The 144,179-nt window shown below is 33.9% G+C and overlaps 12 protein-coding genes, 1 long non-coding RNA gene and 1 other non-coding gene across 14 annotated transcripts in view; 5 read left to right on the top strand and 9 right to left on the bottom strand.

Annotated features, from left to right (window-relative positions):
- Nucleotides 1-2,900, top strand: part of LOC109173509 — a 5,085-nt gene extending 2,185 nt beyond the window's left edge. Inside the window, exons 3-7 of the mRNA XM_019322749.1 lie at nucleotides 1-78; nucleotides 173-489; nucleotides 601-672; nucleotides 786-1,076; nucleotides 2,862-2,900. The exon at nucleotides 1-78 is cut by the window's left edge and continues 8 nt beyond it. Of these exons, the coding sequence (XP_019178294.1) occupies nucleotides 1-78; nucleotides 173-489; nucleotides 601-672; nucleotides 786-1,074 (756 nt within the window). The 3' untranslated portion in view covers nucleotides 1,075-1,076; nucleotides 2,862-2,900. The remainder of the gene's footprint in view (nucleotides 79-172; nucleotides 490-600; nucleotides 673-785; nucleotides 1,077-2,861) is intronic.
- A 7,042-nt stretch (nucleotides 2,901-9,942) lies between these two features.
- On the top strand, nucleotides 9,943-11,530 carry LOC109173855. Its single transcript, XM_019323191.1, has 2 exons — nucleotides 9,943-10,586; nucleotides 10,972-11,530. Exons 1-2 carry the CDS (start codon nucleotides 10,092-10,094, stop codon nucleotides 11,038-11,040), a joined length of 564 nt encoding a protein of 187 aa, XP_019178736.1. The 5' UTR covers nucleotides 9,943-10,091; the 3' UTR covers nucleotides 11,041-11,530.
- Nucleotides 11,531-15,763: 4,233 nt separating this feature from the next.
- LOC109173451 (probable sodium/metabolite cotransporter BASS3, chloroplastic) lies at nucleotides 15,764-18,514 on the top strand. The gene is made up of 4 exons (XM_019322682.1): nucleotides 15,764-16,341; nucleotides 17,221-17,316; nucleotides 17,412-17,966; nucleotides 18,053-18,514. The coding sequence occupies exons 1-4, from the start codon at nucleotides 15,962-15,964 to the stop codon at nucleotides 18,324-18,326; spliced, it is 1,305 nt and encodes a 434-aa protein (XP_019178227.1). The 5' UTR covers nucleotides 15,764-15,961; the 3' UTR covers nucleotides 18,327-18,514.
- A 5,747-nt stretch (nucleotides 18,515-24,261) lies between these two features.
- Nucleotides 24,262-25,198, bottom strand: LOC109173474 (transcription factor IBH1-like). The gene has a single exon (XM_019322711.1). It carries the CDS (start codon nucleotides 24,798-24,800, stop codon nucleotides 24,306-24,308), a length of 495 nt encoding a protein of 164 aa, XP_019178256.1. The 5' UTR covers nucleotides 24,801-25,198; the 3' UTR covers nucleotides 24,262-24,305.
- Nucleotides 25,199-36,289: 11,091 nt separating this feature from the next.
- LOC109173744 lies at nucleotides 36,290-40,320 on the bottom strand. The gene is made up of 9 exons (XM_019323036.1): nucleotides 40,006-40,320; nucleotides 39,133-39,288; nucleotides 38,824-38,892; nucleotides 38,562-38,732; nucleotides 37,940-38,083; nucleotides 37,585-37,743; nucleotides 37,445-37,510; nucleotides 37,110-37,169; nucleotides 36,290-36,706 (listed from the first exon to the last, which is right to left on the bottom strand). The coding sequence occupies exons 1-9, from the start codon at nucleotides 40,300-40,302 to the stop codon at nucleotides 36,662-36,664; spliced, it is 1,167 nt and encodes a 388-aa protein (XP_019178581.1). The 5' UTR covers nucleotides 40,303-40,320; the 3' UTR covers nucleotides 36,290-36,661.
- A 123-nt stretch (nucleotides 40,321-40,443) lies between these two features.
- TRNAK-UUU lies at nucleotides 40,444-40,516 on the bottom strand. Its single transcript has one exon. It is a non-coding gene; the product is annotated as a tRNA-Lys (tRNA).
- Nucleotides 40,517-50,012: 9,496 nt separating this feature from the next.
- Nucleotides 50,013-52,999, top strand: LOC109173747. The gene is made up of 4 exons (XM_019323039.1): nucleotides 50,013-50,277; nucleotides 50,368-50,586; nucleotides 51,177-51,389; nucleotides 52,315-52,999. Exons 1-4 carry the CDS (start codon nucleotides 50,266-50,268, stop codon nucleotides 52,363-52,365), a joined length of 495 nt encoding a protein of 164 aa, XP_019178584.1. The 5' UTR covers nucleotides 50,013-50,265; the 3' UTR covers nucleotides 52,366-52,999.
- A 3,187-nt stretch (nucleotides 53,000-56,186) lies between these two features.
- LOC109173746 lies at nucleotides 56,187-59,021 on the bottom strand. The gene is made up of 5 exons (XM_019323038.1): nucleotides 58,615-59,021; nucleotides 57,790-57,950; nucleotides 57,618-57,648; nucleotides 57,043-57,145; nucleotides 56,187-56,791 (listed from the first exon to the last, which is right to left on the bottom strand). The coding sequence occupies exons 1-5, from the start codon at nucleotides 58,930-58,932 to the stop codon at nucleotides 56,685-56,687; spliced, it is 720 nt and encodes a 239-aa protein (XP_019178583.1). The 5' UTR covers nucleotides 58,933-59,021; the 3' UTR covers nucleotides 56,187-56,684.
- Nucleotides 59,022-65,392: 6,371 nt separating this feature from the next.
- LOC109173745 (putative SOS response-associated peptidase YobE) lies at nucleotides 65,393-67,972 on the top strand. Its single transcript, XM_019323037.1, has 8 exons — nucleotides 65,393-65,627; nucleotides 65,805-65,961; nucleotides 66,104-66,189; nucleotides 66,295-66,407; nucleotides 66,593-66,658; nucleotides 66,946-67,055; nucleotides 67,180-67,245; nucleotides 67,371-67,972. The coding sequence occupies exons 1-8, from the start codon at nucleotides 65,533-65,535 to the stop codon at nucleotides 67,818-67,820; spliced, it is 1,143 nt and encodes a 380-aa protein (XP_019178582.1). The 5' UTR covers nucleotides 65,393-65,532; the 3' UTR covers nucleotides 67,821-67,972.
- Nucleotides 67,973-79,347: 11,375 nt separating this feature from the next.
- On the bottom strand, nucleotides 79,348-80,407 carry LOC109173749 (dCTP pyrophosphatase 1-like). The gene is made up of 2 exons (XM_019323041.1): nucleotides 80,260-80,407; nucleotides 79,348-79,820 (listed from the first exon to the last, which is right to left on the bottom strand). Exons 1-2 carry the CDS (start codon nucleotides 80,362-80,364, stop codon nucleotides 79,575-79,577), a joined length of 351 nt encoding a protein of 116 aa, XP_019178586.1. The 5' UTR covers nucleotides 80,365-80,407; the 3' UTR covers nucleotides 79,348-79,574.
- On the bottom strand, nucleotides 79,348-96,229 carry LOC109173748 (dCTP pyrophosphatase 1-like). The gene is made up of 3 exons (XM_019323040.1): nucleotides 96,053-96,229; nucleotides 95,370-95,630; nucleotides 79,348-79,576 (listed from the first exon to the last, which is right to left on the bottom strand). The coding sequence occupies exons 1-2, from the start codon at nucleotides 96,155-96,157 to the stop codon at nucleotides 95,385-95,387; spliced, it is 351 nt and encodes a 116-aa protein (XP_019178585.1). The 5' UTR covers nucleotides 96,158-96,229; the 3' UTR covers nucleotides 79,348-79,576; nucleotides 95,370-95,384.
- A 14,667-nt stretch (nucleotides 96,230-110,896) lies between these two features.
- On the bottom strand, nucleotides 110,897-112,112 carry LOC109173475. Its single transcript, XM_019322712.1, has 3 exons — nucleotides 111,958-112,112; nucleotides 111,782-111,843; nucleotides 110,897-111,692 (listed from the first exon to the last, which is right to left on the bottom strand). Exons 1-3 carry the CDS (start codon nucleotides 112,043-112,045, stop codon nucleotides 111,273-111,275), a joined length of 570 nt encoding a protein of 189 aa, XP_019178257.1. The 5' UTR covers nucleotides 112,046-112,112; the 3' UTR covers nucleotides 110,897-111,272.
- A 6,994-nt stretch (nucleotides 112,113-119,106) lies between these two features.
- LOC109173661 lies at nucleotides 119,107-143,611 on the bottom strand. The gene is made up of 3 exons (XR_002052940.1): nucleotides 143,550-143,611; nucleotides 132,565-132,575; nucleotides 119,107-119,118 (listed from the first exon to the last, which is right to left on the bottom strand). It is a non-coding gene; the product is annotated as an uncharacterized LOC109173661 (long non-coding RNA).
- LOC109173655 (cysteine-rich repeat secretory protein 55-like) lies at nucleotides 128,113-129,207 on the bottom strand. Its single transcript, XM_019322919.1, has 2 exons — nucleotides 128,763-129,207; nucleotides 128,113-128,556 (listed from the first exon to the last, which is right to left on the bottom strand). Exons 1-2 carry the CDS (start codon nucleotides 129,166-129,168, stop codon nucleotides 128,138-128,140), a joined length of 825 nt encoding a protein of 274 aa, XP_019178464.1. The 5' UTR covers nucleotides 129,169-129,207; the 3' UTR covers nucleotides 128,113-128,137.
- Nucleotides 143,612-144,179: the final 568 nt, after the last annotated feature.

Below are 144,179 nucleotides of genomic sequence, written 5' to 3'. Positions count from 1 at the left end.
TATTATGAACCAAAGAAGTGGATGGGGCGCAAAGGGCGTACAATTATTCAATTTGGTGGTTGTTATAATTATGCAGTGGTAAAAATACTTGATATTATATTCATATTCCTTATTACCTTTTCTTTTTTGAGTAGCTTATCGTATACTCTATATTATTATGGTTTTGTGATAGGACAAAAATGGCAATCCTCCTGGGATAATAAGAGATGAAGAAGTGGATCCATTGCCTGCTTTATTCAAACAAATGATTAAGCGGATGGTCAAATGGCATATTTTGCCTCCAACATGTATCCCTAATAGCTGCATTGTGAACATTTACAATGAGGGTGACTGCATTCCTCCTCATATCGACCATCACGACTTTATTCGACCGTTTTGCTCTGTATCGTTTCTATCAGAATGCAATATTATTTTTGGCTCGAGTTTGAAGATTCTTAATCATGGCATTGGAGAATTTTTCAGTCCAATCTCGGTACCTCTACCAGTCGGGTATGTTATTCAATATCTTTGATCTATCTAATTCATATATAATGAGACCGAAAATGTGGAAATCATGAAAATAGAAGTCTCTTAACTGTACTTTGAATTATTATAATGCAGATCGGTGCTTGTTTTACAAGGTAATGGAGCTGATGTTGCAAAGCATTGTGTACCTCGTGTTCCATCTAAAAGGTACGTAAATCATTAAATGACATTAATAAATTAAGATCAATTCAGCATTCTTCTTATATTATATTCTTTTGCCTATGAGGTACTAATCTTTCTTCTTACTTCTCTTATTGCAGAATTTCCATTACTTTTAGAATGATGGATGAAAGCAAATTGCCTTACAACTACAAACCTGACCCAGAGCTTATGAAAATTCAACCTATTGTTCTTCGTCCCCTTCAATTTAAAGAATCATCAACTCCACAAAGAGTTGGCAAGAATGAAAAGGTAGTCAAGCATGATAAACCCTATTATTCTTCTCATGCACATGCAACCTACCAAAACATTATCGCTACAAACGAAGAATTTCCTCCCCTCTCGAAAGCTACAGTTCTTCAAGCAAGAACAAGAGTACTAATCATATAGTCATTACTAATTTTTTTACGCGCATTGCACGAATGGAATAATGCCCAATGATTATTTTTAAATAAGTATTTCAAGTATATCAATGCAATATTATATCGGAGATGTTCATGCATATGTAAATAAATATTGAATTTGTTTATTTAAATCGGTAATTCAAAATATATAAATGCAAGATAATATTGAATTTTCTAATCGATATTTGGTAGTGGTAGTTTTCCCTACACGTTTCATGCATTGTGAGATGTGTGTCATAAGTTATCATGTGAAAGTATTGAACAAAATATTAATATTTATTATATTTGTATAAAATACTTGGTAAATAAATATATATAATGTATTTTGTATTATAACTTTGATATTTAATTACAAGATAATGTAAAAAGAAGACAATGGACAATGCAGTGAATATAATAAATTAATAAATTTGAAGGTAATGAATCTTCGAATTGTAAAAAATAAAGATAATACAACTAATAAAATTATATCTATTTTTAAATTTTTTATAATGAATAATTTTTTTTTTTAAATAAAGGCATTATATATAGACATCTAATTCTAAATTAATTAAATGCATATGTATTTTTTTTTGTTGTATCTAATACTTTATTTAGTTTAATAAGAGTAATAAAGTGGCGTACATACTTTTCATCAACAATAACACAATCATTGATTTTTTTTTTTTAAAATTTGCATTCGTTGTTGAGACAAATTGTTTTGAGAGTGTGTCAATGACAATTGATACAATTCCTGTCAATATAGGATATAATAAATAATTCAAAATATATAGTTACAATAGATATTGTTATAATAATATAGTAAAAATTAACTTACAATTTTTTTCTTATAAGTTTTCATGCATTGATAAAATTCTGATGTCTAAACTTGTTCAATTAGAGCCAGCGGGATGTCAGCATTGTCATTCGTTAGAAAATTATCCTACCGTTTTAGAGTCTAGTTGTAATTGTATTTATGATCAACAATTTTGTAGTTAGGTCGCGCAGGCCTGACAATGATGTAAGAACAATTTTGTCTGATAAAAAAATAATAGTATAATATTTGTAAAGTAATGTACAATAATTGTACCATTATAAAAATACATACAAAAAATATTAATACCATAACGACCTAAATCATACTAATAATGCAAAAGTATAATTGAAATATTAATTTTTTTTTCTGATCTAAATAATCAAAAGAAGATTAATTAAACAAAAAAAAAAAAAAAAAAAAAAAAAAAAAAAAAAAACTTAACCTAAATATGTTTTTTTTTTTTTTAAATGCATAAAAATCAAATGATTTTTAAAGTTCTTGATTTATAATCTTTGATGCTTAACTTTGAATCTTATATATTTAGTGAGACTAATTATTTGAACAAAGTTTATGTTAAATTTTATATTATATATATTTTAACATATTCGTAGTATATGTTTAACAATTATGCCAACTCTAATTGGGATGTGGTTCGAAACTAAGACTTTTCTTATAGAAATTAATGTGCAAGTTAAAATAATAAATAGTTAACGGAATATTCCGTTACTAAAGTTTATGCTAACGGAATTTAGGTTATTTAAGGGAAGAAAATAATATAATAGAGGGTAAATAAGAAAAATCAATAAAAAATACTAAAATAAAAATAATATGAACCATTCATTTTAAGAAACAATAGTATAATATGAACCATTCATTTTAAGAAACAATAGGACCGGCATTTTTTTTTGTTCCAGTTAAGGGCCTAACATTATTCGCTCTTATTAGAATTGTAGATTGTAGATAGATAGATTGTAGATACTGGCCATCATAAACAGTTTAGCTTGTACCCTTACAGGGCGTTTGGTTGGAGGGATTTTAAATTTCCTTCCTACTTAATTCCCACCTAATTCCAAAGACCATTAATTCTGTAGTTTGATTGGAGGGAATTGCAATTCCCCAATTTTCATGGAATTAAAATCCCATGTCCCCCCTGGTATTTTAATTCCTGGGAAAAAAGATAGTGATGAGTCAAAATTACCCCTTCCTTTTTTAACCTAAAATTAATGTCCAACAACAATAATGGACATTTTTGACTTTATACTACTTATTCCCTTTCAATTCCCATATATACCAAACATTGGAATTGAAATTCCCAGTAATTCTATACCTGTCAACCAAACACTGGAATTTAAATTCTCACTTTATTCCCAGTAATTCAACTCCCATGGAATTACAATTCCCTTCCCACATAATTCTCCCCTCCAACCAAACGCCCTGTTACTGTTTGGATAACATATATATTCTTGTATAAACAGTTTTGTACCGTATTTGAATAACTGGTCATTTATGGTGTTGATTAAGACTGTAAATTTTATTAAAATTATATTAGGTATTACTCTATTGAATATTTAAATATATAAATAGAATTGTTAATTATTTTTCAACACAAGTGACAAGACAGAGATTATATATATAAATTGATTTGACCATATGAATGTCCCAGACTCCCAGTACTCTCACGAGTTCTGGCCCAAAATTTGGTCCCCATCAGTACTCAGCGATATATATATATATATATATATATATATATATATATATATATATATATATATATATATATATATATATATATATATATATATATATATGGTGAGAATGATCTAACCTTAGATGAGGACGTAAAGATTAATTTAGACCATTAAATCAAAATAAAGCATGACTGAGATTAAAAAGAACAAATCACAAGGATTAAGGAAACAAATTTCTTTAAAATATTAAAAAATATAAATTATGGGTAAATTAGTCTTATAAGAATTTGTGCATTACTATACAAATTGTTGTGCATCGATAAGTCTATATTTGTTATAATTAATTAAAGGACAATTATACTTCTAGTATTGAGTTATTCTATAACAATGAAAGTAATCCTTAGGGGAAGAATGAAAGTAATCCTTATATTAGTGCCTAAACTATTACCAAAATGACTCTATGAACAACACATAATAGTTCTAGATTCTATGAACGAGTGAGTAAAACATAATTCTAGTCTTACCAAAAAAAAAAAAAAAGACCCCATAATTCTCGTACTAGAAAGTCACGAGTTCGATTATTATAAACATTCTCAGTTGATTTTGTCGCACAAGATATTTTTAGTGTAATTTACTTTTCATGTGGAGTTTGCAAGTTGCCATCAAAGGTGTCAATATTGTGTGGGATAAGAGGTTCGTGAATGTTATGATGGATTATTCATGAATAGTTGTTAGGTTAACCACAATAGTGGTTTTTGGAGTGATTTTTCAGGAGGCAATGCTTATGTAGAGGAGAGAGAATAAGTTTGGTCTTTAGTGAAGGGCCTTGGGTTTTGTTCGATATGTGGGCCCCACCAAAAAAGGAAAAAAAAAAATAAGAAGAAGAAGCAAAGTTTCCTCGCGTGAGGCGCAAATCTTGCACCCAATCAGGCACTGCGTGTGTTCGACTGGACGTGTAAATCATTACTTTTTTATTTTTTTTTTATTTTTTTTTTTCGTTTTCCCCTTTCCTCCCATCTTCTATTTTATAGTCACACTTACAAAAATTGGTCAAAAACTACAAGTATTGGGAATGTTCCATAACTAGTTATTGAGGAATAGCATGCCTTGTGTTCTTCCTCAATGTTTTGGAGTCATATAAGCACACAATGAGGTGCAAGTGGGACGTAAAAGTTGTGCATGTCTTTAGAGAATAAAATCAAGTTACCAATTTTATTGTGCAAAGCCCCTTCCAAATTGAGAGACATTTTAAAGGATAACAAAAATCATATTTCTTAGTTATAATGAGTCATTTCCATTGTATTGGAAGCTCAAATTGGTCCAGTCTAAAATGTTGAGGCAACCACGTACACAATGGACCCAAAGGCCCACATTTGTTGCTTCGGCCCATAGCACAAATCAAATTTCTCAGGCCCATAACCCAAATCAAGTGCTTCAGCCCATGGCCCAAATCCATCGATAGTTATTGGTGGACCGTGGAGCTGTGTGGATCACGGTCTAAAACGACGTCGTTTCGCGTAATTTTTTTCACACGATCCATTGCAACATACAATTTCATAACTCATAAAGTACATTATCTTATCCCAGAAATTTCATTATTCTAATACATATACATTATTCTAACAAATAAAGTACATTATTCTAACCACTATTGTAAAAATCGGCCTAGGCGCTAGGCGCCCCTAGGCCGTTCCACTTTCACTACTAGGCGCCCAAAAATCGGCCGGCCGCCTAGGCGAAATCGGTCAAAGTCGGCCAACTCGGCCAAGTCGGTCGATTTCTTCCGATTTTGACCGATGTCGTCTAGTCCAGCCGTACATAGACTAGTTTGATAATTTGAATCTTTGGATAATTAAAGTATTTGAGTATTTCATATTTGAGTATTTTTATGTTTTAATATTATTTTGATGTTATGCCTTATAAAATATCATTATTTCATTTATTTGGATGTGTTATTTGATTGAATGTTGGAAACAGCCTCATTAAAATTGTCAAACTACAAGTATCCCACTATTTTTTTGGCGCTCGCCTAGCGCCGCCTAGATTCCGCCTAGGCGCCGCCTAGTCCGCCTAGGCGCTGCCCTGGCACCCGACTAGCGCCTATCGCCTACTGCAACCATGATTCTAACGCATAATGTATATTATTTTAACTCATAATATACATTATTCTAACTTATAAAATTCAACGACATCATTTTAAACTGTGGTTCACACAGCTGTATGGACCGGGACACAATAATTTGCCCCAAATCAATCCTTCTCATATTCTTCCACAGGCTTATTCTGTTTAGCTAGAGTTTATTAACAAATAATAATAAAAAATAAAAAATAAAATTGGGAAGTTTTGGCTATAAAATTTATTGAAAATAAAAGAAATTTAATTTTTTTTTTTTTTGCTTTTTATTAGGTTTTAGAAATCAGTTGTTAAAATTGTTTTAAAATTTGCTCAACTTATACTTTTTAAAATAAATATGATGTAATCAATTATGAACACACGACTCGTAACTCAGATAAACGTGATCCCTTAATTTAAAAAGTCACCAAAATCGTCCATGCATTTAACAAAATTTTTAAATTAACAAAATTGATAAATATCAAAATCGTCATCTATATTCAACACTTCTATTTTATTCTTCCCAACTAATTAAGTGTGGCCATTCTTTAAGACTGTATTTAGGATAGTGGTAAAATCGAAGTGGTTAAAGACAAGTAATAACGGTGAAAGTAAAGCAGTGTAAATATTCCATTCACATTATACCTTTACCTATTGAGTTGAAATTTTTGAGATTGGAGTGTAAATTGCTCCAATTACAAAAATTTGAACTGAAAAAATAAAAGTTGCGTGAATCGTTTCAAATTTCCTCTCAAATCTACTCTCAAAGTCTACCAGTCACACATGTCTAAATTCATAGCCATCAAATTAATATTATACTTAAATATGGTTTTATCTTTTTTCTTTCTTTCTTTTCATTTTGACATATTGTTGACTTTTCTTTGTGAAATGTTGAAAATTTTGAGGATCAAAATAAAAAATTTGTTTGGTAATCTACCTGCAAATACCTGGCAGGTTTAGTGGTAATGATGATTATGTCATATAATCTTGTTGGTAATAGTAATAGTAATATAGATATATATACCATATCCCTTGCTTTATTGGTGCTAACTTTAATTAATTCAAGTAAATTGTAGTATGTAATTGTCATTTAGTGATTTTGTAGTCTATACCCTTTTGTGACAATAATTATTTCTTCCTACATTTGCCAGGTTTTTAAAAAAAAATTAAAAAGAAAATCACAAACAAAATGCCTTGTACCGTATGGAAGTGTTTTAATGACTTTTTTAGTATTATTGATTATGTTACAATGTAGTATCTGTTCGTAACTACTTTCTCAACTTACTGAAACACAAGGAGAGCTGCATTTGCTTCTTTCGGAAAGAGCACTGCATTTATTTTTTCTGGAATGAACACTTTCGGCAATAATTAACCAAGAAATTGAATGGCATAACCAAATGTGATACAAATTACATAGTCAGGCATCTAATTAGAAAATTTTAATAGTCAATGATTATATGTGAGTCATATATAATAGTCAGGGAACCAAAACTGAAATTTGTTCCAACTATTTATATATGTTCATGCTATATTGACTCATAAGTTGAGCTTCTTAATATAACATAAAGTATAACCAAATCAAATCCAATTATAACTAGTTGGTGTGTATGCAAGTAGTAGTAAAAACCTTAGGTTGAGTGGTGTGTGGGCAATAAGCCAAAAAATGAAAAGTAGAATTAAGAGGTAGGTGTGAATATTATGCAAAATGATGTGTATAATCCTATGACAGACACAATAAGCAAATTGGTGCTTAGACCAATAATGTTTATGCCAAGACAAAACTCATGATTATATAGCAACATTCCAGCCTTACATTCCCCCACCATTCACATGTTTCCTCCCCTAATGTCTAAACAATTTTTGCAATCCCAATAATGCTAACCTTGTTAGTTAGATTAAATATTATTCTCGAATTAAGGTAAAATTGAATAATTAACCTAGTTACATTAAGATTGAATAGTTAAAACAATTATAGTGAGATCTAAGCAGTTAAATTGCTTCAGTCGTATTATTCTGGTAAGATTTTACTATCACCCTTTCAATTAATTGTGTTTGAGATCGTAGCGGTGAATCAGTAGTCTAACCATTCTCTCAAGCACAGTCTAAATCTTACGATTTAAGAAACACATAGCAAGTAAAAAATGCATGACAATGTCATACTAGCAATGTTGGCGGTAAACAATAGTACGTGAAACCTAAAAAGCATGAAGGTCAAATTGTAAATGATCATGATGAGAAGTCATTCATCGGATCATCACATGTCATAACATCCTTTCAAATATATTTAATGAAGTAACTCCAAACCTATCCTATTTAAAAAATTATATTACTACACGTAAAGAATAAAAACGTTGTGTTTATCATTTCAAAGATTTCTACTTATAAGTTTTCTCAAAATCACTCATGAGTTGCTCTCAAATTTCAATATCGTGTATCCTCTAGCTCAATAGACCATGATAACTTGTACAAAATTCAACTATTAAGATTAAGACAATTCCTACTTCGTAGGTAAAAGTACATATCTATCCACCTAATGCATCCCTTGCCAGTTGCCACACCCCAATGCTGTTACTTATCTCAATTTATTAAGATATGATATAAATCGAAAATGATGTACAATATATATATATATATATGTGTGTGTGTGTGTGTGTGCGCGCGTGTGTGTGTGTGTATGTATGGTTTGGTTCCTGTACAGACAAACCTTCATGTGCGGATGTACGGTCATGCATCACTAGGTATGCAAGAATATACTATCACGTGTTCATAAATGCATTAAGGTGGTGCATTTTTGTGATACATTTATGCATTTCACCCTAGTGCAATTTTGAACACTTTACATTTATGCATATCTAATGGTGCATGATCGCATGTCTCGGAGTTGTGGTGTTTTTTGTGATGCATTTGTGCAATTCGCACGGCCACACGAGAACATGACACCACATTTGAACCAGTATATATATACATATACACACACATTGTACATCATTTTCAATATTAAATATAATTGATATTGATATATTTAGTAAATAATAATTAATATAAATATTGTTTTCCTTACAAATTTACAGGGCATTTGGTTGGAGGGATTTTAAATTCCCTTCCCACTTAATTCCCACCTAATTTCAAAGGCCATTAAATTCCGTAGTTTGGTTGGAGGGAATTGCAATTCCCCCATTTTCATGGAATTAAAATCCCATGTCCCCCCGGTATTTTAATTCCTGGGAAAAAAAAGATAGTGATGAGTCAAAATTACCCCTTCCTTTTTTAACTTAAAATTAATGTCTAACAACAATAATGGACATTTTTGACTTTATACTACTTATTCCCTTTCAATTCCCATGTATACCAAACATTGGAATTGAAATTCCCAGTAATTCTATTCATGTCAACCAAACACTGGAATTTAAATTCCCACTTTATTCCCAGTAATTCAACTCCCATTGAATTACAATTCTTTTCCCACATAATTCCCTCCCTCCAACCATACGCCTGTTATAGTTGGTTAATGAATAGTGCGGCGCTTTTTATTTATTTATTAATTAATAATTGCATTATGATTTTATTTGAAAATTACATTTTTAGTCTCTTTGTGACCGAAGTGCATGTTCAATCATTTATTTATTTGAAGTGTAGATTTTTTTGAAACATTTGAAGTGTAAATTTAGTCATTTAATTATTATAAAAAATGATAGATTCGAGTTTTTCAAAGATGAAATTCACCACCAATATGTTGATTAATAACATGAATACTTTGGTCATAAGATATCAAATTCGTTACTTTGATAATAATTGAAGGAGTACATATGCATCGCAAATAGGTGAAGAATTAAACTTACAATAGAGTCATAACTAATAAACTAAAAAAGTCAATTTTCTTTTTTCATATAACATTCCATACTTGACTGTTGCGAGACAATTCGAGTTCTACATGAGTCATATCTACGAGGTTTGACTCTTACTCATGGCAAGGTTTGACTCAGTGCCCTTTCACATAATATATATCAATACATTGAGGCATTTACACTAGGTATTAATTCTCTCACCTGGATGGTCATTGAATTATCGTGATTTAACTATTTCATATGAATTATGAAATGGTAATATAATTAATAAATAAAAAATATATAATTTCGGCGATACAATATTGCGGGTCCCAGTGTCCCACACACTCGTCACCAATAATTGATCATTCTCCTAATCCTATCTGTATTCTCGCTGGCATACTCTCTCTCTCTCTCTCTTCCTCTGTGTCTTCTTCTTCTTCTTCTTCTATTCATCTCTAACTCTGTTGTAGCCATTTTTCTCTCTCTTCAACTCTTCTTAAACCCTAGCCTTGATTTTCTCTCTCTAAACCACCACCCCCAAAGAACTCCTATGTTTTGACCCGACCCGAGACAAAAACCATGCTGCCCACGTCACTCCACCTTCCCGCGGGTTTGGGTCTGTGCCTCTCCGTTCTCCTGTGCTGTCTCTCGTGTTTAGCGGTGTGCGAGTCGTCTATATACGAGGTGCTGAAGGCCCACGGGCTGCCCATGGGGCTGCTGCCGAAGGGGGTGACGAACTTCACGCTCGACAACTCCGGCAAATTCGTTGTCCATTTGGATCAGGCCTGTAATGCCAAGTTCGAGAACGAAATTCACTACGATATGAACGTTTCCGGGACTCTCAGTTACGGGTTGATCGGCGGGCTGTCCGGGATTTCGGCGCAGGATTTGTTCCTGTGGTTCCCGGTTAAGGAAATCCGGGTCGATGTGCCCAGCTCCGGGTTGATTTACTTCGATGTTGGCGTGGTGTCCAAGCAGTTCTCTTTGTCCTCCTTCGAGACTCCCAGAGATTGTGTTGCTGTTCAGCTTACTGATCTCGGGGATGGGCAGCACATAGCGGAATCTGCTTCAAAGGTCTTTTCTTTTTCTTTTTCTTGATCCCTCATTCTTTGATTTTGTTGTATTGCAGTGGTGCCAATCAATTGAAATGGAAAAAAAAAACAAAAAAAGTTGTTCCCAATTTCTGCTTCATATAAAAAATCCCATCTTCAATTGTACATTGAATAACTGGGCTGCAACATTCAATTTGTTCTACTTTTGGAAATGTATGTTTTGATGTTGGTGAAAGTTGATTATTTCTATAAGTTGTGATTAGTTCTTGGTGGTGCAGAATATCAAGAACCAGTCTTTTTTGTTTAATTTGTGTTTATAAATTATAAGGATCTGTATGATTCATGGTGTTGGTTGATGGGGGATGTGCTCTTTACTGATGTGATTTTGGTTGTTTGGTTATGAGCAGAATACATTTGGGGTTGGGGAGCTCCAATACAAGGTTGAACACACAGATAGTAGCAGGGCGGTTTTGTAGAATTCAGAGATGGGGATAGTTCAAATTTCACAATAGCTCAGTTCTGAGTCAATGGTTCTTCTGTTATTCCTTGTTTCTACTTGTCTGGCAGAAGTTCAGGTTTAGCAGGTCCATACGCTGCATTTGGGTGTGCTTGCTTGCTTGTGGTTTTTGTGTATAGTGCATAGTCTGCAAAGTAGTCATATGCCGGCTCGAGTCTTCAAGATTGTTGTCACCAATGAATGAAACAGAAAGGGGGAGAATGTGAATGGAAGGGAAATGCCAGAGTCATGTAGTGTGTTGTAGTGCATGGAGAGGCAGGGGAGATAGTGAAAACAAGGACATCTGAGTAAAGTGATCAGTTGGTAAATTTGCAGAACAAAAAAAAGAGGTTTGTTTCTTTGTTTTATTTGTTAAATATGGACATAATGTGGTTGTTAATGGATTACCCTTTTGTAGTTGAGGAAGAAGATATAGTTATTGAAATAAAGAAAAACATCAATTTGGTTTATATTCTTGTATATTTGTCCCTATTCCTTGCCTGCAATCTTGATTTGAAACTTGAATAGGCTGAATGCTATGGTCCATTAACTTGTTTTGTTTAGGTTGGTGGGAGTAAACAAATACTCCCAATGGGAGTGGCCTATTGGCCTTCTTGGTTCGAGCCGGTCAGCTATGGGCAACCTAAGCTGGTTTACCTCTTTGTGGTCCTTTGCCGGCTAGAGTCACAAGGCGGGGTTTACCCAGTCTCTTGGATAGTGGCTGCGGGTTTCCCTCCGTAACTCAAAATACTGCCAATGGGAGTGACCTATTGGCCTTCTTGGTTTGAGCCGGTCAGCTATGGGCAACCTAGGCTGGTTTACCTCTTTGTGGTCCTTTGCCGGCTAGAGTCACAAGGCGGGGTTTACCCAGTCTCTTGGATAGTGGCTGCGGGTTTCCCTCCGTAACTCAATACTGCCAATGGGGGTGGCCTATTGGCCTTCTTAGTTTGAGCCGGTCAGCTATGGGCAACCTAGGCTGGTTTACCTCTTTGTGGTCCTTTGCCGGCTAGGATCACAAGGCGGGGTTTATCCAGTCTCTTGGATAATGGCTGCGGGTTTCCCAACGTAACTCAAAATACTGCCACCATGTTTGATATGCCATTTTCTTCATATTCTGCAGATTCACTTCACATTTCAACTATTACATACATTGTTTCTTGATCCCTTGATTCTTGTGGTGCATAGTTGTGGCCTCAAGTTTGAATTCTCACACTTCCTATAAAGCAAAAAACTCCATAACAATGGCTGCTAAGCTTTGGTAGGCCAGTTGGATTAGTGCAATTTCTGGCTGGCACAGCACATGAGATTGTGGGTGTCTTTCACTCTTATCATTCATCTAAATTCTTGACTACCATTTTCTCATGTTTGGTGTGCATCTGCATTCATATCAAATGAAGTGTGTTGTAGCTGGCAACCCCATGTTCCTTTCTTTAACTCTTACAAGTGCAACTTCTCCCACATGCCCTAATTTGATTGGAGAAAGAAAAGAAAATGAACGAAAACTATAGGTCATATTTCGTTTTGAACCAATCCGAACATATTATCTGAACAGAACGGAAAAAAGTGAGAGTGCATGTAGTATTATTCGGTATGAAAATGCTTTTTGGTTTTGTTCATTATTATACATATTGAGTGTATGTATCACCTGATGGTACTTGTTTGATGATGTTTGACATGACATGACACACAAATTTATCTGTATATGGGGAAAGCACATGAGGAAGCAATTTGTAGTTAGATGACAAATGATGGTCAGGTGGACTGGAAATTTGAATTAAATGCCAAATTGTCATTGGGGAAGCTAAAGCTATCAACCCCCCCCCCCCCCCTCCCCCCCCTCTTGTCTTTTTTATGGATTTTTATTTATTTATTTATTTTTGGGAAACTTTGATGGATTTCTTTCTCACCCAATTTGTCTACATGCTACAACCCTTCCTTGGCAATTAACATGGCTGCCCTTTTCATTTTCTTTTTCTTTGGACTCAAGAAAATTGGATAATGATATTGTTGAAGATCAATGCTATAAATAGAATTTTTATGGTTTCCAGTCTTTTGTGTCAGATATAGTTATATATGTTGTGGAAAGTATTTTTCCTTGAATTAATAAGAATTCTACATATCCAATTGCCTACCTCCATTAATAAAAATGCGCGGTAAATTGTACCATGGACCAAGGTCTTTGTATCTGTAGTTGAACATTCTGTACCTCCAATTATAGTTTCTGTATCTATAACTATCATATTATGTAACCTTTAGATTCTGTATATAGTTGACACATTTTGTACCTGCAGTTGATAGTTTCTGCACCTGTAACTATCATATTATGTGTCAGTAATTATCAAGTTATTGAATGTGTTAACTGAAAGTATAAAATTTTTATATTAGTGTTCACAATACAATTGAAAATGCCATCATTGCATTGGGTTGGGTTGCAAGTATAAATAGACTTCCCTGCCCACTTAAAAGAGCCATTTTCTACTTTTGATTCACTCATATTCACTTGTATTCTTACAATGATAGTTACTCATTTACTCAGATAGGTCTAGTCTACACTAGACAAACTGAATGACTTGTTATTGACTTATTAATATATTAGTGTAACTCTAGACTTCTATAACTTGGTCTAACTTATGTTATTATGTACAATTTTATAATGCACATGATATGATAAGTTATGACATTGTTTGGTTCTAATTTCAACATTTTGCATTACTTGATATAATATATATTTTTATGTCTATTACAAGTTTAAGGTTTTAGTTATGTTACCTACAACATTATAACCTCCATTTGATTCACGGAAAATAAGTTTAAAAATTAGCTATAAGTTCTCATCCACCTCAATGGACAACCTTTTAATTTACATTATATAATAAATAATAATGAATGATGCACTTTAAGAAGTATAGATATTTCAAAAGTATACAAGTATAAAAACAAGTTTACAATCTTTCCTTTTAGAGCAATCACATATTCACATTTGTGGATTTTTGAGGGAGTTTTTGTAGAAAAGAAAAGAATTCATGGGCTGGTTTTTAAACAAATGGGAAGTATAATTTTTGGAGTTTTTTTTCTCTGCAAATCACAATTTTTTGTGGAATTCATTTATTGAAGAAAAGAAGAAAAGACATTGTGCAAATTACGATCGTATACTACACGCTCAAACTAGACGCGTAAATTAATTAATTTTTTTTATAACTTTTTGCTCTCAGAATCTTCCCCTTCACCCCCCTCCCCCCTCTTTTTCATCTTCTCTCTCCCATGTCTTTCCCTGCAAAAACCAAACAAATGAAGTTGCTTTTATTAACTTTTCTATATATATATATATATATATATATATATATATATATATATATATATATTTTAATGTTAACTTGCAAGTAGAGTTATGACTTATGAGGCCTACTTCTTCGTGGGCCTAATGGTTTTTGGTCCTAACCCCTTGAGGCAAGTTAGAATTGATTTGTGGATTTTTGCCACATTGACATCCCCTTATGAGTGTAAAGTACAAATAAGTCACTGAATTATTTGGAAAAAAGCAATTAAGCCATCAAACTCAAATAACCCCCAAATAAGTCACTGAATCCGGAAAAAAAAGAGCAATTAACATTTTTAACAAGTTAACTCTAGGTTTTTGCTGATCGAATTGTCAAATGTTTATTTTATTTACCATTTTTTTTATTATATCCACCCACATAGTAATATATTTTAAAGTAATTATAATCAAAGTAGTTTTGTCTTGTCTAGATCTAATTTATTTATTTATTATTATTTTTTAAACAAAAGATCCAATAAAAAATAATAATAAACAAACAAATCAAATCTGGACAAGACAAAACTATTTTGATTATAATTACTTTAAAATATAATACAATCTAAGTGGATAATATTAATAAAAAAATAAATGCAAATAAAATAAACATTTGACAATCCAATCAGCAAAAATCTGGAGTTAACCTGTAAAAAATGTTAATTGCTCTCTTTTTCAGGGTTCAATGGCTTATTTGCTCCTTTTTCCGGGTTCAGTGGCTTATTTGGGGATTATTTGAGTTCGATGGCTTAATTGCTTTTTCCCAAATAGTTCAGTGGCTTATTTGTACTTTATCCCGACAAATTATACTTGGAGCATGGTTCATGTAGCAGCGTGAAGTATGATTTTAATAACATTTTAGTTTTATTGAAAATATTACTGTGTTTTCAGTTTTATTTTCCACACCCTAATTTTATTATAATAATATTAAAATATCATTTTAATTTTATTATAGCTTTATTTGACAACATATATTATTACATGAGCTCTATTTTGTAGTTTCATTTTTCACACACTAGTTTAATTATAATAATGTTAAATATTATTTTAATTACACTCAATGTTCATTTGACAATACCTGTTATTGTATGATTCTGAATTTGTTTCATTTTTCACACACACTAGTTTCATTATAACAACATTAAAATCTCATTTTAATTATACTACAATTTTTTTGATAATCATGGTCCACACAATATTATCTGGATCAAATAAAAAAGTCAAAGGAGTAGGTGTATTGAAGAAATGTGTAGAATATTGTAGGAGAGTGGAACACTTGGCAACCTCATGCATCGTTAGTTGCATGCAAAAAGGTTGTTTGTCATCTTCTAGGACGGAGTAATCAATAAGGAAACAATCAATATATATATATATGAATTAATATATAAAAACTTTTCATTCACAAATGGAATTTTAGATAAATTTGAGGGTATCCCTGCAAATACTTCCCCCTAATTTGTTGCTTTTGTCTCCGGTCATCTCCCCACTCTGCTTCTTCTTCTTTTTTCCTTTCTTTCTTCACCGGCCGGAAAATATCATCTTTTTTCCGGCGAGGGCAGAACTCATAGTCTGTACATATTTATCCCCGGAAATGTCTGTAATTCCATCGAAGTCCCTATCACTGTCCCTCAAACCCTACCGGAACAACCCCAGACCTAAGATTCCCCTCAACGCCCTGAAAAAGAGACCTTTTTGCTGCTCCCAAGCACCGGAATTCTCTCGAAACTTCAGAGGCGGCGCGTTGGTGGCGGTTGCATGTTCTACTTCCTCGCCGCTGTTTGGGAAAGTCGGGTGGCACAGAAGAGAAGGGAATTTGTCTTTGCTGTTGTTCGGAGAAAGCCGCCGTAGAACAACTGTAGCGGTGGAGGTCGAAAAGAAGGCCGATGTTTCCCAAGTGTTGTCGGCATTGCTTCCCTTTGTTGTCGCGCTCACTTCCATTGCCGCCCTTTCTCAGCCCGCCACTTTTTCTTGGTATTTATGATTTTCAGTTCATTCGTTTTGATTTTTGAAGTTGAGAGGGCTAATATGTTGACTGCCATTGTAGTTAATAGTGAAATACATGCATTTCTGTGTTCTATGCTTAAACCCTGGGCTATTAATCTTTGGTTCTCATTGATGCCATTTCAAAGTTTTCATCTTTGCAAGTAATTTTTCAATTTGGTATGTTGTTCTTTCTTCCAAAAAGGTTGAATCCCCAACCCAAGGGCCCTCACACAGCATATCTGGGAATATGTAAATCATGGTAACTCATTTGAACACACTTTGAGAGGTTGCCCCACACTTCGCCGATGAAGCTCGATCCCTGGTCATTTTTTCCAAATTTCACTCTTGTGACCAACTTGTGACCAAAGCTGCCCATGTGGGTTATATGTATGAAAGGATTTCAAGGTTGGGAATTATCTACTACCTTTTTGGGTGACGAGGGAAATCCGCAGTCATTGTTCAGACTGCCTGGCTTGTGTATTGGGTAAACTCAGGTGGTGACCCTAGTGGGGACCACAAGGACAAAATCCATAGACTCGGAGGGTGTGCATTGGGTAAACCTGCATCTCGATTCTAGTCGGGACCACAAGGGAATCTAGTCAATAGACCACTTCCATTGGGAGTCGAACATGGAATGTTGTAGTTACTAAACCAATAGGTTGATCAACTTGGCTGGAATGGCATGTGTTGGTTGTAATTTATGTTAGTACTAATTGAGCTGAAATTTTTTAGATTATTTAGTTTAATACCTTCCCTTGAGCTCTCTAGCTGGTTGCATTCTTAATGGAAAAAGATTGGTTGATGCTATTTTCAATTTTGAAGTTTTTGTGATTCTTGATTTGTGTTAATGTAAAGAGGGACTTGCAGGGTGTCAAAGGAATTGTATGCTCCTGCACTTGGAGGAATCATGTTGTCTATTGGAATCCGGCTTTCCATTGATGATTTTGCTCTAGCCTTTAAAAGGTTGCGATTTGCGAATCTCGTGACATTTTTATCACGTTGAATATCGAAATGGATTGAATTTGTTTATCGAATTCTCTCTACTTTGTTGGCTGCAGACCTGTGGCATTGTCGATTGGATTCATTGCACAATATATTGTAAAGCCAGTGCTCGGTGTGCTGGTGGCACGGGCGTTCGGGATGCCTAAAATGTTCTACGCTGGTTTCGTTCTCACGTCTTGTGTTGCGGGAGCTCAGTTATCGAGCTATGCGAGTTTCTTGAGCAAAAGCGATGTGGCCTTCAGTATACTGTTGACGAGCTCAACTACCATTGCGTCGGTTCTCGTCACTCCACTGCTAACGGGCCTTCTCGTTGGCTCTGTTGTTCCCATCGATGCGGTTGCCATGTCAAAGTCTATATTGCAGGTTGTTCTTGTGCCCGTTACTCTGGGCTTAGTCCTGAACACCTATGCTAAACCGGTTGTCTCGGTTATTCAACCCGTGATGCCAGTCGTGGCAATGGCGTGCACATCGATGTGCATTGGCAGCCCTCTCGCCATAAACCGGGCTCAAATTCTTTCCACTGAAGGCGCGAAATTGCTCGGTCCCATTTTGGCTTTCCATGCCGCGGCATTCACCTTAGGTTATTGGATTCCCAAATTTCCAATTTTTAGGTAATTGGGGATAAATTTTAATCCACTTAATGGGTGCATTTCCTCTCTGTTCTTGAATTTTGTGCTAACATTTGTTACGGTGGCAGGTTCAATGAAGGGAGCTGCAGGACAATCGCGTTATGCACAGGGATGCAGAGCTCGACTTTGGCGGGGCTGCTTGCTACTCAGTTCCTCGGGAGCACTCAAGCCGTTCCCTCAGCATGCTCAGTCATCGCGATGGCTATTATGGGCCTCTGTCTAGCCGCTTTCTGGGGAAGTGGATATCGTATCCGAGACTTGGCCTCTCTGGTAAATCGACACAAGCCCGGCCCCTTCGTCTTTCTGAAGAGATCAATAACTAGTAAGCAGCATAACTTGTAGAGGAGAATAGCTTAGAAGATGAACATGTTGGACAGCAATGACTAGTTGGTGGCTGTTCTGTGCATATTTCTCTTAGCCTGAGGTGTAATTTTGTTGTATAAATCATGTATGGCTGTATGAGTTTAGGAATGTGATGTATATTAGATTTACCAGATATGGCTTTGAATGCAACTTCTTCTTTTTGCTGACGAGGGAAATTTGCAGTCACTTTCTGAGAGTGTGCACTGTGTAAATGTCACTTTTGAGGGTGTGTACTGTGTAATTTCCGTTTTGGTTGTTTACGATTCTGAGGGTGTGCACTGCGTAAATTCTGTTTTGGTTGTCTACGATTCTGAGAGTGTACACTGCGTAAATTCTGCTTTGGTTGTCTATGATACTAAAGCTAATAGGTTGTTTTCACTGAGAGTTGAACTTAAAATTTTGTAGTTACTAAGCTAACAATTTAACTAAGTTGGTTGGATTGTCCCAAGTGTATCTTTTTCTTTGCACCATTGGATGATTGTATTGCTCAGTGTTGTAAAAATCATGCCTAAACGCCAATTAATCAATACTTAGGCGCTAAGCGGTCGGTCACCTAAGCACTCTACACTCTAGGCGGTCCCTAAGTGCTTAACGATTTTTTCAATTGCTCATTTGGTTGATTGTTTCACCTTATAGGATTTGGGCATGGCTGGTTATGGTTAATTGGTTATGGGCTGTTGGCTCCCATTGTGGAAGCCTGTTGTGTTTATTATACTTTTGGGCTCAGACAAGTTTAATTGAACTCATGATTGTAAACTTTTTAATTTGCATTTGGTATCTTCAATATTGTGAGATTAATTCAGATTTGGCTCGAAACGTTTTTGCAGAGTTGAGTCTCATTCAAGAAAACATAATTTAGAACTTTTTAATATGGTGCATGTAGCTTCTCCGCTTACTATTACATCAAAAATAATACAGCTAAGAATGAAAGCACAACTTTATTTGTACTTGTATAACAGTCAACGTTACGTTTCAATGTGAGGAAGCTAAATTCGCCTCTCAAAACCTCTGCAAGCTCCGCCCAACAGTACATATGAGTCTGTCAAATTACCACTCGTTATCATGCCAACAAACTTCCAGTTAACCAAACAATACTGGGGTTTGCAGTTGACCTAGTGTATAAACTATTGGATAGTAGTTGCGGTCTATGAGTTTCTCTCGTCATCTCAAAATAAAGGCATATATCATTTTAAAAAATGCACAATTTAGCATGAAGCTTATGGGTTATGGTCAAACACAGCTGCTAATATATACTACTCCCCATCCGTCACAATGGTTAATCAACTTTCATATCTCGGAATTTAATGAGAAAACTAAATCCCCGACCTGAGCATATTGCATATACATACCTCATTTAAGATTGATAGAATTAGTAATGTCATATTGTAAGTGCTGAAAAGTTGTGTAATAGGATAAACACAAAAGTTATATATATAGGGAAGGGCTCAGATGCGGTAAAAGCTTTCCCTGCGGTTGACGCACGTTAAGCATTTTTTTTTAAAAACGCTTGTCTCGAAGAAAGTTTTATTCAAAAGTTTTGTTCTTGCGGGTCTGAACCACCCATCAGTTCAAAAGTTTTTTTGTCTCTCAGAGAAGGTGCGCGAAGAAGAAACATGACGCACATTAAGCAAAAAACACACTCACATTAAGCACAAGACACACGCACATTAAGCACAAAACTCACGCACCTTAAATACAAAACTCACGCACCTTAAGTTTTGTTCTTGTGGGTCTGAATCACCCATCAGTTCAAAAGTTTTCTTCTTCTTGAGGGTCTGAACTACCCGTGACTCACAGAGAAGGTGCGCGAAGAAGAAACACGACGCACATTAAGTACACGCACCTTAAATTTGACATAGTTACAAAAATTACCAAATTGCTATGGTTTTTTTTTCAAAAAAAATTTCTGTAATCCTGGACGTTGATCTAAACAAAATCAATGACTCCCCTCTCTCCGTACAACCGCAATATGAGACTGTCAACTGCACCGAACCTAATTATTATATATATATATATATATATATATATATATATATATATATAGGGCGGCCGACAACGCAGAGATTAATGTGGTGGTACGTGAAAGTAGTCAATTCGAATGATCGACAAAACAGTAATTGAACACCTTGTTTGCTTTCCCTGGCCGGTCCCCAAGCCTTCTCTTCATCAACACAAACATCTCTATCTCTCACAACCAATCCCTAATTTCATATTTAAAAAATAAATAAATAAATAAATCAGCCATTATCCAATAATCAAATTCATAACTTTGTAATATAGAATTATACGTCATTCACTCAATCACTGATTTTGAGTTTACATATCATGGCTCATGACCATTTTAAGTTTACATAGTCTATAATCCTATAGTTTGGATGACATGAGTCTTATTAGAAGTGATAATTTTGTCAATTTATATTTTAGCTTGATAGTTTACTCGCTTTACTTTACATATATTGAACTTTTATTAGCTAAAATTTATAAAAGGTCAAACAAAATTAATGTGTCAAGAATAGATTATAAAAGTAAAAAAAAAAAAAAAAAATTGTTATTGAGCAACATATGTCTATGATTTTATAGATAAATTTGATTCGAAATAACTTAAGATGTACCAAGAAATAGAAAAATAAAATCATTCAACGCTATGTTTTTTTTTTTCAAATTCAAAAGATCATATAATCCATAATATTTATTTGGAAAAAAAGCTATGTTGTATTGGTGCTGGTTACACCTGATACAATTCAATTTTTATTTATTTATTTATTTATTTTGGTGCTATATTGGGTGTAACGGAGATAATGTGAAGACAATGGCCCTGTTTGGTAAAAAGTTGGCCTATAGGTTAATTTTGGCTTATTTGACCACTATTAATTGTTTGATTTAGTTAAAATATCAATATAAATGTTTGGTTAATTAGCTTTTAACAACTCCAAAAGGCTAAAATTGAAAAAGCTACCCCAAACAACTTTTTCAATTAGCTTTTTGATAAAACAAATTATACCAAACAGCTAACAACTAACAGCTAATTTACCAAACACTTTTCTACAATCAGCTGATGTTATCAATTATTTATACCCTCTAATTAACACAATCAGCTAACAACTAACAGCTATCAGCTAACAGTCATTTTACCAAACAGGGCCATTAATATCTCATTGCATCAATGGGTAAATCTTAGGCATATATAATATATAGAATAGAGTGCAAATCTATTAGAGGTAATTCGTACTAGAAAAATTATATATATGTGATAGACTCGATTGAAAGTGTATTGACAAGAATTAGATCCGTGACATTTGGTACGAGAATAATGCTCCTCTCACGCAGTTCCCTCTCTCAGAACAAATCAATCGATTTAAATGAGCAAAAATTCATTCAGTTTTTCTTTAACCCGTTTAAACTCAGTCCAAAAAAATTCTCATCCATCATCTACAGTACGTATAGTGATGATTGTGACCAAGATGAACTGCCAAATATTTAAGCAATATGTGTGTGTGTGTGTATATATATATATATATATATATATATATATATATATATATATATATATATATATCTCAAAATCAAAGTGCATATCATGCATGTCATAAATCAAGAAAAATCAATAGACTAAAGTCATGTGTGTTCGATCTTCCCATCAAATCAGAATCTGATTTCTTTGCTTGTTTTCGTATGGAGACTTGCAATCAAATTGAAATGATTGTTTGCAGATCAAGCATCACTCAGCAACCCTTTTAACACATCATATTCATATATACAGTCTGTATACACACACATATATACAATATGTATATACAAATGAGTATACAATGCTTTTTTTTTTTCTTTTTTTAAATTCGAACATATACTAGATTGTTCGTGGCAGAAATCAAATTCTTACCCTATTATTAGAATCAAACTTTAAATGACACTTAAAATCCACTAGACCAATGTACTGAGACAAATAATTAGGATACATACCTTTTTTGAGGAACTACAATATCCTATATTCGAAATTGTTCGAGGTTCGATTTTATTTAACTATTAATTACTTGACAAAACTTCTAGCAACTGTGTCATTCTTAGAATATATTAAACTATTACCACTATGCCAAAAGTTATAATTAATAATAAATATATAATTTATTTCCTTACGCAACACCTACTACTGCATTTCAATTGTTGGATGTTATACTTGACAGTTCGTGAGAGCTAGTGTCATGTATACTCTTGTTGCTAATCCCTTCATCACACTTCAATTGTCCTATGCATTTTCTTTTAGTGGTGAAATTGATTATATTTCTTTAAATTAAATTTGTTAAAAATATATATAAATAATATAATTATGTTTATACTATTATACATTAACTATATATTACTTATTTTACAATCAACTTTTTTAAAGAATGAAAAATAGCACAATAATAATTTAAAATTTTTGAGTTAAGAATCCCCATTATTTCAAAAATATAGAAAAATTAAAGTAAATAATTTAACCCCAACAACATAAATATGAACATTTTCTAGCAATCCTAGTGTTTAAGGTTGTGTTTGTTGTATATATAAGCTAAGATTCCTATTTGTATGGATCAGAAAATGAAAGATTCTTTTCCAGAAGGAATCTTTGACAGCTCTCCAGTTGTATGGGACTTTGTTCTTTTCTAAATACATTTTTTATTGGTAATCTTATAATTAAACATTTAAATAAATAATCTTATAATTAAAAACTATATATGATATGAAGAAGTGCTTGTCAAGATTACAAAATAATAATAATGATAATAAATTTTTAAAAAAGTAATTCTTTTTACAAAACATAATTATTATGCACTTCTAATTGTATATATTATCCAGTTGATACCACATGTTTTCCAATGAACCAAACATCATTAATTAATCTAATCCCAATGTCAAAATTCTCCATAATTTCTTGTATAATTCTCAATAATTCCTATAAAAAAGTTAGAACACCCAAAATTTTGTTGTCTAGCAGTATAGATTATCCCAATTTCAAGGAGGTATTCGTGCGGACAGTGTTGTTCATGTGGCCACGCACCATTAAGTACGCATAAATGCACCACAAAGTGTTCAAAAATGTACCATTAGATGTGCTACATTTATGCATACCTAATAGTGCAATCCACGCCAACCGCACGAAAAATCCTGTCTTTTATTTGAACCCGTATCGGTGTACTAAATTGCAAAATATATAAAAATTTAAAGCACCCAGAATCTGATGATCAAGCACTATAGATAATCCCAGCTTTTTAGAATTAAATTTCCAAATAAATAAACTATATCAAAATTCAAAACATGTAAATCTTGTGATCAAGCACTATAGATTTTCTCAACTCTTAAGTGTACCAAGTTATAAAATATATAAAAATTCAAAAGACCCAAAATCTTATAATTGTGTATTATAAATTATATATCTCGACTCTTAGATATACCAAATTATAAAATATATAAAGATTTAAAATACCCAAACTCTTAAAATCGCGCCCTATAAATTATATATATATCTCGACTCTTGGATGTATCAAATTATAAAATACATAAAAATTTAAATCGCCTAAGATCTTGAGATCGAGCACTATAGATCATCCAGATTCCTTACTCCCGAAATAAAACATAAAAAAATCAAAACCCTTCTTTCTTGCTTCTCAACAGAAAGAAATTAAAGAGAAAGAGAGATGAAGAGGAGAGAGTAGTTTCTCATATATGGTAGAATTTAAAGCTTCTGTACAAATGAAATTGAAAATGAAACTAAAAGTAAATTTTCATCAACACAAATATATATAAATATGCCGCATATTTATATAATTACAGTGGTATTATTTCCTCGATTTTAATTTAATAATAATAATAATAATATTGCTTAATTTATTAATTACCCCTGAGACATACACACCATAATATTTATATATTTATATGCTAAAAATATAATATTTTAATTGATTTTTTTTTTTTTGTTTTGGTTTAGGTTGAGAAAAGATCGGCAATGTTTCTCATGATTTCTACCTGCGACGAAAGGCACTTTATGTAATGCGCAGTTTCATCCAGCAAGCAGCACAAATCCATGGCTTTGCCGCCGGGAACGAGCTTCCGGAGCTCTTTAGCCTTGTCGGAATCCAAACGACCACCTCGTACTACGTCGTTTCTCGATCTCCTCGGACGGCGCGGCCGCGGCGGCGGGGTCTTGCGGCGGTGATGGTTACTTCTCTGGGCGGCCGGAATTCGGCGCAGGGAGGCGCGGGAACGGATCCTCCAGAGCAGGGCGCGGCTCCAGGCGCGCCGCGGCCCGACGGCGGAGGCCATGGAGGCGTAGGCGGCGAGCTTTATCTTCCGGCACCGTCTGCGGCGCTCCTGCGCGGCGGCGCCGGCGTTGAGGTTGTGCAGTGCCCGGAGGAAGGTGCGGGCGAAGCGGGTTTTGACGGAGGCGCGCTTTAAGGGTAAGTGGTGGGGAGACGCCATGGCCGGCCGGAGCTTGAGCTTTGCAATTAATGGTTGCGGGGTTTTTAGGGTTTGAATTGGTGGAGGGATATATAAACAAGAGAGAGAGAGAGAGAGAGGAGAAGAGAGAGAGATGAACAAAAACAGATAAAAAGATCTTGTTCTGACACGAAGGGGGCCGGCCTTCGCTAGGACAAAAGCAAAAACCTCAGTTTCTGACAACTTCTGACACAGGATCTACTTATAAAACATAAACATGTTCTGATGTTCTACAGAGAAAGAAGAGAGAGAGAGGAGAGAGAGATTTCAATTCAAGAATCAAACGTGTACATGAATGGAATGAAGAAAAAGGAGAGAATATAAGAAAGAAAAGAGAAGCCGCAAAGGATTGAAAATGGGAGATAGATTAGACGATGGGTAAGGTAAGGGTGGATGGTTGGGAGTGGGTGGGTGGGTGGGTTGGTTCTTTGAGAATCCATCTTTATTGTGTGCTTAGTAATTACTCTAGTATAACTATAAACAAAGTAGTAGGTTTTCAATGCTGATCCAGTGAAAATGACTCATTCATTCTTAACTAAATGTCAAGAGTTTGATTTTTGTTTTTGTCTATAGAGCAGCATTAAATCTCTAGACAGTTGTGTCCGTCGACAGCGAAAACTCTGGGTACACCAAAAAAGAAAGTAGTAGGTTTTATAAATTATTATACGTGATATGTATATGAATATCAAATATTGGATGTAAATTTTGTATACTTTGTGTTATAATTCACAAACTACACGCACGAGGTAAATCGTCTAGGAAAACTTATGCAACATATTCGATAAAAAGGGTGTTGGTAAGAGCTAAACACATGACCTCAAGGTGCATCGTGTGTATTTTGTAATAGCCTATAAGCTATACATGAGAGATAAACAACACTGAAAAGATCTATGCGAAAGGTTCAATCGAGATGGTGTTAGCAAGAACTGACCGTCATATATGAGAATAATTATTTATTTGAGTCTTATAAATAGATCAGATGAAACAAGTACCATATATATATGTATAGTGTGGAGTTATAACCAAATTAAAAAGGAAAAGAAAACTAAAATGCAAATCTCACCTCCCAATCTCTCGTATAGGAATTGCAATTCCATAATACATGGGAAGAAATTAGTTTGGAGTGTGAGGATCAAATTGTCCTCCCTAATAACTTATACTATAATTGAAATTTTCAATAATTTTATTCATATTTACCAAACAATAGAATTTGAATCACTATATTATTCACACATAATTACTTTTTCACAAAATTACAATATAATCGACCTGGCCTGTAAGAAGAGGAACAATAAGAATATAATGGTTTGCTTAGACCAATATACAAATAAAATACTTTAGAATAAAAATCAAATTAATAAAAACAAATTACTAGATACTAACAGTTTGGTATTAGTAATAACTTCATACATTTAAACTATTAGAATTGGACATAATATATTTTAACTCAAAGTTATAGATACACAGGGTGGTATTCGGGTCTTGAAGTCTTACGTTAATAAAGTTGAATGGTAATTCAATTGGTTTAATAATTCAAAGTAGACCATGTGGATCAGGGTCTAAGAGATCATCGTTTTGCAAGATTGAACCAATATAATCAAGTGCGGTTAATTGGAAGAAAGTCATACTAAGTTAATGATCGACCTAAGCCTAGAAATGTTGTGGTTAATATATTGTAAACTCAAACCCTTAGCCATCAGTCCAATTTATACGTACTATTAATTACTCAACATTACGAAACAATACACATAGATTCATCGTTAAACTCTGTTCTAAAACAATTCTCTCAAAAACGTTACTCTATGACATATTGAGAATACATTATATTATCTCTCCACACTTGTCAAATACATTATACAAGAACTACTAGCTAGGTAAAGAAATACATTATATATATTTTGTATTGGTATAGAGATAGAGAAAGGAGAGAGAGAGATGAGAGAGAGAGAAGTGTTTTGTGGTGTGGGCCTAGAAAAGGGCCAACCACCATATGATCGCACATGCATCCGCATACCCTACCCCCTCCCACTTGCCTCCTTTTTCCCTTTTTCTTTTTCCTCCATTTTTGTGTTCCATTATTGCCTACTATACCTAAGCTATATATTTTGTCATCCTTCACAACGTTTTCCATTCTGTCCCCTTTTTCCTTCTTCCCAAAAATCTGCACCGTACCCTTCCTCGTACCCAAACCACGGCGGCGGAGTGCCCACGCTTCCCCACCCCGGACACCAAAACCCACAACCCGCAACGACCCCATATATATAGAGAGAGAGAGAGAAAGAGAATGAATGTTTGAGTTAATTACGTTGTGGGTGGAGAAAGTTAAGATTATTGTTGATTAAAACATCGGAACAATAGAGATGGGGAATTCAAGAATGTCGGTCGAAACTTGATGATGAAGATTGACTTTGTGGGAGTGGGCAGTTGATTTTTTATTTTTATTGTTTTTGGGTGGGATTAACGTGTTGTTATCCTTAATCATGTTTAAACATGCTTAATGACGCTATAAATAATTAAATATGTGGCTACCGGCACAACCACCCATGCTAAAGATAATGCTGGTGAAAACCGACCGTACTAATTTTTATTTTATTTTAATACTTAAGAGGTGATCATAGCTTTATCAAGTTTTTTTTTTTTTTATATATTACAAAGGAAGCGGAATACCCATACAATCTATGCCTACACTGAGGCTCGAAACCTACACCTCTCACATAGGAGAGCAATCCGATACCAGTGGACTACAAGCCACTTGGTATAGCTTTATCAAGTTAATCATAAGTTCACAAGAAATCTATAAGAGGTAAATGGTGAATAGCGCAATCAGTCCACTAGTCAGACCCTAGTCTTTGTATGCATGCACACAAGAAATCTAATCCACACCTTCCATAATCCTGCAATTTTTTCACATGTTTTTAGTAAAATTCAAACTTTATACTGTCACATTCAGTTGTGACACCAAGTAACAACAAACCACTACACTAAGCCCTAGGTGGCACCATAGTAATTTCTTGCTTAGGACATGTGTTGCACATAAAAGTTAGAAGTAGAGTAAGTGGTAATAAGAGAAACCTCAATAGTTGTAGAATTTTTGTGGGCTTTTTGAAGGCATGTAGGAGAGAGAAGCAATTAAGAAGAAGAAAGAGGGGGAGGGGGGCAATAAATTCTGGTATAATCTATGTAAGTTTTTCCCTTTTCCCAAAAAGTACATCCCACCCAAAAATCATATTTGCAAGAGAAAAATCTAGCCAAAAACTCGCCCCCCATTCCCATTAGGTAAAAATCAAATTCCTAATTTTTTTCTTCCACAAAAATTGAACAAAAACCACTATTTTGGTTGCTATAAGTCAAATAAAACTCTCTTATATGGCATAGCTAGGAGCCTTAGAGAAATTTCTTGCTCGAGACATGTGTCGCACTAAGACTTTCATATTAGGAACGGAGGAAGTGTCAATTAAGTCAACTGATAGCACTCTCTTGACAGCACAAGAGAGACCTAGGAACACATGCAGCATACTGAAACTTCAATATTGAAGCAACGGAGTAAGTGTTGAGTCAGGTAGTACTCTATAACTCACCGGGACATGACCCTTAATTAGAAAATCTCTTACTTGAGACATGCGTCATACCAATATTAGAACAGGAGTAAGTGTCAAGTCAAATAATGTTCGATCTCTTGGCATGAGTCACCCAAAAAGGGAAATCATTTAATTTCAGTCATATCAAAATTATAACACTTTTTACATTTACAAAAAAATTTTCACTCGAACACAGTAATCAAATTAAAGAGACTTTGCGAATACAATATTTTTAATTATCATTATTTTTCTTCGTTATTAGTGTTTAGTTCTAGCACCCAAAATTCAATACCCAACATATGTATATCATTATTATCTTTATAATAATTAAGTTGTATTATATTTATTGGCTAAAAGAACATTAAAGAAAAAAAAAAAAAAAAAAAGAGGAAAAGAGAGATATGTGGCCGGGGAGAAACGAAGGATCGGAGAAAATAGAAGACAGTGATTAAAGGTGGGTGAAGACAAATGATGAAATAATCTTGAAATTTACATTATAAAAAAAAAAAAAACAAACAAACAAAAAAGAAACAGCAAAACCAGGTGCTAACTAACACAACTGTAAACCAGAGATTAGACGCAGAAGCATTGGGTATTTAGGTCAACCTTTTTTTTTTTTTTTTTTTTTTTTTTTTTTTTTTTTCGTCATCAGTAAATCTCGTCTTGTTACCTTAGTCAGCAAAGGACCATAAAAATATCAGTCATTATTGAGGGTGAATACGGGATAAATCTTAACTGGCGGTAAAGAACTATTTATACAAAGAGGTAAACCTATCTATTCATAGCTGATTTGTTCAAATTAAGAAGGCTAATAGACTGTCAAATTTATAACCTTGTGCTTACTAAATCAACATCCTAATCAATTTGACTGTGGTTGTCCCACATTAAGCTTTTAATTTTGTACGCAAAAATGTCTAATTTAGTGTTGTCTTAAAATTAAATTAACTTGATTTACATCTTCACAGTATAGACCTCCTAACAAGTTTATGGGATTTAAAATATCATTTGCGAATTGAAATTGAGAGATATGAGTTATCAAAATAAATTAAAAAATAAAACTAAATAAAAGGTGAATTTTAATTCGTAGGTTTGAAGTAAGTTGAAGCTGGTGTCAAATCATAGTTTCCTTTTGGTTCAAGTTCTTGTACAGTAGTTATTTGGCATGCTACATTCATCATATGCAGGTGTAACCAATCCTAGTCTAACGTAACCACAGTGTCACATGGTACGTATTGCCGTGCTATATATATCAAATTATAAATAATATCATATGTATAGTCTAATCATAAAAATATTATTATATGTGCATATTTCGCACTTATTGTATATGTCATGATTTACGGTAATGTTTACTTTTTGTTTTCTTTTGGGTTATTAAGACGGGGAATAGTCACTCGAAAAGAACACATTAATTATGTTGAATATGGAACCGTCTTATCTTGTCAAGAGAGAAATAACTAATGAGAGCTCGCTTAAAATAAGTTTATAAGTCTGTAATTTTCTTAGTAAATCTCTATCGACCATCAGTTTAGTCTTTCAGGGTTTTTGATGATCCACTTAGGAGAGGGAGGAGAGAGGAGAAATAAAAAAAAAAAAAAAAAAAAAAAAAAAAAAAAAAAAAAAACCCTAAGTAGTTAACACGCCAGCGGGTGCGTGGAGACGGTGCTGCCTATGCCGCATACGCGGCCTTTGCGCCTGACTTTGGTTTTTCTCTCTCCGGTGGATTCCACAAAAAATTATACACTTGAATTGTAGGGAGACCTTTGCCTTCTCTCTCTTCCACATAACAAAAATATCATCAAAAACTGAGAAAAAACTGCTGATAGTGATGCTCTTAAACTTGTAATTTCTCAAAATCCAACTTTAATTACGTATTTTTTAGTTGTATAAATTCGAAGGAATTGAAAACTCTAATTTATCAATCTCACCAATTTGTAGTGATGAAGATGCATGATGAGTACTTCACGATATGATGAACATGGTTTAAATTATGATTTTCTATAAGTGTATACAATGTAACTACAAAAGGCATTAATTAATGTTGATTGTTAAGAAATTATAAGTTTGTCCTCATCCCTAACAGATATTTGCTAAAAGTTATGACGGAGAACAAAAGAGGGCAAAGATAATGAAATAGTCAAGTGACTAATATTGATCATTTTTATATAAAAGGTTTTAATTTCGTCAATCTCTATTTTTTCTTGATGTTACAACAAAAAGATAATAATATATGGTTGGGATGGACTAAATGAAATGATAAATGAAAGAAAATATAATAATGATTTAAGTCAAATCTACATATTTAATTTAATTAAAACACTTAAATGGGACGTGATGATGAAGACTAAATCAATATTGAACTTGAGGTGGTTAGAATATAGTATGGAAAGAGCAAGGGTAAGATAATTTAATTAAAATGTGATAAAAATTTTGGGGAAATTTAGATGGCAGAATCTAGTATCTTATCATCAAAATGTGACACTTGACTACTATATAAGTATAAAATAAATAAATAAATTTGCGCATTCGTTACTAGATATAACTTTTGGCAAGATAATTGGTATTAGAGCAAGTCACATGTTCAATGAGATTGTTGGGTGGAGGCTTGGAGGGTTATAAAGTTGTGTCGTCGTTACTAGCTATAGTTTTTAGCATAGTGTGCGATAAGCGCTTAATCCTGAAAAAAAAATGTTACTAGCGAAAATATACATTGTTTCATAGGACACTCCGCTTACTGTTTAATATGACGCATCCTTTACAAATTAAACTTTAAATTTCTAAACTTTGTAGTTGTATTACTAGCCCTTTCAAATTGCTGGTTAATTAAATATATTTTTTATTAGAATCAATATATATATATATTAAATAAATTATGTGGAGGAGAATTATTGAGATAATGTATGCATGCATGATATACTTTAGGGGGTTGTACGTTGAGATTTCCTTTCAAGAACCGATTAGCAAATAGTGAGTGTTTTTTAATTAATAAATATAATGTAATATAATATAATAAAATGGATAATCAAACATCTCTTTGCTTTCTCCATCGACAACTTTAGTTTACCTAATTTCTAGTCTCCATTTTTCTCCCAACCCATCACTCATCAAGGGTTATGATTAGCACCTTAACAACTCAACTCAATCTTCCCCCTTATCTTAGATTCTTTTGATACATTAAATGACAAGAAAGAAAACGTTGATTCGATTGAACTCACTGATTAAATAAATTAGATATTAATAATATGCTGAGATTATTGCGCTACTGATTTAAAGATTAAAGATTACTCGATAGATGATTTAACAATGGGTGCATGAAATTTACAAGTCTTATATCTTAGTTGTAATAGCTGTGAACTTGTAAGCTAATTGTAATACGGGAGTAGGTTTTGTACAAAGGTGTTTGGTACTATATTAACTATTTAAATTTATAAAATATTGTGCGATGCATTTTATTATTGCAAGGGTCCCAACAATATTACATTAAGTATTTAACATTATTCCACTATGTGTAACAGTCAACATTAGACTCGACCTTCCAAATCTTCTACCAACATTAATTCTTAAAAGATTATATAGTAATCTTTTGAAAAAGAGTCATGGATTTATAGGTGACAATTTACTTCCTCCTTTGGTACTAGTATTATTGTGACATGATATGTATGCCCTTCACGTGTGAGGTAAGCTCCAAGATTCGAACCCGTGACCTTTAGTCTGACTCTGATATATTAAATTGAAGCATGTGTTTCATCTCAACTAAAAGTCTAAACTGATAGTTGGATTGCACATTAATGGTTATATGCTCAACATTAACGAGCACCATCAATAATAATAACAACCCATATTTAAAGCACAGATAAAAAATGGTAGCAATTTGATAATCACAACACATAAAGTTTGTACGACAAAATACAATATGTGGAATGCAGATAACAAGTCTTTTTCTAATCCAAGGATATATATATATATATATATATATATATATATATATATATATATATATATATATTGTGTGTGCGCATGTGTATAGGACCGCACCTATAAGCTATACAGAGTTGGAGGGCAATTTAATTAGTTGGCAAAGAAATTTTAGGGTTTTAGTAAACATATGGTTCACATATTTTACTTTATATATATATATATATATATATATATATATATATATATATATATATATATATATATGCATGTATGTTGAGATCATCAAAAGCTTTTTTTTTTTTTTTTTTTTTAATATTCATTATAATATTCTTTACAAAATAGTATCTATTCACTATTATGGCTATTAAATAGGCGTTATCTTGGGCTAAGGACAATAATTATTTAAGGATAAGAGTTCTCTCGGATTGTCAGATGGTATGCAACCTTTACAATGGAACTTCTGAAGATTTATCTTACGGGTTGTGTTATTCGAGAGTGCAAGAGTTATCGTAGACACTTTGAGGTAGTGTCCCTTGGTTATGTTTCTACTTTCTAGATCAGTAAACAAGTTAGCTCATGCTGTTACAAGGGCTGCTCGTACTCAAACTGGTCCTTCTGTTTGGAGTTCCTCTATTCCTCCTTGTATGGTTGATTTGATTTAATAAAACTTCTGAGTTATTTTTCAAAAAAAAAAAAAAAAAAGTAGTATATATTCTAAATATACATGGTCGTAATGTGTGATTTGGTATATAATATGACTATGGTGACCCCATATATTATTGAAAGAATGAATAAAATATATTTTGGTTCCTATAGGACCAAAGAGTTGTAACCATATACGTGCAAATAGGGAAACAATTGAAATAGTTACATGAAACATTTAATGGGGTGGGGCTAAGCGAAGAAAGAAAAAGAAGAAAAGAAAGTTTTGTTAGTTAGAGAAACGAAAGAAACAGACATTCAAATCCAAATAAATATAAACAAATAAATGATAATTAATATTCTATATATACATCAATTTTTGTATATATACCCGTAGATATACGTTTGTGTTTTCAATACATGGATAAAGTAGGCAAAATTACATAAATTGTACTCGAGTCACACCAAGGCTCCCAATTGTCAAAATATATTGAGCAGTCTCAAAAGGAGTGATCAAGTGGGTGGTACATGATTCTTATATCAGAAAGACACAAATTCAATTTTTATTAACACTCTCTAAATCGAGGAGATAAAATATGATTCTATTACCAGAAAATCACGAACTCATTTTTTGATAATAGCCTCTCAGTCGAGCTCGTTGTATAAGATTTTTATAGTGTAATTTATCTTTTCTGTATGTATAAGATTTTTATAGTGTAATTTATCTTTTCTGTATGATTTGTTGGTTATACACAAGAACGGAATTTATTCCGTAAATATAGAACACACGTTTGAGTGGGAGTATTAGTGTGTATGTGGGGAGGGGGTGGGGTAGGGTAGGGTAGGGGGTTTCAGTAGGAGAAGAGGAACATGGAGGTGGGACCATAAATGGCAATATGGATGAGTTGACATGAAGCGTTAAAATTAAGACTCCTTAACTAATCCTCATTATTAGGACACATCTCTTCTAATAATTTAATTTCAAGATAAGCAAACTCCACATGCATGCTTCCCTTTCTTCTTTCCTTTCCTCCCCATCTCTCTCTCTCTCTCTATGTTGTATTATACTACTAGCTAGCTACTGCTATCCTCATATTCTCTCTCTCTTTATTGATTATTTGGACCACAATTGAATTGGCTAATGATTCATCAACGTGTGTAATCCTTACCGTCCAATGAAAAGAATCGATTAACTTAAGAGAGTGACAGAATATAATCGCAATTACCTTATTTCGAGAGAGAGGCAGATCGGTACAATTGCAATTAAATTTGTTTGGTATGCTTCTTGGGATTGCCCATTCCAAATCTTTTGTTTATCCTAATTTGGGGAAAAGGATGGGGGTGTGCATAAATCATGGTGGGCATATATAGAATGGACAAACCCAAACCTGATGATGTACCTTCAAGCTTCCCCTAATACTTTCTTGCTTTTTTCACCCTACTACATCCTAGAGTTATGATCATTCTTGGAATGCAAAATTGCAAGAATTGCATGTGGGGAGAGAGCTGGCTTACATATTTATTTATTTATTTATTGTTTCGCTGAACTATATTCTAGACCCATGAATCCACCTCCAGATTCATGAAGTAAATCACGCACTTCTAGTCCACACCTAACTGTATTCTTTTGTGCATAAGGAACCCAACCATGTCCTATACTAAATTGGTGAAACTCATCTCCAGATGTAGACTTTGAACCCACACACTCTGCCGCCGCAAATTATGTTATGGAAACGTGTTCACCATGCACATAGTGAACACAGGGGTAGATCCACAATTTCTATGTTGTAGATTCATAATTTTATTTTTCATGTGTTGTTAACAACGTTTCCCTCTTCGCTATTATGAATCTACAGTACAGAAATTATGAATCTACAGTATAGATGTTATGAATCTACAACTTAGAAATTATGGATCTATCTCGTGTTCTCCATGCACATGGTGAACACGGTTCCACAGCATAACTATTGCTCTGCCGCCAGCAAATTATATCGTGGACCCTGGTCCAATACACCAAATTTGACTTCATAATGCACAGAATTCATGTTCATAATACACATACACATAAACACGATATAATGAACATGAATTTTGTGTATTATGTTAAAAGTTTATGCGTCCTTAGCTATATAATACACAAAATTCATGTTCGTAATGCACAAAATTCATTTTCATAATACACAGAATTCATGTTCATTATATCGTGTTTGTGTTTATATGTATGTGTATTATAAACATGAATTTTGTACATTATGAACATGAATTCTGAGTATTTGACCAGGGTCCACATGCACTGTGGATCCTGGTCCACGATATAACGATTGCTCTAAAAAGCTGCATAGACACCAAAAAAATGGCAAGAAAAACCATCCATGTCAGAACCGGATATAGGATGATACTGCAGAAATAGTATGATGAGCAGCAAGCAAGCACATTGATGGTTGAAAATTAAAAAGGGCGTCATTGTCATCACATGGGTATATATTGTATCCATGCTCAACTAGAAGAGATCCAGAAACAGGAATTGTAACCTAAACCCAAGGGCCCTAGTGTCTCAGTGAAAAAGTAAATTGCAGGATATTCATCTATAGCTTCAAGTTTTTCATAGAGCCTTGATGGAGGAACGTAAATTGCAAGATATATCTCAGTAACCTTCAGGTTTTTTAAAGTACTTATATACCAGTGTCTACATTCTACAATGAGACAAATTCATACCGCTCTCCTTGGTAGGACTTGAAACCTTACTTTTGAGCGGTCAACTAACCGGGTTGAGCCCAGGCACAGAAGTAGGATTGCAAGCTAACCAAACAAGAAGAAATAAGCATGAGAGAGATTATTATATATTTACAGCTATGAGTGTAAGGCAAGAAGTACAAAGTCGGGCTGCAATGGTAGTTAGGGGAGTAGGGGTGGTGATATATCAGTGATGCCTAGTTATGTGGTACAATGGTAGGGCAGAATATTGAAATTTTGTGCACTAGACAGACAGGAGATGAACAAAAAAATGTGCTAACACCAAACAAATCCAAACTGTTGACTGTGCACACATACAACTGTACCTACTTGTTTCTTCAAGGAAAATAATGCAGTTGCAATGCACTTCTCTTGCAATCCGTACAACCTACTAATTCATTACTAACATTCTAGGAAAGCATAAAAAATCACGACAGAATTTGATCAGATAGATACTTCTCACCTCGTTATCTTGTATTGTTGTGATCGCTGAAGACTCGGAGGCTGTATCATCCATCATCGAGGTACAGGTTGAGGCTGTTTCAGCTCGACAATTGCTCAAATATTCAACATTAGATATAAACTGAAGGTAATAAAGTATGAATATTGATTAATGAAATTTATTTACCAACAAAATACTGGGTCGGGTTGAGTTCTAACTTGGTATAAATATACAATTTAGTATCTAACTAGCATAATTATAAAGCCTCAAACTTGACAATAGACATAAAGTATGCATTTCCCTTCAAAATTCTATCTGAACATTTCTGTTTCTCTATTCGTATTCTTTTCTTATATTACTCTAACATATGCATCGTACATTTATGAAGCATGAAGGCTCAGTGTCGCGGGACTGTAGACTTAACAATGCTACACGACGTGTGAAAATCAGCTCTTGACTATTTGAATTTTGACAGGCCATGTTCCAGAAGTGAGCCAAAAACAGATGTTCCTGTGCTATGGTGAAAGGGCCTAGAACGCAATTTCTTGAAGAATTTGAAGTGTGTTCTGATGAACCTGAAACCAATGAGTGATGAATAACTTCAGTAACCAGTAACCTATTAGACAAGATATGATTTTTTTCGGCAGTTATAAGACTTGTCATTGTCAAGTGCTTCAATGGTAAGAGCTCAATGATGAAAAGTGACAGAACTGTGTGTCCATCGTGCAAACAGAACCATCATCTAATATTAGAAATAGCATTTAAAATTTTAAAGATAGTAAAAGATGCAGCTGTTGACATCTAATTTTCACATGAAACCTAAATTAAATTATTGTGCATGCAAAAGTTTGCAGTGGAAGTCATGTTGGGAACAGGAATCTGTTGAACTCATTGAAATGACAAGTTATTTATCAAATACATATCAGACACATACCCACAGAGAGGTAGATTGACCTAAAAGGCAAAAATGGCACTTACCCATTCAAGATGCTGTGCTGTAACCCCAGAGATATTTCCTGTATATATTCCACCTAACACCTAGAAAGTACCAATAAGATGTAAGTTTGAAGCATAGCAATATATCCCCATACTTCTTGATTAAGAGATTTTAAAGGTTGAACTTTAAGCAGAAGATGAATTACGACAATGTTCAAATTTACCTCACAGTTTTCAAACAGAAAAGTTGCATATTCTTAGATCACCCATTTTAATATATTATTATTGTCAAAATATTGTTTATTAGAAAAATAGAATGAATGATAGAAACTTATACTATTAGCTCAATTATAATAATGTGCAACAGCAAGTATTACCTTAGTAACAGTCTCAAGAAACATGCCAGGACGTACAGGCAATGGTTTAACACCACTGACACTAGTCTGTGGAGGCAAAAAGAATAGAGGATTAAAGACAGACAAACTAGGTTGAGAAATCAAGCATAACAAGACCTCACCCTTCCAAAAATTCCACCAGACTTCTTTTGCCCAGCACCACTCTTTTCATTACTATCTGGACTTTCTGCACCTTCATCTTTCCCTAGCATAACATTTTTTATCATCTCACGCACAGTTTTCCCTGGTTTAAGGGCAACAAGCTTGGTTAAAAAGTTGACCTGCATTGGTAAAAGTGTCAAACATTTAAGATAAATGATTTTTTTTTTTAAAAAAAAAAGAACAAGAAGAAGAAGAAAGAACAACAACAAAGACGACAATCACAAGGTTAACATTTAACAACAATGTGTGCACCTTGTAAACAAACTAATTTTAATGAGTTTATTTGTGAATATCATACATGTCAAGGGAACAAACCTCAGATTCAGGAAGTGTATCCAGGCCACGGTCATTTCTCTCATCGAGTATTCCACCTCCCATCATATTCTTAGCTTCTTCTCTAATCAAAACCAGCCTTGCAAGTAGCTTCCTATCAGGAACAACAGGACGGGATTCCATTGTCTGTAAGAGAGACAAGCAGTAAAGTATTAGAAGTGCGGGTGTGCCCCAAAGTTGTCAAATCTTATGATTTCACCATGTTGGTTGGTATATAACTTGTTTTTTGTGTAATACATTATTAATTCAGACTAAATTAAAAGAACATATTTGATGCTCTTAGTCTCTTACAGAAAGTAATTTGATCTTTTTGAAAGGTAGTGTAGATTACTTTTAGTGTTTCTCATTTTAGATAAGAAATGTTTATGGAATAAAGTTAAAAGAGATGGGAGTTAGAAGATTGTTTCAAAATCACCATGAAAACGAATGGGGCTGAGTTACATAAAGACCCATGGCTAGTAAAAGCATTCTCCTTTCTCATATTTGTGAGTACTAGTTACCACAAAATATAGACAACAACAACTATATAAACAAATCATAACTTTAATAAGTTTGGAGAAGAATCAGAAAACATGAAGGAAGATAACATCTTTCAAGAGCTTACCTCTAGAAGATCATCAGCCTGGTTTGCTATATCATTTAGATTAGCCCCAGGAAGATGAACTTTTGTGCCATTTTCACTCTTAAAAACTCCACCACCTGCAGCTACTCGCCTGAGTAATTCATGTCTGCTTTCTTTCTGGGGAGTTCTGCAGAGTAGGCCAACAACTTGAACCTAGACAAACATACAGCAAACCGTTTAGTATTCATTGTGACAACTGATAAGGCGAATAACTGCAAGTAATGCAATCAATTATAATCCTCACATGTGGGGGGCATTTTTTAGTTAGATGAGATAACACAGTCTCCTTGACCACCTCCAAGAGTGACTTGCGCTGAAAAGAAACAATTGGTCAATTGTTTACTGTTTACATCCAGATAAGATATAGTTTCTATCAAGCCACAGGTGAAATAAGCCATAGCACAAACCAAGGAAAAGATGGAAATCAGATTGCTGGCTTATGCTATGGTCAGTGGAAAACTAAGAAAATAAGATCTTGACAGATTATAATCACACTCAGAGAATAATATTGCATGGAGAAAATACCAGGCCATAACAGAACCAGAAGCCATACCTTCTCATCCTGATCCTTTTCAGCAATCTGAATCATGTAATCAAGGGCCATCATAAACCCTGATTCCATTTCATCCACTCTCTTGCCAATGACTCCTTGTGCAGTCAATTGCACTGCAATTTCCTCAGATGCATCATCCATGGCCATATCTTCCAACTGTTGCAGAAAAAAAAAATCCAACTAAGCTGTAATCTCATTCAAGTTTATATCCATTACTCGATTTTATCCTATCATTTTGTCCAAATAATTAATTTTCTAGATATGGAATAACTTTATCCAAATTAACATAATCATGTCTTTGAGCTATAATATTTTTCTTAATGCCTACCTCTCCCTGCATACAACCCATAATCTAGGAACTATGAGTCTAAGATTTAAAGACTGAGCCTATAAGCCCAGAAGAAAGAAAAATCCTAAACCTTGCAAAAATTTAAAAACAGTAATTAAGCTTCAAATTACTTTCAATATAAAAACTGAGCAAATTTCCAGGTATAAACCTATATCCCTTCAACCATTAAATGTACTGTGACTAAGTTTTACCAAGAAAAACTAGTTATGAATTAACAAAACAGCTACCATTTCCATATTAGCAATTCAGCGGTTCTAAATTAGTATAGGTTTCCAAGCCACAAATAATCAGTTAACTACCAAATTTGCAATCTCAAAGTCCTCAACCTCTGCATAATAACAAAAAGCACAAACAAAATGAACACCAACCGAGCTGTTTAGTAATCACTATTCACCTCCAAAATAAGAAAAAAGTAAGCTCTAACTTTAATCTCGCGGCTCGCGCCATTCTTAATACTGCTTAGCAAAAATAGGATAATGAAATGGTATTATGAGTGAGTGAAAGAGTGTGAGCAGGTGGCTTACGAGCTTGGCCATCTCGTCGAGAACAGACACGACCTGTTCTCCACCTTTCAGTAAATCCTCGTACTGAGAAACGTCCAAATTTAGGTTTCCCGTTTCGCTAGCCCTGCTTTGAGAGCCCAGCCTTTCCGTCGAGAATCCTCCGCCGACGGCGGAGCTGTTGCATTGTATCAAGACATTTTGCCTCTTCGCTCGACGCTTTGGCAGCGAGTGGGAGCTGAAATGCAGAGAATTGGCGTTGTTTGATGTTGAGAACAGATTAGTGCGAGAAGAAAGCGTGGGAAAACAGAGAGAAGCCATAAACAAGGGATATTTGATATTTCTGTCGAAATGAATTTTCAAGGGTTTATTAAATAGGGGCCGGAACGACGACGTTCCTTGTGGGGATGACATGTAAACGTTGTCGTTTCGCGGTTAGAGTGGTGGAGCGTGGACAAAACGCGCCGTCTGTGGGAATCGAACCCACGACCACACGGTTAAAAGCCGTGCGCTCTACCGGCTGAGCTAAGACGGCCGATAATACTTTTAAACTTATTCTAATCTTGATTGAATCAGATAATGCGTGGTAATTTAGGCCTTGAAAGTTAAATGGGCCAAGAATTGTTTAGCTATATTATGGGCCTCTAGTGGACGCCCTTTACCACCTCCACTAGCCTAAGGCAAATTATGGACAAATTATGCCCTGGAAACGTGTTCACTGTGAATGGTGAACACAAGTCCAAACGACATCGTTTTTAGGCAAAAAAAAAAAAAAAAACACGGATGTGGAGTTAACGGCACACGTTTGATCAAATTATGAATTTTCTGTTATGAGATTATGAATGTAATGAAAATTCATAATAGGATAAAAGTAAAATATTTATTAAATTATGAATTTTCTGTTATGAGATTATGAATTTTCTGTTATGAGATTATGAATGTAATGTAGATTCATAATCTCATAACAGATAATTCATAATCTCATAACAGAAGATTCATAATTTCATAACAGAAAATTCATAATCTCATAACATAAAATTCATAATCTCATAACTGAAAATTCATAATCTTATAACAGAAAATTCATAATCTCATGGTTCCAAAGTGAATGTGTAGGCATGGTTCCAAAGTGAATGTGCAGGCATGGATTCATAATTTATGAATGTCCGTGATTTCGGACGGGAATGTGTAGGCATGGTTCCAAAGTGAATGTGCAGGCATGAATTCATAATTTATGAATGTCCGAAATCATTGCTCACCTCAAATTAAAGTGAAACCGCGAAATGTGAAAATGAAGAAGAAAAGTCACGCAATTAATTAAGAAAAAAAAAAGATAACGGTGTACTAACACCGTTGGAACCGTGTTCACCATGAATGGTGAACACGGTTCCATGGCATAACGATTGGCAAATTATGCTGTGGAACCGTGTCCACGTTGCAAGGTGAACACGGTTCCAAAATTGTTCATAATTATTAATATATAGCTCAAAAATTATAAACATATAGTTTTATAATTATGAACATAGAATTGTGAACATAATTATGAACATATAGTTCTGTAATTATGAATATATAGTTCAGTAATTATGAATATGGAGTTCTATAATTGTGAATATAGAGTTTAATAATTATGAATATGAAGTTCAAAAATTATGAATATATAGATTTCTAATTATAAACATATAGTTAAGTAATTATGAAAATATAACTGTGTCCACCTTGCAAGGTGGACACGGTTCCATAGCATACCGATTGTTTATGTTTGGTTGATCTCTTTTTTCTTTTTCTTTTGAGAGAAAAAAAGAATCAATTCATTAAATAAGAAGGAATAATGAGAACCAAAAACAAAGGGGGCTCGACGCCAAACCTTGGGACCCAACACAGAACCAGTTTCCTTATACATTGATAGCTTGATTCGCAGATCTTTTAACAAACATGAAGCATAATTCAACAAACAACATACTAGCTTCTTTAATATAGAAAAATAATAAAACCTAACAAGGAATAAAAGTCATCCTGCGATTGATCACTTTTAATGAGTTTGGAATAAGATACATACATGTGTGTGGGTGGAGGGAGGGTTCAAGTTATAAGTGATGACGGATTTCATTCATCAATTTTGGTAGATCAACAGTTGAAGGTTGCTGAAAAATATGTAAAAAAAAAAATATTGGATCAGTTTTATAAATATTATAAATTTGAAAATTTATAATAATTACAAAATTAACTCCATATTTTTTTAAATCCCTCAAGTATGATTAACCATCACTTTTTATAGGAGAATCATGTTTTAAGAATGTACGTATTGACATTTATTGTTGTTGCTTTTTTTTTTTTTTGTTTTCTTTTTTTCCCATAATGAGTACAATTGTTTTATGTAATTGTGTATACAACAATGTCCTTGAGAGAAACACTTTAAATGGGTTGCAATTCAATTTTAGTTAGATTAGTTGCAAACATCCTACTAGATGTAATTTGCAATGGGTCGGGGTGGAACGGGGTATAACAGTATGCAAATATCAATGTAATATATGAAATAGCAAATGAAGATTACGATTCTAAACTAGACACCCTATTTTACTAATCATAAGAAATTGAGTTAATGTTCAATTTAGTCATTGACTATATTAATTTTTATGATTTTAGTCTTAAATGATTTTTTGTGCTTATTTAGGTCATCAACTTTGATAGTTTTACTCAATTTAGTCATCAGTTGTTAGAATTAATACATAAATCGAGAAAATTTACTATAGTCGATGACTAAATTGGATAAATCACTATAGTCGAAGATTAATTTGGATAAAACTGTTATAGTCATTACTAAATTGAATAAAACCACTATAGTCTAATACTAACTTGGGTAAAACTACTATAGTCCATCACTACAGAGGATTCAGTTAAACAAAACCATCAAAGTCGATTATCAAATTAAACATAAAAGTTTGTTTAGAACTAAATCGAAAAAAACTATTATACTGAAAGACTAAATTGGGTTATATTAAAATCAAATGCATTTACTGATGCTTTAGTAATTTATTATTCATTAAAATAAAAACACTCATAATTACTAAATTATTGAACACTCAACTACTAATTATTTTTAGCAATAATCCGTACGTAAAGAAAAACAAGAAGAAACATAAATGGCTTAACGTTAAAACAAACGGTTCGCCTTTTGACCGGCTGCCTCTTACCTGTTATATATTTTTGTGAAACCGTCGCTTATCCGTTTGAATTACAGTGACGGTCCAAAAAAGAAAATTGATTTAGTGACGAAATTAAAATTTAAATGAAGAAAAAGATTGAGGTCTTGTTTGATAAAATAGTTAGTTTATCAATTAATTTTAATTTATTTGATCGTTATTAATTGTTTAACTAGGTTAAAAATCAGTATAAGTGTTTAGCTAATTAACTTTTTGTAACTTTAAAATGCTAAAATTCGAAAAACTACTCAAAGATACTTTTTTAGAAAAGAAATTATACAAAATAGCTATCAGATAACAGCTAATTTATCAAATATCTTTTTACAATCAGCTAATGTTATCAACTAGTTATGACCTCTAATTAACCCAATCAACTAACAACTAACGGATATTAGCTAACAGCCATTTACAAAATCGGACCTGAATCCCCAACCCCTAGACCCTCTATATCACGACCAGACAGAGCATTTGGGAGGATTTAAATTACAGTGATTCAATTGTTCAGCAGACAATACCAACTATCGATACATATAAGGAATATGTTCATTTTAAACATAATTTTTACAGTATCACTGTTGAGGTTAAACTTTGATATCTTCTTTTAAATTGTTGTTATCCAAATCAGTCAATTTATTAGGGTAGGTAAACCAGAGTGATTTAAAACCTAAATTCTCAGATCTCAATAAGGCCTAGTAAATAGTAATTGACTTATTACTTCATTTAAAACCTCAATAGTCAAATCCCTTGCGTGGTGGCATGTTTTTCTCCCATTCCTAATTTGTCATTTACCTTTTCTTTTTTTGTCCCTTCTCCCTCGGTAACACAATTAACTCCACAAAATATCGCCCTACCTGACAATATGGCTGACTCAATACAACTCTCTTCTTTGACTTTGGACAATTCTCCATCACAAAATATATACTCCTATTTATTTTGTTTGTATTTTGTTGAGCTCATGGTAAAATATAAGTTGTTTTTAATTTATGCAATTTTCGTTAATTGAAACATGTTATGTCTAGTATGATTATGATTTGGTCCAGTTGCACTCGCATTATTTGACTTTTACTTGAAAACAACTTAGCGTGAAACTCTTCAATATGACATGCATATATAAGAGTTGATGAGCTAATTAACATTGCAGTTGTATTATAGATTGGGATAACGGATAGCTTCGCGGCAGAACTGTGGGGCCTAAGGGAGGGTCTACGGCTTTGCCTCGAGAGGGGGGTTCGTCAGGTTATGGTCGAAATGGACTCTAAATCCATTATAGACCTGTTGCATAAGGATGCACAGTTGGAGGACACTGGGTGTACGTTACTCTTCGACTGCATGGCGATGATCCCTAAGTTTGAGGGGATTCGGTTCAATCATATCTTCAGGGAAGGCAATACTTGCGCGGATTTCTTGGCCAATCTGGCGCAAGGGAAAGACTGGGGAACGTGGATTTTCACGGAAGCAATGGATGGCTTGGTCCCTCTCCTGGATCGCGACATGGGAGGGTTTTCCACTCGCAGAGTTAGATAGTTGAGGCTCAGCCTCTCTTTCCTCACCAAAAAAAAAAAAAAAATAATTCTGTTTATTAATTGTTTCAAACTGTTTGGTTAATATCAGGGTTGCAAAAATCGTGCAGAGGTGTTTGGTGCCGACTGCCTAGATTTTCACCGTAATCAGTGTTTTAGGCGACGAATTAACTATTGTTCCATTTTTTTTTAAATGGGTTATTTCATTCAAAACAATGTCGTTTTGATCAAAATAACTATAAATCGTTCAAATTGGTCGCAAACTAAAAAAATGCTTAAAAAATAAAAATTGAAATCAATTACTCTAATATTGATACTTTATGAGTTGACTTTGTAGAATTGTATTTTGATTCTTTAAATATTTATACAATTTAAAATTCTAGATTTTTTTAGGTTAATATTTAATATTTTAATAGTAACTATTAAAGTATTAAATAATTTATAATTATCAAGTCTTACAAAATTTGTAAAAAAAAAATTAAAGAATTTAAATAAACAAATAAATAACGAGCGCCTAGGCACCCGAGAAATGCCTAGCGATTTTTACAATTTTGGTTAATATATGTATATTTTGATTAATTAAAATACAAGTGATCATTTTTAATTTAATAAACATTATCTAAAACTTGTTACGTGAAGTATGATGATGTTTAAAATATGCAAACTTTAAAAGAATATGAAGCAATAATTAGCAAATTTTATTATCATGTTATTAAAGATACATTTCACTTTATTAGGTTAGATTAAAAATAATAAAATTAACAAATGAGATAGAGCAAAACATAAACAATCCTACCAACTACATACACTAGTCTAGGCATACAATACGCATAGTATCCATAAGAACATCTCCAATAATTGTAGATTTTGAGTAATTTTTACAAATATGTCTAGGAAAGAGAATATGAGAGGAAAATAGGGAAAGGAAAAAGAAAAACAAATTTAAAAAGAAAAAAAAAAGTAAAGATTTACGCACCTCACGCGATGCAGCTTTTTTTTTTTTTTTTTTTTAATTCTTGGTGGGTCTTACTATAGATACAAAAAATCAGCTTCTTAGGTATGTTTGGCAAACCTACCTGAAAAGGTAGCTAAAAGCTTAAAAGGAGCTTAAAGGTGAAAAGCTATAAGCTAGGAGCTGAAATTGAAGAGGTGTTAAGCTAGCTGTTATGCTTGAAAGTGTTGGGTAAAATTAGCTTTTTGATAAACTAATAAATGTAAAAAGATAAAAAAGGATATTTTCATAAAATTTAAATTAGTTTGTTTACATATTAAACTTTAACATTTTGTCTTCAAAAAAAAAAACATTTTGAAATAAATTATTAGCATAATAATGATCTAACATTCCATAATGAAGTAGCAATATTGTTGCAAATCTTCTTCATAATAATAATAATAATAATAATAATAATAATAATAATCTGCATGGGTAGCTCAATTGGTCATAGAGGTGAAATTTTAGAAGAATGACCAAAGATTGAGTCTCTCTAGCGGCAGTGTGGATGGAAGGTTAAACTTTTTCTGTGATTTTACAACTTATTGTAAATCAAGATGAGAAAAGTCGGGATAAATTATCATTTAATTTACGTATGAATTTGCCTCTCAATGAATGTCTCTACAATACCATTGTCTTTAAAACGGTAGAAATTATTGGTAACTAATAATTGTAAGGGATTGGTATTAAACCAATCAACTCCAAGTCTCCAAGTACTGTTAACTCTTATATGAATTGAAAAAAATTTCATTTCCAAATTGTGAGTTAAAAAAGAATTGATTTACCAGTGAAGCAATCCATCCATCCTCCCAAATTCCTGCAGGCCCAGAAATTTGTTTGCAGATAGATAACAGTTCAGTAATATTCACTGTTCAAAGCTGAAACCTGCCATTTCCAGGTTTCTCTATTGACCCATTGAGCTCATGTCATTGACTAGACTACACACAATTTTTTATTTTTATTTTTTAAAATTTTTTTGCTTCTATTTTAATTTATAACCCAAATTTTATGGCTTCTTTAGATCACATGATTGCCCTCAAACTATGAGGAGGTAATATGAGCCAATTTAGTTTTGAGATTCATTATCAAAGAGTATACTTTTACGTACAAGGAACTCAACATAAATCTAAATCTCCCCATGTTCATGACATGAATCGAATTTTCACTCTGTCACAAAAAGCAAGTTTCAAGTGAAATTTATCGTCCATTAGACAATTTCCTAGGCCAAAACTTATCCTTTTTTTAATGTGTAACAAGAAAAACTCGCAGTTACTATCAAAGATTTAAGATTAGTTTTTAGGTAAACACTGCTCTTGAAGTAAATCTCACCTGAAAAGACTCCATATAATGAGCTTGACCAAGAAATTAAAGTATTAACAATAACCAAACATAATTATTAACTACAAAAATTATGTTTACCTACTCGGTCCATTCTTTGAATACATGCAAAACTTATCTTTGAAAAAAAAAAAAACTTAAAGAGACATTTTTGTATTAATTAAATGCATTAATCACAGGGCAGGAAAGCCTATTAGTTTATTATTATATATTATATTGAAAAAGATGAGAATGCTTTAAGGTGCACAGAGCACAAAGCAAATGTGTAGTGAGGCGTGTGGGGTTAGAAAGTCATTTTCAAGACTGAAGCTTTTGGGAGCATTCTCTCTCAGAATCACCAGAATTTTGTTGACAATACTTTTTTCTTTAATATCTCCTTTCTTCTCCTCAACTGTTCTTCAGCTCTTCTCAGATCTACAAGTAGCAGTAGTGGTTAGCACTTTATACTTGGAATGTACACTACCCCCACCCCTCTCCTGTCAACACTAACCTAAACTACAGTTGAAAAGGTGGCATTATCACCTTTCCTCATTCTCTGAATATTCATTTTCAACATCTTTGACAACTTGTTGCAACCTAGCTAGCTTGCTTGCTTCATATACTTGCAATATAATCTTCTTGAATTCTTGACATTTTTGTCATGTATAGTATATTCAAATTATATGGCACTCAAGTAGCTTAATTGACTAGATAGTGTGTTGTTTAAGTTGTGGTTTTGATGTTTCGCTATGTTCTGTTTGGTAAAATAGTCTGTCAGTTAGTTTTGATTTATTTGACCATTATTAGCTATTTGACTTGGTTAAAAAGCTAATATGACATGGTGTTTGGTTGAAAGGAATTTAAATTCCCTTCCCATCTAATTTCAAAGGTCATAAAATTCTCTTGTTTGGTTGAAAGGAATTGCAATTCCCTCATTTTCATGGAATTAAAATCCCATGTCCTCCGTGTGTTTTTAATTCCTGGGATTTTAGGAAGAAAAAAAAAATAGTAATGACTGATGAGTCAAAATTATCCCTCCATTTTTAACTTAAAATTAATGTCTAACAACAACAATGAACATTTTTGACTTTATACTATTTATTCCCTTTCAATTCCCATGTATACCAAACATTGTAATTGAAATTCACAATAATTCTATTCCTGTGAACCAAACACTGGAATTTAAATTCTCACTTTATTCCCACTAATTCATCTCCCATGGAATTGCAATTCCTTTCCCACGTAATTCCCCCTCTCCAACCAAACGTCTTGTCAGTGTTTGATTAATTAACTTTTTGTCACAGCTTATTGTTCAAAATACTGAAAAAAAAAACTGCTCAAAGTAGCTTGCTCGATCAAAATTTTGAGAAAGTCAATTTGAATTGTATGTAATCAGCTATTAGCTAACAACTAATTTACCAAACATTTTTCTACAATCAGCTGACGCTATTAACTATCAACTAGTCAAACCCGCTAATGGCTATCAGCTAACAAATATTTACCAAACACCCCCTTAATATCATTCATGTACATTTTATTAGTTCGAGTTTATAATTTGTTAGGAGTTTGAACTCATGCATACGTGTTGTAGTAACGTTATTGAATTGGGAGATTGAGCTGTATTTGAACATGACTTGAATGGATTAATCTCATCGGGCAATGGAGCATGCAAAGAAAAAAAAAAACTTTACGTAGAACCGGTTAATGACAAATTTTCTAAGACATTAAGAAATATTATGTAGTGTGAGACGAGTACAAATTGCATATATCTTGAGACGACTAAAACTTGATTAATTAACCTCATTTAGTGGGATGCAACTATTGATGTAGTATTTAAAAAAGGACTCTACAAGTCATTAATATAATGATAATTTTTTAAAGACTTTAAGAGATACTCAATAGTGCCAGACGAATAAAATATGAAATTGTTTACTTTTATTCATATATTTGTATATCTAGACTTTAAGAGATACTCAATAACGATTATGTTTTAATGAAAATGACATCTATCTTGATACAATTAATTTTGAAATATGAAATTGTTTTCGTTACTTCAGAATTATGATGTCGGTGTATTGACTTTCGATCACCGCTATTTGTCAAACTATTTTAGCCTAGATATACAAATATATGAATAAAAGTAAATGCATTCAAAGTTTTTCTTAAAGTATATATGGTCAAGTATATATGGTCTTAATTCAATTAATTCGCAATATGATTGTCAATGAATTCCCGAGTGAATTTCAATATTTTCAATGCATAGTAATATGAAAATAGAATAATTTACTAAAATTATCATTCGACTAAATAGACGAGGGGTATTTCGGTAATTTACGTTGGAAGAAAAGAAAATGTATGTAATGAGATTTGGGTAATGGTGGAGTTCGTTGATATAATAATTAAAGCAAAAGTAAAGCCAACCTCTAAAGTCTCACATTCCCAAATTTTCAACCTTGTCTTCTCTCTCTGACCTTACCCCTCTGTCTCTTGTCACCTTCTTCATTTTCATTTTTTCTTTTATTTTTATCTTATATCCTAAATCAAAAATCAAGAAAGTCAATAGACAAGTTACAGAATAAGTCAGATTTGACAAAACATGTGAGAGTATGTAAATTACAATAATTCAGTTATTTAGTAAACACGATCAAATGTCAAATTGTCAGTGCACACTAGAATGTTAAATCAATTATTTAACCAACTTAATTGCCGTTGTCCTGAAAAATACAATTTTCTTCTGTAATAACTCGATTTGGTCCACACGAGTTTAGCTGACTAGTTCAGTAGGCTGTATTGGGTAGAAAAGACTAAAATTTGAACCTCAACAGCATTCATTTGATCTGTTTGCTGAATCATAGAGTCACCATAAACCTTATTTCGTCGGACTAGAGTGTAGGGACTCTTGAAGTTGGGTATTCAACCTTTTGAGAGAGACTAATCTAGATTTGACTCGAGCCACAAATAAAATTATTTTTAACCTTAGGATATAGAAATATGAGCTTTTGGCTTTGCCTTTGCCTTCTTCTTTCCTACTAGCACTTCACCTTTTTTCTTCTGTAGCAGATAACTTACATCTCTTTGGATCCCCACGCCTCCCCTTCTCTCTCTCTCTCTCCATTAAAGCTCTTCTCTCTCTCCCTTCTTTAAAACCCCCCATTCCTTCTCCCCCTTCCACACCTCTAAAAGCCTAGCGAAAAAGAAGAAACCAAATCTCCAAGAATCATTCATTCTCTGCTTTCTCTAGATTCCACCGGCCATGGATGAATATGTAAGTTTTGCAAATATTCATGTTTCTTTCTCGTTTTTTTCTGTTTCTGTTTCTGTTTCTGGGTTTCACTAACAAAAAACAAAAATGCAGGATTGCGAGTATTTTATGAGGAGGAGCCAGGTGCCGGCGTTCGGGAGCTGGGACTGCGACGACGGGTTTCCGATCCCGTTCACCCAGTGCTTCGAATCGGCGAGACAGGCCGGGCTGCTCCGGTACAGCTACTCCGAGGACCGGGATTTGTACGTCGCCGGCGACCTGTACGAGAACGACGTCGTCACTCCGGCCATGATTGTCGTGCCTCGCCGCCGGGTAAGCCGCCTGCAATTAATTAACGTGTCTTTTAATGATGATGGTTAGGTGTTATTTTTGGGTTAATTAAGGAATAAAACAAGAAATTATTAATTTGCGGAGTGATGTGATGGGGTGTTGGCTTGTGAGATTTAAGAATATGCCGTTGTTATAAGTCTGAAAATTTTTGTACATTGAAACTGCAGTAGGCCTAGATTGTACCATGTCACGTGTTAGGTACTTAGTCTTAATTGTACCTTTTTGATTGTCGTAAAAAATCTGTAGTCACTATTCGAGGGTATATCAGTAAATTTTGTCTTATAATATGTCGATCTAGTAAATTTTGCCTTATAACGAATCGATTCTTGACTTTGGACATGGAGCAGTCTTAAATCTTCAGATCAATAAGAAAATTAATTACCGATGATAGAAATCAGTGGGGCTGATATTGACTTTTGGTGCTTTTTAAGTAATTTGATTAGTATCAAAATCTTGGCTTTTGTTAAACTTTGGGCAAAATCAATCAAATATTGTGTCATATTTTACGTGGTACAAAGTGAAAATAGTGACAAGAATGATGACATTTTTTGGGTATATCTAAAAATGGACAGGGAAAAGGAAGCGGATATGAGCATGGCGGAAAAGGGGAGGGAAGAAAGGACGGTTGGGTGATGGGTGGATGCGACTGCGAATACGGTGGCGATGTGAAAGAGCCGCCGAGCCCGGTGCCGCCGTCGCCGCCTCCGGCCAGGAGAGAGCCCAAGGCGGTGGACGAAGATCTGTACAAGATTTCGCCGGATCTCCTCTACGCAAGGACCAAACGGGTATGCCCATCTCCTACACACATCTTTTTTTCTTGATTTCACGGCGACCGGCCGGCTAGTTAATGCGGTGCCCACTCTCGTGTGGCCTGGCCTTTTCGGCCAATTCCCTTTCGCAGGTTAAAGGCGACGTTAGTTTACTTTAGTATGTGGTCCAACGTTGTCCCCTCCTTTTCTTATCCCTTATATTTTGAATATCCTCTGCCAGCCCCTGCAACCCACACATGTATTCCATTGGTCATAAATATAATCTATCAACATAGGGTGTTTGGTATATAGCTCTTAGCAGATAGTCGATAGCCATTGATTTAAACGTTTTGAAGTAATAAGTTGGTACAAAAAATTAATTAATCAAACAGCTAATTGTGATTAAATAAGTTAAAATTAACTGATAAGTTAATAGAGTTATATTGAGTATTGTAGGTTAAGGGTTAACAATATCTATTATAATTCTAAAAGGAGTTTTTTTGGGTCTCAAGAATGTATTATTTTTTTGTATTTAGTTTCATGATTCTTAAATTCTTGTTACATTTGATTTTTTTGACTTAATTTCGTTCATCCGTGACCAAATTTTAGTGCAGTGACTTATTTTGAAGGACAAAATTGTCATTTTTGTTTACCCTCTATGATAAATTTTAGGAAAAAGTAGTAGAAAATGAAGATTTTGCCCTTCAAAATAAGTCAACGGTAATTAAAAATTCAATCAGTGGGATCAAATGTGACAAAAGTTTAATAGTATTGGGATGGAGTATAGAGATAGAAATTAATAATTGAGAACAAAATGTGGAAATGGTCTCAATAGTCCCGGGACCAAACCTAAAATAACTCTTCTAAAAGAATGCGTGATTATATGATATTGTATTTGCAAGCTGATTGACATTATTATTGTATAAACAATATTAACATAAATAAACCCTTTTTGTTTCAGAAGAGGGCATGGGGGTTTCTACCAAGCTGCCTAAGGCCAGTGTGCGCGTGAGGAAGCCCTGCCATGGGAGCTTCTTCAATTCTGCAAAAAGTCATCGTAAACCATGCATGCATGCATGCTAGCTAGCAAGCCATCCAAGTAGTTTAAGGAAGAAGCTAAGGAAGGATAACATTAATTACTCCAAACGGATCAGAGAATGTTACGTTGGGGCAGGCATTATGGCAGCAGCCCATCCAAGAGGATAATGTTGTTAGTTGTTTCATCATTATCATATCATAATTATCATGGCAATCAAGAACATATATAATAATAATAAACAAAAACAGTGTTATTGTCTCAGTAGCTATATATATTAGGGTTAGCTTAGAGCTATATATGTCTCTGCAGCTTTAATTTGGACAGGAGCATTGGAAGCTGAGACTGTATGTAAAGCCTTTTTCTTTTGGTTTTTTTTTTTTGTTTTTGGCTATACTGTTTTGTGTGCAAGAAAAGGTGGTTGTATTGATTAATGTATGGCGCACTGTTTCTGTGAATTGCTGCCATTCTTTTATTCTCTCTCTCTCTCGTGCTGTTTGGTTTGTACGTTTGTTGTTGTTGTTTTTGTTTTGACAGAAGCGTGAATAGAGTCATGTGTGGTCCGTGGGAGGGTTCAAATTGTTTGCCGCTATTTATAGAGCGTTATTAATGTTTGGACTCTGGACCAGCCAATTCTCAACAAGTACAAGGCATGTCATGTGTAGTGTATGTGTGTTGTAACTATTGGAGCGGTTGGTTTAACCAATTTTCCATGAGAGCTGTATATTGACTTTCTTGGTAGCGAGTAAGTTATATATGGCAACTACATTGTAGTATGCGGGACTCTATTACATTGCAGTATGTATCTGTTCATCTATATACTTTCTTAATTTGTTGAAGCACAAAGAGTTAACACCGTCTCTATTGATGCTCGATCTCATGACCTCCCATATGGGAGAGTCATTACATGTCATCTGAGCATAAGGTGTTTGGCTGTTAATCGAAGTTATAAACAACCTATGCTGATTTACTTATTTTTGGTGCATTGCTGGTTAGGGTCACTAGGAGCTCTTCACCTGCACTTTCAAATAGCGGCAAATATAATAGGCTTTTTAGTAAATCAAAGATTAAAGTGGGTCAATATTGAACACATCAAAAATTTTACAAGGTATCAGTGTATCACAAGACGCTCTATAATCAGAATGCAACTTTGCGTAGCGGCTAATCCGACTATGAACTTGTCAGTAAAGTAAATAAGTCAATCAATATTGATACATGGAAAATTTTACAAGGTATTATGTCTTGGCTCTTTTGCAAAGTTGTATCATGTGCTTTGTTAGGTGCATTCTCTATTTTATGAGTTACAACGCTGTGTGTTTTGTAAAGTTGTACCCTATGCTTTATTTGGTGTATTATATGCATTTTAAGAGGTACATTGTGGTGTGTGCTTTATTAGTTTTACTCTCCATTGTATTTGGACTGATTCCACCATATATTCATATTGCACCTACTGACAACAATGTTTTCAGAAATGGTATCACTTCTCTCTATCATTTCTAGTGAATAACATGTCTCTCTCATTTACCCTTCTTGTGTATCTATCTCCATTTGACTCAGTAAAATTCATCCACTCATGCACCCTCATCCCTCTGGAAGTCCATTCTTTTGTGGATGAGAATCTCTTCCATTTACTTTCTTTTATGTAAACAAAAGTGGAAGAAGACGAAAGGTGTGGAGCAGACCACTTTAGGGTGATAAAAAAAAAATTGAGAGATTTATACTAACGTTTGAGTGAGGTGGAACCGATTACTTTAAATTGATCCGAAATTGTGAGATTTTCTTAAACAAAGTGGAACCAACCACTTTAGAATGACCAGAAATTGCAAGAGTTTTCTCTAGCGTTTGAGTGAGGTGGAACCGATTACTTTAAACTGATCCGAAATCGTGAAATTTTCTTAAATGAAGTGGAACCAACCACTTTAGAATGACCCGAAATTGCGAGATTTTTCTGTAGCGTTTGAGTGAGGTGGAACCGGCCACCGCTTTAGGATGATCAGAAGTGGCAAGATTTTGAGTAGTGTTTGAATCTGTGGCAGAGAAAACATGGTGCACATACAAGAAATGGTAGAGGTAAATTTGGTAAAAAGATTGTGTGGCTTTTCAACTTGATGTGGCATCACAGCAACATCTAGCCTTTAACAGTACAAACTGCATTTTCTTTTTATATTTTTTGAGATGCCATTTCAGCTTGATGTGGCATGACAAAGTTGTATATGGTGCTATTGTGCACAGGGATTTTCATTTCTTTTGTACCTCTCTACAGATCAGAGGATCCCAATTTTTGTTTATTATAGTACTATAAAGTGTAGTAAAAAAATTCATGGTGACAACATGCAAGATTCTAAACCTTGGCCCCTAGGCTAGCTCAGATAGTTGCGACGAGTTTCATTAGTCTCACTCAAGTGATGTGGCAAGATCGGAGTTCGAATTCTGTTGGAGCTTGTGATGGGTACCAGTATGTGTGGTTAAGGCTCTTTATGTGTAGAGTGTAGATTCTTTGAGAGTTGGGGGATCGGATAGTCGTCTAGACTACTAGCAGTTTACCTCCTCCAACAGCTCTAGGAGCAGAGTCTTGAGGTTCATGATAGAGTCTGACATATTTTAAACCTTGTACCCTAAACCCTAAACTCTACAAAGCACAATATATTATTTTGTAAAACTTTGTATAAATGATCCCTAAGGTGAAATTCCTATCAAAGGTCCTGTAAACTGTTGAAACACATATGTGATTTACCTTTTCCGTCAAGCTGACCTCTAGGGCAAGGTAAGTAAGGTCCCTTAGGACTGGAGTTCAATGCTTAAAAATCGTGTATGTTATTTGGTTTGATACTTTGGTATATATAATCAAGATTCGAATCTTTGCTATTTAAAGTTAATCCACTCCACTCCCCTCCCCCCACAACACAAAGCTATGCATCTAAATGTATGTACATGTCTGGTTGTATTTACATGCACATATAGTCTAGGGTTGATAAAGTGAACTTGGTTTGAAGTGATAGTGAATGTATTGTTTCATCAAGTGAAGAGGAATATACTTTAGGTTTTGTCTTTTTTGGAAACTTTAATTGCTGCAAAATGGGAGTTGTCACTGTCCCAAAAGATTCATCAGTAGAGTATATATGTCTACTCCCAATTCATTCTTCTCTCTTTTGTATCTTTGTTTTTGTCATTCATACAACGGATAGATTATTATTCTCTTATGCATGCATCCAGCACATAATACTAATTTGGATTCTGTTCACGTCGCGTCGTCATGCTGGCTAAGTTTGACTCTTACTCGGAAGAAAGCATCACAACACTAGCTAATCCTGGCTAAGTTTGACTCTTACCCAGAAGAAAGCATCACAACACTAGCTAATCCAGATTCGCCTTGAATTCGCTCGTTTTGAGTTTAATTTCCGGGGATTCCTGCAAGATGATAACAAAATGCTGTTTTCATTCCCCCTTTTAAAAGAATGATATGAAATAGTGTCAGGTGTTAGAAATGACCATTTGCTGTTCTTGTGCTGTATTAACCATATCAGAAGGGTGGGGGTGGGGGGTTGGGGTCGGGCTGGGGGGGTGGGGGTACTGAATCATTTGACAACCTAGTTTAGTAACAACAGTGGAAGACTGTTCCGACCAAATTGGTTGGACAGTCTGCTTGATAATTACACGGTTTTAAGTTTAACTTCTTGTAAGAGCTGTCTATTGACCTTCTTGATCTGAACAAGTCAGCTATGAAAACCATAGCCTCGTTTACCTACTCGAGTCATAAGACAGGCTTCACCCAGAGCGAGGATGGACTACTCGAGTAGAATGAGTTCCAAAATTATAGAGAGTTGCTGTTCAACAATATATAAATTTGTTTGGATGAATAAACAACCTATTTCACCATAGGCTTCTGGTACAAAATTCACAAAAAGCCATTCCCAAGTTTCAGAATCTCTAGTCTTCTTCTTACAAGACGTCAAGACATCACAAACACAATGGGGACTGGGGAGTTCATTTTTGATGGATAGTATCACTGATGAAGCAGCAAAACCATGCTCGAAAGCCACCGTCTTGATGTCAAAGAAAAATCAACAGAGCATCGTGACATAACACGAAAACTAACAATACTACGTCCTCCATCCCACTTTCATCGACGATGAGGGAGTAAAAGTCTGGAGGTCTCTGATTCGAAAGTAATGAGAAAGTGCACCTGTGCAAGTATCTCCTAATATGCTTGTCCTCTTATCTGTCGAAACTGGGATTCTTTCATCCCCGGTTTAAAACTACTCAGGTTTCTCACCTGAAATACCAATGATCCTCAGTTAGTCGCTCTCGCTGTCAGAGATGTATCTCCTGGGGTCAAAAGGCTCGTTCCTGGAAGCTGGATGATCCATGCGAACATCGTTTGCTTCATTCATTGGAGCAAACGCTGCAAGTATCGAACATAAATCCTTAATCAGCAAGGAAAATTAATTGGATAACAAAGTCCGAAACTCTGTATCTAGTAGCTCATAGTGCCAATTAACAATTGCCAAGTTAAATAACCACCACTATCTACTGCAAAAAGGACTGAACTTTTTAATGTAAAAAGAGAGCACAAGACCAAACGGAAAAAGAAAAGGAAAGAAAATTAAACGAAGCAAAAACAACAGTAAATTAGTCGAAAGTACATGTACGAACCTCTTTCTCTCATCCTTCTTTCTCTGTCATACTCAAACTTGTCGCGGATTAAGCTAACCTTATCCCAGTGATTATCTTGCCTATTTCTTACCAAACCCTGATCCTGCAATTTGAACAAAGCCAAGTTGAGGTCAGAACAAGTTGTGCTGTACTTCTAACTGAGCAGAAGAAAACCAAAGAAAGCTAGAGCATTGGACAGAAATGTATAAACAGTAAAGATTAAAGAAATAGGGGAAATAGTACTTTTAGTCCCTCAATGTGACCGTGGCACAGATTTAGTCTAGTTATTTGCATGGTAGATTTGGTCCCTCCCTCAATTGTTATCAAAGTGGTGAATTTGGTCGCAGAGAGACCAAATTCACCACTTTGATAACAACTAAAGGACAAAATATACACTGCGAATAATAAAAAATACTAAATCTACACCATGATTATAACTAAAGGACCAAAAGTGTTATTTTTCCAAGAAAATAATAGAAGGTTAGACAAGGGAAAATTGAAAGTAATCTTCACTGAAGTCACACTTTAGAGCCTCAAATGTACTCGGGATAGTTAAGTCAAGTCAGATTTCACACCTTTATTTGTTTGGTGTACGATTTGCTTCTCCTGCAACAACAATAAGGTAGGAAACAATAATTTGGATTTGCTCATAAAGAAAACACATTCTCATTGTTACACTAATATGCCATAAAATTAGTTCACAAATCATAAAAGAGACAAGCGGGGAGGGATAATAAGTAGGCCGACCTATAAGGAGAAAAGTCTTCTTCATCATCTTCAGCAGAATCATAGTTTGCATGATCTTGAGCAAGTTTCTTGGAGTAACCTTCATCCCAATACAGCCTCTCCCAGTTTTCTCTCATCTCATTATATAGCTCCATATACCTTTTGCACCATGGTTCATGCTCCTGTCCATCAAAATTCGAAATCAATTCAGCATAAAAGTGAAATACTATCAAGCACACGAATAATGCTCAGCAGACGAGACAAATTTCCATGCTCAATACCCGAGCTGCTGAATCATGGACAGTAGTTCAAGGAAATCGGGACCAAAATTCAGAATTTGCCATAGATACTTCTTGAATGCTATAACTCATATGCTGAGAGAACCACTTGAGCATAATTCTAAAGTAAACCTAATCCCTCTCATCCGGACTCAACCATTCTTGGGTGATGAGGGAAAATCCTAGTCAACAAAGGATTACAAAGAAATAAACAAGCCTAGGTTGCTCGTAGCTAACGAGCTCAAACTAAGAAGGTCCATAGGTCACTCCCACGAAGTTGAACTTGAAACCCTTGCGGTCAAAAAGCTAACTGCTCGATCAACTTGGCTGGGTTGCCGTCACTCAATCATTCTTGTTACTATACAGTAAACATTGTAATCTAGTTGCATATGATATTGAAAATTTTGAAAAATTCTGCATAATTCAGGCAATTGATTAAACTCAAAATATCAATAATTTTTCACAGTTAAATCGAGATTAAACATCATCACACGAATTCTGTGCGAACAAAGAGATAATCAAGCATATCTGAAATTAATTAATGGAAAGTAATGGTGAGAGAGCTAACGGATTCTTTGAGGACGAGGCGAGTACGGCGCATGAACTGTTCGCGGAGCTGCTTACGGCGCCGGTTAGGGATGTTCTCTCTAGGGATTACGAACCGTTCTCTTATAGGCACGTTTTCGCCAATCTCGTGCATTTCTCCGTCAGCCACCCACCACTCCGATTTTTCCTCCACCTTCTTGAGCAACGTCGACGGCGACAGCTTGGATCGCCTTCGCCGGGAGGAGGAAGGACCGGCATCGGTCTTAACGGACCGGAAATGGAGAAAGAGCTGCTCCAGGCACGGGTAGGCCCTCCGAACTCGTCCCGCGGTAGACAGCATGAAGACGACCGGAGGTTTTTCCCGGGGGTTTAACGGCGAGGTTTTAGCTTCCGGCTATTGCATCCGTATGACAATAGAGTGAAATATAATAGTTTTTTTTTTTTTTTTTTTTTTTTTTGGGGGGTGTGTTAGTGTTACTCTTCCAAATTAAGTTGAGGTATCAAGATTTTCAATTTTGGTATTTATTATTCAATTCTTTTTACATTTTATATGATGATAATTGACTGGACAACTCGTGATTTACATCTTCAAACGTCTTTCATAAAGGATTTTGATGACTTAAACTATATATAAAAAAAAAATTCTCAAACTTTAGCTTTCCACCCAAAACAGTCTTATACTATTAAGATGTGCTTAATATTGTAAAAATAGTGTAATGTAATTCTTAATACAATATATTGTTTTCTACGTAATAGTGTAAAATAGTGTAATGTAATTCATAATACAATATATTGTTTTCTACTTTCCTATTCGTACTATAATTCTATAATATAATCTAGTTAATTAAAAACGGCGAGCTTACATTGAATAGATTACTAGATAGAGAATAGTTATGCTGTGCATCTGTATGCACCATGCAAAAACGACGTCGTTTTATTAAAAACGCGCGTCTCCCCTTTAAAAAAAAAATTCAGGTTCGATTCCTAGTAACAACATTATTTTGTTCATTCATTATGGAATTTTAGTTCATGGATTATGGAATTATAGTTCATCGATTATGGAACTATAGTTCATCGATTCTGGAATTATAGTTCATCGATTCTGAAATTTTAGTTCATAGATTCTGGAATTTTAGTTCATTCATTCTGAAAATTTTAGTTCATAGATTAGATTATGGAATTATAGTTCATCAATTATGGAATTATAGTTCATCGATTATGGAATTATAGTTCATCGATTATGGAATTATTGTTTCGAACCTAATTTTTTTTTTTTTTTAAGGGGAGACGCGCGTTTTATAAAAACGACGTCGTTTTTGCATCCGTATGCACCATGCTTGGTGCATACGGATGCACAGCATAATTTGCCCTAGATAGATACTTCATATTACTTTAAGTTTTAAAGTGTATATGAATTATTAGATAAAAAAAATTGTGTCTATATTTGGCCGATTTTTTTTTTTTTTTTGAAAGCAGAAACTGCGAAATTTATTACTGAAGATGCGTAATAAAGTCTGGAGGGCCATTGTGTCTATATCTGGCCGAATTTAGTTATGCGTAGTGAACACTCCGTAGTCATATTTAAATTCAAATTGGGCACTCGACCTCATTTGATATTTGCATCTGGAGAGCATTACTTGCTAATACAGTATTAAGAATTACATAATATTGATATTGTTTAGAATATTTATGTACGATCATGTATAATACTATTGCACGATAATATTGTTTAGAATTTAAAATGATGTACTGTAGTTGGCTGTAGTAAGGGAGCTCATAGTAAAATGGCATGCCGCCTCAGCTATATTTTTTTTCTAAGCCAATATGCAGCTTATTTTAAAATGCATTAGGTTTGCTGGCAACAAGCTAAGACGGATAAGTATGCTGCTGGGATGAGGCTGATAAGCCTGCTGCTGCTTCTGGCGACGAGGCTTGCTGCTGTTGCTGATGACGAGGCTGATAAGCCAGTTGCTGGCGATGAGGTTGATAATCCTGCTGCGGCTGACGACGAGGTTTGATAAGTCTGCTGCTGCCGACGAGGCTGATAAGCCTGCTGGCGAGGGCACCCCACAAGTTTTGATAACTTTATTTTTGTAACCCAAATTTATGCATGCTTTGAGTGTAGGGATCCTTCAAATTTAATTTTGTAAAATTTTAATCTATCTTAGCTTCTGCTATATCGGCTCTCTGAACTAAACTACATATTGTTATAATAATAATCTACTATTAAGTTTTATTAATTAATTGGATGTATGTGCAGACAGCTGCTAGCAGGGAGAAGGAAGGCTGTGTTTTATTTGTCTTCAGCAACATACGGAGGGACTAACATTACATTACTAATTAATATAATTGAATTACTTGAATACTTTGAATTATAGAGGTAGTTTACAAATGAGTCTCATGAAGGTATTTATACTCATTTCACCTCCTAAATAGATGGTGGAGATCCACTAGATCCTATGGCTAAGAATCAATACCTAGAACCCTCCCTAAATCTCTACACAACTTAAGATTCTACAATGTTCTAAAAAATTTCATACATCTTTACAACTACTAGTGTTATATACATGCTTCTAAAAAATTCTATAAACTATGGGAAGCTATGAGAAATTCCAAGATGTTGCAAAAAGTAAGAAAATGTCGTAGTGAACGTTTATGTAGGCTAGAAAGAACAATTTTTCAGAAATGGAATATCTATGACGTGTACAAGACACCGCCTTAAAAACAATTTCTCAAAGACTATGCGCACAATTTAATCATAGGTGAACCCGACTTCAGATACTCAGACGAGAGAAGATGAGAGAAGAGAAGAAGAGAACAAATGAATATGTATATTGAGAGCACAAGAAAAAACGGATATTTATAATCTCTAAAATAACCATCTCCCCAATTAACTCAAATTCTTCTTCATTGGTGTACAAAGCATATATGTAGTGCATCTCCCTGTGTTTGTTGTGTATAGTATTTTCATTATATTCTCATGTTTCCTAGCTTGTTTGATTTATTACAAAAGATAGTGACACATTGCAGACTTGGGAGTTTTAACATATATGTGAGGAGTAAGAGTAAGACATTAGTAAATATATGTACCATTTTAAAAATTGAGGAACAACAGTGACACGTTACAGATTTAGGAGAGTTGTAACATATATGTGAAGGGTAAGACATTAGCAAATATATGTACCATTTTAAAAACTAGTAATTCACCCGCGCGATGCACGGGAAAAAAATTATGTTCTAATAAATATAAATAAAAAAATAAAAAAAATAAAAATATTTTAAATTATTTAATATAATAATATTTTTGAGCTTCCATTAGTCAAGTATTTATTATTTTTATAAAATACAAAATTAAAATTAAAATTTTATATGGTTAATATAATCTCTAATTATGTACATATTCAACTAAACTTATAAGAGAATTTACATAATTACATTGACTTATTCTTAATTGTATTTCATCTATATTATAATTTTCACAATACGAATAATAACTAAGATAATTACATTTAGAAAACAAATTTCAAATTTTGTAGGAGTAAATTTAAACTCTGAACACATTTTTTTATATGATTATATAATATATTCTTTATGCACATGTCATTCTATAAGCCCAAGACCACTTTTTGTGGAGATAATTCAAATAGATTTTTTTTTCTTTTAAAAGTCCTAAGTTTAGAAATCCAGAAAAACATTAAAGACCCATACGATATATACATTTATATATTTTAATTTTTATTGATGGCTCAAATGATTTTTTTTTTTTTTAAATTCTGAAGTTCAATAATTGACCCACGACCCGCAACATTTGTTTTCTTCATCCCTTCTCGCTTCTGCCATTTCTTTGAAGCATTTGAGAAGATAGAAAAATACACTCGACAATCTCTACATGTAGAAGGTGGTTCCTTAATGTCTGGCTCCATTTTTTTACCACTTTCCATGATTCTTCTCTTTTGTTTACTCTTTTTTTTTTGATAGGTGTGATTGTTAGAGCCTCCTCTACATTCTACCGTATTTTATCTCCTCCGCCGCCATGGCCATGAAAATACACAAATGGTAGGACAAATTGCTGCATTTTACGCTCACATGGATTTGATCTGTGGTGTTTTATAAGAGAAAAATTATATGTAGAGACTTGCATTAATTGCACTGTTTCGGATATCGAATAGGCTTTCATCGAAGATTTAATTAATATTGTAATCCCAACAAGCACCATAGATAACAAAAGCATATCAAATAAACTTTCATTGTAAAGCCAGAGATTTAATTAATATTGCATCGTTTCATATTTTCTATTAATCGGGAATCGAAATCCTTAATCATAATATCATAACAGTTAATAACTCCATTAATTCAATAAATGTAATCCTTTGTTATGAGCGAGAAAACAATAACTATTTTATTTTTCAAATGTTTTTTTTTTTTATTTTTTTTATAGTAAAGGATGTTGTGGCTATTTTATAATAATAACTTAATAAGGATAGAGATAATAATTGTAACATTAATTACTTCCCAAACCATATAGCTTTATTATAGTTAAGATTAAGGGACAACAGTTACATCACTAATAATTCAAAAGTTACATTGATAAATGTCCAATGCAATCTATTTATAACTACTTTCTCAACCTTTGAAACACAAAGAGACTTCAACTTGGTAATATTGAATCACAAGATCCTTAGTCTAGTTTTTAATATATATTAAGCCATATATCTTGAAAACAATTTAAAGATAATAAGAGAATAAATATAATTATTGCACCTGTTATGTTATTGCGGAACATAGACCACTATCTTGGTCTTTACAACGATACGCGCCTCAACGTCACAAGATTGACAGATCATATTGTCGAAGCAATAATACTTAATGGGGCACATGGAGGAAGTCTAGACATTAGCTATTAATTTGAGCAATTATTTGCTCAAATTCAAGCAATGATAACATTAATAAACATAAACGATCTAAATCATAATTTCAATTACACTATATAATATTTTATGTTATAATTTAAATAAGGGAAAATGGCACTTTCCCCCCTGAGTTAAATACTTATAAGAACTTTTCCCCCCTCAATTATTTAGGTAAGTACATTAGCCCCCTCAATTATTCTAAAAGTTGTGGTTTTTCCCCCTAATATATTAAATTGACACTTCTACCCTTAAAGTAAACATTTTATTTATTTTACTTCGCCAACAAATTATTGCGTATACGTAGGGATCACCACGCTTCGGTTTGAATTGAACCAGACACTATAACAATCGAATTAAAAGTTTTCGGCTATGATTCAGATCTAGAACCTAATATTTGGATTTCAATTTATTAAAATTATGAATCAAAAAAATTGGATCCTAAACCGTGAATCGGCGGTTCCGGATCTGATTCGTGATTTTGAACCGTCTTTATATTAAAATTTTATTTTTTATTTTAAAATAGTCTAATTTCAACAATAAATGTATTTTATTTTTTTTTTTCGGTTCAGAACATGAACTGTCCGTTCCAGTTCGCAATTTTGATAAACTCTAAATATCGAGTTTCGATTCTAAATTGTAATTGAAATATGTCGGTTTGGTTGCTATAGTGTTTGTTTGGTTTGAACCAAATTATGATCATAATTTGTTGGAGATAAAAAATAAATGAAATATTTATTTTAAGGGTAAATATGTCCATTTAACATTTCATGGGGGAAAACAGCCACTTGAATAATTAAGGAGGGAAAAGTGCTATACGTATATAACTCAGGGGGAAAAAGTGTCATTCTCCCTTTAAATAATTATATATTGATCTAAATATTCTTAATATATTATAACAAATCTATTCCGTGCATTGCACGTGTAAAAATACTAGTATAGCTTAAACTGCAATTGATATGGAATATACGAATACAATCGGACGTATCCAAGCGAGCTGAGACTCGTCAGAACGGACCATCTTCGATCACTGTTAACTACATCTTCCTATCAGGGTTCTCGATCTGAATGACTGCTCGGTAGACTCCACTTCAACCCACGTCACACTAACCGTTTTTTATTGGACTTAATCGAGAAATCCATTAATGTAACCGATCGCTAATTCTTTTGTCTCATAATTAATTCAAAGACACTTCCCAAACGTAACGATTAGTCATATCACTTCCCATCATTCCCCTTCAGTCTCATTTGAGCACTTGACATGATAATTATGACCGCATAACATACGCTTAACATGTGTAAGACATACCGACAGTTCGACATGTCTACATTGCCTCACATATAAAAGGCACATTAATTGCTAGAGGAGAGGACATTTTGACCTTTCTCCACTCTAAACATTTTTGACCATACCAATCTCATAACTAACTGGAGGAGTGGTTGTATTCATTCGGATTTAGTCACACAAGACTACAGAATTACTTTCTTGAATGTATTCATCCGGATTTAGTATTTGTGACATTACTAATATATCTAAAAAAGTAAGCACTGAGAGGTAAAAAACAAAGCTAATCAAGTAAAAAACTAGGCATCGAAAAGTTAAAAAGAAAAAAAATATGAAAAAGTCAAGAGTTGTGTTTTGTAATTTTTTTCGAGGTTAATTGAAAATTGAACGAGGGATCAAATATGGAAAGCACTAATGAATAGTCATACAAATCTATATAGTCAGAAACCTAATTTAGGATGTGTAACATAGACACATAGTCGAGGGGTCAGGAGTGTAAAAAATTCAAAATAAAACAATTGCGAATATTTGAGGTAGAAAAGTAAATATCTTTAAAATACAGGGACTCCTTCGCAATTTCTTCCTTGCGGATGATCAACGGTTAAAAGGTAGCATATACGGTAAACCCCCACGCCGGCGCCGTTCCGTATTCGTTCCCGCCTTGATTTATTGACCTTTGCAGAACCGGAAACGACGGTGAACCATTGAAGCCGCCGTCTCCCGGAGTCGGAGCAGATAGACAGGAGCGATGTGCGGTCGAACACGGTGTACTCTCCGAGTAGATGATTTTCCACGCGCCTGCCACCTCTCCGGCCGCCGCATCCGTCATCTCAACACGGACCGGTAAGTCGGTAACCACTTTTTAAAGTTCCTCGAAGTAGTTAATTCGTTTTAGCTCAACTGATTGAACTATTTTGCTAAGACTTCTGAGCTACTCCGTATTTGAGTATTTTTACACGAATGTAGGATTAGTATTTTAGTTTTCGAGAAGGAAAATGGAAATACTTAATGAAATTGTAGGTACCGGCCGTCGTATAATGTTTCGCCGGGGTTCAATGTTCCGGTGGTTCGGAACGAAGACGATCCCAATCACGACGGTGCTGTTATTCACTCCATGAAATGGGGGCTAATTCCCAGTTTCACTAAGAAGAACGAAAAGCCAGACCACTACAAAATGGTAGTATTTTCATTTTTCATACTATATAGTACTTACAGCTTCTACATTTGCTATGGTTATGAAGTATGAATAGGGCATTTGATTGAAATTGCTAACATATTGAGTGCCTAAAATTTTGGTGTGACAAACTTCTGATATGTAGTTCAATGCTCGATCTGAATCGATAAAGGAGAAGGCTTCTTTTCGCCGTCTTCTCCCGAAAAATAGATGCCTGGTTGCAGTTGAGGGGTAAGCACATTCTCTTTTAGTTCATATAAATGCATTGATAGAAGCTTGCTGGACTGACTTGATCAATATTAGCAGTAATTTAGTATATATGGTTATTATGCTCAGATTTTATGAATGGAAAAAGGCTGGATCGAAAAAACAACCTTATTATATACATTTTAAGGATGGTCGCCCTCTTGTCTTTGCTGCTCTTTTTGATTCCTGGAAGACTGCAGAAGGTGAATCACCGTATTCTTTCATTACACTGTGGAGTAGTATTGTGCAATCATTTTTGATTTTCACCAATGCTGCAAGAAACTATTGTTTCAGATTTCAATTGTATCCAAGCATTCTATATTCTCGTTTTGGCTATAGAAAACATCCGACCGTTACTATGTAAGCTTTTTGTCTGTCATTCATGCAGGAGAAATTCTTTACACGTTCACTATTGTGACAACTTCATCATCATCAGCTTTGGGATGGCTCCATGGTTAGTATCTTTATTTTTTATAATTTGTCTTGAGATCATGTTTAGTGTTATCATTTTATTAATCTGGGCTTTTTCTGGTAGATTTCATTCATCATGGGTTTTAGTTAAATCATGATTACCATAAAAGGCTAAAAGCATGCAGTTGCTGTTGTTGGACTATAAAACCGCCACACCAATCTTTAAACCCCTAAAAAGACAGCAGGGTGGAATGAACACAGAACACGTATTGTAGAATACAAATTGCTATGATTTGCCTTTCTCTAAATATATGGATGTGGATATTTTAGACAGGATGCCTGTGATCTTTGGCAACAAGGAGTCGTCTGACTTGTGGCTAAATGGTTCTCCATCGTTCAATTTTGATACGATACTAAAACCATACGAAGAGTTAGATCTGGTAAGAGCTCTCAACGATGAACCTCATCTCCTTATGAGCTTCTACGCTACATGAATATCGAACGAGGAGTAGTATGCTAAATGAATCTCTGCCCCCTTGTTAAAAGCTCGAACCTTTATCGCAGGTTTGGTATCCTGTGACACCTGAAATGGGCAAATCTTCATTTGATGGACTTGAATGCATTAAGGAGGTATTGATCTGCATTATATATGGCTAAGTTGAATGTTCTTGGTTTACTTTGATGTAAATCTACCATCATGAACCTCTCTAGTAACAACCAGATTGCACTGGTTACAATATTGTTAATAACTGCAGATAAAACTCAAGCCCGATGAGACCAAATCAATCTCGCAATTTTTCTCCAAAAAGGTAGATAAAGGCAGACAAGAGGCGACTCATGGCCAAGTCAAAAATGAAGAGCCTGCAAACACTGATCAGCAACAAAGCATGAAAGAAGAACCCGAGACGCAAAACCATCATCACACGAACCCAGATGTCGCCACTGCAGATCCAATAAGGGTGATTGGTTGTGACCAGAAGAACTTGAAAGAGGAGGGTGAAAGTTTGATGAACAAAAACGATGATGTCTCTACTCTTCAAAGGCAGGAAACCATTATTAAACCAAAGAGAGGCCACGGGGAGCTTTCGGATGATAACAATCCATCCACTGGTAGGAGTTACAGGCATATCACCCCACCTAAAAAGAAAGGCACAAATGCCAGTGACAAGCAGCCTACAATCTTTTCTTACTTTGGAAGAAGCTAGTATTGATTTTGTTTCTATGCTTTATCTACATGTATATTGGGATGTATGGATGAAACTAAGTGTATGTTTTTGTAGAAGAAACAACTGAAACTCTGTTGAATTTTGGGTGGTAAGGTAGCTATCTATTTAACCATTCTCGATTCCAACCTGAACACATTTACAATTACTTTTGGCTAAATGAGTATTTTTCCAACCGTTAACATATTCTGTACCTACAATTAATAATTTATGTGTCTGTAATTATCATAGAAACGGTTAACTGACAAGTACATAACGTGTACAGAATATTTCAAACTGTAGGTACAGAATCTAAAAGTTATTTTTAAATCATGATTCACAATGCAAAATAAACTCTGATTCATCGTATAATTTGCCACTTGAATCTGTCATAAAACCCATTTATATTATCTACAGTATTATAGTTTTATGGGCCTAGGCATTTCTAGACTTCTAGTCACTATGTCTCTGGCCGGCTTCAGGCCTCTAGATTATATTAATACAACTCGAGCCTATGAGCTCTTTCATGACAAAATAAATAAATAAACCAAATATTACAATGATATGATGGAACAATTCTATTTGAATTGCTTACATAATTGACTTGATAATCCAAAATTTTAAATTCAATTCTTTATGGTTAACCAAATAATTAATGTATTCATAACACAGACAACCGTAGTTTTTTTTTTTTTTTTACTAAATATATTTCATATTAGACATGCATCAACTAGTTTAATAGTGCCTCAAGTTAAAAGCTTATCTAATAAATGGACTTATTTACAAACCCTTAATATTGTAATATTTATCACCAATTACATTATTCAAGACGAGATTAATTCTGTTCATCATCTCCTCAGTCCTATTACATAGGTCATTACCACTCTTGAGTAATTTACAAGTTATTACACAGGAGTATGATTTACCCAATGCACACTATCAGATACTATATCTGACAACAGATAAAAAAAAAAGATAATATTTGTGCATGTTGCATTTTGCAAGAATAGAAAGTTGTCATGAACCCGAACTTGGTGGTTCAATTCAGTAGGCAGTATTTGGAAGAAGAATAATGAAACTTCAACACAAAGGAAAAAGGTTTGGACGCAAAAACGGCAAAGACCAATAATACGCCTCCACGAGACGGCCGTTAGCCACCATCTGCATGACAATCTTCTTCAACAACCGGAAAGGGCAGGCCACGACGCCCCAATGCACGGCGGTGCGCGAGCCCAGGCAGAACCCCCGCCGCTTCCCCAGCCGTATCGCGCTTCCTTTCCTCCTCCGCATCACCCGCCGCCCCCGCGGCCGGCACCACCCCATCATCACGGTGGAGTTGGGCAAGAACGAGACTGTCACACCAGATCGCTTCAGCATGGCAAACTCAACTTGCTGTCAATGAAATGGATTGATCAAGGTATATATATATAGAGAGAGAGAGGGTAGTATAGTGTCGGTTTGATGGATGGTGAAGCTAAGTTAAGGATAATGATGGAGGTCATAATGAGAGTAATTATTGCTATGAATATGTTTATGCAGTGATGATGGAGATGCCTGCATTAATTAATATATATGTAAAGCAAGGAATTTTATCTTTTTTTCTCACATCTTTAGGGTTGTGGGTATCATGATTAGTAGGGATAGGCATTAGCCAATTTGTGATTATAATTCTAATTATCATCATTTAGGCATATCATATTATGTTCATAGCTAGCTAGGTTTTTATATTTATAATCTAGGAGAATAATATATGCTATGGAAAAGGAAAACGATATATATATTTCTGTGTTCTAAGTTGGCCACCCTTGGTTCTTTAATTATCAAAATTTAACTAGTTATGGTCCTCTACAATGGTGGTTAAAATTTAATAGTTGAAGGACCATTGACAGTTAATTTTGGACCATGAAAGGTAACAATTTGAAAGTCGAAGGATTATTGGTGATCAAATTAAAAGTTTAGAACTAAATATGGTAAAACTACTATCATCAATACTATCAGAGAGATGATATTAACTCATTTCTAATGGTTAGAAATTTAGCGATCCAACAATGACATGAGTGAAGAGTATATTCCAACATGAGGGGTTTCAAAAAAGAAATTAGAGACCATCTTGCAATATATGTATAGTATGATAAACCTATACAATTAATGTTATAAACCCATGATTTAAAAGAAAAACATATTTTTAATATAACAATTTGGGTAAGTAAGTGGGATGCTAATGTAACTACAATGTAAGATAATTGACTCTTTTATGTCTGCAACAAGTTAGGTACATTTCTCTAAATAAAAATCAAACTCTGAGAATAGACGCGGTTCAATTCAAATCTAAATTAATCTTACAATGATAAAGGTATAAGATGCCAATTTTTTTTAATAATTTAGTTAAGCTTGAATAAACAAATAAAATCGTGCAATTATATATGGGAGCTTGGTTGCAAATCTTTCTCAACTTTTCTTAAGACGATGACAATTAATTACACCCATTATATACGCATTACCAAACTTCACCTGTAGAATATTTAATTTTGGTGAAAGTATTAATTTATGATTAAATAAATACTTTATTTGGTTTTTTTTTTTTTAAATCATATTAACTTGATGGATATATTAAGAATGAGTCTGGAGTGAACCGACTTGAGGAAGTGGGCCAAGTCAATCCGGGTCGACCCATAGTTGGCCTCGAAACTCCAAAGTCGATCGTCTTGGTTAGCCCTAGGGCCTCAAGGTCGACCTCAGGTGGTCGACCCAGGGCACCCAAGGCCAGCCTTGTAGTCGGTCTCAGTGGTCGGCCTCGGTCACCCAAGGCCAGCCTCGAGGCCAGATACGAGCAAGATGACCAAGACTCGATGAAAGGAGACTGTAACCATCCACCCATTTCGCATGGGATGGGGTGGTTACGGAAAAAACTACTTTTAGTATAAATTATTCAATTTGTCTTGTTATTACATCATCTTGTAATCTTCTTACAAATCTTAATTAATACAAGACATATTGGGCCTGTTTACTAATGAAAATTTTCTCATGTTTTCTGAAAAATTAGAGAATTGGATAACAGAAAACATGTTTACTAGCACAATTTTCCATTTTAAATAATTTTCTAGAAAACATGAACACAACACTCTTAAAAATTGTTTTCTGTCTATATTACAATGGAGTATCTGTTCATATATACTTTCTCAACCTACTGAAACACAAAAAAACAATAATGCCTCCACTGAGGCTCAAACTCACAATCTTCCAAATGGAAGTCCAACCCATAGTCTTGGTCTCTCTTTTCTACTTAATTACTTATTTAAACATAACTTATTTGCTTACATTTAAAGTTAGACAATATTCACATTATCAAAATTAATAATTGAACTCTATACAATGATTTAGATTTGATTGAACTCAATAGATTATTAGCTCAGATATTTTTTGTTATGTTATATTGTATACAAGTTCGGTCCGGATATCAAATATTGAAATCTCACATATATATTTATATACATGTCATTCAAATAAATATATTCGAAAATATTTTAAATATTAGCTCAAAAAATATTAATATTATCTAAACTAAACTTTAGGTGAACTTAGTAGGTATTGGTTCGGATATATTTAGAGTAAAAGACATTTTTTATCCTAGACTTATAGTGGTACGGATAATTTTAGTCCTCCATAAAAAAAGCAGACAATTTGTGGACACTCTTATTGTGACGAGGACAATTTTGGTCCTCCGTCTGCATTCCCGTTAGATGGTCGTTTGAGATGAGGGTATTTGTGTCATTTCATGCTATATCCTCCTAATGGCCACTGTCTTTTGAGTGTTATGTGTTGTCCCTATAATCCGATGAATGGCCATTAATGGGTGTATTTTAATGATGAATATATAGGATAGTCTTGTTAAATTTTTGAGGGTTATCTGGGCGGAGATGGTGGAGCCGCAACTGGGTGGAGATGGCAGAGGCGCAACTGCTCTTTGACTTCTCAAATTGCCTTCGCACAGGCCGCCGCTTCCCAAATCGTCGTTTCCGGTTTCCACGCCCTTCGCGATCTCCCCAAGCGCCGTCTCCACTCTATCATCGAACCTTGACTCGCTCGCCTGGGTCGACCTGCAGAGCTTGTAGAGCAGCTCGGTGGGGCTGACTTGCCTGAACCTGAACACCTCGTACCTGATGTAACACCCGACTAGTTGGACTCTACCGCGATCGAGTCGCCGCATAGGTTCTAGAACAAGTCTATGGTTTTCTGCATGCAATCGTTACAATCGAAGGCGGAGAGGTCGCCCCGGCATTGGAATAGCCCGACGATGCTCAATTGGCCGGTGCCGGCGACGGTTTTGTAGAACTTAGCGGCGGACGATTGGGACACCAGAGTCTCAAACAGGGTCTCCAGATTTTGAGAGAAAACCCTAGTTCCATCCTGGGATTTCTGGTTTGCACACCCTTTGAACACAAATTCCTTGTAATCCGAACAGAATCCACCAACAACAAATGAACCAAAAATAAAAAACACCAGAGAAAATGGGGAGAGAATGCGAGACTGACCCATTTCAATCCTCTGATATTACTCTAAACATCACAGTGTTGGAATGCGATTTCACGGTGGTTCACGAAGGGGCCGACGAGGCTCGACAAATCCCTCTTCGTCGTCTCACTGTCCTTGGAAACCACGCCAGCAAAGGCACATGCGACGGAGAAGGTCGCAGCCGCCGTCAGCATTGCCAGGACTAACATCGCATTTTTGACCTATTTGAAGAGAAGGAGATAGCATGAAATGACACAAATACCCTCCTCTCAAACTGCCATCTAACGGGAATGTAGACGGAGGACCAAAATTGTCCTCGTCACAATAAAAGTGATCCACAAATTGTCTGATTTTTTTTATGGAGGACTAAAATTGTCCGTGCCACTATAAGTCTAGGACCAAAAATGTCTTTTACTCTATTTTTTAGTTATTATGTTATCAAATGTAAAAATCTTACATATATTAGACTTAAAAGTAAAAAAAAAAAAAAATTATTCCATTTAAACGAAATATATGTAAAAACATTTTAAATATAAGATCTAAAAAACACTCGAAATTAAACTTGTGTTAATTTTATAATATTAATTTTAAAAAAATAAAAAATATGTGTTAGTAAATAAGTTTTCTAAATGAAAATCAGAAAATTAAAACTGAAAAATTAGAAAATAAAAAACAGTTTTCCGTTAGTAATTAATGGGCCCATTGTCTCTTGAGGCTAATATCTTGTCTCTACATATTTCTTTGTCTTTATAGTCTCTTTAATTAATTGATCTTAGTTAATTCGGACCAACCATGTTTAATTAATTGACTATTCAAATAACCCAACAAATTGAAGTGGAAAATTACTTCGTAATATCTTTGGACTATATCATATTTAAAATGTTCAAATTTTTACTACTTTATTTAGGGATTTCTTTATCCACAATAACTCATTAAACAATAATGGTTGAACCAAATGAGCTCTGAGTAGAACATCTAAAGGACTAGTATGCTTTTATGTTGATAATAATATGTAAATGTTAATTATTTATTTATATCATTATCTTACATAGCTATATTAAACCTCATTATTAAAACTGTCAATGTAGGGCAATAGAATATCGTAACACACTTCATGCATTGAAAAGATGCGAGACTACAACAATATTGCAATCATTTGACAAACCTAGCAAATGAAGAAATTTCAAAATAGCCACGGTTGATTCATTCACTTATCCTGTATGTAAAATACTTATTATGCATTCATTAAATATATTAAAACTAATATAAATTTACAATTCATATCATCTTCTAGACTCAATCTGCTTAGATTACAGACAAAATCGACATCAACTTTCATAACAAAAATACTTGGTATATAGAATGTAGTCACTATTTAAAAAAAAAATTATGCACAAAGTGAAAAACAATTTAACTCGAAGATTAATATCAATTCAATAATTAAAAAAAAAAAACACACACACACACACAAAATCAAGTACTACACTCATTCCTACTAATTTTAAGAATATGAACTTGAAAATGAACATGTGCAAAAAGGATGTGGAAATTATTGATAAATTGGACACGTAGCACATCAATATTCGGACTACCTGCAGAGTTATTGTTTTTATTATCAAGTAAACAAATTATGAAAATAGAACAAAAAGTACTAATCATGAACCTCATACAAATATAATAAATATTAATATTTTATTCAATACTTCCACATGAAACATGTAGGGGAACAAACTACCACTGCAAAATATCAACATGCGTTTGCAAGATCAAGAGTTCATAGTACAACTAAGATCCGATCCTAGTCATATACACAACTTCCTACACCATAATCTCATTGCATGACGTTGTCATCTATGCTACCAACAATAACCCAATTGCAAATAACACACTATCAACAAAAAGGAAGAGGACAAATAGTAAAGATGAAGACAATGACAATGTTGCTCAAAAGAGAATTAATGATACTTAGAAAAATTCAAACCAAAAGTAGTATTTATTTAGATTATCGTTTTTAGACTATCGATTTTACAAAGTTGCAAACATTTATTTAATTGATAATTATAATGAATTTCTTATATTATCTTGTATTTATATATTTTGAGTTACATATTTAAATAAACAAATTCGATATTTTAATTATCTATGTATGAACTTCTCCTATATAATTTTGCATTAATATACTTTCAAATATTTATTTAAATATAAACATTGGGCATTAACTCATTCGCGCAATGCGCATGTAAAACTAGAACATATATACACACCGAAATATCAGCTCCCAAAGGAATATAATTAAAATTAGAGGACTGATTTAGATAATTATATATTATTGAAGGTCTAATTTAATACCTTACAAATTATCAAATTATGCTCCAAACATGTATCTACAATAATTTTTTGGTTGAATGTTTAGTTTGGTAACCACAATGTTTCAAGTTTAACTCTTTGTGAACATTGTTTATTAACTTTTTCGTTTTGAGCTAGTCAATTATAGACAACATGTCAACATATATTAGTTTATCTTATTATGACCTTTTACTAACAAGGGCATCCTCATGTAGCGATTACAAACTTTTTCATAATCAAAGTAATCTTTTCTTTGAAGATTAAGATGTATTGCATTCTATACATCTCTTCAAATATAAAATTAATAACTTAATTTGAAAGTAATATATTGGCATCAATCAGGGAGCATTTGATGTTAGAGTAGTATTAAATACATTATATTATCAGTTTATCACCGGCCATATTTTTGAAAGGGAAAATATTACAAAAATCATTTTTTTTTTAAATTTTTGTTTTTAAGGAATAACTAGTAATTCACTCGCGCGATGCACGGGAAAAAAATTATGTTATTATAAATATAAATAAAAAATAGAAAAATTAAAATATTTTAAATTATTTAATATAATAATACTTTTGAGCTTCCATTGGTCAAAGTATTTATTATTTTTATAGAATACAAAATTACAATTAAAATTAAAATTATAATTTTGTATCGTTAATATAATCTCTAATTATGTGCATATTCAAATAAACTTATAGAGAGAATTTACATAATTACATTGATTTATTCTTAATTGTATTTCATCTATATTATAATTTTCACAATACGAATAATAACTAAGATAATTACATTTGGAAAGCAAATTTCAAATTTTGTATGTGTAAATTTAAACTCTAATTGAACACATTTTTTATATGATTATATAATATATAGCTATTTTATTTTTCAAAAGTATATTTTTTATATGATTATATAATATATAGCTATTTTGTTTTTTAAATGTTGTGTGTTTTTTTTTTTTTAATAATAAAAGATGTTGTGATATTAATTGTAGCATTAATTATTTCCCAAACCATATAGCTTTATTATATAAAGGATGGTCAAATATGCTATTCAACTATACTGCAACTTACAATTGAGCCATCGAATTTAAAAGAAAAACTACAATTAAGTCTCTAAACAATGTAAAATAATGCATGCAATTTAACCTAAAATGACTTGTTGACTTGGTAATTAAAAGGCTGACGTGACGGTTACCGAATTTAAAATTTTTATTTTAATAAATTTAAATTAAATAATTAATTATTTTTTTTTTTTTAAAAAAACCCACTGGGTCGCTGGAGAAGGCGAGGTTGCCTTCTCACCGGAGAAGGCAACCTCACTTTCTCCCCGGAGCCGGAGAAAGCAATACTGGACCGCCTTCTCCAGTGAGAAGGCGAACATTATGGGTGGGGGGTGGGTTTTAAATTTTTTTAAAAAATATTTTTTAAATAATTAATTTATTTAAATTTATTAAAATAAAATAAAATAAAATAAATATTTTTTAAATGCATAACTGCCACGTCAACTCGTCATTTTAGGTTGAATTGCATTATTTGGAGGCCTAATATACTTATAATTTTTTTTGAGTTCAATGCTCCAATTTCAATTTGCTTATTGTGTACTTGGATGACTTATTTGATCGTTATCCTATTTATTTATTTTAAAATGAAATGCTTTTATTTATTTAGAGTGAAAATAGGCACTTCAAAAAATTCATGGGGAGAGAAATATTTGCGCAAATCAATTGGTTTCAAGTTACAATCATAGCAAGGTTGCCAGCAATTTTAGTTGAATTGTTTGAACAATACAAATCAACTTAGTAACTATAAAATTTTAAGTTTGATTTTCAGTATCTCATGAATAGATTTTCATGAACCCTTTTAACACAATCATGTGTTGAATCTTCACTTCGTAGAGACATGAAATTCGACTTCAAGTGAAACATTTCATGATCTTCCACATATGTAGGTGTTTGTAATAATTTTTGTATGCATTCATTTGTGTCTATTTGGGATGACAACAATGGAGATCACATTAATATATATTTATGCTTCCCAACTCCTTACCCCTAGTAACGGCAATGAATCAAGCCAATTAAATATATATTTCTATCTGTCCCCCCCTAGATATATATATATATATATATATATATATATATATATATATATATATATATTTTTTTTTTTTTTTTTTTTGAAAAACGCTAGATAATTTAAATCAATAGTTAATACCAGAGAAAATTCAATTTTGGTCACATGCATGACTATAGAGGCATTGTTAATTTCAACACCTGACTTTTAAAAGTGTCAATTCAGTACCTTGGTTATGTAATTTTTGTCAATTTTGGTCACTCTGGCCAAATTGACGGTCAAATTTGGCCAAAAAAATTTAATCCAACATTTAGTCTAGAAAGAATCAAAAGACGATTTTGCCCCTTAGATTATAGACTAAATGTTTGATTAAATTTTTCCGGCCAAATTTGACCGTCAATTCGGTCGGAGTGACCAAAATTGACAAAAATTACATAGTCAAGGTACTAAATTGACACTTTTAAAAGTCAGGTGTTGAAATTAACAATGCTCCTATAGTTATGTGACCAAAATTGAAATTTTCTCGTTAATACCATCTTAAGTCATATGATTATAGTGATTTTGTCACATTTAGTCCTAAACTTTCAATTGACTATCTGTGGTTCTTTTTCTTTCAAGTTTTTATCATTCGCGATCCAAATTAACCATCTCTGGTACTTCAACTATCAAATTTTAATCACCCATAGTCCTTATAGAAGGACTGCAACTGGTTAAATTTTGAAAGTTGAAGGACCATATGTGGTTAACTTGGACCACAGATGGTAACAATTTGAAAGTCGAAAGACCACGGGTGATCTATTTAAAAGTTTAGAACTTAACCTGACAAAACCATTATACTCGAAAGACTCCATATGACATTAACTCATCTTAAATCAACCTTCTACATCTTTATAGAGATCGATATTATTGATTTTATGACCATGAAAATTATCAACGGTCAACTAATATAATTGTAAAATGATCCGTGTATGAAAGTGTAGTATGTAGTGTATATTGCCTTTAAGTATTGATAATTGCGAACCCTTTTACAAGCCCCTACTTAGAGTGTATATACAAGTGACAACATTGAGTCTATATTTGGCAAACCTAGCTGAAAATGTAACTGAAAGCTTAAAATGAGTTATAAGCTATAAGCTGAAAACTAAAGAGTTGTCAAGTTAGTTGTTATGCTTGAAAGTGTTTGGTAAAATTAACTTTTTGATAAATTGATAAATGTAAAAAGACAATTTAAATTAGTTTATTTACATATTAAAATTTAACATTTTGTCTTTAAAAAAAATTAACATTTTAAAATAAAATTATTATCACAATCATGATCTAGCATCGCATAATGAAGTAGCAATATTGTTGCGAATCTCCTTCATCTAACAACAACAACAACAACAATAATTACGGTGAAAGTTGCGAATAAAGGAGAAGAGAAAAGAGTTTTAATTAGGAAGGATAAAGAATGTCATTTCTTTAAAATATTAAGGACAAAGATGGAAAAAAAAGTTAGGAAGCTACTAGCTTATTTTGAAAGCTTAAAATAAGTTATAAGCTCTTAAATAAGCTCTGCTTGACAGACTCTCAACAAAATTAAACTAAATTCCTAAAACTGCTTAATTGATTACATTTGATTATATTGGATTCTAATGCAACAAAATCTTCTTAAGATAGGTAACAAATTACCCAAATTATTATTTTCATAAACAAAAAAACCTGTCACAAAATCACGACTTAACCGTGTCGATGATGATACAACAAATATTAAGATATCTAGCTGTACATATAAATAGATTTTGGTAATCCTAATGGTATAACCGAATAATTACAATGATGCCTTCTTAGTATGTATGAGGTCGGCATTTGAGTGTGGGGCCTTCGGAAATGTCTGAAGTTGTGGGAAGAGTCAAAAGTCTCCTCCCACTAACAATGAATGTGCCTTTTATAGGTAACGCGGGGCAAATATACCGGACTGGTGACATATCTTACACAGGTTGGATATTGGTTGGGCGATCCTAACTGCTATATATGCTAAGTGTTTAGTAAAGGCTTAAAAGGTTATGAGATACGTGGCAGAATGTGATATGGCAAATCGTTCTAACTGGAGAGTACCTTTGAGCTAGATAGTTAGTGGAAAAAAGTCTGAGTGACCGGTTAAGCTAATAAGCTTCCTGGTCGGGTCCGATTGGGGGATGGTTGGTATGGTACAACATAAATAAACAAGGGAACTAATCAAGTGTGCATTGAGATTGAGAATTTCAGTTGGGAGGTAAGGTTATTAGCGGTCGAAAATGGTTACATATGATCGGTGTCATATAAATATACCTGGTCATACTAGTATATTCCCTATTAGAGTGCCATAAGTTTGTTGTGAACGAATGACAACAAGATCCCTTAGCTTGTCTTCACCCATCAGATATTCATAGTACAGATTGAACAATGTTTATTTAACTTTGTGATTTAACAATTGGGATCCTATTTTTCGAGTCCTATAGCCAGCCAAAAGGAATCAAATTGTTTCTTTCAAAGGACATCATTGGCATGACTTCCTCTCATTTTATACAATTGCAGCTTGTGCTCATCATTTTTCTTGTATCCATTAAAATCAAGCCCATAAAACAAAATAAAACACAAGATCATTGTTAGTACTTCTAGAAATACTTCAATAATTTCAAGAAACCTTCAATCACAATAACAATACAACACCAAAAACAATCTTCCAAATCATGCACGCATGCATGTAGGCACAAGTGCCAAACACTACCCCCACCCCCACCCCCAATGCAGCTAACAGACACAATAATTAACGTTGTTCCAACACTCCTAGTGAGCTAATTAAGGTTAGGCTGAAGTGTGGTCGTCTGTTTTGGTGGGTGCTGGGTATTTGAGAGCATTGAGTTGAACCTTCCTGAGAGCAGCTTTGCCAAGATCAATCCCACACACATCAGAGAGTCTCACCAGATTAAGCAAAACATCTGAGAGCTCTTCTCCCAGGTGAACCTTTTCTGCTTCATCCCAATCTGGGACACCCTTTGCCACCTCTCCTTTCCACTGGAATATTTCAGACAGTTCTCCAACTTCCCCTATCTGTCATGTCATAAAATCCAGTGGTTTTAGTCATCATGTGTATATGGGTTAATGGGATAAAGATTATTCGTTAAGATAAAACATCGTGAGATGTGACTTAGTGGTCGTGAGAAGTACATCTCGATCGAGTTGTGAATTAGCAGTCGATCGAGAAAAGCACATCTCAGGTTGTGACTCAACAACGGCCGAGAGAATTGAAGCGCGTCTGATCTCTAGTCGTGACTCAGTGACTCCAGTACATCGTGGGATGTGACTCAATAGCACACCGATTTTTATAACGAGATTCAAAGTCTGTAACTCTTAACAAAGTAGATATTACTAACCCTAATTTAATTGATAAACCAATTGATTTATGCCTCGGTACCATTTCCATCTCACACCAATATATATAATGAAAAAAGTAGGGGGGGGGGGGGGGGGGGGAGGATGAGTAAAGTACCATATTAAGAAGAAGATTTCTAGGGGTGTGGTACTTTTCCCAGTCTCTTTCTTTAACAAAATCCTGCATTTTCTTCTTGAGAAGCTCAAGGCTCACCTCCTCCATGCCCTCTTTTGAAACACAAGATATTTGCAGACAAGATTGGAAGAAGGAGAAGATCAGAGAAGATCTGTGTTGGACCATGGAAGAGTTGGCATGTATTTATAGATGGAATACCAGCAAAACTGGGGTAGCTGTATTGGTGGGAATGGTGGCCTCATTAGTCAAAATTGTAATCTAATAAATATTTTACCATTCAAGGCTTTATTGCTAGCTGTATTTAATTAAATTCTATTTATGATCAATCAATTAATTAATACTATAGATTTTTTTCCAAAAACAAAAATTATTTTCGTAAAGAACAATAATCCGAGATCGATTCTCACGAGCCTCATTGTGAGAACAACCTCTCAAAGTGAAGGGGCTCCTAGTACGCAGTAAACACATGTCTAGCCTCTGTGTTAAGCTGAATTACCATGATTTACATCATCCCAGATGTTGCGCTCTGTCGGATCGAAGCGTAGGGGGCCATTATGGTTGAAGATTCAGCCCTTTTGAAACAATAAAGTAATTGTTAGATTATGACGTAAATTTCTATAAAATATCGTTGTTGACGAATTCAAATCGATAAGATCAATAGAAACCAAATGTTGAACCAAATTTTACTGAGTTGCGTGCCCACATGAATTGAACCTTCATATTCCAAAATGTGATGATTATTGGATAAATCATTTTGACTAAGAGTTGAAGATGCTAAAGAAGGCAATGGCTAAGAAGGATTTTTTTTTTTGAAAAAAAAAATAAAAAAGCAATAAAACGTTTATATATATATATATATAGAGGGTCGCACTCAGGTGTGGCGACCCCTTCCCGTATGGTCATGTGGCGATTTTCAGAATACACCAATAGTTAAGTAAGATATATACTATCAGCGTCAGGAAATGCACCACAAAAAACGTACACAAATTAGGTACGCATCACCAACAACACACCATTAGGTGTGAGTAAAAACACCATACAGTGTTCGAAAATACACCATTGGGGTTGATGAGTTATATGGTGTATTTTTTGGGTCTGTTGTGTATTTTTTAGTATTTTTTTGTATTCATTGTGGTGTGTTTCCCTTACACTGTTGGTGCATGTTGTTAACACTGTTGGTGTATTTTGAAATTCCGCCACACGACCACACCTAACAACATGACCACATATGAGCATTATTCTATATATATATATATATATATATATATATATATATATATATATATATATATATATATATATATATATATATATATATATATATAGGCGAGTTCAGGTGTGGCAGTGTCTTACGGTGCGGCGATTTCTTACGGTGCGGCAATACCAATAGTTCAACAAATATGCATCATCAACGTTAGGAAAATACACCACACAAAACAGAGTAAACAGAGCCTGCATCACCAAACACACACCATTAGGTGTGAGTAAAAACACCATACACTGTTCGGAAATACATCATTGGGGGTGGTGAGTTATATGGTGTATTTTTTTGAGTTTGTTGTGTGTTTTGTGATGTTTTATTGTATTTCATTGTGGTGTGTTTTTATTACACCATGGTGCATATTGTTAACACTGTTGGTGTATTCTGAAATTTCGCCGCACGGTAAGACCCCGCCGCATATGAGCGCTCTTCTATATATATATATATATATATATATATATATATATATATATATATATATATATATATATATATATATATATATATATATATATATATATATATATATATATATATATATATATATATATATATATATATATAATTAACATGATAAATATTCTTGGTTTCTGTCGTTTGGTGTTGTCCGATCAGATAATAATATATATATTTGGCATAAATTATTTTATTTTTAATATATTAAAATAAGAACATTTTTGTGTGTGATTATATATTTACATTAATTTAGGTAGCACAATATAATAGAGATAGGATTGTTTGTCCCTAAGATACTACATTTCTTGATATCTTAATCAAACAAATTTAAATATTTTATTGACTTTCATATTGAGAAAAAGATTTAATGGTGATAATAAATATATATATATATATATATATATATATATATATATATATATATATATATATTTTTTTTTTTTTCCTCTCCTCAGAGAATAGTTATTCCAATTAAACTCACATATAGTATGAATCGACTAGACATTTGGGAGGATGTAAATTACGGTAATGACTCAATGACTCATCATCAACAGACTGGACCAAATGTCGATGTATGTTGATGTGCATAAAAAATCTGTTCATTTTGAACATAATCCCCATACTATCATTGTCAAGATTTGAACCTTGATCTTTTCTCTCAAATATTGCTTACTGAACCCTAAACTCGTACTTGCTAACTTTCAAACCTATTAGCCGTTTTTTACACGACAGCTACTTTATAGTACGTTTTGTTCGAAGATTCTGAGAATTTGCTACTGTTTGACTATAAACATGGATCGGATCAAATTAATTCCTTCTTTCGGCGATACATTTTGTTAGGAATATAGCGGAATAATGCAGAAGCGAAGAATCGGAAATTGAGAATTATAGAAGTTAAATAATAGGGAAAATATAAATAATGACAAAAGAATTAGGAATAAGGGAAATATATATATTATAACATAAAAGAATAGAAAGAATGAATATAATATATATATATATGCTACGTAAGAGTTAAAAAACAAAGGAATGAATATATGAATTGATGTAAGAATTGATGCATTATTACAAAAACAAACAAAGCTATTTATACTATTCTAAATGAGAGAAAAAAGGCATTAAGGAGGGATGAAGTGCAACGTGGAGAAAGCTGCTAGCTTTATGGTGAGAGTGGAAGATGCCAACATGGTGAAATGGTCCATGTGTAAATATTTGAGCCACACATTCCCAACAATCTCCACCTTGGATCAAATTCATTGTGGGAATTAATAGCTGGAACAGCCGACAAAGCTCGAGCACTGCTTGAACTTAGCAATAGGAAAAGCTTCAGAATAGCAGGATGGATCACCATCAACTTCCTATGCGACTGAAAGAGCATAAGCAACCATGTTGGTTTCATCATCACTAGCATACCTAGCAGGTTTCTTGATTGTCCTCCTAGGCCGATCCATAGCAATGGAATACTCTCGTAGTGGCTCGACGAGAGGTGTTGTGCTAGTAGATGCATCATCTTTAGTATTACCGTCAGCAGTAGTAACACTATCAATAGGCCTGAACTCAAACTCCACCTTCTCACCAGTACTTTGCGTCTCACCTGTACTGGGAACTTTTCCAGAAAAAAGTAGTGCATTTTCATCAAAAGTGATATCTCGACTCAGAATGATTTTCCGAGAATCAGGAGACCATAGACGATACCCTTTTGACTCAGAAGCATAACCAAGGAAAATACATTTGACAGCTCTCGGGTTTAATTTACCCGTACTAGAATGAGCATAAGCAGGACATCCAAAAACTCTTAAAATAGAGTAGTCAACAGGATTACCTGACCAAACTTCCTCTGGAATTTTGAAATCAAGGGATGAATGTGGAGATCTATTTACCAAATAGCAAGCAGTAGAAACGGCATTGGCCCAAAAATCACGTCGTTTCCATAACCCAGCATTAGAGAGCATACAACGAGCTCTTTCCAATAGAGTCCTGTTCAAACGTTCGGCAACACCATTCTGCTGGGGTTTACCAGGCAAGGTCTTGTGCCTGGCGATTCCATTTGCCGCACAAAAGTCATTGAAATCTGACTCACAGAACTCCAAGCCATTGTCTGTCCTGAGCTTCTTGACCTTTTTACCTGTCTGAGTTTCAACAAGTATTTTCCACTTCTTGAAAATAGAAAATGCCTGATTTTTATGTTTCAGGAAATAGACCCAGACTTTACGAGAAAAGTCATCAATAATAGACATAAAATATCTACAGCCTCCCATAGACTGGAATTTAGTTGGTCCCCATAAATCAGAATGTATGTATTCCAATACATCTTTGGTACGGTGTGTAGCAGCAGAGAAACTAACCCTCTTTTGTTTCCCAAAAACACAATGCTCACAAAATTGTAATTTACCCGTACCTGAACCAACAATGAGGCCTTTCTTGCTCAGGAGATGCATGCCTTTCTCACTCATATGCCCCAGACGCATATGCCATAATTGAGTGAGATCCGCATCAGACATCGATGAGGATACCGCTATTGAACCTGTCACAGTACTGCCATGCAAGACATACAAGCTTCCAGAACGAGAAGCTTTCATGAGAACAGAAGAGCCTTTGATGACCTTTAGAACTCCACCTTCAGCTATGTACTTGCACCCCAGAGATTCCAAGGTGCCCAATGATATCAGATTGCGTTTCAAATCAGGAATATACCGAACATTGGTAAGAGTCCTGACAACGTTATCATGAGTTTTAATCTGAACACTTCCAATTCCACTAACCTTGCATTGGGTATCATTACCCAGCAAGACAACTCCACCATCAACCGGTTCCAGAGAGATGAACCAATCTTTGTGGGGACACATGTGGAATGTACAACCAGAGTCCAAAATCCACTCGGTTTCACTCCGTTTCTCACCGGAGCTAACAGATAACAACACATCACCATCTGAATCACTTTCAACAACACTAGCTTCAGCGGACTTCTTTTCTCTCTCTTGCTTGTTTTTCAACTTGAAGCATTCAGTCACATCATGACCATGCTTCTTGCAGTACTTACAGGATTTGTTGGACTTACGTCCTTTGGACTTGGATCTAGATTTTTTATTGCTACTCTCTGTTTCAAGTGAACGACCCCTTACAGTCAAGCCTTCACCTTTGTCCTCAGACTTAATTTCAAAGTCAAACTTTTCTTTGGACAATAGGTTTGACTTAACATTGTCAAAAGTAAGGGTATCACTACTATTACCATACAGCATAATTTCTTTGAAATGCTTGTACGATTTAGGGAGAGAGACAAGCACTAAAACAGCACGATCCTCATCTTCAATTACGACATCAATATTTTCCAAGTCCAATAAAATAGAATTAAATTCATCCAAGTGAGATTTAATCGAAGTACCTTCCGTCATACGGATTGTGTACAGACGCTCCTACAGGCGTAGCGTGTTCGCCAGAGTTTTAGCCATGTAAAGCGTATCCAGCTTGGACCATAAATCTGACGCAGTTGTCTCACTTAATACCTCACGTAGAACCTCTTTAGACAGGCACAAAAGAATGGTTGAACGTGCCTTGTCATCCAAATCTTCCCAATTTTCATCTGTCATTGTAGCCGGTTTCTTCTTCTTCCCGGCTAGCGCTTTCTTCAAACCGTTCTGGGTTAGAACGGCTTCCATCTGAACCTTCCAGATAGAAAAGCTAATTTTCCCGTCGAACTTCTCGATATCGAACTTAGTAACAGTTGACATCTTTGAAAATAATTCTCAATTAAACCTTGCTCTGATACCACTTGTTAGGAATATAGCGGAATAATGCGGAAGCGAAGAATCGGAAATTGAGAATTATAGAAGTTAAATAATAGGGAAAATATAAATAATGACAAAAGAATTAGGAATAAGGGAAATATATATATTATAACATAAAAGAATAGAAAGAATGAATATAATATATATATATATATATATATATATATATATATATATGCTACGTAAGAGTTAAAAAACAAAGGAATGAATATATGAATTGATGTAAGAATTGATGCATTATTACAAAAACAAACAAAGCTATTTATACTATTCTAAATGAGAGAAAAAAGGCATTAAGGAGGGATGAAGTGCAACGTGGAGAAAGCTGCTAGCTTTATGGTGAGAGTGGAAGATGCCAACATGGTGAAATGGTCCATGTGTAAATATTTGAGCCACACATTCCCAACACATTTATTAAACTTTTTGTTGATAACTAGTATTTACACCACGGAATGAATTTATTGTAATATATTAAGAATATATAAATCAATATATAATTATTTAAATTAGAGCATCAAATATTATATAGTGCAATTAAAGATTTGATTTGGATCATTTATATATTTTGATGTTAGCATTGTTTGAATTTGTGCAAATAATTGCTCAAATTAATAGCTAATGTCTAGATGTACGCATGCGGTGCTATAACTTTGAAGATTTTATTTATCATTGTTTAGTATTTTCATAAATTAGGTAAATGTGCTCGTTCTATAACAATCAGTTATAGAAATGAATTGCTATCTTTATTTATTTATATGGAAGATATTTTTTTTTTGTCTAGATATATAGCAATTTTTTCATTTAGAAAAAATTAATATCACCTGATGAGTATAAAATCACCGTAGTTTAGTACAGTAAAGTGACAGGTTGACCGATCGTAGGATATAACCGGAAACCTCTAGATTACAGTGTATAGGTAGGTGAAAAACCCTCCCTCAGATAATAAATGCAGTATTTATAAGAGACATAGGGAGCAGCACCCGGCCCTTCGGCATGGCGGGCATGTGGCATTCATGCACCGGGTCCAGAGAAGGCGAACATGCAGCCGTACACGTGGTGTGCTCCTCCTGACAGCAGCAGGACCCTGCTCCGACCAGTTGTCCTTCCCGGTCATCGATCTGAGAGGCGTGGAGCCCCGAGATGCTCGGCCTCATAAGGACGGTCGGGCGTCCGGGGAAAGACTGTAGCGAGCCGTTGACCGGGCTAGATGATGAGGGAGACCGGACGGACCTAGCGGATACTGCTGACCGGGCTGGACGACCCGTATATGCAGGGTATAATCCCTATCATCATCGATCATATTTACACATTATTGAAACCTCTTTGTAGATGACATTGGTAACAACAACACAATCTCGTTCATCTTCGTCTAGAGGTAACACATTCAATCCATCGGGACGGGTTACTTAGGTAAAAATATATAACGGAAAAAAATATCACTCAATTAGTTATCCTTTATATTTTCAGTTAATTAGCAATATCATATTCATTTTCAGCAAATTATTCTTTTTTATTTTCAGTCAATTAGAATATCAAATGCAGCCATAATTTTTGAACTTCATACTCATAATTATTCAACTCTAGATTCACAATTACAGAACTCTATGTTTATAATTACTGAACTATAGGTTTATTATTATAAAGCTATATATTCATAATTTTTGAACTTCATATTCACAATTATTGAATCTCTATATTCATAATTACATAACTATATTTTCATAATTATGTTCACAACACTATGTTCATAATTATAGAACTATATGTTCATAATTCTTGAACTATATATATTAATAATTATGAACAATTTTAGAACCCTATCTACCTTGCAAGGTGGACAAATTATTCTATGGACCATGGTCCACACAGTGTTGTGTGGACCATAACAAAAAGTACATTTTTAATATACTAAATGTACATTATTTGTGTACTAAATGTACATTATATAAGATAATGTATACCCAGTGTACAAATAATGTACATCCCCTGAATACAATGTACATTTTTTATATACTAAAAGTACATTATTTTTGTACTGAATGTACATTATTTTATAGTATACAAAATATGGTCCACACAATAATGATTGTACAATTCCACAACATAATTTGCCGAGTCAATAGTACAAAAAAATAATAAAATAAGAGCATTTCGACTTCTCAATACTTGCCCACATTGATGTGCAAACAATTATGTTTGTAAGAGGAGCAATGCTCCTATTATATATAGGAGCTCAAAAGCTCATCTTTCCAAATATTTTCATCTTTCCAAACATTTTCAATGTTATCAAAATGATCGAACATCATTTACAATGTGGAGCAAAATGTGGGATCAAAATAATCCAACATCATTTAAAATAATCCAACATCATTTACAATGGAGAGCCCATGACTCACTTTTGTCTTTCTTCTTCTTATTTTTTTTTTAAATTTTAATTGTATTTTGTATATCATTTTGTTTAGATTATTATTATTATTATTATTATTATTATTATTATTATTATTATTATTATTATTATTATTATTATTTCACAACATAATTTGCCGAGTCAATAGTACAAAAAAAAAAAAAGCCTATTGACTTTTTAATACTTGCCCACATTGATGGACAAACAATAGTCCTATTATATATAGGAGCTCAAAAGCTCATCTTTCCAAACATTTTCAATGTGGGATCAAAATGATCCAAGATCATTTACAATGGGGAGCTCATGACTCCCTTTTGTCTTCTTCTTCTTATTATTATTTTTTTAATTTTAATTGTGTTTTGTATATCGTTTTGTTTGGATTATTATTATTATTATTATTATTATTATTATTATTATTATTATTATTATTATTATTATTATTATTATTATTATTATTATTATTTTTATTACTAAATGTACATTATTTTTGTACTGAATGTACATTATACAATATAATGTACACTCAGACAAAAAATAATGTACATTATTTTTGTACTGAATGTACATTTTTTTTTTGAAAACTACTGATTGTACATTATTTTTATACTGAATGTACATTATTTTACAGTAGACAAAATATGGTCCATACAACTTGTGTGGACCATGGTCCACACAATAATGATTGCCTCTTTCCAAACATTTTCAATGTGGGATCAAAATGATCGCACTTCATTTACAAATGGGAGCAACTTCATCTTATTTTTTATTTTTTTAAATTCAAATTTTATTTTGTTTATTATTATTATTATTATTATTATTATTATTATTATTATTGTTGTTGTTGTTGTTGTTGTTGTTATTTTAATTTTAATTTTAAATTTATTTTTTTATTATTACATTATTATTATATAGAATTTTTATTATACTTAAACAATAATATTATCAATTATATTATAAAATATAATACCATACATAATATTACTAATTATACAATATTACCAATTAATAGATTTTATTTTATTTCTATTTGACATTTACTTACCAAATAAGCTTAACTAAAAAAGTTTGGGTGAGAAAATGAAATAAGATAATAATATATATAGATTTTTTTTTTGAATGGTACTGGCCCTATTACATTGTAGTATCTATTCATATACTCACAAAGAACCAATAACGCCTCCACTGAGGCTTAAACTCACAACCTTCCAAATGAAAGTCCAACCCGGATACCATTAGACCACATAGTCCTGGTATATAATATATATAGATTAATTATTAACCTAATACCTAATTTATAATTCTGACTTTAAAGTTATTATTATTATTAACATTAATATTTGATTAGTTTTATAAATTCTGTGTAATATATATATATATATATATATATATATATATATATATATATATATATATGCACTATGCATAAATTCCAAATTTTCTAGTATAATAATATTCTTCTTCCCATATCCTTTATTTATATAATAAAGCTATATGGTTTGGGAAATATTTAATGTTACAATTAATGCAACAACATCCATTGTTAAAAAAAAAAAAAAAAAAAAAAAAAAAAAGCACAACCTTTAAAAAATAAAATAGCTATATATTATATAATCATATAAAAAATATACTTTTGAAAAATAAAATAGCTATATATTATATAATCATATAAAAATGTGTTCAATTAGAGTTTAAATTTACACCTACAAAATTTGAAATTTGCTTTCCAAATGTAATTATCTTAGTTATTATTCGTATTGTGAAAATTATAATATAGATGAAATACAATTAAGAATAAATCGATGTAATTATGTAAATTCTCTCTATAAATTTATTTGAATATACACATAATTAGAGATTATATTAACCATACAAAATTATAATTTTAATTTTAATTGTAATTTTGTATTCTATAAAAATAATAAATACTTGACCAATGGAAGCTCAAAAATATTATTATATTAAATAATTTAAAATATTTTAGTTTTTCTATTTTTTTATTTATATTTATAATAACATAATTTTTTTCCCGTGCATCGCGCGGGTGAATTACTAGTATATATATATATATGTGTGTGTGTGTGTGTGTGTGTGTGTGTGTGTGTGCGCGTGCGTGTGTGTTTATATACACGTTAATTATTGCGAAATCTATAATAGTAAAATTTTTATAACTAATTAGTCTATATTCTGTTATAAATCAAATATTTTTTTATATTTCCAATTGTGTAATATTATCATAATTAATCTGTGTATATATTCGACCATATGTAAAATATTTTTTATTCATAATATTATAGACGTGTGTTCATAAATTTGTGAACTTTGTATGGATTTAAAATTTGTGCATAACACAATAATTTGCCACCACCTTATTGAATGGATTAGTCATTTTCCAGTTTCTGTGTGTGGTATGTATTTATTGCATTTTTTCTTTATTTATGTGAAATGAATGATTTAATGAAATAAAAATTTAAACAAATTTGTAAAGATTTGGGGATTGGGGACCAATTGTTAGATTATGACGTATGTCGAGATGTCTATCATTATTTGTCTATAAAATATCATTGTTGACCAATTCAAATGGAGAAGATCAATAGACATACACTAGCTGTTCAACCAAAATTTACTGAGTTGCCCACATGAATTAAACCTTCATATTCCAAAATGTGATGATTGGATAAATCATTTTGACTAAGAGTTGAAGATGCTAAAGAGGGCAATGGCTAAGAAGGAACTTTTTTTTTTTTTTTTTGAAAAAAGAAGAAGCAATAAAACATTACCGAATGTTGACGTGACAGTTACTGAATTTAAAAGAAGCACTAAAATGACCTGTTGACTTGATAATATGCTGACGTGATGGTTACCGAATTTAAAATTATTTTTAAAATTTTTATTTTAATAAATTTAAATTAAAAAATTACTTTAAAAAAAAAAACCCACCGGGTCGCCGGAGAAGGCAACACTATGTCGCCTTCTCCAGGTGAGAAGGCGAACAGGGGTGGGGGGTCGGTTTCTAATTTTTTAAATAATTATTTTATTTAAATTTATTAAATTAAAAAAAAAATTAAATGTAATAACCGCCACTTCAACTCGTCATTTTAGGTTAAAATGCATTATTTTACATTGTTCGAGAACCTAATTGTAATTTTCTTTGAATTCGATGATCCAATTGCAGTTTACTGTGTAATTAGTTAGTTTATTTGACCCTTATTCATATTTAAAAAAAAAATGAATTGCTTTTTATTTATTTAGACTTGTGTGAAAATGGGCACTTCGAAAGATGCATAGGGAGAGAAATATTTGCGCAAATCAATTGGTTTCATGAGGTTACAATCATAGCAAGGTTGTGAGCAATTTTAATTGAATTGTTCGAGCAATACAAATCGACTTAGTAACCAATAAAATTTTAAATTTGACTTTCGCTATCTCATGAATCGATTTTCGTGGACCCTTTTAACACAATCATGTGTTGAATCTTCACTTAGGAGAGACATGAGATTCAACTTCAAGTGAAACATTTCATGATCTCCCACATATGTAGGTGTTTGTAATAATTTTTGTATGCATTCATTTGTGTCTATTTGGGATGACAACAATGGAGATCACATTAATATATATATTTATGCCTCCCAACTCCTTATCCCTAGTAACGGCAATGAATCAAGCCAAATATGTATTTCTATGTCCCCCTGCCACTGTCCACCAATCTTAAAAACTCGAATTGTAGATAATATAAATCAATAGTTAATACCATTTGAAGTCCTCTGAGTATATTGATTTTGTCATATTTAATCTTAAATTTTCAAATTGACCACATGTGATCCTTTCACTTTCAATTTTTTACTATCTGTGATCTAAGGGGGTGTATTCAATCATGACTTTCATAGAGTTTTAAAGACTTTTATGAACTTTAAAAGTTTGGAGGTATTCAATTCAAACTTTTAGAGTGTCTTTAAAAGTTAGGCGGTATTCAATCAAGATTTTTATAGAGTCTTTAAAAGTCGTGTGGTATTCGATTAAGACTTTTAAAGAGTCTTTAAAAGTCATGTGGTATTCAAAAAGTTATGAACTTTTGTATACTTTTTAATTTTAAGACTTTTGTAGACTTTTCCTTCTCAAATATAAATAGTTGAAATCCAACCATCAACCCCAAGATTTCAAATTTTCTTTCTAACAACTTTGAATGTTTTCTCTCTCTATTTAAACTCTATTCCCCCCCCCCCCCCCCGCCATTTAAACTCTATAAACCTATCTAAATTCAATAAAATTATTTTTTCTTCATTATCCTATATATTTTCGTCATACCTAAACTCTACCAATTTTTTCTCTCTCCTAAACTTTAGAATCTTCATCTAAAAATTCGAAATAATATTATTTTTACTTCATTATTGCTTGTTTATATTGGTTTTTATTTTTTTTTCTATGAATTTTTTATCCCTAACTATCTCTAATTCTCCCTAAATACATGAACAAAGCAAATTTTTCATGGTCAAATATATGTTTCATAATATTCATATAAATACTTATATATTTTTTGATTTTTATTATTTTTATGTTTATATTAGTAATATATATTTTTCTTTTTTCTTTTTAACATCACGTTACTACGTATAGCGAATTAATGTTTTGTAAGAAAATTGTAAATGATAAGAACCAAAATCATTGAAAGTTTGTAGGGATGTATTCAATTTAGAATTTCAATGACTTTTGTAGACTTTTTAAAATAAAAAGTTGATAAAAGTCTATGAATGTTTTTTATATAGACTTTTAGAGTCTTATAAAGTTTTAAAAAGTTTTGAACGACTCTATGAAAGTCAATCAAAGTTTATTAAAATCTATCATTTTAAAAGTCTTTAAAACTCTACAAAAGTCATGATTGAATACACCCCCCTAAGTTAACCACCCATGGTCCTTCAACTATGAAATTTTAATCACCCATGGTTCTTATAGGAGGATCGCGACTGGTTAAATTTTGAAAGTTGAATGATCATAGGTGGTTAACTTGGACCACAGATGGTAACAATTTAAAAGTCGAAGGACCATCTCAAGTCCTCTGAGTATAGTGGTTTTATCACGTTTAGTCCTAAATTTTTCAATTGACCACATGTGATCTTTTGACTTTCAATTTTTTACCATATGTTATCTAAGTTAACCACCCATGGTCCTTCAACTATCAAATTTTAATCATCCATGGCCCTTATAGGAGGATCGCGACTGATTAAATTTCAAAAGTTGAAGGACCATATATAGATGATTAACTTAGACCATAGATGGTAACAATTTAAAAGTGAAAGGACCACGAGTGGTCAATTTGAAAGTTTAGGATCATGGTTCACACAATAATTTGCCATTCTCAGAGTGTATATACAAGTTACAACATTGAATGTTCTCAACCAAATTAAACTAAATTCCTAAAACCGCTTATTGATTACATTTGGACCATTTCTCGATTTGTGCGTGTCATCCTTGCGCAGGGGCCATGCTAATCTTCTATGTATCGTTCCAATTTTATCGGATGTCCCCGAAGGGACGCTTATTGATTACATTTGATTATAACGGTAACAAATTACCCAAATTATTATTTTCCATAAACAGAAAACCATGTCACAAAACCACGACTTAACCGTGTCGATGATGATACAACAAGTATTCAGATATCCGGCGATATATATAATAGATTTTGGTATTCCTAAAGGTATAATCGAATAATAAATTACAATGATGCCCTCTTAGTAAGTATGTGGTCAGCATTTGAGTGTGGGGCATTTGGGAGTGTATGAAGTTGTGAGAAGAGTCAAAAGTCTCCTCCACTAACTATTAATACGCCTTTTAAAGGCAACACGGGCAAACACGTTGGGCTACCAACATATCTTACACATGTTGGATGTTGGTTGGGCGGTCATAACTGCTATGCCAATTCAAGTAGTGTTTAGTGAGGGTTGAATGAGATGTGGTGGAATATGACTAATCGTTCCACCTGAGAAGTACCTTTGAGGTAGTTAAGATTGAATGACCGGTTAAGCTAATAGTGATGGCGTTCACACCAGCAACACAACACGAGGAACCTTAGTAATATCTGTTTGGAGGCTCAAGAATCTTTTCCCTAGATTATATTAAATGTATTTTCATTTTTCATGTGTTTTTTACAATTCCTAGAATTGTAACGTTACGTTGCTTTGTTTTATGCCTATGCCATTTTGTAACCAGAAGGTGAGACTTGAAAATTGAACTCTTTGTTTAGTTACTGCGTTCGGCATCAGTTGGTATTCAGAGCCATTAAGTTCCTAGGCAACAAACGAGATAGAGGTACATCCCTCTCAAATTGTTACGACCCAAAATGGTTCGAGATGGCAATACCAGTGGTGGTAGCAATCAACCCATAGGCGATGACCGTGGGGTAGAAGCCCTTTGGGCAGCATTTTGAGCACACGAGGATAACTCAAACCGCGAGTTCCGAGAACTTCGTGGTATTCTTGAAGCTATACGTTTGGGAATGAATGGTGGTGGGATAAATCCGGTTGCCAATCCCAGACAAAACCAACCTGTGGAAGGATCTATTCCGAGGCAAGCACAACACCCACCCCGGCGCTATAACTTTCAGGAGCAAATGGATGATAGTGATGACGAAGATACTACAAGCCACAATTATCCTGTACAACGACGAGAATATTACAGATCCAAGATTGACTAATCGTTCCTCCCGAGAAGTACCTTTGAGGTAGTTAAGACTGAATGACAGGTTAAGTTAATAGGCTTCCCGGTGCATTGAGATCAGATTGGGAATTTCAGTCAGAAGGTAAGTTTATTGATGTCATATAGATATACCTGGTCATACTAGTATATTCCCTATCAAATGACTACTTCCTCTCATTTTATACAATTGCTGCGCTTGTGTTCATTTTTCTTGTATCCATTTTTATACAATTGCTGCGCTTGTGTTCATTTTTCTTGTATCCATTAAAATCAAGCACATAAAATAAAATAAAACACAAGATCAGATCATTCTTAGTACTTCTATAAATACTTCAATACTTTCAAGAAACCTTCAATCACAATAACAAAACAACACCAAACAATCTTCCAAATCATGCACGCATGCATGTAGGCACAAGTTCCAAACACTACCCCACCCCCCACCCCCCAATGCAGCTAACAGACACAATAATTAACGTTGTTCCCACTCCTAGTGAGCTAATTAAGGTTAGGCTGCAGTGTGGTCGTCTGTTTTGGTGGGTGCTGGGTATTTGAGAGCATTGAGTTGAACCTTCCTGAGAGCAGCTTTGCCAAGATCAATCCCACACACATCAGAGAGTCTCACCAGATAAAGCAAAACATCTGAGAGCTCTTCTCCCAGGTGCAACTTTTCTGCTTCATCCCAATCTGGAAGACCCTTTGCCACCTCTCCTTTCCACTGGAATATTTCAGACAGTTCTCCAACTTCCCCTACCTGTCATGTCAATTCAGTTTTAGTCATAATGTGTATATGGGATTATGGGATAATAAAGATTCGTTAAGATAAAACATCACGAGATGTGATTTAGTGGTCGTGAAAAGTATACATCTGACGGATTGAGAAAAGCACATCTCAGGTTGTGACTCAACAACGACCGAGAGAATTGAACCGCATCTCGAGTTGTGACTCAGTGGCCTAGAGTACATCACAAAATGTAACTTAGAGTCCAGTACATCGTGAGACGTGACTTAACAGCACACCGATTTTTATAGCGGGACAAATTCAGACTGTAACTCTTAACAAAGTAGATATTATTAACCCTAATTTAATTAATAAACCAATTGATTTATGCCTCGGTAACCATTTCCATCTCACACCAATATATACATACATAATGAAAAAAGTAAGGGGAGTACCATAGCAAGAAGAAGGTTTCTAGGGATGTGGTACTTTTCCCAGTTTCTTTCTTTAGCAAAATCCTCCATTTTCTTCTTGAGAAGCTCAAGGCTCACCTCCTCCATGCCCTCTTTTCAAACACAAGAAAATTGCAGACAAGATTGGAAGAGGGAGAAGATCTGTGTTGGACAAGATTGGAAGAGTTGGCATGTATTTATAGTTGGAATACGAGGAAAACTGGGTAGCTGTATTGGTGGCCTCAATAGTCAAAATTGTAATCTAATAAATATTTTACCATTCAAGGCTTTATTGCTAGCTGTATTTAAATTTTATTTATGATCAATTAATTAATACTATAGATTTTTTTCCAAAAATAAAAAATTATTTCCGTAAAGAACAATAATTTGAGATCGAGTCTCACCAGCCGCATTGTGTGAGAAACCTCTCAAAGTGAGAGGGCTCTTAGTGCGCAGTAAACAAAGGTTTAACCTCTGTGTTACGCTCTGTCGGGCCGGGGCGTAGAAAACCTTTAAGATTGAGGATTTAACCTTTTAGAAAAATAAAACAATTGTTAGATTATGACGTATGTCGAGATGTCTACCATTATTCGTTTATAAAATATCGTTGTTGACCAATTTAAATCGAGAAGACCAATAAACACTACCTGTTTAACCAATTTTAATTTACTGAGTTGCCCACATGAATTGAACCTTCATATTCCAAACTGTGATGATTGGATAAATCATTTTGACTAAGAGTTGACGATTCTAAAGAGGGCAATGGCTAAGAAAGAATTTTTATTTTTTTATTTTTTTATTTTTTATTTTTTTGGAAAAAAGACAAAGCAATAAAATGTTAATATATATAATTAACAGGATAAATATTCTTGGTGTCTGTAGTTTTGTGTTGTTCGATCAGATAATAATATTTTGGAATAAATTATTTTATTTTTAATGGATTAAAATAAGAACATTTTTGTGTGTGATTACATATTTACATAATTTAGGTAGCACCTAATTAACAATGCATTCATTTCACTTTTGTCTCTCAACTTTTCAGATGGATTTTATGGAGAGAATGATGAATTCCGGTGAACGTGTGGAGTTGAGGACATAAACTAAATTTGATTAATTTGAACAAATTGGCAAAATATTATAATCAAGAAATGTTTAGATTTAATTAATTTAAGGGTGTGTCATCGCTCTTACCTTAAAAGAGAGTAATAAAGGAGATAAATTGTGAAATATATCTCAATAGATTTATATGCCCCAAATACTTGTATACTGATGCTCACAATAAGGTCAAAATAATTGTTGATATATGCCCCAAACTAGGAATGGCAACGGGATGAGGCAGGGACGGGGAGTATACACTCCATCTCCATCCCTGTCCTCGGCGAGGAATTGAAAATAGTCTCCATTCCCGTCCCCGTGAAAAATTAGGGAACGGAAATTTTCGGTCCCCGTTAACTCTTAGTCAAAATCTTAAATTAATGTAATTTTTAATTTTAAAAATTATATATATATATATATATATATATATATATATATATATATATATATATATATATATATATTCTGGAATGGGACAGAGCGAGGAGAGGTATCCCCGTCCAACCGTCCCCGCCCCATTCTTCAAAAATTTTCTCATTTGCGTTCATGTCTGAGCAGCGAGGATCGGGGATCCCCGTCGAGAATGGGACAAATTGCCATCCCCACCCCGAACTTACAAACCTATTTTATAATTATAGTGTCCTTGTATTTCAATTTTTGTGTGTGTGTGTGTATATATGGTAGTAATTAAATTCATGCATGTGTAGAGCCGTTTTTTACACGACAACTACTTTATAGTACGTTTTGTTCGAAGATTCTGAGAATTTGCTACTGTTTGACTATAAACACGGATCAAATTAATTCCTTCTTTCGGCGATCCATTTATTCAACTTTTTGTTGATAATTTAGTTTGTGAATTTATGATCTTGATAAATGACATGACCGGTCCTTCCATACTTTTTTGTCGTTTTTCTGTGCTTCGTTTTATTCTTTTTAGTGGTGAGATTAATCGGTCGGTAATTATTAGTTAATCATGTACATTGAATAAATCTTATTTCTATATAATAACTTACAAACTACACATCAGAGATAAATCACCTTGTATAATAAGTTTAATCGAGAAAACGCGCGCGTTGACAAGAATCGAATTCTTGATATATATTCTAATACGGGAAGTCAAGAATTATGCTCCATCTACTTGCCCACCCCATTCAAGAGCCAATACACTTTCCCTAGTAGAGAACGAATACTATTTCTCGTTTAAGAGTGCACAACTCTATACCTAGTTTAACATTTATCTTGAGAGTTAATGTTTTAATACTTAATTTTAGCGGTTTTTTTTTTTTTTTAAAAGTTTATTAGTCCTAACAAACAATTTTGTCATATATTTTAATCATAACTTTCATGGTTTTATCAAATGTAATCATTTGTCATATAATCTATCTCTCTACTGTTAATTCTATAGGTAGATAGGTAGATATGTATATTTCAAATTTCATATCATATATTCGACAGAGAACCATCATCAACTCCATTCAATAATAGCTATGATCAGATCAAAATCGAAATCTGAATGCATTAATGATTGTAATTGCTGAAATTCATGCAGTTGTGAACTTAACCAAATTCAGAGGCCGGGTATTCGCTAAGAACTAATGCTTAGGGTTCAAATGGGGTTAGCAATCATTCCCACTCGTATTTATTAACTCTTTATCTTGGATATAACTTTAGGTTGGTTGACATGTAATAGCCTACAAATCATATAGGAGTGGTAAAGTGCATTAATTAGAAGACCTTATGCGTCGAGTTTGACTGAGAGAGTGTTGGCAAGCAAGAAACAATATATATTTTAATCCTTAAATGTGAAGAGTGACAACTGACAAAGACATATATGGGTAGGAATGTCAATTTTGGATGGGGGAAAATTCAAGGAACGAGGACAAAAGATGTAAAATATTTTCAATTTCTCGTCGGAAATGGAGATACCCTCCCCGCCCCGCTCCGCGCCAAAATTTTTTAATAATAATAATAATAATAATAATAAGAAGAAGAAGAAGAAGGCTCGATCGGGCAAGGCTGAGTGACGACCTAGTACAGTGGACTAAGGCTATGTTGTATTATGGGGAAGAAGACAATTACAAGTGAAGTAGGTTACAATATAGTGAATGTCACAAGTCATGTGATATTTACCGACCGGGTGATCCCACGGGTAATTCTTGTGCGTATTTACCCATCACATCCCTAGCGTAGTGTACAAGCATGGTAACTTGCAATTTACTTCCTGTAGTGCCTTTGGACAAGGGTTTTGGGAGTTTAAGATTAATTTAGCGTAAGCTAAGAAATTTATTGGAGAAAAAATATAAAAAAAATAAAAACGTTGTCCACACTTAACAATCGTTATGCCATGGTGAACACGGTCCCAACGGTGTTAGTGCACCGTTATCTTTTTTTTTTCCTTAATTAATCGCGTGACTTTTCTTCTTCATTTTCACATTTCGCGGTTTCACGCACTTTAATTTGAGGTGAGCAATGATTTCGGACATTCATAAATTATGAATCCTTGCCTGCACATTCACTTTGGAACCATGCTTACACATTCCCGTCCGAAACCATGGCTTCCTCTGTAGCGCAAGCTTCTTCAACATTCATAAATTATGAATTTTCTGTTATGAGATTACGAATTTTCTGTTATGAGATTATGAATTTACAGTAAATTCATAATCTCATAACAGAAAATTTATAATTTAATAAATGTTTTTCTTTTATGCGATTATGAATTTTCTGTTATGAGATTATGAATTTACAGTAAATTCATAATCTCATAACAGAAAATTCATAATTTAATAAATGTTTTTCTTTTATGCGATTATGAATTTTCTGTTATGAGATTATGAATTTACGCTACATTCATAATCTCATAACAGAAAATTCATAATCTGACCAAACGCGCGCCGTTAACACCACATTAGCAATTTTTTTTACATTTTTTTTTTTTTTTTACATAAAAACGGCACCGTTTAGACAAATGGTGAACACGTTTCCAGGGCATAATTTACCCACACTTTTGGGTTAGACATATAATTACTTCAATGATGTATGGTCAATGGAAAACTATGGGCCAATATCTGATGGTCCAAAAATGACAGCCTGAGTTTCAAATGTTGTTGGCAAGAACATCCTCTGATCTGCTCCAGTTTGGGTCAGATGACTTAAAACCTCCTCTCCAGTTTATACTAGCTGGCCCAATCATAAATGGAGCAATAGTTATGCTGAGAAACTGAATGCACCATGCGTATGGTGCATACGATGCAAAACGGTGTCGTTTTGACTAAAAACGCGCGTCCCATTTAAAAAAAAAAAATTCAAGTTCAATTCTCGACAGTAGCATTATTGTGGATATATAGTTATGAATTTGTGAATATATAGTTATGAATTTATGGATATTTAGTTCATTCATTGTTGATATTTAATTCATTCATTGTAGATATTTACTTCATTCATTCACTGTGGATATATAGTTATAAACTTATAATTTCTGGATATATAGTTATAAATTTCTGGATATTTAGTTCATTCATTGTGGATATTTAGTTCATTCATTGTAGATATTTACTTCATTCATTCACTGTGGATATTTAGTTCATTCATTGTGGATTTTTACTTCATTCATTCACTGTGGATATATAGTTATGAATTTGTGGATATATAGTTATGAATTTATGGATATATAGTTATGAATTTATGGATATAAAAAAAATGCTATTGCCGGAAATCGAACCTGATTTTTTCTTTAAGTGGAACTCGCGTTTTTTTTAACCAAAACGACGTCGTTTTGCATCGAATGCACCATGTGCATGGTGCATTCAGTTGCACAGCATAATTTGCGTAAATAAAGATCCCAAATAAATTGGGGATTGAGAAAAGCAAATTGATAATTTTGCTATAGTCAAGGGTCATTTCGGTAATTAGCTCTGTAATCAATTATCACTGTTAAGATGTAACAGTTTATAAATTTAGTTCATATGTTATATGATCTTTTTCTAAGACGATAAAGGTCATGTTTGGTACCTTAGTTAGCTTATTAGCTAATTTTGACTTATTTGGCTACTCTTAGTTGTATGACTTGGTTAAACAATCAATATGAGTGTTTGATTAATGAGTTTTTTGTAACACTTACAGAGTTACTGGGCGTTTGGTTGGAGGGAATTTAAAGTTCATTCCCACTTTATTCCCACCTAATTTCAAAGGCCACTAAATTCCTTAGTTTGGTTGGAAGGAATTGCAATTCCCTTATTTTCATGGAATTAAAATCTCATGTCCCCATTGAGATTTTAATTCCATGGATTTTAGGAAGAAAAAAAGATAATGATGAGACAAAATTACCTCTCCCCTTTTTAACCTAAAATTGATGCCTGACAACAACAATGAGCTTTTTGGACTTTATATTACTTACTAGTTTATATGCGCATTGCGCGAATGAGTTAATGTCCAATGTTTATAATTAAATAAATATTTAAAAGTATATCAATGCAAGATTATATATGAGAAGTTCATACATAAGTAATTTAATGTCGAATTTGTTTATTTAAATATGTAACTGATAGTATATGAATACAATGTATTATAGGAGATTCATTATAATTGTTACTAAAACTTTTTCTAAATAGTAACTAAGTATTTTTGTTGCAAAGTGTTCTAATATATTTAATGAATACATATATATACAAAATCAATGAATGAATCAACGGTATTAGTCCTTTAGGTGTTTTGCTCAGTGTTCATTTAGTTCAACCATTATTGTTGAATAAATTATTATGGATAAAGAAATTCATAATTTAAGGAATTTAGATGTAGTAAAAATTTATAAATTTTAATTATAATGTAACCCAAAGATATTGGACGATTGGTAAATAGAATGTAACCCAACGATCAAAATGCTAAAGAAAGTGTTTGGTTATTCAACAATTTGAAGCAACAATTTGTTCCAAACCACTGAAAATTAAATACAAACATTGCAATTTACAATATTTTCACTTAGCGTTTTTTAGAATGATTTCCCCAAAACACCTCTATATTTTTATTTTTTAAAAAAATTTAATGTAAAGCTATTTCGACTCATTGAATAACAAGAGTCAATTTCGCTGGCTCACTGTTTGCCCATCAACAGATGGGCAAGCTTAATTTTTAAATTGGAGCCTTAAGGCTCCTTTTGTAGGAGCCTCAAGACTCCCCATATGTTTTGTTTTTTTATTTATTTATTTATTTTATTAAATTATTATTATTTTTTATTTTTTTAAAACAATTATTATTATTATTATTATTATTATTATTATTATTATTATTATTATTATTATTATTATTATTATTATTATTATTATTATTATTATTACGACATATATGTATATACTAGTTTTTTACCGGCATTGCGCGATTGGGATAATGTCCAATATTTTTTTAAATAAGTACTTTAAAGTATATCAAGTCAAGATTATATTGGAATTGTTCATGCATAGATAATTGAATGTTTAATTTGCATATTTAAATAGATAATTCTAAATTCACAAATGCAAGATAATATATATAGTCAAGATTGATTATAATTGTCAATAAAATAATTGTATAGGTATGGTTGAAACCAAATACGGGACATAAGGGAGAGCAAATAAAAATTAGGGCATAAAATATTAAATATATACTAATATTGAAGATCAGAGCTAACTACTGATTGTCAAATAATGACATTGCGAGGTAGTTTCCTACTTCAATTTGTTGTGTGATTTGAATACTCTTTTTGTCAATAAATCTCCCAAGTAGTTAATATGATTGGCTTAATTATATTTTTTATATTTTTTAAAAACAATTATTATTATTATTATTATTATTATTAAATATATTTATACACTTAGGTCATTTTACATGTTAATCTAAACAGCTAATTTTTTCAAATATCTTTTTAGCACCGTTGATATAATTCGTTGGTCAAATTCGCTAACGCTAACTACTAACTGCTGATTTTCAAACAAGGACATTGCGAGGTAGTTCTCACTTTAATTTGTTGTGTGATTTGAATACTCTCTTTGTCAACAAATCTCTCAAGTAGTTAATATGATTGACTTTATTAATTTTATTTTTTTTCATGGTATTAATAAAATACTTGGTAAATAAATAAATAAATAAATAAATAAATAAATAAATAAATAAATATATATATATATATATATATATATATATATATATATATATATATATATATCATTATTTTGTATATAACTTTGATATTTAATTAAAAAATAGTGCACAAAAAAGATAATACACAATGTAGTGAATATAATCAATTGATGAATTTGAATGTAAATAATTTTTAAATTGGAGAAATATAATTAAAGACAATATAACTAATAAAATTATTTCTCTTAATTAATTTATTGATAATGAATAAATTTTATTAATAAAGACATTGTAGGGACAATGTAATGAATATAATCAATTGATGAATTTGAATGTAAAAAATTTTTATACTGGAGAAAAATAAAGACAATATAACTATTGAAATTATTTTTCTTATTTAATTTATTGATAATGATTTTTTTTAATAAAGACATTGTAAAAAAAAATAATAATAAAAAAAATAAAGACATTGTTGACACATAATTCTAAATTAAAGAAATGCATATGTATTATTTTTTTGTTGTAGCTACTAAATTATTATTATTTTAATTTAATAAGAGTAAATAGAGTACTAATTATGCCAATTTGACAACTTTGATTGGGATAAGGTTCGAATTGAACCTAAGATCTTTTTATTGAAATCAATGAGTAAGTTAACGGTGAACTAACAGAAATTAATGAAAAATATAATATTTAACGGAAAAGTTAACGGATAATTATATTGATTATGGATAAATTAGGAAATCTTAAGCAAAAATTAAAATCTGATCAATCTGAGCCATTCATTTGATTAAAAAATTTGACCGCCATTTTTTCTACTCATTATAGGCCTAATTCTCTTGGGCTCTTATTAATATAGTAGATTTTATACTGGAGAAAAATAAAGACAATATAACTATTGAAATTATTTCTCTTATTTAATTTATTGATAATGATTTTTTTTTTAATAAAGACATTGTAAAAAAGAAAAAAGAAAAAAAAATAAAGACATTGTAGACACATAATTCTAAATTAAAGAAATGGATATGTATTATTATTATTTTTTTTTTTTGTAGCTACTAAATTATTATTATTTTAATTTAATAAGAGTAAATAGAGTACTAATTATGCCATCTTGGCAACTTTGATTGGGATGAGGTTCGAACCTAAGACCTTTATATTGAAACCAATGAGTAAGTTAACGGTGAACTAACAGAAATTAACAGAAAATATAATATTTAACGGAAAAGTTAACGGATAATTATATTCATTAAGGATAAATTAGGAAATCTTAAGGAAAAATTAAAATCTGATCAATTTGAGCCATTCATTTGATTAAAAAATTTGACCGCCATTTTTTCTACCCATTATAGGCCTAACTCTCTTGGACTCTTATTAGTATATAGTATAGTAGATAGATATACCCTTAAGTCATTTTACATGTTAATCTAAACACTTAATTTTTTCAAATATCTTTTTACCAACCGTTGATATAATTCGCTGGTCAAATTCGTTAATATAATCCGCTAACTGCTGATTGTCAAACAAGGACATTGCAAGGTAGTTTCCCATTTCAATTTGTTGTGTGATTTGAATACTCTCTTTGTCAACAAATCCCTCAAGTAGTTAATATGATTGGCTTAATTATATTTTTTTAAAATTTTTTTTATGGTATTAATAAACTACTTGGTAAATAAATATATAGCATTAATTATTTTGTATTATAATTTTGATATTTAATTAAAAAATAGTGCACAAAAAAAAAATAATAGACAATGTAGTGAATATAATCAATTGATGAATTTGAATGTAAAGAATATTTTTTACATAAAGACAAATATAACTAATGAAACTATTTCTCTTAATTAATTTATTGATAATGAATATTTTTTTTAATAAAGACATTGTAGGGAAAATGTAGCGAATATAATCAATTGATGAATTTGAATGTAAAGAATTTTTATATTGGAGAAAAATAAAGACAATATAACTAATGAAATTATTTCTCTTATTTAATTTATTGATAATGAATAATTGTTTTTGAATAAAGGCATTGTAGACACATAAATCTAAATTAAAGAAATGCATATATATTATTTTTTGTTGTAGCTACTAAATTATTATTTTATTCCAATAAGAGTAAAATATAGTACTAATTATGCCAACTTTGATTGGGATGTGGTTCGAACCTAAGACCTTTCTTATTGAAATCCATGAGTAACTTAACAGTGAACTAACAAATTAACGGAAAAGATAATATTTAATGGAAAAGTTAACGGATAATATATAATTAATGATAAATTAGGAAATCTCAAGGGAAAATTAAAATATGATCAATCTGAGTCATTCATTTGATTAAAAAATTTGACTATCATTTTTTTTTACTCATTATAGCCGTAACTCTCTTTGACTCTTATTAGTATAGTAGATTCCCTTTCAATTCTCATGTATACTAAACATGAGAATTTTCCCAGTAATTTTATTCCTGTAAACCAAATACTATAATTTAAATTCTCACTTTATTCCCAGAATTCATCCCACATGGAATTGCAATTCATTTCCCACGTAATTCCCTCCCTCCAACCAAACGCCCCGTTATTGCTCCAAAATGCTAAAATTCAAAAGGCTACTCTAAGCAGCTTTTTCGGTCAGCTTTTTTAGAAAGACATTTTGTATGTAATTAGCTATCAACTAACAACTAATTTATCAAACACCCCCTAAACCCACCCGGCAAGACTTAGCGTAATATAGTTGCTAGGATGCTTTTTTTTTTTTTAATACTACTGACTCTATTACATTGTAGTATCTGTTCATCTATACTTTCTCAACCTGTTGAAGTACAAAGAGTAGTCAACATCGTTTCCACTGAGGCTCGATCGCATTACCTCCCATATGGAAGAGTCACTACATACCATCTGAGCACAAAGTGCTTGGCCTAGGAGGCGTTATTTATAACAAGAAAATTCAAAACTGGTCAACCACAGAGAGATTGACATGGTTCATTCACCATTATACTTGTTATTAATCATGCAAAACTAGTCCATATGTAATTGTAAGATGTAATATTCCAACAATCTTGTACTCAACTCAGTTTGTACTAGACTCATATACGTCGTAAGGAATATTTGCTCCATATGCATCTACTTGCTTGTTTGTTTTCATTCATTTTTATTTCCTTAAATTACTCGGCGTTAATTTGCGCACTAGTACCTTCGCCATCATTTTACAACAATACTTAGTAAGTTAGTTTTATTTTAAACTTCATCATCAACACATTTTTTCATGTTACTCTTAATTTCATTTTCTATACAGAAAATTAGAACACGTGAAAATTTTAAAACTTGTGAAATTTGAGACCACAATAATTACCTTAGATACATGACAATTGTCAATACTCTTTCAGACCAAACCTCTTTTTTACCCTAAGTAATTTTTTGTTGATGGAAAAAGAATCTTCTCTAGCCTGTCAAGTGTCAATACTCCTCTTAATATATACTCCGTATATGTTTCACTTCTTGACAAGACTACAAGACTCATTGTAGAAGAAGGCCATGATATATATAGAAAAAAATATTATATGTATTCTCATTTTCTACTTTCAACTTTTAATCAGATATAAAATTTTGATATAGACACTTGTATTGTGGCCTAAATGAAAAAAAGTAGCTTATCAGATTTAGATTCCATGTAGTAAGAATTCTACTACATATATGTACTCCCAAATTTTACTCTTTCATTACTCCATGACAAACAAGGATATGATGTTTTCATCACGTGGGTTCTAAAAAAGTGTCTATATCAAGAATTTATGAGAGAGTGTAAATATTGAGAGTAAAAACATCTTGATGTAGACATTCTAGTTATAAGGTTCCACAGGATGAAAACATCATATTCAGATATTCTTGGTTGTCACATCATGAAGTAAAAGTAAGAGAGTAAAATTTAAAAGTACATGTAATAGAACTCATATATAAAAGTCATAATCTGCATTAATAGTACGATTGTACAAATCAGAAAACATCATATATATATATACCAGAGGGATTCGATCAGTTTCCTGTTCCAAGTGATGCTTTGCCTATTTTGATATGCAAAGAATACACCCCCTCACCCCCCCCCCCCCCCCCTTCCCCCGGCATAAAAGATTTGTGGTGATTTACTTTATTTCTCTGCTTTTATTTTTTAATTTTTTTTTATTTCTTCAATTTTCTAATTTACATTCTTTGTTTCTCATGTTTTCCATTTCTCCAATTTTCTGATTTCATTTTACAAATTTAAATTTTAAATAAAAAATTCAATACACTAATACTAATAAAAGTTAATAAAAGCATATTACTAACTAAATTACAATTATTTCAATTAAGGGTCCGTTTGGAAAGCAGGAAAATGACTTCTGAAAAATGTTTTCTGGAAAATGAGTCATTTTCCGGAAAATATTTTCCTTTCCAGTGTTTGGTTGCATTCTGGAAAACTCTTTTTGTGTGTTTGGTTCATTTTCTGGAAAATGAGTAGAATTGTATAATTAAACATTTTAATTATTTTATTTAGAATATTACAACATGTATAATAATATATAATAATATAATAATAATTTTAAATATAATAAAAAAATAACTAATAATATATCAAAAATATTATGGTGATGGTGGTGTAGTGGTAGTGGTGTTATTTGTTATATAATAATAATAATAATAATAATAATAATAATAATAATAATAATAATAATAATAACTGGTGGTGGTATGACGGTGGTGGCAGTGGTGGTGGTGGTTTCAGTGGTATGGTGGTGGTGGTGGCGGCGACGGTGGTTGCGGTGGTTTGGTGGTGGTGGTGGCGGCGACGGTGGTTGCGGTAGTATGGTGGTGGTGGCAGCGGCGGCGGTGGTGGTGGTAGTGATGGTGGTGGCGGCGACGGTGGTATGGTGGTGGTGCCGACGGCGGCGGTGGTAGTAGTGGTGGTGGTGTGGTGGCGGTGTGGTGGCGATGATGTGGTGGTGGTGGTGTGGTGGCGGTGGTATGGTGGTGGTGGTGGCGGCGACGATGGTTGCGGTGGTATAGTGGTGGTGGTGGTGTGGTGGCGGTGGTTGCAGTAGTATGGTGGTGGTGGTGGCGGCGGCGATGGTGGTTGCGATGGTATGGTGGTGGTGGCGGTGGCGGTGGTGTGATGCTGGTGGTGGTGGCAGCAGCGGTGGTATGGTGGTGGTGGCGGCGGCGACGGTGGTTGCGGTGGTATGGTGGTGGTGGCGACGACGGTGGTGGTGGCGGTGACGGTGGTATGGTGGTGGTGGTGGCGGCGGCGGCAGTGGTGGTTGTGGTGGTGGTGTGATGTTGGTGGTGTGGTGGTGGTGTGGTGGCGGTGGTATGGTGGTGGCGGTGGCGACGACGATGGTTGTGGTGGTATGGTGGTGGTGGTGGTAGCAGCGGTGGTGGTGGTAGTATGGTGTTGATGATGTTGGTGGTGGTAGTGGTTGCGGTGGTATGGTGTTGGTGGTGGTGTGATGGTGGTGGTGTGGTGGCGGTGGTTGCGGTGGTATAGTGGTGGCGACGGCGGCAGTAGTGGTGGTGATGGTGGTAGTGAGGTGGTGGTGGTATGGTGTTGATGATGTTGGTGGTGGAGTGATGCTGGTGTAAAAGTTGGAAAATGACTTCCCCAAAAAAAAGGGGAAGTCATTTTTCTCCAAAACAAGCCTATTTTCCAAAGTCAACGGAAAATGATTTCCGTTGACTTGATTTTCCAGGCACATCCAAACAGTGAAAACTTGGAAAATGATTTCCAGAACTCATTTTCCAGGTTTCCAAACACACCCTAAGTTTCTATCATACCCTAATAACACTGAACTTGAGTTTCGATTAAACTCTAACAACTAAAGAGTTAATTTTCAAAATGGTCCTCCGACTATGACCTTTTTTTTCTAATTAGTTCTTTGATTTTTAATTGCACCCAAAGTGGTCATCCGACTATTAAATTTTAAGTCAAAATGGTACTCCGTTAGATTTGGTATTAAGTGAGTGTTAAATTAGAGGGTAAAACGGACATTTTATATATTTTGTTGTTTAGCTTATTCATTCGCCATTAATTTCCCTACTTATTTTATTTTATTTTTTTTAATTTACAAACCCGTATTTACCTAAACTAATAAACCATCAGATATTAGCTAAACTAGTGAATTCCCCTAATTAACTAAACCAGTAAACCATTCGCTTTTCCCCTAATTAACTAAACATTTGGAGAGAATGGTTTACTGGTTAATCAAATGTTTAATGGTTTACTGGTTTAATTAGTTAATTAGGGGAAAAGCGAATGGTTTACTGGTTTAATTAGTTAGTTAGGGGAAATCACTTGTTTAGTTAATTAGGGAATGTTTTCAAAAAAAAAAAAAAAAGTTAATTAGCGAATCTGATGGTTTATTGGTTTACGTAATTAGGAGTTTGTAAATTAAAAAAAAAAAAAAAAAAAAGTTAAGTAGGAAAATAAACGGCAGATGAATAGGCTAAACAACAAAACATATAAACCGTTTTACCTTTCAATTTAACACCCATTAACACCAAATCTAACAGAGGATCATTTTAGCTTACAATTCAATAGTCAGAGGACCACTTTTGGTGCAATTAAAAATTAAGGAATTAATTTGAGAAAAAAATCATAGTCAGAAGACCATTTTGGGAATTAACTCAACAACTAAAAGACTTGAGTTTCGATTTAACCATAATTATAGAAGTACTGGAGATTAATCAAACGTTTACAAGTTACAACCAAAGAAAAAAATTCATTTGAATTCAACCCTAATGAAAGCTAGTGTACGTATAGCTATGTTTCATAGATATGTCCGAATGTCCTAAATGAATTGAAAGGCCCCTATGAATCTGTCAATTTTACCTTATTATATGCAACAAGATTATATTGCCCATGTGACCACTCCCTCTGCTATGCATCAATCCTTGGGGTCCATTCCATGTGCCACTTGCAGTCCCCCCAACCCACCTACCCCAACTCTTTTCTTGCTTCTTCTATACCCTTCTTCTATCTTCACTTCCTCCCCTCTCCCATAGTTCATTTATGTTGGGAATATTCACCTCTTCCACCCATCAAATTAAACCCTCTCACATAACATCTCACATAACATTTCATATAGTCCTATTTGATAAATGACTGTTAGCTGTTAGCTGTTAGCTGATTGTGTTAATTAAAGAGTATAACTAGTTGATAACATTAGCTGTTGTAGAAAAGTGTTTGGTAAATTAGCTGTTAGCTGATAGCTGTTTGGTATAATTTCTTTTTTGAAAAAAACTAATTGAAAAAGTTGTTTGGAGTAGCTTTTTGAATTTTATAATTTTAGAGTTGCAAAAAGCTAATTAACCAAACACTTATATTGAAATTTTAACTAAATCAAACAATTTATAGTGGTCAAATAAGCCAAAATTGGCCTATAGGCCAATTTTTTTTTTTTACCAAACACGGCCAAAATTGACATAAAACATTTTTTTTTATTAAGAACCCCATCTTCTCCCAAAGATGAATCTCCAACTTCAAGCGTCCCCGCACCCTGACCCAATGGAAAGATGTAAATTACGATGACTCAATGGTTTAGCAGATCGGAGCCAGATAGCAATGACATGAAAATGAGGCCCGACCAGGAGATCGAATGCCCGCAGTAGATCTGAAAAGTATGTATTTAAATGGCAAGGTTTATTTACTGCAATAAGTAACTCACATCCACTTGTTTCTATGCAATGTAGTAAATTTATCTTCTGACCCAAATCTATCGCTGCAGCTCACTTTAGTACATGCAAACAAAAATGATAAACAAACAGGACGACATCACAAACCTCTTCCCAACGTAGAAAAAGAGCAAAAAGAAAAAAAAAATTCACAGAATCCATATCGAGCAACCTGAATCCAAGTTGGAATTGCCTCAACTCATCATAATAAACTTAAATCTATGAACACACTGCCAACTCTTTCTTCTAAACCTCTAATTTGCAGGTTGAGCTGATTGAACTTCTGAGCAAAACTTTAAAGAATTTGTAGTGGGGTGATGAGATTAGCGGTGGCAGACACATTTGTAGTGATATGGGCTGTTTATAGGGTCATTCCCTTCTACTGGGACTTGCTCAGCTCTGCACTTGTATTTGCATCCTTTGCATTCATTGTAGGTGCAGGTTGGTGCCACTGACCCTATCATCAATCGTCTCGGGTTCTTGGGAAAACCCGTAGACCATTGAAACACATTCAGCGATTTACTTCCTTCACCCAGACTTCTGGGTTGGGATAAGTCGGGACTCTTTGGATTCGGGTTCAGTACTTCTAATCTTCTTGGGTTCTTGGAAAAACTGATAGACCGTTGAAACACGTCCAACAATTTATCTCTTACACCAACACTTCTGGGTTGGGACAGGTCGGGACTCTCGGGATTCGGTACTAATCTTCTTGTGTTCTTGTCCACCCATCTCCTTCCACCACCCTAAACATATTCAAACCAACAATACCTCACTCAGTTCACAAGATTACCAAGATAAAAAAAAAAAAAAGTTTGTTCTTAGTTATTATTACCTGTGAGTGGGATTCTCTTCTGGATGGAACAATCAATGGAGTTCTTGAGCTCTCAGCGGCGCCTGAAAGAAAAGAAAGGTCAATGCAAGAAGAAGAAGCATATATAAATGGCAGAAACAAATGCAGAAGAGTTAGTTGAAGGTGAAGAAAAATGTGGGGAATTGAAGGAAGTGAACCTTGAATGAGATGATGAGAAGCAAGAATGAGGAGGAGGAAGAAGACGAGCAGGAGAGAGGAGTGGAGGCGGCTAACGTTGTTGGCCATTGCTCAACTTAACACTAAACTACACTGCTGTCTTTCGACATAAAAGGTGGTTTTGGTGGGGGCAACCCACCCAGGTTAGTTGTTGGCTTTTCAAAACAACAGCGTTATAAGTTTGACTTCTAATGCGAGTGATTTATTGGCTTTCTTGGTTTGAACTGATCAATTATAGACAATTTAGACTAGTTTACCTCTTTTGTCAGTTAGGATCACAAAGTGGAGTACAGTTTACCCGTGCAAACATTTGGATAGTGGCTGCAGATTTTTCTCGTCAAAAAAAAAAAAAAAAAAAAAGTGGTTTTGGTTTTTGTGGGGAGCTAGGTAACAACAAACAAGTGTATGTGAATGAGGGTTATGATGATTAGAATGAAAGAATGGCAAAGGATATGGAGAATAAGGTGGGGTTTTGGGTGGCTAAATCATGGCCTTAAGAAGATGGTGTGGCGTTTTATTCAGTACTGAGCTAGCTAGCTAGCTAATGAGGTCCCCAACTCATGAAGAGTAGTCATGAAGAATCAAAATGAAAACTCTGCATTTTGGCTTTTAGTGATTTGGATGGGATTGGAAGTGACGAGAATCATTATAACTTGTGTCTACTATGTAGCAAAAAAGATATACACACACCGTCCTGCACAGGTTTAGATCACTATTTTGTAAACTCAAAAGTAATATTTTAACATTAAAACATTACGCTAACTATTATGTAAGTATAACAAAATAAAATTATATATTCTCTGCTCATTATCGTATAAAGTTTCCATATCTAACCGACCAACAAACAACAACATTTAGGGCTAGCAACACTTATGGAAACCTAGAAGTTTGTGAAGCCATGCATGTTAACAATTAATGTAAAGAAAGCTCACAGCAGATTCTCGATCTCCTATTTGTTTGTAGAAATTATGGGCATCGAAACTTGAGGTCGTCATATATGCATGGCATCGAAGTTTGTTGCTACCAACATTATATTAATCGGTCAATGATATTTCTACTGACTGATTCCGCAATAAAGTCACTTCGGGAAATGATGTTTCACCATAGATCATAATGACTATGGAGCATTACATATTTGAGGGGATATACAGAGAGATTGGAAAGTTGACAACTAAATTGATAGCACACAACCAGCTTAGTTGGCGACCGTATACTTTTATCATTAAAAAAAGATCGAGAGTTTGAACACTTTTGTATAAAAAGAATTAATTTGACCAACTGTCAGCAGCACACTTTAGACCTTAATTGGTCCAATTCGGTGCGAACGAAAATTAATCTGAGTATGGTACAAATTTAAAGGTGTCTTCCACAATTAGAATATACTCTAGACACCTTGTGGTGTGACAAAAAAAATTGGTAGCACATAAAATTTCTTTCAGTCATCTTATCAAAATGAGTTGTAACATGCACGTGGCATAAGTGACATAGCTAATTGATATGTAGCTAAACGATGTGTACCCCTTGACAGAAATTCGACATGTATTCACTGTCCAACTCTATAAAATATAGTTTACTCCTCAAAAGAACGATTTTTAGATCAAAATTCTTTTAGTATCACCCAACCTTATTAAATTAGAACTTATATCACAAACTCACTCTAATTAACTAGTGACTTTTTGTATAGTATATATACTCTTAACATATTTTCATATATTTTGATAAATGTAAAAATTAAAATAAATGAATAAATAAGATAATGGTATCATATATAATTACATGATTTAAAAATATTAACTAAAATCTTGAACTTGTAAAACTAAATTATTTTATAAGTTAACATGATGTAATAAAAATAAAATAAAATATATAATTACAAAAACAATTAAATATAATATATATAATAAGCTAACATTATATATATATATATATATATATATATATATATATATATATATATATATATAAAGGATACTTGTGGTTGATACATTTTGTCTCTATTTAGTTTTAATTATTCTCCTTTAGAATAGCAGTATTAAACTGGTGGTTATAACTTCCTGCTAGCTTCTCTCCCCTGTATGCTATTTATATCTTGTTGTTTGTGTCAATTAAATCAATACAATTCATAGTCTTATATGGTATCAAGAGCCAGCTTTCTCCTACGAAAGAACTTCCTCCTTTTTTTTTTTTTTTTTTCGATGGCTTCTACTACCACCAATGAAATCATCCAACTCAATGCTCCCACACACTTTCCCATTAAACTCACTACCATCAATTTCTCAGTTTGGCGCCGACAAGTTCATGCTACCCTTGTTGGTCTCAATCTCCTAGGCTATATTGACGGTTCCACCAAGGAACCCACCGAATACACTGATCCTGCTCAAACCGTTCCCAACCCAAGACATTTATCTTGGTATCGTCAGGACCAAATCAATGTTGGTGCACTTCTGGGCAGCTGCACTGACACAATACAGCCACTCGTTTCATCTGCTACGACAGCTCATGATGCATGGCAACATCTGGTTGCCAGTTATGCCAGTGCCTCTAGAGGACGCATTATTTCCCTCAAGGCAAAACTCACTAAAAACCCGAGAGGTTCTCGGTCCATCGCTACTTACCTCAATGACATGCGAGCCATAGCCGATGATCTGGCGTTGGCTCAGTGTCCTGTATCTTATGATGATCTAATCGTCTACATATTGACTCAGTTGGGGGAGGATTACAATTCTATCATATCGGCTACCTCAAGGGTACGGTGTATCATGGGCTGTACCTTCGTGCTGGGCAACCTCTATCGCTGAGTGTATATACAGATGCTGATTGTTGTTGTTGCACCTCTAGTGGGCGGTCCACTACAGCTTATCTACTGTATCTTGGGTCCAATCTTGTTTCCTGGAAGTCCACTCGTCAGAAGTCGGTTTCCCGCTCGTCTACGGAAGCCGAGTATCGAGCCTTAGCAAACGCCGCTGCAGAGGTTCTGTGGGTCAAGAATTTGCTGCATGAGCTCCGGACGCGACTGTTGAAGCCTCCGGTTCTGCTTTGTGACAATCTCAGTGCTATGTACGTGTGTAGAAATCCGGTGTTTCATTCGCGCATGAAGCACCTCGCACTCGACTATTTCTTTGTTCGGGACTTGATTGCTAATGGTTCGTTGGTGGTTCGGCACATTTCTTCGTCGGCTCAGCTCGCTAATTTTCTCACCAAGCCGTTAGGCCGTTCGTTGTTTTTGCTTTTCCGTTCCAAGGTTGGAGTCTCCGATGGATCCTCTATCTTGCAGGGGCATATTAAGGATACTTGTGGCTGATACATTTTGTCTCTATTTAGTTTTAATTATTCTCCTTTAGAATAGCAGTATTAAACTGGTGGTTATAACTTCCTACTAACCACTTGCTAGCTTCTCTCCCTTGTAAGCTATTTATAGCTTGTTGTTTGTGTCAATTAAATCAATACAGTTTATAATCTTTTATATATATATATATATATATATATATATATATATATATATATATATATATATATATATATATATATAATTAAAATGGCAAAATTTGTAAATATCCAAGATAACCTTAGATAACCTAAGAAGGGTGGGAATCACATTCCCCTTCAAAATCAAGGTATGTTACTGATACGAAATATCCCTCAGGAGCAGTACATGTATGATGGTCGGCATCGGATCTCCTACTCGAGACGGGCGTGATCCAACCTAAACCGACCATACCTCTAGTTGCTTTACCGATCGTACGGCCCGCAGAGCAGTTATAATTGCTGCCCGATGCTCGCAAGGCCCTGGCATACACCCGACCTACTCAGGTCGGGGGCGAACTATTGACCTGGACTCAACAACGCGACACTTACCCGCAGAAACATTACAACACATGTAGGAACCCCGATCTAAGCCTGTGCATGGGCTTTACATGCCCTTCATGTCGCAAGACCAGAATTTGTCCCCTACCTACAACCATAAATATCACATTTATTGCCGAGGGAGAGAACCTTTAGCCTTTAATAGAAGGGTCTTTAGCTCAGGAACCTCTGACCCCTGTCAAGTCATCAGATCCTAAAGACTTAAATTAAACCAATAAGCAGATTAGGCATAGAATCCGAACTTAGGACCAACCTAGTATTGTACACTGTAGAGTAGACCGTTTGTATATTTTACATGAGTTTATTGTATTTCTTGGTGAATGTTATATTTCCTTGAGAAAGTAAGATAAAATTAATCAAATATAAAAATGTAAGCTTTAGATATATTGTATAACTTCAACCTAACGCCCTTAAAATGGATAAAAATGAAGATGTGGTTTGCGTGGGGCTTGTAGGGCGTGCCACAAAGATGTGTAAAGTGGCAGTAGGGGGCAACCCATTAATTCTGCCTGCCTCCTGCCTACATACACCCATTTCTATATGTATCCAATATTTGCATTGTTGTGCGTGCATGTCACTCTCATAATGGATTATTACTCGCCATTCTTAATGAAATTTGATACTCTGAATAAACGAGAAAGTCTTATTTAAATAGGTTGTAATGTATTATATTCTTTGTAAAGGTTTGTTTTGAGTGAAGTTAATTTTGTGAAATCTTTTATCGCAAAGAATATAAGAGGTAAATAAGTTATTCATAGATAATTGATTTAAATTTATAAGGTCATTAGGTAGCTAACTCAACTCTTACCTATCTTTATTATTGTGAGAGGAATTTAGATTTAACGCAAATTAGGTAGTGGTCTTATTTACAGATCGGTTCTTACTTGAAAAGATACATGACCTAAAATTTATTAACATGACATAGACATACAAGGACCTATATTCTGATGACGTTACCGCTGTATTAATACATTTTTCATTTAGAGTAATGCTACTCACCTCTTCAAAAAAATTTCCTTGTTAATTCCTCTCCTGATCTAGAATTTTTCATTACATGATTTAGTTTTTGATAATAAGTTAATGAGGTCAACAAATTCATGACTTGATATACTATTAAATAATGAATTTTCAGTGCACCTTTAATGTACCTTCAGTATATTAAAAATAAACTTTTATTCATGATTCATAGTATAATTTGCACATGATTTTAACTTCAAATTTGGGTGATACTCCACAATTAAGGTGGTGGTCCTGTTTGGGAAAGTTAGTTGTGCGTGCTCTGCTCTTGAAAACAATACATACAATTATACAAATCATTATTATTCATGCATGTTGACTGCCATGCCTCCTCTTCTCTAAGTTGCAATGATGGCAGATTCCAAGCATGGTGGTGGTGAGGGGAATGGGGGCCCGAATGTTCCTACACAAATTGTCTTTTCCACAATATGCAAACAACATTTCAATTCACCAATCTCAACAAAATGGAATATATATATATATATATATATATATATATATATATATATATATATACTTTAAAGTATATTAAGGCAAGATTATATTGAAATTGTTCATGCATAGATAATTGAAGATTGAATTTGCATATTTAAATAGGTAATTCTTCTTCCAAAGGTTGAGTCCCCTACCCCAAGGGCCCCCCACACTCTGACCCGAAAGAGCATTGTAGGAAGTTGTAAATCACGGTGACTCAATGGTTCAGCAAACAGGACCAAATGCCGGTGCGAACAAGGAATCTGCCCACTTTGGACATAATTCCCGCACTGCCGTCGTCGAGGTTCAAACCTTGGTCTCTTCTCCCAAATACTGCCCACTAAACCATTGAGCTAAGCCCGTGCGGGTTAAATAGGTAATTCTAAGTTTACAAATGCAAGATAATATAGTCAAGATTGATTATAATTGTCAATAAAATAATTGTATAGGTATTGTTGAAACCAAATACGGGACATAAGGGATAACAAATAAAAATTAGGGCATAAAATATTAAATATATACTAATATTGTTTGAGGAGATTTCGACATTAGGATTTGTGGTTAAGTTCTATTAAGACTTTAATATTAGAATTAGATTAATGGTGTAATTATAATTCTATATTAGACGTTAATATTAGAATTAGACTAACGGTGAATTAACAGTATTTAACGAAAAAGTTAAATGGATAATCATATAATTAAGGATAAATTAGAAAAATTTAAAAAAAAAATTAAAACCTGAACAATTTGAACCATTCATTTGATTTAATAATTTGGCGGTCATTTTTTCTACCCAATGTTAATAATTAAATAAATTCGTTGGTCAAATCCGCTAATATAACCCGCTAACTGCTGATTGTCAAACAAGGACATTGCAGGGTAGTTCTCACTTCAATTTGTTGTGTGATTTGAATACTCTCTTTGTCACAAAATCTCTCAAGTAGTTAATATGGTTGGCTTCATTAATTATATATTTTTTTAATTTTTCATGGTATTAATAAAATACTTGGTAAATAAATATATAGCATTATTTTGTATTATAACTTTGATATTTAATTAGAAAAATAGTGCACAAAAAAGATAATAGACAATGTAGTGAATATAATCAATTGATGAATTTGAATGTAAAAATTTTTACATTTGAGAAAAATAAAAGACAATATAAATAATGAAAATATTTCTCTTAATTAATTTATTGATAATGAATAATTTTTTTTCACTGAATTAAGACATTGTAAGGACAATGTAGCGAATATAATCAATTAATAAATTTGAATATAAAGAATTTTTATATTGTAGAAAAATAAAGACAATATAACTAATACAATTATATCTTTTTTTTTTTTACTATCAATTATATCTTATTTAATTAAATTATATCTTATTTAATTTATTGATAATGAATAATTTTTTTTTGAATAAAGGCATTGTGGACACATAATTCTAAATTAAAGAAATGCATATCTATAATTTTTTGTTGTAGCTACTAAATTATTATTTATATAATTTAATAAGAGTAAAATAGAGTACTAATTATGCCAACTTTGATTGGGATGAGGTTCGAACCTAAGACCTTTTTTTTTTTATTGAAATTAATGAGTAAGTTAACGGTGAACTAACGGCAATTCTTAAAATTTTAACGGAATTAGTAACGGTGCGTGGGTATTTTAGGAAATTTTAGTGTAAAATTTAAATCTTATCAATCTTTTAATCAATCTGAGCCATTCATTTGATTAAAATCTGTGACCGCCATTTTTTCTACCCATTATAGGCCTAACTCTCTTGGACTCTTATTAGTATATATATATATATATATATATATATATATATATATATATATATATATATATATATATATATATATATATATATATATATATATATAGAGTTGAGGTTACATGAGGACCAAAATATATAGAGGATTGTGCAGACTGATTACGGACACACAACAAATTAGTATCATGCACACAATGTAATACACAATGACACACAAGAATACATGTAAATATCAGATTTCGAATCTATACGGCATTAATTAACAAACTAATGCACACGAGATACAAACTGTGGCACACGATTACATTAGGTCATGCACACGACATACAAACTAATGGCACACAACTACACCAGCACAGTTCTCTATAATATAGTGATCCTCATCCGAACTCATCTCTCTCTCTCTATATATATATATATATATATATATATATATGTAATAAGGAAAAAAATAATATTTAAAAAAAAAAGTTTTAAAACATGGTCTGCAGTGACCCCATTATGACATTAGAAGAAAGGGACCATACATTGTATGTCGATCCGATTCTTTTCTTCTTTGTTCCATGCATGTCTATGGTCAAAGAAACATTATTGCAAATATTTTTATGGAGAAAAATTTACAACTAGTATCTAAGGGCAAATTATGTTGTGCATCCATGGTGCATACGGATGCAAAAACGACGTCGTTTTAATAAAACGCGCGTCTTCCCTTAAAAAAGAAAATCATGTTCGAACTAAAATTCCATAATCGATGAACTAAAATTCCATAATCGATGAACTATAATTCCATAATCGATGAACTATAATTCCATAATCTAATCTATGAACTAAAAATTCCAGAATGAATGAACTAAAATTCCATAATCTATAAACTAAAATTTCAGAATCGATGAACTACAATTTCATAATCGATGAACTATAATTCCATAATCAATGAACTATAATTCCATAATCTATGAACTAAAATTTCAGAATGAATGAATATAATGTTGTTGCTGGGAATCGAACCTGAATTTTTTTTAAAGGGGAGACGCGCGTTTTTTAATAAAACGACGTCGTTTTGGCATTCGTATGCACCATGCATGGTGCATACGGATGCACAGCATAACGATTGGTATCTAAGGGTAGGTAAATTATGGGCTCGACTGAGAAAGGTTTAACAATAATAATCAAATTCAAAATTTAATACAATCCTACTGAAGCACGTACATCGGCGGGAATTCAAGTAACTTTCAATAGTGCAGTATTTGTTCATAACTCTTTCTCAACATAATAAAAGAATAAAGAAGAGGATTTCACAAAGAGTATAGCCCCTCCTGGAAACCAAACTCATGACCTCCCATTTAAAGAAGTCAATTCATGTCACTAGACCACAAAGTTATTGACATAAAATTTAAAAATTTAAAAGTTGAATTATTAATTTGACATACACACACATATATTTAGAATTAAAATCATATGGGAACAATGCTTCTTATAAGACAACATAGAATAATCTCCTATGTTCATTTGGGCTAATCAAGAGTGAAAAAATAAGAAAAAAAATGCTATCATTTTCATAATTATTACAAACTTTAAAAAATTTATAATATTTATTGAGTTGCTTCACATTTTACACTTTATTTTTCAAGCATTAATAAAGTTTGATGTACATATGAGTCTATTCTATATTTTTATAGAAAACATTATATATTTTCACCAGAATCTATTCATATAATATACAATTAGACACGTATGTATATTTTGTCTAAGGTAATAATTTTGTAGTAATTGTAGCACGTATATATGTGCTCAATTGAACCAAATCATCAAAAGAAATTGCATTTTTTCCCGGCCACGCGTTAGAAGTAACAAACCTTATCGGCTTATCCGACATGTATGCCTGTCGTCTCTCCCTAATCTCTGTGATCTCTTTCTTTCATATCAGATAATATTTCACGGCGAGATAACGCTGCCAGCGGGGGTTACTATAAGAGCAAAGTGTTTAATTTGGTGAGTTATTAAGAAAGTTTTCAGGATAGTATCAATTATGGATAGCTCCATCTAAAGCTCTGTTTGGCGGAACTTATTTAGGAGCTTATAACTTATTTTAATTTATTAATAAGATATAAGCTCTGTTTAGTAATGTTTTCAAAATTAGCTCTTACTCATAGCTTAAAATAAGAGCTTATTTTGAAATGCTACATTGCGTTTCAAAATAAGCTAGTAGCTTAACTTTTTTTTCATCTTTGTCCTAATTATTTTAATGAAATGATCTCATTTATCCTTCTCAATTAAAATCCTTTTCTCTTATCCTTTATCCGCAACTTTTACTGCAATTATTATTATTATTATTATTATTATTATTATTATTATTATTATTATATGAAGGAGATTTGCAACAATATTGCTACTTCATTATGGGATCTTAAATCATGATAATGCTAATAATTTTATTTCAAAATGTTACTTTTTTAAAAAAAAAGAAAAAATGGTAAACTTTAATATGTAAACAAATTAATTTATATTTTATGAAGATGTCCTTTTTTGTCTTTTATATTTATCAACTTATCAAAAAGTTAATTTTACCAAACATTTTCAATCATGATAGCTACACTACAAGAAAAATGCACATAGACAACGGTTAATAACCGTTGTCGTAGGGGTATAATTTCTGTTGTTGAAACCGGTGTTGTTGTAAGTCCCGCGCATAGACAACGGTTTTTTAACCGTTGTCTTTTCTAGAAACAACAACGGTTTTTTAACCGTTGTCTATTAAGTGTTGTTGAAGCCGGTGTTGTTGTAAGTCACGCACATAGACAACGGTTAATAACCGTTGTCTTTTCTAGAAACAACAACGGTTTTTTAACCGTTGTCTATTAAGTGTTGTTGAAGCTGGTGTTGTTGTAAGTCACGCACATAGACAACGGTTAATAATCGTTGTCTTTTCTAGAAATGACAACGATTTTTAATTGTTGTCTATTAAGTGTTGTTGAAACCGGTGTTGTAAGTCACACACATAGACAACGGTTAATAACTGTTGTTTTTTCTAGAAACGACAATGGTTTTTGAACCGTTGTCTATTAAGTGTTGTTGAAACCGGTATTGTTAAAAGTGACGCACATAAATAACGGTTTTTAACCGTTGTCTTTTCTATAAACGACAACAGTGTTTTAACCGTTGTCTATTAAGTGTTGTTGAAACCGGTGTTGTTAAAAGTCACGAACATAGACAACGGTTTTAAACCGTTGTCGTTTCTTCCAAAGACAACGATTTTTGACCCGTTGTCAATTCAATGTTGTTGAAACCGGTGTTGTTAAAAGTGATGCACATAGACAACAGTTTTTAACTGTTGTCTTTTCTTTAAAAGACAACAGTTATAAACTGTTGTCTATTGTGTGTTGTTGAAATCGCTGTTGTTAAAAGTCACACCCATAAACTGTTGTCTTTTGTAGAAAAAACAACAGTTTCAAACTGTGGTCTTTTGTAAAAAAGACAACAGTTTCAAACTGTTGTCTATTGTAAAATAGACAACTTTTAACCGTTGTCTCAAACCGTTTTTAACCTGCTTAAATTTTAATAATATAAATAAAAAACAATTTATCCATTCACCATGGCCAAGTGTAGTTACATTGCACAAACTAAGCAAGGTTCATAATAACAAGTCAAAATACTGAGCATGACTAATTATAATCAAATCATCATCCAAGTCATAATACTACAAAAAATAATTCCGATCCACGAACCAAGTCTAAATGATCACAACGTCAAATCATACCTACTCTATATAACTTGATATAATATCGGTCCATTCTGAACGCACCAGATCAATAACCGCTTTGCCTGGACACAAGAATTAAAAAGCAATATAAAAGATGATGAAAGGTTATTTGTTTCTCAGTTTCTTGGAGAAGAGATAAGCAAAAACCTCATAGCAAGGGATGAAGAAAATAAAAGTAAAAAATAATTTACCCGAATTTGCAATTTTGGCCAATCCTTCTAGTTTTTGTGATTGTGATAGTGGCCTAATTTGATCAATTTGTTTCAATTTTTGCCAGTTCATCTGCTTGGCCAAATGTAAATATGACTAATTATAATTTATCCTCATAAAATTATACACCAGAAACACTTCTATCCTACAGTAGCTAGAGGATTATACTTTAACTTTAGATGACAATGCATCTTAAATGGCAAAGGAACTCTTACTTGTTCTGTGTGATCAGAGGATCAACCAACACAAACCACGCAACCACATAATAAAAACTGTATATTCTCTTTGAGTTAACTAATCTACACCACTTTAACCATCTTCAGAGCCTCAGTAATCTCTTCAACTTCGATCAAATTCTTATTGAACAAAAAAGTCATGAAAATACAGTCAGCTTCAGCTGCTCAAACATGCTGCCAAAGTGATAGTTACTTGGAAGAATGAGTGGTTTACCACCCCTACATCTTTCATCTGTACTGCTCTTTATCATGACTTAATAAAATAATTTCGTTTTCAAAAAAAAAAAAAATGTGATCATGAAAATTCATGTTAAACCTTATTTGGATGTATTACAAAACAGTTATTTGTTTTCAAAAAGAAGAAAAGGGAGACAAGATGGAACTGTATATAGAAAGACTAATTAAAATCCAAGTTTTCAAAATCAAAAGACTTAAAGAGCTACATCAGTATACCTGTAGTCTCTTTTCAACTTCAGTATCAGACATGTCATCAAAACCAAGGGAATCTTTATTCCCATTTGAAATGGTAGTATCATCCTGAGCAAGAAAAAATGATGAGGTTTGATCAGATATAAACATATACAACTACTAAATTAACACAGATATACATGTTGTTTGGAATCAGATAAAAATGAGCACTTCTAGACTAGATGGCTTCTTATCTGAGAGAATACTTACATGAAGTCTCCTGGCTTCTCAAAGGTTTATCTTCTTTTATTGATTTTGTAAATCTCACTAAGTTTGCTTAGTCCAAAATCAGCAACCTTTAGATGTCCAGAATCATCCCGTAGTATATTTCTGCTAATTCAATTGAAGAGTTCAAAAGATTCTGCACTCTGCTTAGGTACTTCAGCATAAACCAAGACAGAAACAGAGTTTTACTAGAAAGTAATCAGATAAAACATTAAGGAAACTTACGAAGGCTCCAAAAATCTCTATGAATTATTGCTTCAGGCTTTTGTTCAAGCCTTATAAACAAAACAATGATAAGATATTGTACATCTTCCTTTCAAGACCGTGCAAGATGTTGTGGCCTTGTGAAGTGAACAATTATGGCATAATAAACCACATCAAAACACAAAAAGGGAATTAGGGGAACATTGTTTTCAACACTTACTCAGACTACAGAGAAATTATTTATTATGCACATAAAGCATCTGTCAATAGGCATGTGGTAATGCTAATATGAAACTAAAAAATTGCCAAAGTCTGCTAACCTTGCAATATCCAGTGCAAACTTCACAGCCATTATTGGCTTCAATACCTTTTCGCTTCAAGAGCATAGAAAATGATTTTTTTGAAAATTGTCAAAACCAACAATACAAAACTCAAAAGTTGATTAGAAAGATATGCTTTGGATATAAATAAGCCTAAGCCAAGTAGAAGTGCCTTGGGTAGATATTCTGTAACTATCAATCATTGGACTACTCTGAGTAACAGAAACACATAGCTTGAAGGGATGCATGATGTCAATGATAATTTTTTATTACTTGTCTACAATAGCACAGAAATATCAATTTGTCTCAGGACAAAACCTCAGAGCTCCACACATGTTGAGCACAAAATCTTTCACTAATAAACAAAGCATTTGAAGAGAAGAACATTTGTAAAGTTCTTCTTGATTTTCTGGAGAAAATCACCAATATTGAATTTGGAGAAGAATCGACATTCATTCAAATATTTACTAAACTTGAAACACTTATTAATCCTTCAAAATGTCATACCTACAACAATAATGTGCTCTTGCCAACACCGGGATCTCCACCTACTAAAACTAAGAAACCTACAGAATGGAAAGATCCAGATTTAGTGATATAAAAAATCTGTATTGAGATGTACAAATTTAAATACACTAGTATTTAGGTCTCATAAACCCTAAAGATTTGTCACAGTGGAGGCGGTGCAGCTGTCCGGCGACGCGGGTGTGCGGCTTTGCTGCTATCCGGCGGTTCGGGAGTGCGGCGGTGAGGCTGGTGTGCAGTGTGCGAAGTGGTGAGCGTTGTGCGGGGCGGTGGCTGAGCGGCTGTGCGAAAGGAATTGAAGCCGACGTCGGGGTGTTGGCATTGTTATGCAATGGTGGGCGTGAGGTGCGGCAAAGAAATTTGTTTGAGGGAAGAAATTTTGTGAAAAAAGTCTGAGAGGGAAATTTTGTTTGAGGCGCGCAATAGGGTCTGAAATCTGCTCAGAGCGAGGGAATTGAACTTGAATTTTGTTTGAGATAGAGATTTTTTGCTAAGTGTTTAAAATATGGAAGTAAAAAATTTAATTATTTTGTAGGAAAAAAAAGTATTAGATTGACTCCTTAAGTCGATTAGATACTGTAATTGGGTCCTCTAAATAAAACAAATCTCTATTTAAATCTCTTAAACCTGTAATGTTATTCAATTAAGTTCAAAGTAAAGTCTTCACATGGTTGACGCAAGTCGTTTAAAATATTTTCTGTTTTTGTTTTTTTATTTTATTTTATTTATTTATTTATTAAAACATATATTATATATTTTTAAAAAAAAAACATACAACCAACGGTGAGAGTGCGAGACCTCTTCTGTCGACATTCTTCGCAGTAAGTACTTACTACGCCACCAATCACCAACCACCACCACACAGCTTTGCCGGAAGAAGCTACTATGCAGAGGGTACTATAGGTCGACGAACGAGAGAGGAATATGTCGATCTGTTGCTGCGACGAAGCTGCTACACGGAGGGTACTGTAGGTTGACGAACGAGAGAGTAATTTGTCGATCTGTTGGCTCGTCGTTGCAAAGAGGGAAATTATGCTAGCGCTACTAATATAAAGATCCAAATACAAAGATCACGGCCCAATGAATGGGCTACAGCTAATTATGCTAGTGCTACTAATAGGAATCGAACCCCAAGTGACTAGGTTGAGGCCGGGTATAGACTAGAGACCACTAGACTAGGGTGCCTGTAGGCCGGGTATATTCATGGTTTTATAGGGACCGGGTCCACCATAAATCGGGCGATATAGATATAGAACAGGGCAAGAAAATATTAGCTTTATTAACCGGGTCGCTAGACCCAAAATAGTACCAGGTATATAGGTACAGAACGCGAGATTCATAGATTTTTAAACTGTAGATTCATAAATTCTATACTGTAGATTTATAAAATCTTTGGTGAATAATTTTATATTTAAATATGAACAAAAATAGAACTTTTATATTCTCCTCCATTATCCGACCTCAACCACTTGATCCTTTTCTCGGATTCAAGTTCTACACACGCTTTGAATCCGACCTCCCACTGTAGCCAGGCTCCGTTGACACACCCTAAGAACTACTTTCAATCTCAAAAAAGAAAAAAAAAAAAAAAAAAAAAAAAAAAGAAGCTACTTTCAATCTCATTTTCCACAATGAGAAATTGTTTCCATTGAACTTTTCAATCTCATACTTTGATGCCATTGTAAGTGTTGTTCTTGATTCAAATTCTGAACAATATATCTAAACAGCATCGTATAATAGAACACTACTGACCTTGTCAACAGTACACCAGGAAAATCATTCTGGGGAAGATAGGTGAGTCATAAATGGACTGCTTGAATACCAAGTCTTAACTAGAGCTTTTTCCTAGACATGTATGTACAATCACTTTACCAGAATTTATTCTAACATAAACGATACAAAAAAGATATATCTTTGAACCAACATATATAGGGCTTTAATACCACTTGTTAGGATCGATACGAGTTCACAACACCTAATTACAATAACAGCTTGGGCTATAAATATTGAGAATATTTATAGTGTAAGATTTAGAATAAATCATACACACAATAAAACAATTTTTAAGAAGAATTTTTTGTATTGGCAAAAAGATATTACAATAGGAGTTACAAATATAACTCTCTATCTCTCTTTAAGGATACTTTGCTATGCTAAGCTTTGCAATCTAATGGGATGTGATGTCTTACAATGGAGAGGGATAACCTATTTATAACAAACTCAAGTGAATATTAGCGGTAGATTTGTGTGCCTAGAGATTTAATTACAATTCTTGTTGTAAACATATTTAATGCAAACCTAACTCATTAAATGCAAAAATACTCCACATTTGACTTTATTTCACATCTTAATTGACTTTCTCAATTTAAGCCGATCAACTACGGGTAATCTAGGTTGGTTTACCTTGTGATTCTTTGCCGGCTAGTGAACTATCAAAAAATGTGTAATAATTAAACTATCAAAAAAAAAAAAAAAAGCAAAATATGTGTAATTGAGACATCTTTTTCAATTATCTTGATAGATTTTGATTATATTGCTTACATGGTATGTACTGAAAGTTACCATTTCCCTTGTCATAATAGTGAGAGTAAATATTGAAATGTTTTCAACTCAAATTGCATTATTGTATCAGGACTATGTGGTCTAATGGTATCCGGATCGGACTTCTATTTGGAAGGTTGTAAGTTAAAGCTTCAGTGGAGGCGTTATTAGCTCTTTGTGTTTCAGTAGGCACTACACATGCACTAGAGTTCACAGTGCACAACGCACAGTAAACTCTGGTCAATGGTATAAGACTATAAGGATTGCCACAAGTAGCTAACACGTTAAAGTGTAAGCCTATGCTAAATTTTACTCCGTAGATCTTTGTCCACAATTAATCATTCAAAAATTAACTGAACAGTAGGTGCCAGCGAAAATTAAAGGGATTACATTATTAAACGACATAATACGGAGTAATAATATATATATATATATATATATATATATATATATATATATATATATATATTGTAGTAGGATATAGCAGACATGGACGGAAACCCTTAAGCCGTGCCATGCATGACCAGATAGTAAGATACCATCAAGGTTTGTACTTGTAAACTACGGTTGACCGGTAGTTCCTTGCGTCAGACGCGGCGGCGACGACGGTGGAGTTTACCGGCGAATCGATTGGAAAGTAAAAGGGATAAAGCTCATATCGGACATAGCAACTGGCATTTATAACCCGACACCCCTTACTGTCTTTACAGAAGCTTTGGAAATTGTCGCCGACGGCAATGGCGATGCACTGAGCACAGTCCACCGGAGCCAGGTCCCTAGAGCACTGCACCAGTGCGTACAACGTCAGAAAAGCCGAGATCTTCCTCTTCCCTTTCCCCAGCCCTTGATTCTCCGGCGAGATGGCCTGTTTACTAATCTCACTCACCAGATTCCTCAGCTTCCGGCTGAACCCCTCGGGGTCCGACACTTGTCCGACGTTAGCGTACAAAACGGTATAACCTGTTGATATGCATTAATAATTGGTGGTTTAATTAGTAGAAATTCTACCACAAAAGAATTAATAGGATGTGTAATTAAAGTAGAATTTAATTATAACATATCCGAAATGTGAATTTAGAATTTGTCTCAGATTTCTCTCTGAAATGTGAATTTAGAATTTGTCGCCACTCGAAAAATTTCCTATCCGATCCTGTTAGGGTTGTTACCTGTGTCGACTGTTCCGAAGAAGACGTCGGCGCTGTACCGGAGGAAGCAAAAATCGTACCAAATCCTAGCCTCGCGCCCGTCGGCATCGGTGCACCGGTTCCGGATCTCCTTGCCGGCGTCTTGGAGGCAGGATGAGCAGTCTTTGGCGCTGACGTCACCTCTGCATTGAGCTAGGCCGTAGGCTTTGGTTCCCGGACCGCCGTAGGAGGCGGTGGCGAAGCCAGCTCGCGACGCGGCGGCGGCCACCACGTTAGCTATCAGCTTTAGGATGGTTGCTGGTGTTGGGGAGTTTGTTGGGCTTTTGTCTGAGTTGCAGTAAGAACCCAAAGCGTCTGTGGATTCTACTGCAGTGAAAATAATGGTGCAGCAGATGGATGCAAGAAGAAGGTGGCGAAACAACCCCATGGATCGATCTCTACGTGAACTTATGCTTAGTAGTTGTTGAACTATATAATATATATAGTCTTTTGCGCCTGAGGATTTCTGGGTAAGTGGAGTATGATTATCGAAAGTTACTAGTTCAATTTCTTGTCATATAGTGCAATTTACTTGGATTTCCTTTGTAATTTATGTTAGGGATAGGCTTCTTCACTCAAAAGGTTGAATCATTAACTCTCGGGGCTCTCTACACCCCGTCCCGACAAAGTTTTTGGGAGAATGTAAATCACGATGACTAAATGGTTTAGCAGACATGGCCAAATACCAGTGCGCACAAACTAAGGGCAATCATTATTGTGTGAACCATGATTTACACAAGTTGTGTGGACCATATTTTTTCTATTGTAAAATAATATACATTCAGTATAAAAATAATGTATATTCAGTACAAAAATAATGTACATTGTATTCAGGGGAGGTATATTATTTTTGTTCTGAGTGTACATTATATTGTATAATGTACATTCAGTACAAAAATAATATACATTTAATATATTAAAAATGTACTTTTTATTATGGTCCACATAACATTGTGTGCACCATGGTCCACACAATAATTTACCACTCAAAGGGAATTGTCCACTTTGAGTTCGAACATTGGTCTCTTCTCCTAAATACTGCCTACTGAACCAATAAGTTAAGCCTGTGCGGGCTCGAATTCAACATCCTATCATCGATCTGTGAGCGCTATAATTTTTAACATAATGATAAACACTTGATCTTAACTATAATTTATAACTCGCTATTACAAAAAAAATATGATCTATTCAACTCACGCTCTCAGGTAATACTTGTGCATTTCCTTTGTCACCTAGAATGTATAATGTTCCATGGAAGACATTATTGTTGACATTTTCACTCTCAACAATGATGCAATTATTGTTAGACAATTTCGATTTTGGATCGAAATGGAATCTTTAATTTGTAGTGGACTGGTACTTATCAGAATGCCTCTTGAACTGCACTCAATCAATAAAGCGAGTGCATATGGCTTTAATTTAGTTGATGACAACTAATGTTATCATCCAATTGAAATGTGAAAGTCTACAAAAAGTCTGCATGAACAGCTCAATTGGTTATAGGGGTGAAATTTGAAAAGAATAATGAGGGATCGAATCTCACCAGCCACAATGTGGGAGCAAACTCTCAAAAAGAGGGGGCTCTTTGTTGTACACACTAAGCAAAAGTCTAGCGTCTGTGGTTCAGTTGAGTTACCATGATTTACATCCTCCTAGATACTTTTTGATCTTTTTTTTTTTTAATACTACCGAAATTAATTCATGAATTGATGTAGTTAATCTTTGAATATCAATATTAAGAACTTCAAGCCATATGAAAAATACGAAATTATATTTGAAGGAGGTTCTTTAAACTCTCAGCATGGGACAATAGTAAAAATCTAAGACACTTCTCACGTTCTAAAAAACAACATTACGGAAAATTCTGAAATTTTCGACCACCTGAAAGTTATCTTAAATCAAGTCGAAAGTCTTGTTCCGACCACTTTTGGTATCCAGAAAAACCCTTATTGCTATTTCCGATCACTTTTTGCTTTCAATTTGATTTAAGATCACATTCAGGTGGTCAGAAATTCAATAATTTCCAATAGTGCAACCTTTGCAGCATTATATATTACTGACACACATCATAACATTTTTAATTTGTAAGTAATAAAGTCAATGTAGGAGCTAAGGTTTGGAGGAGCAATTGTTTGGGTAAAGGTTTGAATAAAGAAAATTGTTTGGGCAGAGGTTTGAGTAAAAGGGAATTGTTTGGGCAAAGGTTTGAGTAAGGAAAATGCTTGGACTAAGGTTTTAAGAAAATTATTCGCAGAAGACGAATTGAATTTAATGTTGCATTAAATGTTTTGCAAACTTCTAGACTTTGAGTTTGCTATAAATATGCAACTCATCTTCATTGTAATCATTCCATCAGAGATCAGATAGAAATCCCATTAGCATAACAAAATCCTTAGAGAGAAATAGAGAGTTTTATTTGTAATTCGTAATATCATTTTGTCAATATAGAAAATTCTTTTTCAAATTACTTATTGTCTGTATGATTCTAAATCTTACACTAAAAATATTCTCAATATTTTCAATTCAAGTTGCTATTGGAATTTGGTGTTGTGAACCCGTATTGATCCTAACAATTTTTTCATATATCAATTTTATTACAAGGTAATGCATTATTGAAGAACATAACACAGCGTAATAATTCCTCAAAAACAAAAAAACAAAAAAAAAATTTAAAAAAAAAAAAAAAAAAAAAAGAAACAAACAGCGTAATAACATTATACATTGGCATATTGGTAATATATAATGTTTCATGGCAGACATTATTGTTGACATTTTTACTCAACAATGATGCAATTGTTGTTAGGCATTATACATATACATACACACACACACACACACACACACACACACACACATATATATATATATATATATATATATATATATATTAATGGAAAAATAGCACTTTTCCCCCCTTGAATTATTTAAGTGGCTCTTTTCCCCCTTAAAATGTTAAATGGACATATTTACCTTTAAAATAAATATTTAAAATAAATATTTCATTTATTTTTCTTCTCCAATAAATTATTATTATAATTTGGTTCAAACCAAACAAATACTATAGCAACCAAACCAAAATATTCCAATTACAATTTAGAATCAAAACGCGATATTTAGAGTTTATTAAAATCGCAAATCGAAATGGTCGGTTCATGTTCCGAATTGAAAAAATAAAATACATTTATTGTTGAATTTAGACTATTTTAAAATAAAAAATAAAATAAAATTTAAAATAAAGACGCTTCAAAATCGCGAACCGGATCCGGAATCGCCGTTCACGGTTCATGATTCAGTTTTTTTGGTTCATAAATTTAATAAATTGAAATCTAAATATTGGATTCTAGATTTGAATCATAATCGAAAACTTTTAATTTGATTGCTATAGTGTTCGGTTCAGTTCGAACCGAACCGTGGTCATTGCTACATATACACAATAATTTGTTGGAGAAGTAAAATAAATAAAATGTTTACTTTAAGGGTAAAAATGTCAATTTAATATATCAGAGAAAAAAACCACTATTTTTAAAATAATTGAGAGGCTAATGTGCTTGTATAAATAATTGAGGGAGAAAAAGTGCTATAGGTTAGGGGAAAAGGTATATACTTGTAGTGGTCTGGTATGTAGTTATGAGAATGCCTATTGAATTGCATGCACTCAATCAACTGAGTGCATATCTAGTAATATGGGCGGCTATGGCTTTTAGTTGATGACAACTAATGCTACCATCCAGTTGAATGGGAAAGCTTTAATTGATGAGTTAAGAGAGAGAGAGAGAGATTGCACTCCAATCCTTACTCCGTGCACCAGTCATAAAAATTTATGAGTTAATAATTATTTTTAGGTTAATTAATTTGTTAAATTGTTTTCAACAAATAATTGTGATCAAAAGTTAATTTGGTATATTTAATGGTTAAAAAATAAAGAAAAAAAATGATGGGTTTACAAATATTACAAACATCAAAGTTTATACGGAGTAATATTTATGAAATAGCATTGTCTTTTTTTATCTTATTTTTTAGCCATTAATTATTTTAGATGGAAATTTAAATTTGTCCACCGTTGTCACGGGTGATGGATATTCCAAATTTGAAGAGGGTTCAAGTTACAACCTCCTCACATAAAAACTCATGTAAAAAATAAAAAATAAAAAACTCATGTAAAAAGTGGGAAATAATTATAGCCGCTCATCAAAGCTTATATATATATATATATATATATATATATATATATATATATATATATATATATATATATAGAGAGAGAGAGAGAGATGCACTCAGGTGCAAATAAGTGCTCACGAGGGAAATGCGAACGAATCAGCGCGCGACACGTGTCCAGATCTAATAACTTAAAAAAAAATGCGGTGACATTTTCGTAAATAATTGAACATCGAAGTGCAAGTAAAATCACTTACAAGTGCACCTACTTTTACCTATAAGTGCATGTAATTTTGCCTTGTTAGCATTCACTTTCCGCAAACATTCATGCACCTAGGTGTGCTTATAACTATATGTGCAACTATTTATAACTATAGGTGCAACTACTTATAACTATAGGTGCATCTACTTTCACCTATATGTGCATGTAATTTTGTCTTGTTAGCATTCACTTTTCGCAAACATTCATGCACCTGGGTGTGCTTATAACTATATGTGCAACTATTTATAAGTTTATAACTATAGGTGCAACTACTTATAACTATAGGTGCACCTACTTTCACCTATAAGTGCATGTAATTTTGCCTTGTTAACATTCATTGATCTGAGTTCAGCGAGTAGTAATACCCCTGAAAACCACTCGCAAACATTCATACACCTAGGTGCAACTACTTATAACTATTTGTGCAACTACTTAGAACTATAGGTGCAACTAAGTATTGATGCTCAGTGTAAATTTTTACTTGCACCTATAATACATTTTACATGCACTTGTAATACATTTTACTTGGACTTCGATGTTCAATTATTTACGAAAATACCACCGCATTTTTTTAAAAAATCAGTGTTTCTCATCCATTAGATCTGGACACGTGGACGAACAGAATTCATTCCTATTTCGCGCCTGGGCGAAGCATTCGCACCTAAGTGCGATTATATATATATATATATCTATATATATATATATATATATATATATATATATATATATATATATATATATCAATGATTAAGGGTTTTAGTATTAAAAAAAAAAAACATTGACAATGTTTGGTAAATGACTGATCAACAAAATTTTTGTCTAAGAAGTCATTTTAGTCAAAACATCAATATCGGCATTTGCTAACTCGATGTTTTGGAATAGCGTTTTGCTCCAAACGTTGAAATCTGATATGCTACTTTGAGCAGTGTTTCGAATTAGCACTTTGGAGGAAAAAAAAAATCTCAAAACTTCCATTCTCTTAAGAATTAAAAACAAAATTTAACTACTTCATTTAAGAGAGCCCAAGGCTCTTTTTTATAAAGGAGCCTTGGGCTCCAATTTTATTGCTCATCCGATGTGGAATCAAATTTTTAATCTAGGGAGTCACGTTATTGCTCCCATTTGTATTTTTTGTTTGTTTGTTTGTTTTTTTATTATTATTATTATTATTATTATTATTATTATTATTATTTTATAATGATGATAATAATAATAATAATAACAACAACAATAACAATCAGACTGGGGGCCCATTGCCTATTTTTATTGACAATGTCTTGGTCTAAGACGTTAAAGGGAGTCTTGTTGGGCTTAGAGAAGGGAAGGTATTAAGGGAAGCCCAAAAGGTGAAAGGGGGTGAAGGAGGCATGTCGGCCCAGATGTATGACGTCCCAAAGCAAGAGAGGGTGAGTATGGTGGTGACCCAAGTCAAGTTGGTGAAGGAGACATGGTACCCCAAGGCAAGAAGGGGTGAGGATGCATGGTGGCCCAAGCCAAGGGGGTGAAGGAGGCATGTCGACCCAAGTCAAGGGGTTAATGGAGCCATGTTGTATTAAGTTAATGAGGTGAAGGAGGCATGTCGGTCCAAGTAGTGGGGTGAGGGTGTCACAACCCAAGAGAGAGAGGGGTACGACTACCGCCTAATGGGGGTCAGGACCGACCTGGCGAGGGAGCCCATCGAACTCCCACGACCGTGGAATGGCTAGCAAGGGCTAAGAGCCCCCGCCAGTGGGGCTATGAAGATAGCATGGCATAAGTATTGGGGGGGCGGGGGGGGGGGGGGTAATGGGGTGAAGAAGGGGTAGAGAAAGGGGGTTGAGAGGTGAAGACATAGGTGCAAAGCATAGACACGTGGGTAGTGGAGGTGAAAAGCAGATACTCGTCGTACACTTGGCAAGGAGTTAATACCTTCAATGGTCCTCTGAGTATTGGGGTATTACCATCTGTGATTATCCGACTTTAAAACGACCACGAGACGTTCTTCAAGTTTTAAAAAATAACCACACTTGGTCCTCCGTTAAATTTTCTGTCAAAAATGGTGTTAAGCAATCCTTATTGTATGGACCATGCTCCACACAAATTGTATGAACCATAAATAAAAGATACATTTTTAATATACTAAGGGTACATTATTTATATACGTAAGGTACATTTTTAATAAATTAAGGGTACATTATTTTATATAATGCATCTTCAGTACAAAAATAATGTACCTTCAGTACACAAATAATGTACTTTTAATATATTGAAAATGTACTTGATATTCATGATCCATGCAATAATTTGCTGGTGTCAAGTTGGAGGGAAAATTTGTCCTTCCACCACGTTATCCCTAATTTCATGTGCCAGGGAGGCGACTTCACCGCCGAAAACAGCACCGAAGGTGAATTGGTCTGCAGAACGAAGTTCGCCGATGAGAACTTCATGAAGAAGCACACTGCCCCCGACATCCTCTCCATGGCTAATACCGGCCCTAACACCAACGGCTCACAGTTCTTTGTCACAACTAGGGTTTGATAGCAAAAATCGAAAACAGAAAAGGGGTAAAGGAGAAGAAGAAATTGGGTAAAGAGGAAAGACTAGGGTTTGATAAATTCAATAGCATGAAAAACATCTTTACAAAAACTCCAAAAATATATCGGCTAAGCTAGCTAATACGTCCAAGACTTATTCTAACAACTTCCTGATTATTCGATGCATTCCACTCTCAGTCATACGCATCAAAACGACACCGTCGGATGGCCCTTTGTAACCGCCAAGCTCAAACAACGTCGTCCTGCCTTGCGGTTGAAACGGTCCCAACTGCTTGCCTTGCAACGACGCCGTTTTGATAAGTACTAACGGCCTTCAACTTCTCGCTTCAAGCGACACCGTTTTGGTCCTCAGACTTCGCCCAATCTTTAGGAACCCTTCCAATCATATCTCCTGCTCTTGATTTCACACCCCATATTTGATTCCATTCTCTTCTGTTAGGAATAATTGTAATGTAGTTTTGATGAGCCAAAATTGTATTCATAGAATTCCCCATATTTTATTTTGAGTTTAGTGTACCATCTTCAAAATAGACTAGAACCAAATATCTTACGAATTCTCGAGGAGAATAGAACCTCTCAGAATGTTGGTACTTGGAATCAATCTGCAGTATTTATGTCAAAAGGTCTTAGTAGGTCAATAGACAAGGCATTGTTCTACTTGGTAGAGAAGTTGTGTTTGAATCCCTGTGGTAACTATTTTGCTTGGAGATGGAGCTGAAGGTTGAAGAGTTGAAGTGCGAGAACTACACGCTACTTCTGGTAATCTTGTTGATAAGAATTTCATATCACTATACAACCAAGAAGTTGCAATGGGGCATTGGTGAAAGGCTTGTGTGATATTATGAATGGATTTGGGTTCAATTCTCACCATAAGCAATTTTTGGTGTATGCAAGCTGCTTTATGCTTACCACGTGGAAGTGAAGAAGAGCTACGGTCTCAATTTAATTCATGGAAATGAGTTATGATTTAATAAGAGAGTCATGGAGATGAGTTATGATGAGAGCTACGGAGCTACGGTCTCAATTTAATTGTAATTAATTCTGAGCTACGGTCCTAAATTAATTCATGAAGATGAGCAAGGTCTCAATTTAATTAAAGTAATTAATTCTGAGCTACGGTCCTAAATTAATTCATGAAGATGAGCAATGGTCCTAAATTAATTCATGAAGATGAGCAACGGTCCATTTATTAAATAGATGAGCTACGATCCTAAATTAAATCATGGAGATGAGCAGATGAGCAACGGTCCATTTATTAAATAGATGAGCTACGATCCTAAATTAAATCATAAGATCAGGAAAATCTCACAAAGTCAAAAATTCTGACATTTGATAAAAGTTGAAATTATTTTGAACATCTCTACAAGGCAAACTTTCAATACAAGATTTCAAATTTTGAAATTGTCTATCTCCAACGGGCAACTTCAGAAATTCTCAACTATAAATATGGGCAAGGTTTGAAGACTTGAAGCAGAGGAAATACACACAATCAGAGAGCAATATTTGTGAAATATTCAGTGCATTCATTTGAGCTTTTCACGTAGAAATCTTCAAGTCTAGAAGAGAAATTTGTTTTCTCTATAAAACAATTTTCTATAGTGTGTAGAAAGAGGGTTGAGTGTAGCTGTGTGCAAAACACTACCCTGTTGAGTGTAGCTATGTGCGAGACACTCGGAGTTGCTAAGTGTAGCTGTGTGCAAGACACTTAGTTGGCGTAGGAGTACAGCTGTGTGCAAAGTACTCGGGGTTGAGTGTAGCTGTGTACAAAACACTCGGGGAAGTGCTTGTGTAGCACTTGATTCACTATTTGTATCTGGGTGAACGAGATAGTGAATTTCCTCCTTGCAGTGAAAGGAGAAGAGTGGACTAGGAGGATTACGCCACCTCCGAACCACTATAAATTTCCTCGTGCATTTTACTTACTGCTCTCATTTATTTACTGCTCTAAATCATTATTGCTTTATATTGTTGTGTACTAACCCATCTTATATTTGCTATTCATAATCTGGGTTCATATGTATGCGTGCAAATTAATTTACACCATTATTTTGTCTTGCATATTCAATATAAAATATACTTGTACACCATTTGCATTCCATCTTCATACGTAAAACATGCATGCATAACATTGCATTTAATTTGTCATTCATCTGAGTTAGCACATTTCACGTGAACATGCATATATAACAATATCTAATATTGCATGATTTATTGTACTAATCATTTCCGTATAAACATTGCTATATTCACTATTCTTTATCTGGATTTTATATTTGTCACGTCCGCATGCAAGCTAAATTTTGAATACATATTATTTGATCTATTTCTAGCATATCCATCATATTGCATGTGATATATCTCTCTGTTTTTACGTAACATTTTACTGTTGAATTATTCCGCTGTGCATCCAAGTTGAATATCTTGTTATTTACTTGTCACTTGGAGTTAAAATTATTAAAGCGTTATTAATTGTGAAAAAGTTTAGAAAGTCTATTCACCCCCCTCTAGACTTTCTACCACCCTATCGGGACCAACATCTTCACTTGCCATGGCCGTGACATTACCCTCCTCTTCAGGTGATCCTTGACCCCAAGGATCAAAGTTAGGAAATTGCTTTGTAATGTGGTGGAAATCTTCCCAGGTGGCTGCTTCCTTGGGCAAGTTTACCCACTGAACTAGGATCTCAACTACGACTTTGTTGTTCCTTTTGATCAATCTCTTCCCAATGGCTGCCAATGGTTCTGTCAGCACCATTCCTTCAGGGTCAGTCAGTGGCAATGTGGGCTGAGGAACAATTCCTTCTCCCAGTCTTTTCTTCAGTTGAGAGACATGGAAAACTGGGTGGATGGCAGTCCCAGGGGGTAGATCCAATCTGTATGCTACCTTTCCAACCTTGCCTATGACTTTGAAAGGTCCATAAAATCTTGCAGTCAGCTTAGCATTTGATCTGATAGACACAGAAACCTGCTTGTAGGGTTGCAATTTCAAATATACCCAATATCCAAGTTCAAAACTCCTTTCACTCCTATGCTTGTCAGCTTGTTGTTTCATCCTAGCTTGGGCCTTTTGCAAATTTTCTTTGAGAATAGCCACCATGGTGGACCTCTCCTTCCACCACTCACTACCCTCCCCTTCTGTCACCTTTTCAAATGTTATGGCTGGTGGTAAATAGCCATAAAGAGCTTGGAAAGGAGAACACTGCAGAGAAGTGTGATAGTTAGTATTGTACCAGTGCTCAGCCAGATGTAGCCGCTTGCTCGATGTCTTAGGTTTATGGAAAACCATGCACCTCAAATAGGTCTCCAAGCACCTATTAACTCTTTCTGTCTGTCCATCAGATTGAGGGTGGTAGGCTGAGGACATACTTAAGCTCACTTGTAATTGTTTAAACAGAGATTGCCAGAACTTACTCACAAATATCTTGTCCCTATCACTCACAATATCCTCGGGTATTCCATGGAGTTTATAGATGTTTTCCATGAAGGATTCAGCTACCTTTTCAACAGTATAAGGGTGAGATAATGCTAGGAAATGGCTGTACTTGGTGAATCTGTCCACTACCACCATAATAACTCCCTTCCCTTGTGATAAAGGCAATCCTTCAATGAAATCCATTGAAACACTCTGCCAAGCTTGTTTAGGGATTTCTAAAGGCTGTAGAAGTCCAGGATAAACCACATTTTCTTCCTTGCACTTCTGACATATATCACAAGCCCTTACTGCTGCAATCACCTCAGTTTTCATTCCCTTCCAGTAAAACAGCTACTTCAATCTGTGATAAGTCACTTGTTGGCCTGAGTGACCCCCTATAGGTGAATCATGCAATTGCCATAAGAGTCTTCTTCTCAGATCTCCTTTCAGTCCAACATATAATCTGCCCTTATATCTGATCAGGCCATCAATCACCCTCCACTGAGAAGGTGTTTCTGATGATACTAACTGCTCAGTGAGTATTTTTGCAGCTAATTCATCCCCCTCATAGCTTGTTATCACTTCTTCTATCCACATTGGTCTGACAGATGAGATTGCCAATAATTCAGCTTGTTCCTCCCCTCCTCTCCTGGATAGAGCATCAGCTACACCATTCTCCACTCCTCTCTTATATTGAATAGTGTAATTCAGGCCCAAAAGTTTAGCAAATCCCTTCTGTTGCATAGCAGTTGTTATTTTTTGTTCCAATAGGAATTTCAAGCTCTGATGGTCAGTTTTGATTGTAAATGGTCTTCCCACTAGGTATGACCTCCATTTTTCCACTGCATTGATAATGGAGAGGAACTCCTTTTCATATATGGATAACCCTAAGTGTTTTGCCCCAAATCCTTTGCTAAAATATGCCACTGGCCTCCCTTCTTGCATCAGCTCCCATACCTTTGTAGCAAGCATCAGCCTCTATCACAAATTCTTTTTCAAAATCAGGAAGTGCCAACATAGGGGCCTTACACAATGCTTGTTTCAAAGTCTCAAAAGCTGCTTCTAATTCATCATTCCACTGAAATGCCTATTTTTTTAGCATGTTGGTAAGAGGCCTACTTATGACTCCATAAGATTGGATAAACCTTCTATAGTATCCTGTAAGTCCTAGAAACCCTCTTAGTTCCTTGACATTAGATGGTTTTGGCCAAGCTGCCACAACAGCTAACTTGGATGGATCAGTGTGCAACCCTCTTTCTGAGATAATGTGTCCCAAATATTCCACTTCTTTCCTTGCAAATGAACACTTACTGAGCTTGGCTAGCAGCTGGTTCTTTCTCATAATCTCCAAGACCTCCCTCAAATGCTCCCAATGGCTCCTTACTGTTGGACTGTAGATAAGTATGTCATCAAAGAAAACTAGAACAGTTTTCCTAATTAAAGGTTTGAATACATGGTTCACGAGTGATTGAAAGGTTGCTGGAGCATTAGTCAATCCAAAGGGCATAACCCTAAACTCATATAATCCTTGGTGTGTTCTGAAGGCTGTCTTATACTCCTCTCTTTCTCTCATCCTCACCTGATGGTATCCAGCCCTTAAATCCAACTTAGTAAAGACTTTAGCATTGGCCAATTCAGAGAATAGGTCCTCAACCAATGGGATTGGGAATTTATTCTTAATGGTTATGCCATTCAAGGCCCTGTAATCTATGCAAAACCTCCAGGAATTGTCTTTCTTTGGGACAAGCAAAATTGGTGAGGCAAAAGGTGAAGTACTGTGAGTGATGATTCCAGCTGTCAGCATCTCATCCACCATTTTTTCAATTGTGTTCTTCTGCAAATATGAGTATCTATAGGGTTTAAAGTTAACTGGATTGGCACCTGGAACTAAGGGTATATTATGATCAAAGAGTCTCCTTGGGGGTAGTGTTTTAGGTTCTGCAAACAAGTCTTGAAATTCACTCAATATCTCCTTCAACTCAAAACAATCTATTTTAGTTTTCTCATTGGAAGGAGTGTTGTGACCCATACCCTGCAATAGATACCCCTGCACACCTTCCTTTTTCCATCTCCTGATCTCTTTCTTTGTAGCCTGTTGCAATGTAATGCCCTTAGTCAACCCCTTCAGTGTCACCCTTTTCCCATCCTTACAAAAGAATATTCCTGGTGGCCTGGTGTGGAGTTGGATTGGGGCATAGCAGTCAATCCAATCCATACCTAGCACCATGTCAAAACCTCCAAGCTTGAGAACCCTGAGATCCTTCTCAAACAATTCACTCTGGACTTGCCACTTCAATCCGCGGCAGATTGAGTCACAGGCTATTTTCTCTCCATTAGCTACTGTGACAATGAGAACCTTGGCTTTTTCAGGAGTGATCCTTAACTGGACAAACACTCTTGGGTCAATAAAATTGTGGGTGCTTCCACTGTCTACTAATATGGTGATTTGTTATCTACTGATAGTCCCTAGGAGTTTGATTGTGTTCATCCCTTCTCCCCCAATGACAGCACTCAGAGTCACTTCGACCTCCTCAGATTATGGTGGTACTGTGACCTCTTCTTCCTCAGGTTGGCCCTCACTGATTTCCTCCTCATTTTTCTGGATTTCAGCTCCCTCAATTATGTTGAAGGTAAGGCCCTTACACCTGTGCCCAGGGGTCCAGGGCTCAAAGCATCTAAAACATCTCTTCTGCTCTCTCAGTTGGCACTGGATTGGTAAGTATTTGAGGTTGTGGTTCTGGTGGTGTTATGGCTGGCTTGGGTTTTATTTGGCTCACTGTATTTTTGGGTAAAAGGCTTGGAATTGGGTGGGGTTCTTTGGGAATAGTAGGCTGATTTCTGGGTAGGCTGTGGGGTTGACTTCTGCTGATCATTCATCTTGAAGCCCTTCTCAAACTGGCTTGCTAACCATATGGCATCTTCCAAACTGGTGGGTCTAGATGTTCTCACAAAACACCTAATTTGTTGTTTCAATCTCACAACAAAGCTGTCTAGGAAATATTGGTCAGTCAAGTAAGGGTAAATCTGCAATAGTAACCCCTTGTATTCCTCATATTTGTCAGAAAAATCCACAACATTTCCCCACTGCTTAAAATTGGAGAAGTCTTCCATTACATCCACATTACTCCCACAGAATCTCTTACAGACTACATTTGCAAACAAAGGCCACTGGAACCCTTCCCTAAGGCCATTAAGGTATACTTCATACCATAGAGCTACCTTCCCAGTCAGATCAACACATAACACATGCATAACCTCATCCCTGGGAATCCTAGCTAGCATGAAGAACCTTTCACATCTCACCACCCACAACCTAGGATTATCATAGTAAAAAACAGGAAATTCATGTTTGTACCTCACTGTTTGCTCTCCTCCTTGGTTGTTTAGCCCTAGCCTGGCATCAAAGTGGACTCTTCTTGGCATCCAGGGTCTTTCAGCTCTCATATGGTTGATATGTGGGCCAAACTGGTTCTCTCCATGCCCTTCTTCATCATCAGAAACCTCTTGTGGCTCAGAGTGGCTATCAACTGCAGGCTCCTTGCCAGGTCTCCTGCCTAGGTCTGAACCTTCCTCCCCAGGACTGGAATGAGAAGCATGGGCCTGGCCATGAACTGAGGAAGGCTCCGGGGCTGGTGGTGGCCTATTGAGCCGTAGGAGCTCCATGATCTCATCCTTCCAGCTCTGCATATGAGCCTTCAGTTCCTGCGTATTGTCCTTCATTTCTTGCCTGACTTCTGTAAGCCCACTGTTATTCTCCATGACTATGGCTTCCAATCTGGACATCCTTTCCTCCATGGCTGCTGGGGCTGTAGTGACCATGGTGAGCTCTGATACCAAATGTCACAACTAGGGTTTGATAGCAAAAATCGAAAGCATAAAAGGGGTAAAGGAGAAGAAGAAATTGAGTAAAGAAGAAAGACTAGGGTTTGATAAATTCAACAGCATGAAAAACATCTTTACAAAAACTCCAAAAATATATCGGCTAAGCTAGCTAATACGTCCAAGACTTATTCTAACAACTTCCTGATTATTCGCTGCATTCCACTCTCAGTCATACGCATCAAAACGACACCGTCGGATGGCCCTTTATAACCGCCAAGCTCAAACGATGTCGTCCTGCCTTGCGGTTGAAACGGTCCCAACTGCTTGCCTTGCAACGACGCCGTTTCGATAAGTACTAACGGCCTTCAACTTCTCGCTTCAAGCGACACCGTTTTGGTCCTCAGACTTCGCCCAATCTTTAGGAACCCTTCCAATCATATCTCCTGCTTATGATTTCACACCCCCATATTTGATTCCATTCTCTTCACTTGCCATGGCCGTGACATTCTTCATCTGCATCACCAAGACGGAGCGGCTTGATGGGAAGCACTTGGTGTTCGACCATGTCGGCAGGGCTTGGACGATCTTTGATCTGAGGCCCTTTGATCTCCATATCTGTCGTCGTTTAGTGTCTGTTTTTATTTAGATATTTAGATCCGCTGATGATCTGTTTGATTTGAGGCCGTTTGATCGCATATCCGTCATCGTTTAGTGTCTACTTCTGTTTTTTTAATTTCCCTATCCCTAGTTTAGTATCAGACCTTTTGCTTTGCTTTCATGTGTTGAGTACTTGAGTTTGGGGTTTGTGGATTGTAGTAATGTAATGCCAAAATATGTTTATTTTTTCTTGGATGGCAGTGGACCGGATTTTGAACTACTTTACCCTTTTTTTTAGGAATGGATGATCAAAAGTTGGTTGTTTAGAGACGTGTACACAGTCAATGATGTCTCCATCTGTGCTCTGAATGCTTTTGACAGTAGCTTTGTTTTGTCTCTTGAAGTTCTTATGAACATGAAGCTCCTACCGGGAGGCCGGCGGCGGCCGGCCAGCGCAAGATAGAGAGATCAGACCACCGCTGAAATACAACAAGAACAAAGCTATTCCCACTACATTCCTCCTCCACCACTACTGTCCACTACTAAAATGTGCAGCACCCACCATTAAACACTCCCCTGAGTTCAAACTACAAAAATCACCTGCAAATAAACACT

This window comes from Ipomoea nil, unplaced genomic scaffold (genome assembly GCF_001879475.1).
Source record: "Ipomoea nil cultivar Tokyo-kokei standard unplaced genomic scaffold, Asagao_1.1 scaffold0482, whole genome shotgun sequence".
Taxonomy (NCBI): Eukaryota; Viridiplantae; Streptophyta; class Magnoliopsida; order Solanales; family Convolvulaceae; genus Ipomoea; species Ipomoea nil.
The sequence above is the reverse complement of the archived record's forward strand: the minus strand, read 5'-3'. Positions and strand labels throughout refer to the sequence as shown.

Bases quoted from the DNA above. Each gene is read 5' to 3' on its own strand.
- LOC109173855 (XM_019323191.1), top strand. From the start codon at position 10,092: ATGCTGCCCACGTCACTCCACCTTCCCGCGGGTTTGGGTCTGTGCCTC. The intron at 10,587-10,971 runs GTCTTTTCTTTT...GGTTATGAGCAG, and splicing joins TAGCGGAATCTGCTTCAAAG to AATACATTTGGGGTTGGGGA.
- LOC109173451 (XM_019322682.1), top strand. From the start codon at position 15,962: ATGTCTGTAATTCCATCGAAGTCCCTATCACTGTCCCTCAAACCCTAC. The intron at 16,342-17,220 runs GTATTTATGATT...AGGGACTTGCAG, and splicing joins CAGCCCGCCACTTTTTCTTG to GGTGTCAAAGGAATTGTATG. The intron at 17,317-17,411 runs GTTGCGATTTGC...TGTTGGCTGCAG, and splicing joins TTTGCTCTAGCCTTTAAAAG to ACCTGTGGCATTGTCGATTG.
- LOC109173474 (XM_019322711.1), bottom strand. From the start codon at position 24,800: ATGGCGTCTCCCCACCACTTACCCTTAAAGCGCGCCTCCGTCAAAACC.
- LOC109173744 (XM_019323036.1), bottom strand. From the start codon at position 40,302: ATGGCTTCTCTCTGTTTTCCCACGCTTTCTTCTCGCACTAATCTGTTC. The intron at 38,733-38,823 runs GTGAGGATTATA...ATGTTTGTCTAG, and splicing joins CTAAAAAATGCCCCCCACAT to GTTCAAGTTGTTGGCCTACT. The intron at 37,744-37,939 runs GTTTGTTCCCTT...TTACCAATGCAG, and splicing joins ATACACTTCCTGAATCTGAG to GTCAACTTTTTAACCAAGCT.
- LOC109173747 (XM_019323039.1), top strand. The intron at 50,587-51,176 runs GTAAGCCGCCTG...AAAAATGGACAG, and splicing joins TTGTCGTGCCTCGCCGCCGG to GGAAAAGGAAGCGGATATGA. The intron at 51,390-52,314 runs GTATGCCCATCT...TTTTTGTTTCAG, and splicing joins TCTACGCAAGGACCAAACGG to AAGAGGGCATGGGGGTTTCT.
- LOC109173746 (XM_019323038.1), bottom strand. From the start codon at position 58,932: ATGCTGTCTACCGCGGGACGAGTTCGGAGGGCCTACCCGTGCCTGGAG. The intron at 57,146-57,617 runs GTGTGAAATCTG...TTCAAATTGCAG, and splicing joins CGTACACCAAACAAATAAAG to GATCAGGGTTTGGTAAGAAA. The intron at 56,792-57,042 runs GTTCGTACATGT...CGATACTTGCAG, and splicing joins AAGAAGGATGAGAGAAAGAG to CGTTTGCTCCAATGAATGAA.
- LOC109173745 (XM_019323037.1), top strand. From the start codon at position 65,533: ATGTGCGGTCGAACACGGTGTACTCTCCGAGTAGATGATTTTCCACGC. The intron at 65,962-66,103 runs GTAGTATTTTCA...TCTGATATGTAG, and splicing joins AGCCAGACCACTACAAAATG to TTCAATGCTCGATCTGAATC. The intron at 67,056-67,179 runs GTAAGAGCTCTC...CCTTTATCGCAG, and splicing joins CATACGAAGAGTTAGATCTG to GTTTGGTATCCTGTGACACC.
- LOC109173749 (XM_019323041.1), bottom strand. From the start codon at position 80,364: ATGGAGGAGGTGAGCCTTGAGCTTCTCAAGAAGAAAATGCAGGATTTT. The intron at 79,821-80,259 runs GTACTTTACTCA...ATGACATGACAG, and splicing joins GAAATCTTCTTCTTAATATG to ATAGGGGAAGTTGGAGAACT.
- LOC109173748 (XM_019323040.1), bottom strand. From the start codon at position 96,157: ATGGAGGAGGTGAGCCTTGAGCTTCTCAAGAAGAAAATGGAGGATTTT. The intron at 95,631-96,052 runs GTACTCCCCTTA...TTGACATGACAG, and splicing joins GAAACCTTCTTCTTGCTATG to GTAGGGGAAGTTGGAGAACT.
- LOC109173475 (XM_019322712.1), bottom strand. From the start codon at position 112,045: ATGGCCAACAACGTTAGCCGCCTCCACTCCTCTCTCCTGCTCGTCTTC. The intron at 111,844-111,957 runs GTTCACTTCCTT...CTTTTCTTTCAG, and splicing joins TTCTCATCATCTCATTCAAG to GCGCCGCTGAGAGCTCAAGA. The intron at 111,693-111,781 runs GTAATAATAACT...GAATATGTTTAG, and splicing joins GAAGAGAATCCCACTCACAG to GGTGGTGGAAGGAGATGGGT.
- LOC109173655 (XM_019322919.1), bottom strand. From the start codon at position 129,168: ATGGGGTTGTTTCGCCACCTTCTTCTTGCATCCATCTGCTGCACCATT. The intron at 128,557-128,762 runs GTAACAACCCTA...GCATATCAACAG, and splicing joins CTTCGGAACAGTCGACACAG to GTTATACCGTTTTGTACGCT.